The sequence below is a fragment of the Drosophila miranda genome, chromosome XR (genome assembly GCF_003369915.1).
Source record: "Drosophila miranda strain MSH22 chromosome XR, D.miranda_PacBio2.1, whole genome shotgun sequence".
NCBI classification, from domain to species: Eukaryota; Metazoa; Arthropoda; class Insecta; order Diptera; family Drosophilidae; genus Drosophila; species Drosophila miranda.
In genome coordinates this window covers 35,708,410-35,852,588 of record NC_046674.1, presented here as the reverse complement: position 1 = coordinate 35,852,588, position 144,179 = coordinate 35,708,410, and the positions used below count along the sequence as shown (strand labels likewise).

At 45.2% G+C, this 144,179-nt stretch overlaps 1 protein-coding gene and 1 long non-coding RNA gene across 3 annotated transcripts; both read right to left on the bottom strand.

The window, feature by feature from the left end:
* Positions 1 to 42,383: 42,383 nt before the first annotated feature.
* Positions 42,384 to 114,218, bottom strand: LOC117186271 (nucleic acid dioxygenase ALKBH1). Of its 2 annotated transcripts, XM_033386801.1 has the most exons (4): positions 114,007 to 114,217; positions 112,330 to 112,446; positions 42,845 to 43,383; positions 42,384 to 42,780 (listed from the first exon to the last, which is right to left on the bottom strand). In XM_033386801.1, the coding sequence occupies exons 3-4, from the start codon at positions 43,339 to 43,341 to the stop codon at positions 42,420 to 42,422; spliced, it is 858 nt and encodes a 285-aa protein (XP_033242692.1). In that variant the 5' UTR covers positions 43,342 to 43,383; positions 112,330 to 112,446; positions 114,007 to 114,217; the 3' UTR covers positions 42,384 to 42,419. The 2 variants fall into 2 exon arrangements, with proteins under 2 accessions (XP_033242692.1, XP_033242691.1); XM_033386800.1 differs by lacking the exon at positions 112,330 to 112,446 and having other exon boundaries at positions 114,007 to 114,218.
* A 1,518-nt stretch (positions 114,219 to 115,736) lies between these two features.
* Positions 115,737 to 129,295, bottom strand: LOC117186272. Its single transcript, XR_004471383.1, has 3 exons — positions 129,209 to 129,295; positions 117,043 to 117,196; positions 115,737 to 116,984 (listed from the first exon to the last, which is right to left on the bottom strand). It is a non-coding gene; the product is annotated as an uncharacterized LOC117186272 (long non-coding RNA).
* Between the last annotated feature and the right edge of the window lie 14,884 nt (positions 129,296 to 144,179).

Here is a 144,179-nt window from a genome sequence, read left to right as displayed (position 1 = left end):
AAAGCCTCACACGCAACCCCGAAAGACTTAAGACCAATCAGTTTATCGTCTTTCCTACTCAAAACCTTTGAGAGACTTATCGGCTTACAACTATAAGTCCTCAGCTGTACTCCAGTGCGCAGCATGCCTACCGGAAAGGAAAATCCACGGAAACGGCACCTCATCAAGTAATCTCGAGTGTAGAAAAATCTCTGCATCTCAAAGAATACTCACTAATAGCTTTTCTCGATATCGAGGGAGCCTTCAACAACGTCATACCGGGCGCCATTACAGAAGCCCTGACTGACCTGGGGGTGGACCGTCACTTGGTGATGCTCATTGATCAATTGCTGGATCGATGGGATCGTCCACCCAGTCACTTTATGTCAACAGAGGAACCCCGAAAGGTGGAGTTCTTTCTCCTCTTCTGTGGAACATGGCAGTCAATAAGATTCTATGCGACCTGGAAAAGGGGTGCTGTAAAGTAGTGGCATACGCGTTGCAATTATCTTTGCGGGGAAATACCCCCAAACACTATGCGACCTAATGACCGCAAAGCTTGCTCGATTGTCCGGATGGACAGAATCGCGCGGATTGGGACTAAATCCCTTGAAAACGGAACTCGTGTTATTCACAAATAAATACAAGGTCCCGCCCCTCAACACCCCAATACTAAATAGTTACAGGCTCTGCTTCAGCGACAGTGCCAGCTACTTAGGGTTGGTAATTGACAAAAAGCTTAACTGGAACCTGAATGAAGGACAGAGTGAAGAAGGCAACAACAGCACTCTACACTTGCAAAAAAACTATTAGCCTAAAGTGGGGCATGAACCCAAGCATAGTCCTATGGTTATATCTGGCAATAGTCAGACATATATTACTCTACGGAGTTACTTTGTGGTGGCCTGCCCTAACAAAAAGGACGATCACCAATCAGCTGGGCAAAGCTCAGCGAACGGCCGCCCTCTGCTTCAGTGGAGCTCTTCGAACCACACCAAATGATGCGCTAAACGCCATGTTATGCCTCCAGAGCCTTGACCTTGCAGGAAAGGAGCGGGCAGAAATGGCAGCAATACGACTTAAAGATTCTGAACAATGGGTACCTCAGCACATAGGTCACTCATCCATACTAAATAAAAACAACATTGTTCACGGATGGCTCAAAGCTGGACGGCAAGGTCGGAGGAGGAATCTACTCTGAACAGCTAGCGTCTGTAGCGTCTGTAGCGTCTTCCAAGCGGAAGTTACAGCAATCAGGGAGGCTCTGTACTGCCTTCACACGGTTACCACCACGGCAACCAATCTAAACATCTACAGCGATAGCCAAGCTGCGATCAGATCACTTAACGCGATCTCCTCGAACTCGGCTACTGTGGCGAAGTGCCGCAGATCTCTTCACGAGATGGATCAGCAATTTGCTATCAGCCTTATATGGGTCCCGGGCCACCGGGACATCGAGGGCAACTGCATAGCGGACGAGCTGGCCAGATATGGTACATCGACCCCCCTTCTCCAAGATAAGGAGGATATTTGTATGCCTATGGCCACCTGCAAGCTCATCACAAAAGAGCAGTACAAGCGACTGACAGACGAAAAGTGGCAAATAGGGCCACGTTGTCGCACAGCTCGGCAAACATGGCCGACCTTAGGTAAGAAGCGCACCTCAGAGCTCTGCAAACTAGGCAGGGAAAGGTGCAGCGCAGTCATACGTTCCCTCACAGGACATTGGCTAGTAGGCATCCGCGCAAACAGGCTGGGTGCCCCATACAATGATTTCTGCCGCAGCTGCAGAGACGAGGACGAGGAGGAGACAGTGGAACACCTGTTCTGCTCCTGTCCAGCTTTAAGCAGAAGGAGGCTACAACACTTAGGCTCTGCCTTTCTGAACGACATATCTTAGATGTCTACGTTATGTCCCAGAAAGATCGCAAACTTTATAAGAGCATCTGGATGGGACAACTGTTGACATGAAATCTCACTTGCAGGGAGGGAATGATCCCAAGAGGTATCACAATGGGCCGAAACCGGCCTATGTGTGTCAAGCGAGCTTGACAGCCGCCTCTACCTAACCTAACCTAGGTAAGGGTAAATAAAGATTGATGTGCTTATAATTATCAAAATATCTAACAATAATAATAGTACAGCTAATTTCCATATAAATTAAGATAGTAAACAAAGAAAAGAAGGAAGCAAAAATATTATGGGCTAGAGTTGGAAAGGGTATGAGATAATGTGGATACCAAAGGCGCAATTATGCCCATCTTCTCGACGGAATGTGAGAAATGTTCATCTGCTTTCACCATTCCCATACACCATACACAATGTTCCCTTTTAATTATGATTTTTCACTATCTTTGACTGCTTCATCCCTTTCTTAATGGGATCCAGCAGCATCCACACTAGCCGGGAGTTTTATCACCGCGGTGAGAGAGGTTGCGCCCGCGGGGCCGATCGGACGCAGATGAGCGATGTTCGCCGTCACTTTCGCTTGAATGCCGAAATTGCACTATGAGTGCCCACTAAGGCGGGAGTGCCGCTATTGCTGCAGCGCTCGCTGCCCGCCGATGCCTTCTCTTAGGAAGCTTTTTCTTTCGTTATAGCTGTCTTTGACGTTAGAATAGTAACTGGGGGCCACTCTAACGCAATACAAAAAAAATTCAAAACGATCGTCAGTGAGATCTCCGATGTCTCCAAGAACTGGGAGGCCCGAGAAAGTACTCACCCTGATTAGGGAACGGCACCCTGCACAAATGTTAAACTGAGGGCAATTTACTTTTGTAAATTTGCTCTCCTGCAATGCTTCATTGCCTGTAATGGCCAGTGCTGATCAGCAAAATAGGGGATACATCACCAAGTCAACAAATATTTCTCTGTAAATGCAGAGAGCGCCGTACAACCCAACATAATGCCTTGCTGGACAACAGAAGAAAATAACGACCCAGAAACGGAAACTCTCGGGAGCCGTGCTGTCAACTGTCTCTCCTCTTTGCTACTCGATACTATGTCATTCGCCCTTGACCGCTTTCCGCCCAGCTATTTAGTGCCGCTCGAGGGCGCCATACGTGTTTGCGGGTTTCCTATTTTTTTTCACGGATACCCCAAATACTATGTTTGCCACTTCTCTCGGCCCATCGTCGGTCTTTGCTCCCGCCACCCCAGCTGGACCGATCGGCGGCACATATATCCCCTCCAAACAGCTGTATATCTATCTAAGCTTAAAGACAGGCGTTCCCCTCCGACGTACAACCGTTCTCAGGAACACTATGCCTAACTCCCCTTCGCTAAGGAAATGCTCTGGAAAGAGGGCGCCTACTTTCAGGCGGCTTAGCAACGTACGCCAAACGACTCATTATAAACCATATAATTTCAACATTATCGTTACGCAGTATTATCCACTAGCCCTAAGCCCTAGCTAAAGGAGTCTTGCGGAGCGAAATGCTAAGTTGCCGATGAAGAATCGGCAGAATCGTAGAGAATGACCATATCTTTTAGACTGCAGAATCTGAATTGGATCGTATCATTATTATAGCCAGCATCAAGAAAACAATTTCATTTTTTCTCGCCCTGTCTCTCTCTAACACACACGTAGCATAGCCGGCGTTGCTTAGAGTAAAACATTAGCGCCTAGATCTCAAAGACTATAAAAGCTAGAGCAACCAAATTTGGTATCCATACTCCTAATATATCGGACTGAGATGAGTTTGTTTCAAAATTTTGCCACACCCCCTTCCGCCCCCGCAAAGGACGAAAATCTGGGGATATTCACCAATCTCAGAGACTATTAAGGTTAGAGTAACCAAATTTGGTGTCCGCACTTCTGTTAGATCTCACTATAAAACGTATATCTCAGAATTTTGCCCCACCCCCTTCCGCCCCCACAAAGGACGAAAATCTGTTGCATCCACAATATTGAGGATACGAGAAAACTAAAAACGCAGAATCATAGATAATGATCATATCTATCGGATTGCTGAATCTGAATCAGATCAGATAATTTAGATCATTATAGCCAAAAGGAACAAATCAATTTGCAGTGGCTACGCAGCGCCCGACGTCACGCTCAGACTGATTTTCTGTCTCTCTCGCACGCACTCTTTGTCGTGTCGTTCAATATTACCGGAGGAGAGCCATACTGACTAAGTATCGGGTATAAATGTAGAGTTGCGGTCTCCGCAACGTTAAGCAGTATTATCCACTAGCCCTAAGCCCTAGCTAAAGGAGTCTTGCGGAGCGAAATGCTAAGTTGCCGATGAGGGCGTTAGCAGAGCAATAGATCTGTACGGCGTTGCGGTGTATCGCTGCCCGAATGCCGAGCCTCGGTAACCGATTTAGAGTGTGAGTCAGTCAGAGTGAGGACAAACAAAAAAAAGGACGTATCACGCATAAGTGAACTAGAAGTGTGAGAGTAGAAAACGAGGCCAAGGAGAGAAACTAAGAATAAAAACGTATCTGTTCGCAAACATCGCTGCCGTTGTAAAGAGCCGTAAATTTGCCATGATCGGCCATTCCCGCATTCCACTCAGCGCTCGTCTATGTCCAGCTGGCAAAGGAAGCGAAAAAGGTAGTGAGCGAGGCCGAGAAAAGCCAAAGTTAGAAGCTAAGCTGCGTTGTGGTTCCCCCCCCCCCCCCCCATCAAAAAATGGCGTACATATCTGAATTACAGACAGCTCAACGCCCACTCCCACTCCGAGCCAGACGCGTATCCCGTGCCCAGGATCAACCATATCTTGGAGAAACTCTGACAGGCGAAGTTTCAACCCTGGATTTGAAGCACGGATACTGGCAGATTACGGTGGCCCCGGATATTAGAGAATGAACGGTATGCGCGGTACCTGAGAGGGGTACGTTTCCGTGGCGGGTGATGCCTTTTAAGCTGCACGTCGCCAGCGAGCCCTGTATACGGTGATTGGTCCGGAGATGGAACCGTACGTCTTTGCATCGTCGTCGTGAAGACCAAGGAGCAACACGTAGCCAATCTAAAGGTGCTGGTGGCGTTTTCGAGCCGACAACTTTTGGCGATCCGAAATATGAAGGCCCTAACGAACCTGAACCTGAAGGAACTGAAGCAGTGCATCGGTATGGCGTCCTGGTACCATAGCTTCATACTGAACTTTGCTGCTGTGTTGGTAAAGCAATTGATCGCATAGCTTAAGAAAGGCAACAAGTGGCATTGGGACCAGAAGCAATAGGATGCACTTGACTTACTTAAAGAGAGTTTAACCACGGAGCCGGTCTTGGCATGATCCGACCGTCAATAGTTCATTGTGTGGTCCATTCGGAGGCTGAGATGCTACCTGGAGGGGTATCAGTTTGAGGTCGTTACGGATCATCTGGCTCTAAAAAGGCTGAATTCCGTTGGGTGCGCAAAGCCGGAGAGCGAAAGACGTGGCGGAGAAGTAAGCCGGCAGAGTCAAGAGCAGGGCCCCGTACTCACTTTTAGTAACCAAAAAGCACTCTAGAAGATATAGTCATCTGTTACGATTATGCGTTTTTAGTTTTCTCGTATCGTCGAAATTGTGGATGCCACAGATTTTCGCCCTTTGTGGGGGCGGAAGTGGGCGGGGCAAAGTTTTGAAATATTCTTGTAGCAGTGACATATCACAGAAGTCTGGATCCAAAACATCGTTGCTCTCGCTCTTATAGTCTTTGAGCACTAGGCGCTGAAGGGGACGGACAGACGGACAGACGGACGGACGGACAGACGGACAGACGGACGGACGGACAGACGGACAGACGGACAGACAGACATGGCTCAATCGACTCGGCTATTGATGCTGATCAAGAATATATATACTTTATGGGGTCGGAAACGGTTCCTTCTGGACGTTACACACATCCACTTTTACCACAAATCTAATATACCCCAATACTCATTTTGAGTATCGGGTATAAAAATTACAAAAAATACAGGAATATGAATACGTGCAAGACATAACGAATTAAGCAAAACCAAGACCTTTTCAACATGTTTGCAGCCTCTTCAGATCTATGTATGTATTTCATCCATTAGATATGTGAGATCACAAATTAAATCGGAATGTAGTTATTCTTCAGAAATGATAAGGAAGTGGAGGATTATTTTACAGAAACATAAAGAAAATTGTTTTTATTTAAATTAGGTTTAGTTAAAAATTAAATAAAAAAATAATATTTTATTGTAAAAACCAGCATTAAAAGTACTTTATCGATAAAAAATAAATAAAAATAAAGCATTTTACATAGGAAAATATGCACCGGCAACAAAGTTCAACTTTAACCCATTATTGTGAAGCTTTTAGACACTGTAGAATTCTGACTGTAGTCAATTGTAGTCCTCGAACGCTTCCTGCAGCTTCCTCAGCTCGTTCCGGGCTCCGACGAAGTTGGTCGATTTTGACGGGCGGACACGTCCTCAAATCCGAGGCAAGACGTTAATAGGACCACAAAAATACACCCCACAAATCAGGAATGGACGACCTTCTCTAAACCTGTCTGACGGCAGATTTCCCATGATCTGACTATTCAATTTTGGTTGGTAGCGAAAACAATGGATGCATCTCCTAACTATCCGAGTACATTCCCGACGTGCATTTACAAGCCAAATCTTCTGTAAATTCCTCAAAAACAGTTCGACTAAGTGACTTTTGGCGAGCAGTAGAATTGGAAACTTGGCCTCAAGTGGCACGGGCGCATGCAACAACCTGCCTCCCACCCTGATAAGCGAACAGATGTTTCTTTTTCGGACATCTTTTGGACATCTTTGGCCATCATTTGCAGGCTTGGCGGCAGAGCCTGTCTCTTTTTCAACGGTTTAAACTCCTGCGGAAAGACACTTTGTTGAACCAGCTCCATCAATTTGAGTGACGATTGCTGCAACTACTTTACAGTCAACTCCGTCGATGTTTAAAAATCGGTACACATAGGCAAAGAAGCAATTTGTTCTGCTGAATATTTTGTTAATTCTTTATTCTCTGAAACAGCATCTAGCTCCCAAAGCCTTTCAACAAGGCCTCCCAGCTCCATGTCTTCCTTTGACGAAGCTGCGACACAACACGCAGCTTTTTATTGTTGTTGCTTACATCGCCCAGAAACTACCCATCGCCCGAAGCACAACAACTTGAAGAATGAGTCTGATCCAAGAAACATATCTATCTCTTGGGGTCGATGGAACGCTGGATCTGCTAACTCCACGCTCGCCGGAATTTTCCACTGCTTGATGGGAAGAGTATATTGTAGTCGACACTTCACTCCTTGAGACCGAGCTTGATTTTTCTACCGATGTTACTGTCAGCCAACGAAACCCTTGACAATCTTAGAGACTGCGCCAGGCTTTCTGTCATGAAATTGACCTGCGAGCCTGAGTTCCACCTGACCTTGCGAGTCTGAACTCTGATTTACACTCGAGGCGCCATATCTGTGCAATAGTGAGTGGTAGCCCTGTGAACAAACTCTGCACCTAGGGGATGTGCACGGGGAAACCCTATTCACAGATTTAAATCAATTAATACACCGCTGCTTGCCGTTTGCGAAGACGCAAATCCATGACAATTTACAATCGAATGGTTGCAGCCACAATATACACACTTGGGCTCGATCGATCTTTCAGCCCTTGCGAAAGAAAACGAGGGGGAACGTTGTGAGTTGCTGCGGACACCGCAACTCTACGGCTATACCCGATACTAAGTCAGTATGGCTCTCCTCCGGCAGACGCCGCTAATATTAAACGACACGACAAAGAGTGCGTGCGAGAGAGACAGAAAATCAGTCTGAGCGTGACGTCGGGCGCTGCGTAGCCACTGAAAATTGATTTCTTGCTTTTGGCTACAAAAATGATCCGATCTGGTCCAGATTCAGCAATCTGATAGATATGGTCGTTATCTATGATTCTGCGTTTTTAGTTTTCTCGTATCCTCAATATTGTGGATGCAACAGATTTTCGTCCTTTGTGGGGGCGGAAGTGGGTGAGGCGAAATTTTGAGATATAAGTTTTAAAGTGAGACCTAACAGGATTGCGGATACCAAATTTGGTTACTCTAGCCTTAATAGTCTCTGAGATTTGTGAATATCCCCAGATTTTCATCCCTTGCGGGGGCGGAAGGGGATGTGGCGAAATTTTGAAACAAACTCGTCTCGGTCCGATATATTAGGAGTGTGGATACCAAATTTGGTTGCTCTAGCTTTTATAGTCTCTGAGATCTAGGCGCTAATGTTTTACTCTAAGCAAAGCCGGCTATGCTACGTGTGTGTTAGAGAGAGACAGGGCGAGAAAAAATGAAATTGTTTTCTTGATGCTGGCTATAATAATGATACGATCCAATTCAGATTCTGCAGTCTAAAAGATATGGTCATTCTCTACGATTCTGCCGATTCTTCATCGGCAACTTAGCATTTCGCTCCGCAAGACTCCTTTAGTTAGGGCTTAGGGCTAGTGGATAATACTGCGTAACGATAATGTTGAAATTATATGGTTTATAATGAGTCGTTTGGCGTACGTTGCTAAGCCGCCTGAAAGTAGGCGCCCTCTTTCCAGAGCATTTCCTTAGCGAAGAGGAGTTAGGCATAGTGTTCCTGAGAACGGTTGTACGTCAGAGGGGGGAGCCTGTCTTTAAGCTTAGAAAGATATACAGCTGTTTAGAGGGGTTATATGTGCTGCCGATCGGACCAGCTGGGGTGGCTGGAGCAATGACCGACGATGGGCCGAGAGAAGTGGCAAACATAGTATTTGGGGTATCCGTGGAAAAAAATAGGAAACCCGCAAACACGCATGGCGCCCTCGAGCGGCACTAAATAGCGGGCGGAAAGCGGTCAAGGGCGAATGACAGAGTATCGAGTAGCAAAGAGGAGAGACAGTTGACACCACGGCTCCCGAGAGTTTCCGGTTCTGGGTCGTTATTTTCTTCTGTTGTCCAGCAAGGCATTATGTTGGGTTGTCCGGCGCTCTCTGCATTCACAACGAAATATTTGTCTACTTGGTGTATCCCCTTTTTGGCTGATCACCACTGGCCATTACAGGCGATGAAGCATTGCAGGAGTCCAAATTTACAAAAGTAAATTGCCCTCAGTTTAACATTTGTGCAGGGTGCCGTTCCCTAATCAGGGTGAGTACTTTTTCGGGGCTCCCAGCTCTTGGAGACATCGGAGAATATCAAGAATAATCAAGAATATATATACTTTATGGGGTCGGAAACGATTCCTTCTGGACGTAACACACATCCACTTTTACCACAAATCTAATATACCCCAATACTCATTTGGAGTATCGGGTATACAAATTGAGGCACAAAAAAACCACCAAGAAGAGTGGGGAAAATAGACATATGTTATTTTTTACGGCAAATTTCCAAAATGAATAAACTTTTATTCGCAATTTTTTGTTTTAAATTTTTTTTAATTTATCAATATTAATTTAAATGATAAAAATTAAAAAATAAGTTTCTATATATATTTTTATATAAAAACGAGGGGGAACGTTGTGAGTTGCTGCGGAGACCGCAACTCTACATTTATACCCGATACTTAGTCAGTATGGCTCTCCTCCAGTAAAATTGAACGACACGACAAAGAGTGCGTGCGAGCGAGACAGAAAATCAGTCTGACCGTGACGTCGGGCGCTGCGTAGCCACTGCAAATTGATTTGTTCCTTTTGGCTATAATGATCTAAATGATCTGATCTGATTCAGATTCAGCAATCCGATAGATATGATCATTATCTATGATTCTGCGTTTTTAGTTTTCTCGTATCCTCAATATTGTGGATGCAACAGATTTTCGTCCTTTGTGGGGCGGAAGGGGGTGGGGCAAAATTCTGAGATATACGTTTTATAGTGAGATCTAACAGAAGTGCGGACACCAAATTTGGTTACTCTAACCTTAATAGTCTCTGAGATTGGTGAATATCCCCAGATTTTCGTCCTTTGCGGGGGCGGAAGGGAGTGTGGCGAAATTTTGAAACAAACTCGTCTCGGTCCGATATATTAGGAATGGGGATACCAAATTTGGTTGCTCTAGCTTTTATAGTCTTTGAGATCTAGGCGCTAATGTTTTACTCTAAGCAAAGCCGGCTATGCTACGTGTGTGTTAGAGAGAGACAGGGCGAGAAAAAATTAAATTGTTTTCTTGATGCTGGCTATAATAATGATACGATCCAATTCAGATTCTGCAGTCTAAAATATATGGTCATTCTATACGATTCTGCCGATTCTTCATCGGCAACTTAGCATTTTGCTCCGCAAGACTCCTTTAGCTAGGGCTTAGGGCTAGTGGATAATACTGCGTAACGATAATGTTGAAATTATATGGTTTATAATGAGTCGTTTGGCGTACGTTGCTAAGCCGCCTGAAAGTAGGCGCCCTCTTTCCAGAGCATTTCCTTAGCGAAGGGGAGTTAGGCATACTGTTCCTGAGAACGGTTGTACGTCGGAGGGGAAAGCCTGTCTTTAAGCTTAGATGGATATACAGCTGTTTAGAGGGGTTATATGTGCTGCCGATCGGTCGAGCTGGGGTGGCGGGAGCAATGACCGACGATGGGCCGAGAGAAGTGGCAAACATAGTATTTGGGGTATCCGTGAAAAAAAATAGGAAACCCGCAAACACGCATGGCGCCCTCGAGCGGCACTAAATAGCGGGGCGGAAAGCGGTCAAGGGCGAATGACAGAGTATCGAGTAGCAAAGAGGAGAGACAGTTGACACCACGGCTCCCGAGAGTTTCCGGTTCTGGGTCGTTATTTTCTTCTGTTGTCCAGCAAGGCATTATGTTGGGTTGTCCGGCGATCTCTGCATTCACAGAGGAATATTTGTCTACTTGGTGGTGTATCCCCTTTTTGACTGATCACCACTGGCCATTACAGGCGATGAAGCATTGCAGGAGTGCAAATTTACAAAATTAAATTGCCCTCAGTTTAACATTTGTGCAGGGGGCCGTTCCCTAATCAGGGTGAGTACTTTTTCGGGGCTCCCAGCTCTTGGAGACATCGGAGATCTCATTCGCACGTTCTGACGCTCGTTTTGCATTTTTTTTAAATTGTTTTAGAGTGGCCGCTATTTTACCGCAAATTTTCCATGATCGCGCGCTTTGACCTGGCTGGTGAAGGAAGCGAAGAAGAGAAGTCGAGAAAAGCCCATGTTAGAGGCTGTGCAACGTTGTGAAAATCAGGAACCGCAAATAATGGTTATGAGTTTAAAAAAATTGAGGCACAAAAAAAACCACCAGGAAGAGTGGGGAAAATAGACATATGTTATTTTTTACGGCAAATTTCAAAAATGGATAAACTTTTATTCGCAATTTTTTGTTTTAAATTTTTATACCCGATACTCAAAATGAGTATTGGGGTATATTAGATTTGTGGTAAAAGTGGATGTGTGTAACGTCCAGAAGGAATCGTTTCCGACCCCATAAAGTATATATATTCTTGATCAGCATCAATAGCCGAGTCGATTGAGCCATGTCTGTCTGTCCGTCTGTGCGTCCGTCCGTCTGTCCGTCTGTCCGTCCGTTCGTCTGTCCGTCCCCTTCAGCGCCTAGTGCTCAAAGACTATAAGAGCTAGAGCAACGATGTTTTGGATCCAGACTTCTGTGATTGTCACTGCTACAAAAATATTTCAAAACTTCGCCCCGCCCACTTCCGCCCCCACAAAGGACGAAAATCTGTGGCATCCACAATTTTAAAGATATGAGAAAACCAAAAACGTAGAATTGTAGAAAATGACCGTATCTTTAAGACTGCAGAATCTGAATTGGATCGTATCATTATTATAGCCAGCATCAAGAAAACAATTTCATTTTTTCTCGCCCTGTCTCTCTCTAACACACACGTAGCATAGCCGGCTTTGCTTAGAGTAAAACATTAGCGCCTAGATCTCAGAGACTATAAAAGCTAGAGCAACCAAATTTGGTATCCACACTCCTAATATATCGGACCGAGACGAGTTTGTTTCAAAATTTCGCCACATCCCCTTCCGCCCCCGCAAGGGATGAAAATCTGGGGATATTCACAAATCTCAGAGACTATTAAGGCTAGAGTAACCAAATTTGGTATCCGCAATCCTGTTAGGTCTCACTTTAAAACTTATATCTCAAAATTTCGCCTCACCCACTTCCGCCCCCACAAAGGACGAAAATCTGTTGCATCCACAATATTGAGGATACGAGAAAACTAAAAACGCAGAATCATAGATAACGACCATATCTATCAGATTGCTGAATCTGGACCAGATCGGATCATTTTAGTAGCCAAAAGCAAGAAATCAATTTTCAGTGGCTACGCAGCGCCCGACGTCACGCTCAGACTGATTTTCTGTCTCTCTCGCACGCACTCTTTGTCGTGTCGTTTAATATTAGCGGCGTCTGCCGGAGGAGAGCCATACTGACTTAGTATCGGGTATAACCGTAGAGTTGCGGTGTCCGCAGCAACTCACAACGTTCCCCCTCGTTTTCTTTCGCAAGGGCTGAAAGATCGATCGAGCCCAAGTGTGTATATTGTGGCTGCAACCATTCGATTGTAAATTGTCATGGATTTGCGTCTTCGCAAACGGCAAGCAGCGGTGTATTAATTGATTTAAATCTGTGAATAGGGTTTCCCCGTGCACATCCCCTAGGTGCAGAGTTTGTTCACAGGGCTACCACTCACTATTGCACAGATATGGCGCCTCGAGTGTAAATCAGAGTTCAGACTCGCAAGGTCAGGTGGAACTCAGGCTCGCAGGTCAATTTCATGACAGAAAGCCTGGCGCAGTCTCTAAGATTGTCAAGGGTTTCGTTGGCTGACAGTAACATCGGTAGAAAAATCAAGCTCGGTCTCAAGGAGTGAAGTGTCGACTACAATATACTCTTCCCATCAAGCAGTGGAAAATTCCGGCGAGCGTGGAGTTAGCAGATCCAGCGTTCCATCGACCCCAAGAGATAGATATGTTTCTTGGATCAGACTCATTCTTCAAGTTGTTGTGCTTCGGGCGATGGGTAGTTTCTGGGCGATGTAAGCAACAACAATAAAAAGCTGCGTGTTGTGTCGCAGCTTCGTCAAAGGAAGACATGGAGCTGGGAGGCCTTGTTGAAAGGCTTTGGGAGCTAGATGCTGTTTCAGAGAATAAAGAATTAACAAAATATTCAGCAGAACAAATTGCTTCTTTGCCTATGTGTACCGATTTTTAAACATCGACGGAGTTGACTGTAAAGTAGTTGCAGCAATCGTCACTCAAATTGATGGAGCTGGTTCAACAAAGTGTCTTTCCGCAGGAGTTTAAACCGTTGAAAAAGAGACAGGCTCTGCCGCCAAGCCTGCAAATGATGGCCAAAGATGTCCAAAAGATGTCCGAAAAAGAAACATCTGTTCGCTTATCAGGGTGGGAGGCAGGTTGTTGCATGCGCCCGTGCCACTTGAGGACAAGTTTCCAATTCTACTGCTCGCCAAAAGTCACTTAGTCGAACTGTTTTTGAGGAATTTACAGAAGATTTGGCTTGTAAATGCACGTCGGGAATGTACTCGGATAGTTAGGAGATGCATCCATTGTTTTCGCTACCAACCAAAATTGATGAGTCAGATCATGGGAAATCTGCCGTCAGACAGGTTTAGAGAAGGTCGTCCATTCCTGATTTGTGGGGTGTATTTTTGTGGTCCTATTAACGTCTTGCCTCGGATTTGAGGACGTGTCCGCCCGTCAAAATCGACCAACTTCGTCGGAGCCCGGAACGAGCTGAGGAAGCTGCAGGAAGCGTTCGAGGACTACAATTGACTACAGTCAGAATTCTACAGTGTCTAAAAGCTTCACAATAATGGGTTAAAGTTGAACTTTGTTGCCGGTGCATATTTTCCTATGTAAAATGCTTTATTTTTATTTATTTTTTATCGATAAAGTACTTTTAATGCTGGTTTTTACAATAAAATATTATTTTTTTATTTAATTTTTAACTAAACCTAATTTAAATAAAAACAATTTTCTTTATGTTTCTGTAAAATAATCCTCCACTTCCTTATCATTTCTGAAGAATAACTACATTCCGATTTAATTTGTGATCTCACATATCTAATGGATGAAATACATACATAGATCTGAAGAGGCTGCAAACATGTTGAAAAGGTCTTGGTTTTGCTTAATTCGTTATGTCTTGCACGTATTCATATTCCTGTATTTTTTGTAATTTTTATACCCGATACTCAAAATGAGTATTGGGGTATATTAGATTTGTGGTAAAAGTGGATGTGTGTAACGTCCAGAAGGAACCGTTTCCGACCCCATAAAGTATATATATTCTTGATCAGCATCAATAGCCGAGTCGATTGAGCCATGTCTGTCTGTCCGTCTGTCCGTCTGTCCGTCCGTCCGTCTGTCCGTCTGTCCGTCCGTCCGTCTGTCCGTCTGTCCGTCCCCTTCAGCGCCTAGTGCTCAAAGACTATAAGAGCGAGAGCAACGATGTTTTGGATCCAGACTTCTGTGATATGTCACTGCTACAAGAATATTTCAAAACTTTGCCCCGCCCACTTCCGCCCCCACAAAGGGCGAAAATCTGTGGCATCCACAATTTCGACGATACGAGAAAACTAAAAACGCATAATCGTAACAGATGACTATATCTTCTAGAGTGCTTTTTGGTTACTAAAAGTGAGTACGGGGCCCTGCTCTTGACTCTGCCGGCTTACTTCTCCGCCACGTCTTTCGCTCTCCGGCTTTGCGCACCCAACGGAATTCAGCCTTTTTAGAGCCAGATGATCCGTAACGACCTCAAACTGATACCCCTCCAGGTAGCATCTCAGCCTCCGAATGGACCACACAATGAACTATTGACGGTCGGATCATGCCAAGACCGGCTCCGTGGTTAAACTCTCTTTAAGTAAGTCAAGTGCATCCTATTGCTTCTGGTCCCAATGCCACTTGTTGCCTTTCTTAAGCTATGCGATCAATTGCTTTACCAACACAGCAGCAAAGTTCAGTATGAAGCTATGGTACCAGGACGCCATACCGATGCACTGCTTCAGTTCCTTCAGGTTCAGGTTCGTTAAGGCCTTCATATTTCGGATCGCCAAAAGTTGTCGGCTCGAAGACGCCACCAGCACCTTTAGATTGGCTACGTGTTGCTCCTTGGTCTTCACGACGACGATGCAAAGACGTACGGTTCCATCTCCGGACCAATCACCGTATACAGGGCTCGCTGGCGACGTGCAGCTTAAAAGGCATCACCCGCCACGGAAACGTACCCCTCTCAGGTACCGCGCATACCGTTCATTCTCTAATATTCGGGGCCACCGTAATCTGCCAGTATCCGTGCTTCAAATCCAGGGTTGAAACTTCGCCTGTCAGAGTTTCTCCAAGATATGGTTGATCCTGGGCACGGGATACGCGTCTGGCTCGGAGTGGGAGTGGGCGTTGAGCTGTCTGTAATTCAGATATGTACGCCATTTTTTGATGGGGGGGGGGGGAACCACAACGCAGCTTAGCTTCTAACTTTGGCTTTTCTCGGCCTCGCTCACTACCTTTTTCGCTTCCTTTGCCAGCTGGACATAGACGAGCGCTGAGTGGAATGCGGGAATGGCCGATCATGGCAAATTTACGGCTCTTTACAACGGCAGCGATGTTTGCGAACAGATACGTTTTTATTCTTAGTTTCTCTCCTTGGCCTCGTTTTCTACTCTCACACTTCTAGTTCACTTATGCGTGATACGTCCTTTTTTTTGTTTGTCCTCACTCTGACTGACTCACACTCTAAATCGGTTACCGAGGCTCGGCATTCGGGCAGCGATACACCGCAACGCCGTACAGATCTATTGCTCTGCTAACGCCCTCATCGGCAACTTAGCATTTCGCTCCGCAAGACTCCTTTAGCTAGGGCTTAGGGCTAGTGGATAATACTGCTTAACGTTGCGGAGACCGCAACTCTACATTTATACCCGATACTTAGTCAGTATGGCTCTCCTCCGGTAATATTGAACGACACGACAAGGAGTGCGTGCGAGAGAGACAGAAAATCAGTCTGAGCGTGACGTCGGGCGCTGCGTAGCCACTGCAAATTGATTTGTTCCTTTTGGCTATAATGATCTAAATTATCTGATCTGATTCAGATTCAGCAATCCGATAGATATGATTATTATCTATGATTCTGCGTTTTTAGTTTTCTCGTATCCTCAATATTGTGGATGCAACAGATTTTCGTCCTTTGTGGGGGCGGAAGGGGGTGGGGCAAAATTCTGAGATATACGTTTTATAGTGAGATCTAACAGAAGTGCGGACACCAAATTTGGTTACTCTAACCTTAATAGTCTCTGAGATTGGTGAATATCCCCAGATTTTCGTCCTTTGCGGGGGCGGAAGGGGGTGTGGCAAAATTTTGAAACAAACTCATCTCAGTCCGATATATTAGGAGTATGGATACCAAATTTGGTTGCTCTAGCTTTTATAGTCTTTGAGATCTAGGCGCTAATGTTTTACTCTAAGCAACGCCGGCTATGCTACGTGTGTGTTAGAGAGAGACAGGGCGAGAAAAAATGAAATTGTTTTCTTGATGCTGGCTATAATAATGATACGATCCAATTCAGATTCTGCAGTCTAAAAGATATGGTCATTCTCTACGATTCTGCCGATTCTTCATCGGCAACTTAGCATTTCGCTCCGCAAGACTCCTTTAGCTAGGGCTTAGGGCTAGTGGATAATACTGCGTAACGGTAATGTTGAAATTATATGGTTTATAATGAGTCGTTTGGCGTACGTTGCTAAGCCGCCTGAAAGTAGGCGCCCTCTTTCCAGAGCATTTCCTTAGCGAAGGGGAGTTAGGCATAGTGTTCCTGAGAACGGTTGTACGTCGGAGGGGAAAGCCTGTCCTTAAGCTTAGATAGATATACAGCTGTTTAGAGGGGTTATATGTGCTGCCGATTGGTCCAGCTGGGGTGGCGGGAGCAATGACCGACGATGGGACGAGAGAAGTGGCAAACATAGTATTTGGGGTATCCGTGAAAAAAAATAGGAAACCCGCAAACACGCATGGCGCCCTCGAGCGGCACTAAATAGCGGGGTGGAAAGCGGTCAAGGGCGAATGACAGAGTATCGAGTAGCAAAGAGGAGAGACAGTTGACACAACGGCTCCCGAGAGTTTCCGCTTCTGGGTCGTTATTTTCTTCTGTTGTCCAGCAAGGCATTATGTTGGGTTGTCCGGCGCTCTCTGCATTCACAGAGGAATATTTGTCTACTTGGTGGTGTATCCCCTTTGTGGCTGATCACCACTGGCCATTACAGGCGATGAAGCATTGCAGGAGTGAAAATTTCCATGATCGCGCGCTTTGACCTGGCTGGTGAAGGAAACGAAGAAGAGAAGTCGAGAAAAGCCCATGTTAGAGGCTATGCAACGTTGTGGAAATCAGGGACCGCAAATAATGGTTATGAGTTTAAAAAAATTGAGGCACAAAAAAAAACACCAAGAAGAGTGGGGAAAATAGACATATGTTATTTTTTACGGCAAATTTCAAAAATAAATAAACTTTTATTCGCAATTTCTTGTTTTAAATTTTTTTTAAGTTATTAATATTAATTAAAATGATAAAAATTAAAAAATAAGTTTCTATATATATTTTTATATAAAAACGGAGAACGCAACTCCACATTTATACCCGATACTTAGTCAGTATGGCTCTCCTCCGGTAATATTGAACGACACGACAAAGAGTGCGTGCGAGCGAGACAGAAAATCAGTCTGACCGTGACGTCGGGCGTTGCGTAGCCACTGCAAATTGATTTGTTCCTTTTGGCTATAAAAGCAAAACAGGGTGTCTTTTTTGAAGCTTAAGTGAACGGAATTATGCGAGAAAATAAAAAGGTTAGCTACCGCTTGGCAGAATGAGTCGTCGGACTATGACTACTACATGCTCGTGGTAAAGCAAGAGCAAGAAGTTGATCGGCAAATTTGAGATGTTTCACGGCGAGCTTGAGGAATTGGATCGAAGCGAAATTCACAGTGGTTTGTGTGACATTTTTGAGGCACTTGCCAGCTCGCTGAAGGCGGCGATTATTAGGGAAATGGCTAAGAGTAGCGGCCGCATGCCGTTTCATTCTGCCTCGGCTGGAGGAAACACTACGGTTGAGTTTGCCGGCTCGCAATTTCTACCTCACCGTAGACAAGTACCATCCCTGCCTCTTATACAATTGCCGACGTTTAGCGGCGGGTATACGAACTGGAAGGACTTTTATTCAATGTTTGCCACCATCATCGACAGCCATCCGGACTTAACAAACATAGAAAAGCTCCAGCATTTGCGTTCCTGTCTGCGGGATTCGGCTTTGGAGACTGTTCGGTCGCTGGAAATCTCAGCTGGCAATTATGCTGTGGCATTAGATTTGTTGGAAAACAGATTCAATAATCGGCGATTGGTCTTTCAGGCACACATCAATGAGATCTTGGCGCTCCAGGCTGTGGAACCTGGGTCAGTGGTCATGCTTCGGGAGCTTTCAGACAAGTTCAATTCACATATGCGCGCGCTCCAGGGTTTGGGCACCACTGAGCAGATCGCAGGATGCATCGTCGTGCAGAAACTTCTCCGAAAACTGGATCCAGCGAGCCAAGAGAAGTGGGAGGAACGATTCAACGACCCCGCATACGCAAACTTAATTCCGTCGTGGGAATCTATGGCCTCGTTCTTGGAGCAGCGATGCAGATCATTGGAGACGATGGACTTTTCTATGGCAAGCTATGCGTTGAGCAATCAGGTGGGCAGAAGTAGAAAGCATAATAATTCTAGGTCCACATTGGTTACAGCGAACCAAACCGTAGCACGCTGCGCGCTATGCAACGATGGTGCTCACGAGGTCCAGCACTGTCAGAAGTTTAAAGCGCTGTCACCCACAAATCGCCATAAAGAAGCCAAGCGGCTTTCGTTGTGTATAAATTGCCTCAGAACAGGGCATCGATTACTTCAGTGCACCTCGAGCAACTGTCGTACCTGCGGGGGTAGACACCATACCCTCCTTCATTTTGGTAGCCCTGAAGATACCGCAGTCCAAGGGAAATCAGCGCCGTATACTCCATCTCAGTCTGCGCTGTCTGAGTCTACGCCGTCTGAGCATACCACTGAGCCCTTTACTTCAGCGTCTACCTCGTCTGCTCTTATTGCCCAAGATGATTTTGTTCTACTTGCCACGGCCACGGTCTTAGTCAAAAATCGTTCCGGAGTTTTAGTTCCCTGCCGAGCGTTGCTGGATTCCGGCTCCCAGTTGCATCTAATAACTTCTCGTTTCGTGAATCAGCTTCAGCTTCGAAAAATGAAATCATCGACTGCAGTCTCGGGAATAGGCGACTCTAGCTTCGTCACGGATGGATTTTCGGTCAACGTTAGCCTGCACTCTCGCTCATCGGATTACTCAACTCTCATCACTGCCATTATAGCCTCTAGCATAACCGATCGACAGCCAAGCTTTGGAATTGACACTCAAAACTGGAACATTCCATCTAACATACCACTAGCTGATCCGGAGTTTTATAAGCCGCAGCGCGTCGATCTGCTAATTGGCGCAAGTCTGTTTTTCGAACTCCTGTGTGTTGGTCAGGTCAAGCTACTGCCAGGATTGCCTTCAATTCAGAAAACGCGCTTGGGATGGGTCGTGTCTGGAGGTTGTTCGCGCTTAAAAGGTTCCTCGTTGATGGTCTCTCGCGCTCGGGCCGTAGCTGCTGAGGATAATAATCCAGAGGATCGGCTTGAGGTGCTTCTTCGAAGGTTTTGGGAGGTAGAAAATTGCATCGAACCAATAATAAAGTCTACCAAAGAAGAGCTAGATTGTGAAGCACACTTTGTGCAGCATTTCGACTACATAAAGGCGATTATTGTGTTCGGCTGCCAGCAAAATATAATTTGGATCTCCTTGGAGAATCTTACAATCAAGCGCTTCGTAGATTCCTGACCCTTGAGAGAAAGTTAGATCGTCGCCCTGATGTTAAATCTCAGTATGCAGCATTTATAAAGGAGTATTAGGCCTTGATTTAGGCCATATGTCTCAGGTTCCTACCCAGTCAATCAGCAACTGCCGATATTTTTTGCCTCACGATTGCGTCATGAAGGAAGATAGTTCTACGATCAAGCTTCGCGTCGTTTTTGATGGATCCGCTTCAACCTCATCTGGATATTCCCTGAACGACGTTTTAATGGCTGGTCCTGTAATCCAACCCAAACTGTTTCATATTCTTGCTCGATTTCGTTCATACGCCGTTGCGATTACGGGAGATATCTGTAAGGTGTATCGTTGTGTAAGAGTCTCGACCGAGGATAGCAACTTGCAGTGTATTCTGTGGAGAAACTCCAGGGAAGAAGACTTGCGTGTGTACCAATTGGACCCCGTTACTTATGGGACGAAGCCTGCCTTCTATTTATCTGTGCGAGCGATGCATCAGTTGGCAATGGACGAGCAGATGGCGTTTCCAGTTGGAGCTGAAATCCTTCGCCGTGACTTCTACGTGGATGACTTGATTTCTGGAGCCAGCTGTCAGGAAGAGGCTGTCTGAATTCGGGAGCAAACTGCTGGAATTTTGTCTAGAGTCAGTTCAGATTGAGGAAATGGTGTTCGAACTTGCCTGCTGTGCTGGATGGAGTTCCGGAAGAGGACAAGGAAATATTTTTGAAGTTCGACGATGGCAGCCATGTGACTACAACTTTAGGACTTGCTTGGGATCCGGTTTCTGATCAACTGTTATTTTCGTTCTCGTCCCCACAATCTTCTTTTCATTCCTGCAGGCACTCTGTTTTGTCATCCATAGCGCGATTCTACGATCCTATCGGACTAGCTGGTCTCGTAATTACTAAATCCAAAATCTTTCTCCAGCGTTTGTGCCAAGAGAAGTTGTCCTGGGATGAAAGCCTTCCAGTCGCACTGAACACCGAGTGGCAGGAAATATGCACCAGTTTTGGTCAGATTCGTCGACTTGAATTTCCTCGGCTTGTACTCCTTCCAGACTCTACGGTGGAAATTCATGGATTTTGCGATGCCAGCATCGAGGCTTATGGTGCATGCATTTATGTCGTGTCCAAGGGTCAGCATTCCAGCAGTCACTTACTTTGTGCCAAATCTCGTGTGGCTCCTTTGAAGACACTTACAGTACCAAAGTTGGAGCTTTGTGGAGCGGAGTTGCTGGCTAGGCTCATATCTGAGATAGCTGGAATGAATGTCTTCAAGGGAAGGTGTTACTGTTGGTGTGATTCTGCCGTTGCGCTCTCTTGGATTCTGGACGAGCCGTCAAGATTTAAAATATTTGTTGCAAATAGAGTGTCAACGATTCAGGAAATGATCGAAAAAATGGAATGGTGCTATGTTCCCACAGCTTTAAACCCAGCCGACATTCTGTCTCGAGGGGCTCATCCGACTGAGCTGAATGAGTCACCTCTTTGGGCTCATGGTCCTCCATTTCTTTGCGGCTCCTCAGATGACTGGACACCCACTGTGCTACCTGATAAGCCAGCCCTTGAACTTCGTCGGAAGGCTCTTCTGGTTAAATCGCCCTACATGGACATTATTGCTGATTCCAAGTGTGGAGATAATGTTTTTTATCCCCAATCGGCCGACTAATTATTTCGAATTAAATAAAACTCGGCGCAGAAATAAAATTACGATATGTTCTTTAATGCGTGACATCCAAATTGCAAGTGTGGTTTGCCTGCCCTTTACATTGCCGCTCCGATCGCTAAGCGCAGCTTCGCTCGGCTGACGTCGGTAGGCAGACGCAAAGCGGAGATAGCGAAGAGCGAGCTGGCAGAGAGCGTTTAGCAGGGCAGGCACGCGCAAAGCTTTAACAAACAAATGAGTGACATAGACATAAGTAACAAACAAAATAAGCGGCTGAGGGCCAAGAATTAGGTGCTATTTGGCAAGCAGCTAATCGGCTGGGTTCTGCTCCGAACACCAAGTATGCGAATTCATTTGCTTCTTTGCAACGCGTTTTCGGATACATTCACAAGTTTTGCAACCGAATTCGGCGCCCCGGACTCACTGTCTCAGACATTGAACATGGAACCCAGGTATTGCTACGACTAGTCCAGCGAACTCAGCTTTGGGAGGACATAAATTCACTGCGGGCAAGGGGAGCAGTCTTCTCATCGAGCTCAATCGCATCGTTATCGCCATTCATGGATCAGTTTGGACTTCTCAGGGTAGATGGTCGACTGAAAAACTCTTCGTTGGATTTTGATGGCCGTCATCCAATCATCTTGCCCAGCAGCCATCCACTGACTCTTGCAATAATCTCCCATTTTCATGAGCGGAATCTGCACGCTGGTCCTCGAGCTTTGCTTGGACTAATTCGATCCCAATATTGGCCTATTGGGGGGAGGAAGACGGTAAACAAGGCAGTAAACAAGTGCGTAAGATGCTTTCGACTGAAGCCCAGGGTATTGGAGCATATTATGGCGGATCTTCCAAAGGAGCGGCTCGATGGTTCTCATGCCTTTGAGATCACAGGCGTGGACTTCTGTGGGCCGTTTTTCTACAAACCGGAGGCACGCAACAAGGCTCCAATCAAGTGCTACGTCTGCGTCTTCATTTGTTTCGCTACCAAGGCTGTTCATCTGGAGCTTATAAAGGACTTATCCACAGTTGCTTCTCTACATGGACTAAAGCGCTTCATATGTACCAGACGAAAACCGCGGCAAATTTGGTCAGACAACGCAACCAATTTTGTCGGCGCTAAGAATGAGCTGATGGAATTAAAGCGCCTGGTCCTCAGCGATGACCATCAGAGGGCGCTGCTGGATTTTTGCTTGGTCGAGGCTATGGACTGGCATTTCATTCCTCCGCGCTCCCCTTATTTTGGTGGTCTATGGGAGGCTGCAGTGAAGACGGCCAAGTACCACTTCTACCGTGCGATAGGCAACTCGGTTCTTGGATTTGACGAGCTGCGGACGCTGTTGTGCCGCATCACGGCAGTGATTAATTCAAGACCTTTAGTTTCAATTTCAGAGAGCCCTGCCGATCTAGATGTTCTAACTCCAGCGCATTTCTTGAAGCAGCTTCTTCTGCAGCAGCTCTTTTGGTCCCGGTGGAAGGAGGAGTACATCACGTCACTGCAGCAGCGCTCAAAGTGGCGCACTGCGAAGCCCAGTTTAGCAGTCCCAGATTTGGTTCTTGTCAAGGATGAGAATCTTCCTCCCATACAGTGGACAAGGGCGAGAGTGGTCGAGCTTTTGCCTGGACGAGATGGCGTTTCCCGAGTTGCTGTGCTGAAGACGTCATCTGGAATCACCAAGCGCGCCGTCAACAAGCTGTGCCTGCTGCCCCTTAAAGATGCTGTTGAAAGTCAGGCTTCCAACGGGGGGAGTATGTCGGGTCAAGCAGCTTAAATATTTTAAATTATTGCCAGTGGTGCGGCCCAAAGGAAATGCATTTTGGTGTTGTCGTTTCCAATGCCCCCACTGCAAAGATCATTTGCTACCGCATATGCGCATGCAGCGGAATTCTTTCGTCTCTTTATATCGCAATCTCTCGTACTCGGCTTGTACAGCGTCCCCGAGCAGCTCTAACGCTCTCGGGCTATCCTACGCTCTCGTTTGCGTCTAAGCTTGCTGCATAGGGCCCGGCAATTTGGCCCGTCAGCCCTTGCATGGGCAGTCTTGAGCTAATCGTTGCAGCTATTGGAGTAACATCCTCGCATCAATCGTTCGACCCATATGTACATACGCGATAAGTTGGCTTACATGTGCAAATAAATCTTAAATTTTATAAACCCTCTCGACTTTCATTAAATTAAATATTGCAACAGTTATTAAAAACGTCATAGCCATCAATCGGACTGTTCTAAAAAATAAATACTTGCTCTTTCTTTTACCAATAAAGTTAACATATATACATACATCAAACTTTTTATTGTGATCTTCAACAGTTAATAAAAAATCTCATTGGCTTAACAAGCGCTATATTTACAATGCGAATTTTCGTTACAGCCCCAGCCCCCCCCCTAATGCTTGGTCGGTAATAAATGATAATGGTTTGCTGTCAGAGCATAACCTGACTGCATAGCGTTTGGCGGTCTGTCTGGCTTACACTTCCAGCAGTCAAAATTAGAGAGAAAACGAGAGTGGTACATTCCGTCGAACCATCCTTGCTCGTATAATCCACCTTCTTCGGATAACTCTATTTATGAATAGCACTTCTCCGCCATAACCACTAATTCTTCTACGCTATCAGATAAAGATCATATGATAGTTCTTGGTGACTTCAACTTGCCAGGAACTGTTTGGTCTTCGGTAAACGAGTCTAGTAACCTAGTGGCCATGTCACGACATGACTTTGTTGACGGCTTGCTTGACCTGTCCCTGTCTCAAGTCAACCATGTGAAAAATTCCTTGGGTCGATTGCTTGATCTGTGCTTTGTATCGGATCCGACCTTAGTGTTGTTAACCCGAGCCCTTCTGCTCACTATACCTGAGGACGCCTACCATACTACTTTCGAAGTGTCGCTAGATATAAGACCAACTGTATTGGATCGGTCGAGTAGGCCACCTGATGTCCGTTGCTTTCGTATCGCCGTAATTAGGGCTTTTGATTGGTCCGCTTTGTACTTGTGCACTGATGTCATAAAAGGCACAAACATTTTTTACAATGCTCTTGGCACATTTTTTGATTCTTGTGTCCCACATTCTTGTCCGATTAGATCTGGAAAATCCCCTTGGTTTACCAAAGAGTTATCCAGTCTAAAAAACTTAAAATCAAGACTTTATAAAAAATTTCAGGTAGCTCGGTCAAACTTTTCAGTTCCTAATGCACAATGCTATAAGAACTACCTATCTCGATGCAGGATACGTTTTTCTCAGGACCCTAAACAGTTTTACTGCTTCGTAAACAGTACGCGTAGAATGTCCGCACACCCATTCTCGCTATCATTTTGTAATACGTCAGCAAATAATGATCAGGCAATTGCCGATCTTTTTGCCGAATTTTTCCAAACCACCTATTCTGAGGAAAGCTACTCTGGACATCCGTACCCATACGGTTTACCGAGGTCGAACGGCATTTTCAGTCCCTTGTTAAATGAATGTTCTTTACTTCATGATCTTCGACTAGTTAAGCCGGTGTTTTCACCGCCGAGGCTCTGTGTGGACCCTTGCTTAAACTATTCACCCTGTCCATCGATTCTTCTTGCTTCCCCCCATCTGGAAGGAATCGTTTATAATTCCTCTCCATAAAAAAGGTAGCAAGTCTGGCGCAACAAATAATAGAGGTATAGCAAAGTAATACGCTATTCCTAAAATGTTTGACAAGGTTTTAACTCCGCACTTGCAACATCTCTGCAAGTCACTTATATCTCCAACTCAGCATGGATTTATAAGGCGGTAACTTACAGACTTATTTACACCGACTTTAGTAAAGCATTCGACTCTGTAAAGCATTCCCTTTTAGCGCAAAAACTTGACCTTTTAGAGTTTCCGCCCAACCTCCTGAGATGGATTTCTAGCTATCTTTGTTCCAGCTCTCAAAAAGTCCTTTTCAAAAACTCCCTCTCTTAACCAGTAAAGGTTTCTTGGCGAGTACCACAGGGCAGCCATTAGGCCCCTTACTCTTTACACTCTTTATTAATGACTTGCCTTCGGTATTAACATACTCTCGAGTACTTATGTATGCGGATGATGTTAAACTCTGTGTCCAGTATAAGGACATTTCATTTCATTCTCGCTTGCAATCCGATCTCAATAACTTTCAGTCATGGTGTTGTGCTAACTTGTTACACCTTAATGCCTCGAAATGCAAAGTTATGACATTTCATCGTTCTAGCCCTTTGTTGGCTCACTATACCCTATTTGGTGGTTCTCTTGAGAGAATTACCCTGGTGGATGATCTGGGTGTTATGTTAGACCCCAAGTTAAAGTTTTCCGAACACATTTCTACCATGGTAAATAAGGCCATGGGCGTGCTTGGGTTTATAAAGTAGTGGTCAAAGGAATTTGACGACCCCTATATAACAAAGACTCTCTATACCTCGCTTGTTCGTCCGCTCTTAGAATACGGCTCCTGTGTATGGTGCCCTCAGTACAAAGTACACCAGGACCGTATAAAATCAGTACAGAAAAACTTTTTAGTCTCTGCTCTGCGGAGCCTTAACTGGGATGAAGGTGTGAGACTTCCATCTTACTCTTGTAGACTGCTTTTAGTAAACGTCCCATCCTTAGTTAACCGTAGAAAAATGCTTGGTGTGATTTTTATGCACAACTTGATCAGGGGTGACATAGACAGCCCTAATCTGTTGAGCCGCATAAACTTCACGATTGCTATAAGACCTACTAGAAAATTTACACCGTTGTTCCTTTTACTTTGTAGATTATTTGTTTATTATTTTATTATTTATTATTTTATTATTTTTTATTTATTATTATTATTTGTAGATGTCTTATGCTCGGATTATTATTCCCTCTACCATATTATATCCACCACTTATTCTCTTCCTCTTATTAAATTACTAATCTCTACACACTTTTCTAGTAATTAGTAATTGTAGTGGTATTTGTAAATGTATTATGAATGCATGCTGTTCAGTTGCAGAAATATGCTTAATTAATAGTTTATAATACCCGTCGGCATAACACAGTTTTCTGCTTAACATGTAATATAACACCTCACGACAACACACTAGTCACTGCAGTGAGTTCTGCTGACAATGCACTCTCTCCGCAGAGGGCGAAGACAGCGGTGCAATTGCTGACCATCACAATGTCACAATTGCCCACCAGACACTGAAATTAACCATAATACACAAACATATATTTTTACAGACTCATCCCTTTTGTACCTTTTGTTACCTATAAATAAGAATCAATTTTATCAGTAAAGTCAGTATCAGAAACAGTACCATAACTGCCTGTCACTCATCTTCCATCGCAATCATCAGAGGCTGTCGCCGTGTCTTCAGACCCTCCCTTGCGCACCGTAGGATACCCACTCCGCAGTCCAACTGGTTCAAGTTCTAGTTGCGACGACCAAACTGTAGACGGTTTATGTACCGTATGCAACCCAGCTTCCTACACACACACATTAACATTTGGTGACCCCGACCTTGGTCATCCTTTCAAGCTCTCAGACAAGCTACAGTGAAAGGACTCGATCTGGACATCAGATTGAAGCAGTCAACAAGACATCTTCAATAAAAATTGGGCATCAGGCCATACATTTACGGTAGCATCTCCTACCAATGAGTATCACTTTGGCAAATCTGACATATTCAGGTTCAGCCAACAGAAAGACAGCTATAGAATTCGATTACCACCGAGGCAATCAATTTTTGTTGTTTCGTGCGTTCCATAGATTGGAAACAGCACAAATTCCTCCATCCAACATATCACCTGTACTATCACTTTTCTGACCGTCAACGGTTGTGATTCGGAGCGTATCCAGTTGCAAAGCAAATAAAACACTCCCAACGGGTCAAAAGTAATAAGTACAAACAGATAGAATGGATACACAAATGAAGGCAGAAGCTGCCGCTACAATGGCAATGGATGTGCAGCAAGAGATTGGTGAGGAAATATCGAGGTGCATTCGGAACTTTAAAAAAGATTCCCAAGAAGCCAAAGATTCAAGCCAAAATATCAGCACTCGAAAATGCGTGGAATCGCTTCAACAAAAACGACTCCAAACTTCGCGATACAGACAAAGCGGATGAATACGTAAAATTCTGTGAAGACTTACGTACAACATGTAAGCAATACATTACGATTTTTACCGAGTTCATTGATAAGCTATCGCAGACGTCTAGTGCTCGTGGGGAACGTCAAATCGTCCCTAAAGAAAAGCATGAGAAACCCCCAGTAGGTCCCAAAGAAAGCGATCTGATCCAGCAGTCCTCGAAGGATTACAGCAAATTGCTTTCACTATGTCGCCGACAAAAGGCCATAGTAGAGTCCGTTAAACGCAATCTGAAACAACTTTCAGAAGCGGAAGGACGCACATCAAGTGGTTTGATAAAATCACTATGGACTCAAGCACAGGAAGTCCACTTCAAAATTCATGAGGTTTACGAGGACCCAGTGGAAGGAGGATATGACATGGAATCCTACCTAACACTGAAAAGTAAGGTCCAAAGAGCATTGGAAAAATCAGCCACACCAAACACGGATAACGTGCAGCTTGCACAAATCAGCATCCCAAAGTTTGATGGGGATCTATTAAAATGGACCCAGTTCTTCGATCTGTTCTCATGCATGGTTCATGAAACCAACATGCCTACGGTGAAAAAGATGTGGTATCTTGAAACCACCGTTACCGGCGAGGCAGAAAGATTAATTCGACATATCGAACTAAAGGAAGAAAATTATGAAGCCGCTTGGGAAATACTAGTTAACGCATACAACAATCCCAGAGATGTTTCGAATACAGTACTGAACCGCTTCCTCAATCATCAAACAATTAATGACGATCCCAAGTCATTAAAAGAGTTGTACATAACAACCATAGAATCCCTTGCATCACTAAAGGGATTGGCAATCAATATATCTACATGGGATCCAATATTGATTGCCATTATCAGAAACAAACTGGATGTTACAAATAAGGCCTTGTATGAGCAAGCTCAAAGGACATTCAGGCGCTGGATACGATGTTTCAGTTCTTGGAGCAAAGAATTCGAGTTCTAGGAACTAGTAAGAAGCCACCAGCATCAAGGAGAGAGCCAAAAGGCACGACATGTGCAGGGAGAGCGCGAGCACCCTTATGCATTTTGCAAGAAAGCAAGCAATTGGCTCTACGGATGCGAAGAATTTCGGTCCAAATCTCCATCAGAACGACTAAATTGGGTACAAAAACAAAAAATGTGCGTTAATTGCTTTAGAACAAATCACAAAACAAATGCATGCCCAGGTCGAAACTGCTTCAATTGTGACAAGAAGCACAACACGATGCTACATTTGGAAACAGCATCGGGCGCAGCTACAGAATCAAGAGGCCCGACGGTTGGTGCAGCAAGTAACAATAGTTACAATCTACTGGCCACAGCACAGGTGGCAGTGGAAGCCAACAACGGGCAGGTTGCTAACTTCAAAGCACTGCTAGATTCAGGATCACAGATAAGCTTGATCTCTGAACGAATGACATTAATGTTGTCACTCAAACTAAAAGACACAACATTACGGATCGAAGGAATTGGGGGTCAATCAAAGACCAGCAGAGCACGAGTAAATGTGCTCATGACATCCCTTCACAATGGTTTTACGCAAAGAATTGAAGCTTTCGTATTACCATAGATAATAGCTGATCAACCAGCTCAGGCACTCGATACAGAGAGCTTAAACGTACCAAGCAAGATCTCACTGGCAGATCCAAACTTCCATAAGCCAGGCAAAATCGAATGCTAATCGGAGCCGAGCATTACTACTCGTTGCTGCTACCAGATCAACAGCAGCTAAGGACAGGAGGCCCGTCGCTACAAGACACGAAACTGGAATGGATTCTGGCAGGAAAAGTCAAATCTGCCCACAGTTCCTCACCCATTTGTGCAACGGGAGTAAACGAGCTCATGGAAAGATTCTGGACTGTGGACAATCTAGAGACGGAAGACAAGCCACGCACTCCAGTGGAAGCACGGTGCGAAACTCATTTTATAGAAAATCTTCAGACAGCTTCAGACGGCCGGTTTATTGTAAAGCTCCCATTTTCCGAACACCCTTCAGCCCTGGGGGAGTCGTTGGAAACCGCAACAAAAAGATTCCTAGCGTTGGAGCGGCGAAGCTCAACAGAAACTTGGAAGAGTTATGTGGACTTCATGGAAGAGTATGAAGGACTAGGACATATGAAGATTGTGCTAACATCAAAGGTTCCCAAAAAGCACTACCTCATTCCACATCATTGTGTACTCAAACCGATGCCTCATGAAAATCAACAAGCGGGAAATCTTTGAACGACATTCTGCAGTCTGGACCCATAGTTCAGAGCGAACTTATGTCCATTCTGCTACGATTTCGAATTCATAAGTACGTATTCACAGCGGACATAGAAAAGATGTACCGTCAAGTGTGGATGAATCCAGAGGATCAATTCCATCAGATGATAGTCTGGAGAAACGATCCGTCCGAAGAGATCAGGTACTATCGCCTGAAAACAGTCACATATGGGACAACAGCTGCTCCGTTCCTAGCAACGAAATGTCTGGATCATTTGGCAACCAAATACATAGACAGACTACCATTAGGATCATCAACATTAGAAATCGATTTATACGTCGACGACTGTCTAACTGGAGCAAACACTATTCCAAAGGCAGTTCATGTTCGACAAGAACTAAATAAGATATTGCTACCGTCCGGATTCAAATTGCGCAAGTGGTGCTCTAACAATGGTCAACTTCTCCAAGGAATCCCCAAAGAGGATATTGGAAGCGATGTCAAACTATGAGAGACACTAGAGCACTACAGCATGAAAACTCTGGGTCTCATCTGGATGCCAAAGAAGGATAAATTGTGTGGACGAACACAGAAAAGCCAGGCTACACGTATCACCAAACGGGTGGTGTGTTCCGAACTGGTAGTAAAGGCAAAAATATTCATGCAACAACTTTGGGAGCTCTAACTAGATTGGGATGACGAATTACCATTACAACACCAAACCGAATGGAAAGAATACCGGGAAGACTTCCCGACATTAAACAAAATGCAAATTCCCCGGCATATCTACGATGGTAAAATTCCAGTTACCCAAGAACTCCATACTTTTGTAGATGCATCAGAACGAGCATATGGCGCAGTAGTATATGTAAGCGCTACATACAAAAACAACCAAGTACCAGTAATACTGCTCTGTTCCAAATCACATGTGGCGCCGACAGCCAAACAATCATTACCACGTTTAGAACTGTGTGCTGCAGTCCTTAGTTCCGAACTCACAACCCGAGTCCGACAGGATCTGCACATGGACATTATTGGACGTTGACATGCAATGACTGCATCTTTCAAGAGGCGATGCAGTTACTGCACCGTCAAGTGGCCCGTTTGAAACCAGGCGTTAACAAACCAGTCACAGTGGCGTCATGTGTCATCGGCCAACCACGCAGCCGATGTTTTGTCGAGAGGGATCGCAGCAAGCAGACTGGCAGATCACAATCTGTGGCTATATGGACCATTATTCCTGCACGGATCTCGAGACAAATGGACGAAGGCACCCACCATAGAACCCAGCAATCTTGAGAGAAAGGCTAAACATGTAAGGTTGCCAATCACGCCTAGCGCACTTGGGGACGAATTAAATACATGCAGACATAGCAACTCGTTTCACAAACTGCAACGCATTGTGACATATATGTTACGCTTCTGCTACAAATCTAACAGAGCGCACACCACAACGCTTTACGCAGAAGAACTGACTCATGTCTGTGCGCTATAATCCTGCGAACCATACAACAAGTCGAGTTTACAGCAGAGTTAAAACAGTTTCAACGCTATAAGACTGTGGATAGAAAGAGCTCTGGTCTCAACAGCTCAGCTCGAAGTCTTCAGCATCATCCCAATTCCGTTTTGGGATTCTACAAGCTGGAGTCTATTTGACCTCAAAACCACCATAGTAACTGTGAACATCCACAGAGACCAGTTCATGGGCACTACCCAAGATGATTTCCGACGTTATCTTAAAGTACACAACGAGGAGTTCATCTGCTTTGACCATCAGACGATCTTCAATGTGGACAATCGCTGTGAGTTTCAACTGTTTAACAATAAAACAGAAACACTGTGTCAGGTAACACACACAAAGGCAGACATGTTGTGGCTAAAAACTCAGCATCCAAATAAATGGATCTTCGCAATGCATTCCACAACTAAACTTCAAGCAGTATGCAACGGAGTTCCCTCAACCAGAACACTGGAAGGAACTGGTCTACTCTCCATGTCCCCTGGATGCACTGCTTGCAATACTGAAGTAAGCATCAGCACCTTCAGCACCTCAATCAGCGAAGTAAAATCGACCTACACTCGGTTTGGTGACGTGAGCCCACCGGAGACATCACCCTCGCCACCAATGTGACAACTGAAGAATCAGACATCAGACTATCTTCAAGAACTTGATGATCTTCGCCAGCAACTATCAGCCATCAATCATCACGAGCTGCCACACCATCTCACCACCCTGCAGCACCATCAACTCCCTGCCTATGCAGGCCTAGCAATATCAATTCTATTGATCATTGCCTACATTTTCCGGAAGAAGTATCAACTATGGAAACCAAGGCCATCAAATCCCGATCCAGCCGTGTCATCACCCCCTATCCCCCTTGCACGCCGATTTGCCGTCGACTTGAGCAATGGTTGAACACGGTTTCAACGGCCGGGAGAATGTTCAGTTGCAGAAATATGCTTAATTAATAGTTAATAATACCCGTCGGCATAACACAGTGACACCGTGACACAGTGTTCTAATTAACATGTAATTTAATACCTCACGACAAAACACTAGCCACTGCAGTGAGTTCTGCTGACAATGCACTCTCTCCGCAGAGGGCGTAGACAGCGGTGCAATTGCTGACCATCACAATGTCGCAATTGCCCACCAGACACTAAAATTATCCATATTACACAAACATATATTTTTACAGATTCAGCACTTTTGTACCTTTTGTTACCTATAAATAAGAATCAATTTTATCAATAAAGTCAGTACCAGAAACAGTACCAGAACTGCCTGTCTCATCTTCCATCGCAATCATCAGAGGCTGTCGCCGTGTCTTCAGACCCTCCCTTGCGCACCGTAGGATACCCACTCCGCAGTCCAACTGGTTCAAGTTCTAGTTGCGACGACCAAACTGTAGACGGTTTATGTACCGTATGCACCCCAGCTTCCTACACACACACATTAACATTTGGTGACCCCGACCTTGGTCATCCTTTCAAGCTCTCAGACAAGCTACAGTGAAAGGACTCGATCTGGACATCAGATTGAAGCAGTCAACAAGACATCTTCAATAAAAATTGGGCATCAGGCCATACATTTACGGTAGCATCTCCTACCAATGAGTATCACTTTGGCAAATCTGACATATTCAGGTTCAGCCAACAGAAAGACAGCTATAGAATTCGATTACCACCGAGGCAATCAATTTTTGTTGTTTCGTGCGTTCCATAGATTGGAAACAGCACAAATTCCTCCATCCAACATATCACCTGTACTATCACTTTTCTGACCGTCAACGGTTGTGATTCGGAGCGTATCCAGTTGCAAAGCAAATAAAACACTCCCAACGGGTCAAAAGTAATAAGTACAAACAGATAGAATGGATACACAAATGAAGGCAGAAGCTGCCGCTACAATGGCAATGGATGTGCAGCAAGAGATTGGTGAGGAAATATCGAGGTGCATTCGGAACTTTAAAAAAGATTCCCAAGAACGAAAGCAAACGGCCTCTTATTGTCAAGCCAAAATATCAGCACTCGAAAATGCGTGGAATCGCTTCAACAAAAACGACTCCAAACTTCGCGATACAGACAAAGCGGATGAATACGTAAAATTCTGTGAAGACTTACGTACAACATGTAAGCAATACATTACGATTTTTACCGAGTTCATTGATAAGCTATCGCAGACGTCTAGTGCTCGTGGGGAACGTCAAATCGTCCCTAAAGAAAAGCATGAGAAACCCCCAGTAGGTCCCAAAGAAAGCGATCTGATCCAGCAGTCCTCGAAGGATTACAGCAAATTGCTTTCACTATGTCGCCGACAAAAGGCCATAGTAGAGTCCGTTAAACGCAATCTGAAACAACTTTCAGAAGCGGAAGGACGCACATCAAGTGGTTTGATAAAATCACTATGGACTCAAGCACAGGAAGTCCACTTCAAAATTCATGAGGTTTACGAGGACCCAGTGGAAGGAGGATATGACATGGAATCCTACCTAACACTGAAAAGTAAGGTCCAAAGAGCATTGGAAAAATCAGCTACACCAAACACGGATAACGTGCAGCTTGCACAAATCAGCATCCCAAAGTTTGATGGGGATCTATTAAAATGGACCCAGTTCTTCGATCTGTTCTCATGCATGGTTCATGAAACCAACATGCCTACGGTGAAAAAGATGTGGTATCTTGAAACCACCGTTACCGGCGAGGCAGAAAGATTAATTCGACATATCGAACTAAAGGAAGAAAATTATGAAGCCGCTTGGGAAATACTAGTTAACGCATACAACAATCCCAGAGATGTTTCGAATACAGTACTGAACCGCTTCCTCAATCATCAAACAATTAATGACGATCCCAAGTCATTAAAAGAGTTGTACATAACAACCATAGAATCCCTTGCATCACTAAAGGGATTGGCAATCAATATATCTACATGGGATCCAATATTGATTGCCATTATCAGAAACAAACTGGATGTTACAAATAAGGCCTTGTATGAGCAAGCTCAAAGGACATTCAGGCGCTGGATACGATGTTTCAGTTCTTGGAGCAAAGAATTCGAGTTCTAGGAACTAGTAAGAAGCCACCAGCATCAAGGAGAGAGCCAAAAGGCACGACATGTGCAGGGAGAGCGCGAGCACCCTTATGCATTTTGCAAGAAAGCAAGCAATTGGCTCTACGGATGCGAAGAATTTCGGTCCAAATCTCCATCAGAACGACTAAATTGGGTACAAAAACAAAAAATGTGCGTTAATTGCTTTAGAACAAATCACAAAACAAATGCATGCCCAGGTCGAAACTGCTTCAATTGTGACAAGAAGCACAACACGATGCTACATTTGGAAACAGCATCGGGCGCAGCTACAGAATCAAGAGGCCCGACGGTTGGTGCAGCAAGTAACAATAGTTACAATCTACTGGCCACAGCACAGGTGGCAGTGGAAGCCAACAACGGGCAGGTTGCTAACTTCAAAGCACTGCTAGATTCAGGATCACAGATAAGCTTGATCTCTGAACGAATGACATTAATGTTGTCACTCAAACTAAAAGACACAACATTACGGATCGAAGGAATTGGGGGTCAATCAAAGACCAGCAGAGCACGAGTAAATGTGCTCATGACATCCCTTCACAATGGTTTTACGCAAAGAATTGAAGCTTTCGTATTACCATAGATAATAGCTGATCAACCAGCTCAGGCACTCGATACAGAGAGCTTAAACGTACCAAGCAGATCTCACTGGCAGATCCAAACTTCCATAAGCCAGGCAAAATCGAATGCTAATCGGAGCCGAGCATTACTACTCGTTGCTGCTACCAGATCAACAGCAGCTAAGGACAGGAGGCCCGTCGCTACAAGACACGAAACTGGAATGGATTCTGGCAGGAAAAGTCAAATCTGCCCACAGTTCCTCACCCATTTGTGCAACGGGAGTAAACGAGCTCATGGAAAGATTCTGGACTGTGGACAATCTAGAGACGGAAGACAAGCCACGCACTCCAGTGGAAGCACGGTGCGAAACTCATTTTATAGAAAATCTTCAGACAGCTTCAGACGGCCGGTTTATTGTAAAGCTCCCATTTTCCGAACACCCTTCAGCCCTGGGGGAGTCGTTGGAAACCGCAACAAAAAGATTCCTAGCGTTGGAGCGGCGAAGCTCAACAGAAACTTGGAAGAGTTATGTGGACTTCATGGAAGAGTATGAAGGACTAGGACATATGAAGATTGTGCTAACATCAAAGGTTCCCAAAAAGCACTACTTCATTCCACATCATTGTGTACTCAAACCGATGCCTCATGAAAATCAACAAGCGGGAAATCTTTGAACGACATTCTGCAGTCTGGACCCATAGTTCAGAGCGAACTTATGTCCATTCTGCTACGATTTCGAATTCATAAGTACGTATTCACAGCGGACATGGAAAAGATGTACCGTCAAGTGTGGATGAATCCAGAGGATCAATTCCATCAGATGATAGTCTGGAGAAACGATCCGTCCGAAGAGATCAGGTACTATCGCCTGAAAACAGTCACATATGGGACAACAGCTGCTCCGTTCCTAGCAACGAAATGTCTGGATCATTTGGCAACCAAATACATAGACAGACTACCATTAGGATCATCAACATTAAAAATCGATTTATACGTCGACGACTGTCTAACTGGAGCAAACACTATTCCAAAGGCAGTTCATGTTCGACAAGAACTAAATAAGATATTGCTACCGTCCGGATTCAAATTGCGCAAGTGGTGCTCTAACAATGGTCAACTTCTCCAAGGAATCCCCAAAGAGGATATTGGAAGCGATGTCAAACTATGAGAGACACTAGAGCACTACAGCATGAAAACTCTGGGTCTCATCTGGATGCCAAAGAAGGATAAATTGTGTGGACGAACACAGAAAAGCCAGGCTACACGTATCACCAAACGGGTGGTGTGTTCCGAACTGGTAGTAAAGGCAAAAATATTCATGCAACAACTTTGGGAGCTCTAACTAGATTGGGATGACGAATTACCATTACAACACCAAACCGAATGGAAAGAATACCGGGAAGACTTCCCGACATTAAACAAAATGCAAATTCCCCGGCATATCTACGATGGTAAAATTCCAGTTACCCAAGAACTCCATACTTTTGTAGATGCATCAGAACGAGCATATGGCGCAGTAGTATATGTAAGCGCTACATACAAAAACAACCAAGTACCAGTAATACTGCTCTGTTCCAAATCACATGTGGTGCCGACAGCCAAACAATCATTACCACGTTTAGAACTGTGTGCTGCAGTTCTTAGTTCCGAACTCACAACCCGAGTCCGACAGGATCTGCACATGGACATTATTGGACGTTGACATGCAATGACTGCATCTTTCAAGAGGCGATGCAGTTACTGCACCGTCAAGTGGCCCGTTTGAAACCAGGCGTTAACAAACCAGTCACAGTGGCGTCATGTGTCATCGGCCAACCACGCAGCCGATGTTTTGTCGAGAGGGATCGCAGCAAGCAGACTGGCAGATCACAATCTGTGGCTATATGGACCATTATTCCTGCACGGATCTCGAGACAAATGGACGAAGGCACCCACCATAGAACCCAGCAATCTTGAGAGAAAGGCTAAACATGTAAGGTTGCCAATCACGCCTAGCGCACTTGGGGACGAATTAAATACATGCAGACATAGCAACTCGTTTCACAAACTGCAACGCATTGTGACATATATGTTACGCTTCTGCTACAAATCTAACAGAGCGCACACCACAACGCTTTACGCAGAAGAACTGACTCATGTCTGTGCGCTATAATCCTGCGAACCATACAACAAGTCGAGTTTACAGCAGAGTTAAAACAGTTTCAACGCTATAAGACTGTGGATAGAAAGAGCTCTGGTCTCAACAGCTCAGCTCGAAGTCTTCAGCATCATCCCAATTCCGTTTTGGGATTCTACAAGCTGGAGTCTATTTGACCTCAAAACCACCATAGTAACTGTGAACATCCACAGAGACCAGTTCATGGGCACTACCCAAGATGATTTCCGACGTTATCTTAAAGTACACAACGAGGAGTTCATCTGCTTTGACCATCAGACGATCTTCAATGTGGACAATCGCTGTGAGTTTCAACTGTTTAACAATAAAACAGAAACACTGTGTCAGGTAACACACACAAAGGCAGACATGTTGTGGCTAAAAACTCAGCATCCAAATAAATGGATCTTCGCAATGCATTCCACAACTAAACTTCAAGCAGTATGCAACGGAGTTCCCTCAACCAGAACACTGGAAGGAACTGGTCTACTCTCCATGTCCCCTGGATGCACTGCTTGCAATACTGAAGTAAGCATCAGCACCTTCAGCACCTCAATCAGCGAAGTAAAATCGACCTACACTCGGTTTGGTGACGTGAGCCCACCGGAGACATCACCCTCGCCACCAATGTGACAACTGAAGAATCAGACATCAGACTATCTTCAAGAACTTGATGATCTTCGCCAGCAACTATCAGCCATCAATCATCACGAGCTGCCACACCATCTCACCACCCTGCAGCACCATCAACTCCCTGCCTATGCAGGCCTAGCAATATCAATTCTATTGATCATTGCCTACATTTTCCGGAAGAAGTATCAACTATGGAAACCAAGGCCATCAAATCCCGATCCAGCCGTGTCATCACCCCCTATCCCCCTTGCACGCCGATTTGCCGTCGACTTGAGCAATGGTTGAACACGGTTTCAACGGCCGGGAGAATGTTCAGTTGCAGAAATATGCTTAATTAATAGTTAATAATACCCGTCGGCATAACACAGTGACACCGTGACACAGTGTTCTAATTAACATGTAATTTAATACCTCACGACAAAACACTAGCCACTGCAGTGAGTTCTGCTGACAATGCACTCTCTCCGCAGAGGGCGTAGACAGCGGTGCAATTGCTGACCATCACAATGTCGCAATTGCCCACCAGACACTAAAATTATCCATATTACACAAACATATATTTTTACAGATTCAGCACTTTTGTACCTTTTGTTACCTATAAATAAGAATCAATTTTATCAATAAAGTCAGTATCAGAAACAGTACCATAACTGCCTGTCACTTATCTTCCATCGCAATCATCAGAGGCTGTTGCAGTGTCTTCAGACCCTCCCTTGCGCACCGTAGGATACCCACTTAGCAGTCCAACTGGTTCAAGTTCTAGTTGCGACGACCAAACTGTAGACGGTTTATGTACCGTATGCAACCCAGCTTCCCATACACACACATATTAACACATGCTTAGTTTCTTAGTAAGTGTAGTGCTGATTTCCTCGAATATTAATCTAACAACCATCTTTCCTGCATGTTCGCATTTGGTTCGGCTACGCGCCGTGCGTCATGCGGCAGCGCCCCTCGGTCGGTTGGGCGGGAGGAGGGCTGCGTTTTGCCTGGGATCCGCGCGTAACAGCCTTCTGCTGGTGTCACACGGGCCACTTGACGGTGCAGTAATTGCATCGCCTCTTATAAGATGCAGTCATTGCATGTCAACGTCCATATACCCTTCAATTCTATATACATATTAGAGTGTCCCTTATATGGGGGAAATTTTTTTTTCCGAATTCAATCACGCATACCCTCTTATTTTTTTCTTTTTGCCTTAAAGTATATGTGTTTAAAATATTATTTGAAAATTTTGTCCTTAACCCATGCCGAATCACAGTCAAAGTTTTCCATATGTGAAAGGCTTTTGAGATATTTAATTAATCAATGTACGCAGTTCTAACATTTTATTGAGAATATTTTCTTTTTAAAGTCTCCTTTTTACAATACGGGTATGTCTTGCATCAATTTCACAGCTCTTTCTGCTGTATCATTTATTGCCTTAAGTAATGAAAGACTCTTCTTGTTTTTAAGTAAGATGGGTTACTGTTCCATGATAAAGATCACAGACTCAGAAAACTGTCATCAATTTTAAGGCGATCAAATGATTTCCTGCTTTTTATAGATATAAAATCGTCCATATGTTTTTCTAAAATGGAACGAAAACAAAAACAACATTTTTTCCTGATTGCGATTTCTTTTTTAATGAGCTTGAACTGAGAGCTTAAAATGCCATTTTTAAGGTGTAAATGGCTTGTGCCATCCAACGAGCTTGATACATCGCGCCAGGAGGTCTTACTTTCTGTTCCCGTCCAATGTCGCCACCTAGGAATATTATGGAGAGTTCAATTAACTCCCAAAAGTCTCCTCTAGCATTATTTTCTTTCAGTTTCGCTTGAAAATATTCCAACCACTCATTATATTTAGAACGGCTAAAGTGTCCTTCCACAGTTTATAGACCAGATTGTATTTTCGAAAGGTCAAGATTTTTCCAAGTATTCTTAAGCTTTTTAAAAATGGGAATATCTGGACTTCTTGCTATTTCATTTCTTTTATACTTCAAATACACTTTTCAGTAAAAGCTCGTGGATGTGACAGGCAAAATATAGAAAATCTCTATCAAATTTGTGCTCGAACAATAAGCACTTGCCGTTAAACCGACCTGTGTTTGAAGCTGTTTTATCAAAACAAAGAATTTGTACGCAATCTTCAAGATTCCATATGTGAACCGCATTCCAAACAGCTTATGCTTACTCTTTACCTGTCGAATTTTTCAGATGTGGCACTGCAATGAGTTGTTCGGTATTTTAATGTGCGATTACAATTGGAAGACGTTCCTCTTTACAGCTTCGAGCATCTAGAGGTGGTAAAAGCTTTCCATCCCAGTGTAACGAACCTAAAAGGTTTCGATACAATCCGTCCACCGACCTATAATGAGCGCATCGCACCGCACCCCACAATCAGCCCCCCCGCAAGCAACCAACGATCAACACGCGCCAACTCTAGAACGATGACCAAAGACATCAGGTTACACGAGCTTTCCCCCACTCCAAGCCAGGCCATCGGCCGAGTGCGGTTTTCCGGGTTCATCGACGGAGGAAAGTCGGTGCCGCCAAAATCTGCAACGATCAACAAGAACGGCAAAGTGCGCCCCGACGCGGAAGTGCATTTGTCAAACCCGCCGACCCAGCAATACGGGCCTATAAAAAGAACGCCGACGAGAACCAAAGAACAACTTACGCAGAGACCCGGCCCGGACGACAGACGCGGTACCCGGAACTCACCAGAAGACATCGGCGCCCAATTAAAAATAAGTTCATTTAAACCGCTAAGAAATACAATAAAGTGTCAAATTATCAAAGTAAAAACACCCGATTGCGTAAGTTCACCCCAATTAGCCGAGGCACCGACGTTGCCCCGCCCCGAGTCCACACAGTCGTTTCGCATACACGACGAGCGACGCCCATTCTAGCCCCGATCCAACTCTCTACGACAGGCCGCCCCCCTGACGCCGCCCTTAAGGTTCCATCACATTTCTACAAATTTCTTGTGGATTGACCCCTAGACGGGACTGAGCTTACCTCAGCCTGAAATAGGTGCATCACACCAGTGCAGACTGACAACTTCTGGGATATTATTGTTGAAATCCTCTTTTATCACTATCGCGCATTTCTTCCGACTTTCTGTACGAATTCGTTGAATGGTAGACTTGTTAATACTAAGCTCATCAAAATTGTAACCAAGTGCCTCTACAGTAGCTTTAAGAACGTAAACAGAGTCGCTTACACTAAGCTGGCACCTATCTTAGGCAGCCAAGAGCTTCGGAGTGATTAAATTTTTGCTACCACGTCTTTTTATGTTTTGAGGCTGAATACTTTTGGTTATCATGGAGCTATGAGAGCTTTCAGCTATATCTTCCAAGCTTGACAGTGAATCATCCTACAAAGTTAAATAGTAAAGTTATAAAAATCATTAAGAATAATTTCATATAAATTACCTGTGTGTGCAGATTGAAATTCGAAGAAGGCGCACCCAATGAAGAATCATGCTTTCTTTGCCGGGTTTCTTCTTTAAAACGCCTTGTTTGAGAGCTTTCTTCCTTATTGGCCAATTCTTTATCCACTCCACCCAAGCAGCCGGGTCTCCCTGCTTTTTTTTGGCACTGCAGAAACTTTTTATCCTCTTCAATTTTGATTATTGCCATTGCTTCGGAATGGGCAATATCAAACAAATTGTCCAAAGTTTTAACAAAATTCTCTCCACGGTATCTATACTTTTCTGATACTTTTTTAGCATCTTTTTGAAGGTCTCTCCAAGTTTGAAGTAAGCATAGTAGCTTCTTTACACAGTTAGGCAAAGATTTTGTGGGTATTCTTGCTTTTTCCCAAAAGATAATGCATTCGCGAAGCGCCAGATTAGCACTTTCATTTGTTGTCATTTTTACTTCACGCGTATTGTAAAACAGAACCGCAAGCACTTGGCGATTCGACGGAAGTTTTGCGCCAACTATTTGATGATTTATATTACCACCTAAAAAAATTTGCGGCTTGGAGCTGCGTAACACTTGAGCCATTGCTAAAAATATTATATTGTGTTTTATTACTTGTTACGCTTTGCCGCCAAAAACACAAAAGTAACGGGGTCTGCCATATGTTCATGGAACAGTGAACAGAGATGCCACATCGCTTTATAAAAACCCAATTATTCATTGTGATTTAAATTTAACCTTTTTGTTATATATGTATGTATGTTATAGATATTTAAAACATATACTTTTAAATGTTTATATATATTTTATATATTATATTTAGTCAAATAAGGAATACAAATTAAATTTGATGCAAGTAACAAGGAAGCTGTCAGAAACCTAAATGTAAAATGTATACGTGATTAAAATCACAACTTTTAACACGATTCGGCACGGTTTATTGAAATTTAAAAAAGCCAAAAATATTTTTTTTAGTTATTTGGATACAAAAGTAAAAAAAAAAAGAGGGTATGCGTCTTCAAATTTTACTTTTGAAAAATAAGGGACACTCTAACACATATACATATATGTTTTGACCTTTAACCATAAACACGGCTAGAATCGTGTCGAAATCGTCGAGAATAAAGTAAAATGTTTAATTTTAAACGAATTCTCGTGGGAAAGGCCCAGCTAACAACAATTATCATTGACAGATGTTGGTCAACTGCATTTTGTGGTCTGAGATGATTGCTTGTTTGCGTTGCTAAGATATAGTAAAAAGCATCTGCAAGCATTTAAATATATTATATTCAATTTATATTACAAGGTAGTATTATTTTGTGACAGGGTACTATCGCCTGGTTTGAGCACTTGTCGTACATTAATATTAATTCGTGAATCATCTAGATAACGAGAAAACGGTTTCCAGAAATTCCAGTCGCCCACTTTCTGATACAAGATATTATCCAATAAGTTTTTTCCGATTATTTCAGTTTCGATGTTTTCAATTGGCAGTTCCGAAGTCCAAGATACTTTTGTTTTGATAATACGTGGCACTGCGTGATGGCAGAGACGGGATTCGTCTGACATTATTAAAACGTCACCACTGTGGATGTACAATGCGGTTGGTATTTCATCGTTAGTTTTTCCACCGATGAGAAATATTGCAGTCTGTCCAAAGCTGTGTGGTAAATATACAAAATAATTATATGATCTTTAATATATTATCGAATATGACACTTCACCTAAAAGAAAACAGTGGAGCAGAATGATTAGGTTCAGAATGATCTGTGTGACCAGATAAACTCGTGCCAATTGGGTAGTAATTGACAATAGCAGCTTCGGGCTTAAAATTATTGAAGCCCAAAATAGATGAAAAAAAAGTACACATGCTTTTCAGATCAGTTGGAAATGGTGAACGCATAGACTCGTCGTAAATCTTGGTGTCCCAATTATGATGATAACCAAATGTTGTCCAACGCATCGCAAATTTTAGTCGCTGCATCTCAATGATATTGGCACATTGATGAAGCTCTTTCCACCAGTCAGATCTAGCTGAATCCGGGAACAGTCTTTCATTTAAATTAACCTTGTTTGGTGTTCTCGGATAGTCTCGCAGACAGCGAGCAATCCAATAACGCTGACCTCGTTCTGTAAACGGGTTTCGTATTACCAATAACCCCGGATGATTATCAAGAGTATAAGAACGCCAATCATTTAGCGGTTTTAGCCCAGCAACCATCAGAATATTGTTTTTGTTGGAGATATTTGAATGTTGTTCGAACTATTTACATGTATGGAAAGACATCGGAAAATCGTCACATGTAAATAGAAAGGGAAAAGGTATGTCATGTAGTAACTATTTACAGTTTTATTTTCTATTTTTAAGAAACATTTTTTACTGATAACACAAGAACAAACGAGGGGGAACGTTGTGAGTTGCTGAGGAGACCGCAAGTCTACATTTATACCCGATACATAGTCAGTATGGCTACATTGAGCGACAATGTGTGCGTGCGGGAGAGACAGTAAACGTGTCTGAACATGTCGTCGGGGGCTGCGTAGCCACTGCAAATTAATTTGTTCCTTTTGGCTATAAAAATGGCTGATCCAGATCAGCAATCCATAGATACGGTCATTCTCTATGATTGTGCGTTTTAAGTTTTCTCGTATCTTCAATATTGTGGATGCCACAGATTTTCGCCCTTTGTGGGGGCGGAAGTCGGCGGGGAAAAGTTTTGAAATATACTTGTAACTGTGACATATCACAGAAGTCCGGATATAAAATGTCGTTGCTCTAGCTCTTGTAGTCTTTGAGCACTAGGGGCTGATAGGGACGGACAGACGGACAGACAGACAGGGCTCAATCGACTCGGCTATTGATGCTGATCAAGAATATATATGCTTTATGGGGTTGGAAACGATTCCTTCTGGACGTTACACACATCCATTTTCACCACAAATCTAATATATCCCAATACTCATTTTGAGTATCGTGTAACTGAGTATGAGTAACTGACTTTTTATTATAGATTTGGGGCTTCCAAAGTTTTGCAATGATTGTTTTTTTTACCAATTTGTAGACGGTTTATGTACCGTATGCAACCCAGCTTCCTACACAAACAACCACACATTTACATCTGGTGACCCCGACCTTGGTCATCCTTTCAAGCTGTCAAAAAAGGTACAGCGAAAAGATTTGATCTGGATATTAGACTGAAAAAGTCAAAAGGACATTGTCCATAAAAATTGGCACCAGGCCACACACGTACGGTATCATCACAAATCACAAATTCCTCCATCCAGTACGTCATCTGCACTATTACTTTTTTGACTGCGATTCGGAACGTATCCAGTAATAAGAACCAGCAGATAGAATGAATACAAAAGAGGAGAAAGAAGCTGCCGTTACAATGGCAATGGATGTGCAGCAAGAAATTGGCGAGAAAATATTGAAGTCCATTTGAAACTTCAAAAAAGATCCTCAAGAAAGGAAACATTCTTCTTTTCAAGCATATCGAAAAAACGACTCAAAAACGGATGTGTTCAAAGAAGAACCAGTTATCGTAAAAACCATGCAACTTTCGGCCCCTTGCAGAATGTTCAAACAAAAACATATTATTGTAATTAGCTCGGTCAAACTTTTCAGTTCTTAATGCTCAATGCTATAAGAACTACCTATCTCGATGCAGGATACGTTTTTCTCAGGACCCTAAACAGTTTTACAGCTTCGTAAACAGTAAGCGTAGAACGTCCGCACACCCATCCTCGCTATCATTTTGTAATGCGTCGGCAAATAATGATCAGGCAATTGCCGATCTTTTTGCCCAATTCTTCCAAACCACCTATTCTGAGGAAAGCTACTCTGGTCACCCGTACCCATACGGTTTACCGAGGTCGAACGGCATTTTCAGTCCCTTGTTAAATGAATGTTCCCTACTTCATGATCTTCGACTAGTTAAGCCGGTGTTTTCACCGGGTCCAGACGGGGTTCCAGGTTGTGTACTCAGGTACTGCGCCGAGGCTCTGTGTGGACCTTTGGTTAAACTATTCACCCTATCCATTGATTCTTCTTGCTTCCCCCCGATCTGGAAGGAATCGTTTATAATTCCTCTCCATAAAAAAGGTAGCAAGTCTGATGCAAAAAATTATAGAGGTATAGCAAAGTTATCCGCTATTCCTAAAATGTTTGAGAAGGTTTTAACTCCGCACTTGCAACATCTCTGCAAGTCACTTATATCTCCAACTCAGCATGGATTTATAAGGCGGCGATCAACCACCACGAACTTGTTAGAGTTTACCTCTTTCATTATTAAAGGCTTTCAAGGTAACTTACAGACGGATGTTATTTACACCGACTTTAGTAAAGCATTCGACTCTGTAAACCATTCCCTTTTAGCGCATAAACTTGACCTTTTAGGGTTTCCGCCCAACCTCCTGAGATGGATTTCTAGCTATCTTTGTTCTAGGTCTCAAAGAGTCCTCTTCAAAAACTCCCTCTCTTTCCCAGTAAAGGTTTCTTCGGGAGTACCACAAGGCAGCCATCTAGGCCCCTTACTCTTCACACTCTTTATTAATGACTTACCTTCAGTATTAACATACTCTCGAGTACTTATGTATGCGGATGATGTTAAACTCTGTGTCCAGTACAAGGACATTTCATTTCATTCTCGCTTGCAATCCGATCTCAATAACTTTCAGTCATGGTGTTGTGCAAACTTGTTACACCTTAATGCCTCGAAATGCAAAGTTATGACATTTCATCGTTCTAGCCCTTTGTTGGCTCCTTACACCCTATTTGGTGGTTCTCTTGAGAGAATTACCCTGGTGGATGATCTGGGTGTTATGTTAGACCCCAAGTTAAAGTTTTCCGAACACATTTCTACCATGGTAAATAAGGCCATGAGCGTGCTTGGGTTTATAAAGAGGTGGTCAAAGGAATTTGACGACCCCTATATAACAAAGACTCTCTATACCTCGCTTGTTCGTCCGATCTTAGAATACGGCTCCTGTGTATGGTGCCCTCAGTACAAAGTACACCAGGACCGTATAGAATCAGTACAGAAAAACTTTTTACTCTTTGCTCTGCGGGGCCTTAACTGGGATGCGGGTGTAAGACTCCCATCTTACTCTAGTAGACTACTATTAGTAAACCTCCCATCCTTAGTTAACCGTAGAAAAATGCTTGGTGTGATATTTATGCACAACTTGATCAGGGGTGACATAGACAGCCCTGATCTGTTGAGCCGCATAAACTTCACGATTCCTATTAGACTGACTAGAAATTTTATACCGTTGTTCCTTCCACTTTGTAGATCGAATTATTCCTTGCATGAACCGTTTAGGGTCTTATGCTCGGATTATAATTCCCTCTACCATATTATATCCACCACTAATTCTCTTCCTCTTATTAAATTATTAATCCTTACACACCTTTCTATTAATTAGTAACTGTAGTGGTATTTGTACTTTGATTGCATGCTTAGTTTCTTAGTAAGTTTAGTACTAATTTTCCTCGAATGTTAGTCTAATAGCTATATTTCTTGCATGTTCGCGTTTGGTTCGGCTACGCACCGCGCGTCATGCGGCAGCGCCCCTCGGTCGGTTGGGCGGGAGGAGGGCTGCGTTTTGCCTGGGATCCGCGCGTAACAGCCTTCTGCTGGTGTCACACGGGCCACTTGACGGTGCAGTAACTGCATCGCCTCTTGAAAGATGCAGTCATTGCATGTCAACGTCCACATACACATTCACTCATGTAACCAAAAAACCGTTCTGTAAAGAAATCACATAAAGTAGACAAGTTATGACTGCTCGGGTGTAAACAAAGATCTGTAAACAGAGATAACCCATTAAAAGATACTACAACAAAACAAGAGTGGAGAACACATTTAACCAATGCAGTTCTAAAATAACACTAATGTAAGCATGCACTCAAATAGACACCCTCAGTAAAGTGTATCCTTTTCGTAGGTCAAACGATAATTATAGAAAACAAAACTGTACCTCCTACTTCATTGTCAAATCTCATATAAGGCTCTGATTTTAAGAATAAAATTTAGTTTAAATGTCTCTTCTGACTTTGCTTTTAAGGTCTTAACATTTCGGTCCTTCGAGACTCTCCGTTGTTTTCCCCCTGTGGTAAGAGCACTGAGTTAAACCAGCTCCTTTGAGACTGAACAAGTGTCTAGTTCAGTGACAGCTAAATGTAGCGAAATAAAAAGTTCTGATTTCCCTCCTGTAGGAAGGAACAGAGTATAAAATAAATAAATGAAACGTAAGTTTCAATTAATATTTTTTGGGAAAATACGAGCTAAACAGGCTGTATTTTCAATAGAAAACTTGGGATATCTATTGTGATCGGAGAATAAAAAAAAAAATTAATGAAAGGGAAGTTTCAATTAATAAATTTGAAATATACGAGCTGGACAGGCTGTATTTTTAATATATACCTACATATGCAAATCTATTTTAAGTAAAGAGAAAAATGTTCGCGACGGTGGCGTTTTTGAGGCCGAAACACCGAAAGAAAAAAATATATAATCCGAAACATACGAAAGTTCTTAGTGGCCAGCAATTAAAAATAAGAAAAATACAAGTGGCAAACTAACTGTGACTATGAAAAAATAAATAAATAAATTGCTTTTTGTGTGCCCACTGTGCCAGCGACAATAGCTGCACCGACAATAGCAGCAGCGACATAAGCAGAGGCAACACCAGCAGCAGCGACAGCGACTTCAGCGGCAGCATTAACAACAACAACAGCAGAAGCAGAATTCATCAGGTATGTCGCATATCTCAAATTGTTTTTAAGCCGAATTAAGTAACAAATTAAAGTAAGATGTTGTCGGATAAAATAATTAAGCTATTAAAGGCTCAAGCCGCGATAGCAAGGGAGATTAAGAAGATTGAAGCTGGTCATTTGACCAGCGATGTAATCCAAAGGTTAGGAGACCTTAAGAACAAAGTTACAGGCAATAATTCTGTACTGGTAGCATGTGGAGTAGCCCATCATGACTACTATAAGAAACAACAGTACGAAAAAATGATTAAAAATATAGAGGACATACATGAAAAGTATGTAGAGTCAAAAAATAATAAAACCCTAACGAAATGGAAGGTAGAAATTTCACAGTTACAATCAGTGGAGACTGTAACTTTGCAGGAAGACATAGAGCTCAAAATTAGTAGAAAACCTGAAGATGATTTTATAACAAACCATGCAGAGGTTTAATCAGGCTAAACTGGGAGAGTGTAGAATGAGAAAGGAAAAAATTGAGTTCCTCAGTAAAAAAGTGACCTCAAAAATTTATGAGTTTTATCATAGCTATGAGACAAACGACAGCTTTGACGACCAGATCGGCGATTTGGAATTGGATATTCAAAGCTTTTAAGCAACCTAGAAGTTAGGATGCAAACCGTAGCTCAGGAAAACAGCGTGGATAGTAAATTGGCATAAAAAGTGGCGATAAAAAAAGAAGATATCGATTTTATGTGGGATTTGTAAAAAACCTTATCATACGATGCTCCATATTCCCTACGATAGAAGGGAAAATTTTAGCACTTGCTTAACATAAGAACAAGCGTTCTTAGCCACAGCACTTATAAAAGTAAGGGCAAGGAATGGTGGCTGTAAAAACTTTAGAGCTCTAATTGATTGTGGGTCGCAATGTACCATAATTTCAGAGGAAGCTGCGCAAATATTAAACTTAGTACGAAAAAGTGCGAACACCGAGGTAAGTGGAGTGTGATCTTCAGAATCTTGCACTTCAAAGTACAAAGTTAATTTATCGTTAAGAATTCGTGATTATAATAAAGGTCCTCTGAATATTGAAGAAATTATTCTTCCAAAACTGATAAAAAAGTATGATGGGAAATATTATTTGTCCATCAAGGAGTCATAAGAGATTCCCGTCTAACGAAAAAGCTGAGGGTGGTTTTCGATGCTTCAGCAAAAACCACAAACAATAAAAGCTAAAATGATATCATGTGGGTTGGACCAAGAATCCAAAAAGATATTTTCGATATTATGGCGAAATGGCGTCAATGACCATTTGTAATATCTGCGGACATTGAAAAAATGTACCGGCAAATTAATGTTGATAAAGAAGATCAACAATACTTGCATATAATTTGGAGAGATAATCCAAACGAAAAGTTAAAAGAGTACTTATAAACTCACAACCGTTACGTACGGTACAGCTTCAGCACCCTACTTAGCAACCAGGGTGCTTGTTGCAATAGCAGATAATTGCAAAAATCAAGCAATTAGGGTAATCATAAAGAATGATTTTTATATGGACGACCTGATGACAGGTGCCGACTCGATACTAGATGCTAAAAAGCATGTAAAGTAATTTAACCGGGAGTTTAATAAGGTTGGGTTTAACTTAAGAAAGTGGATAACAAATATCCCAGAAATTATAGAAGGCGTTAGAGATGACCAAGAAAATAAAGTATTAACCATTGAGGAGAATGAATCCGTCATAACAGGACTCCAATGGGAACCGGTTAAAGACGATTTTATGTTTAATTTCCATTATGAACCAATTAGGAAAAAATAAGAAGAGAATAGTATCATCTACCTTAGCCAAGATGTATAAGTTAACAAATGTTAACCAAATTGGCCACTGGGCGGAGCGATTTCTGCAAGATCGCTGAGTAGGCAAATTCGCTGACCGTGGGAGCGCGGCCGCCGAGACCGCCGGATGCCAGCCTGCATCGGACACCAGACACGAGGCGCAATGTCAGCGTTTCTGATGAACTGCGACGGGCCCGGCGGACGATGAGCGAGGGCTCGAGACCGGGAGTTTGGGTACATTAAGTTTACTTTTAAATTGATCCGCCGAGTGGCAATTACATTTTTCGGTGTTAGCCTTGTGGTTTATAACAACTCATAATTACGAATAAACTGTTCATCATATTATTCCAAATAACCCGAAAACGTATTATTTACTCGCGCCCAACGCTAATGAACCGCCCTCGAGATACAATTATAGTGCGGAGACAACGCCCGCTATAGTGTAAATCGGCAAAGTACTGAGTGCGGAGACAACGCCCGCTCAAAAAGTTAAAGAAAATATTCGGCCAACAAATAAAACCGGAAAGAAAAGAAGTTAGAACGCAAAATCTGAAATCTGAAATAAAAGAGTGCGGAGACAACGCCTGGTCAACAAAGTTAAAGACAAAATTCGGTCAACGTGTAAAAACAAAGAAATGTAAGATATGAATATTAGTTTATAAGATTTGAATATTAGTTTAAGATTTACTCATCGATAGTATTATAAGAAACCATGGGGAAACACGAAATAGAAACCATACAGAAAACATGTAAGTGGAAATTTTATACAAATCGCCCACAAAGTAATCAGTAAGGGAAAAGTAAAATAAAAAAAGGAAACGAAAAAACTGAACTAGCTAATAAAAACTGTTTACATCCAAAATCATTCGGGCGTCATTTTTCTCGAAATTTTATTTTTACACTCGCCATATGATGGAGGGCGGGCAACATCTCAGATCTCTCATAAGGTAATCCGAATATGACGCCGACCTAAGGGGAAAACTGAACTACCACAAAGACAGAGCACATTAAGAAGCGGTCGGAAAAAAAGAATCCGCACATGAGTATTCATCATAACAATAACGATTTATTAGAACTGTTAGACGATCTTAGCCTAGATTTTCAACACGGCCCGGGCGAACGATCAGGGATAATGGACGCTGCACAACTCCAAGCCATTGTGTCCGCGGCGGTCGGCTCTGCACTGGAGGTGCAAAGGGCTGACTTTGAACAGCGTTTACAGATAGTAACCAGCCAGCTGCAGGCAGCGATAATTACGGCACCCGAGGCCAAGGCCTTCGAGCCGATTACTTTAGATAGAGCGGTGATCTGTGAGGAAGCTCTGGATGCGGTGAAAACACTTCCAGAGTTCCATGGTACCCAGGAGCAGTACGTTTCCTGGCGCCAAGCGGCAAAGGCTGCCTATATGCTGTACGAGGGGTACAAAGGTAGTTCAAAGCACTACCAAGCGGTTCTCATAATCAGAAATAAAATTAGAGGCCCCGCTGACTCGCTCTTAGCATCGTTCAACAAGGTGTTGAACTTCTATGCAATTATCAATCGCCTCGATTTCACGTACTCGGATAAACGTCCACTGCACCTGCTAGAACAGGAACTCGCCACGATCCGACAGGGCGGCTTGTCCAGCGTACAGTTTTATGAACAGGTTGAGAAAAAACTCACCCTTCTTACAAACAAAACAATTTTGTCACAAGAGGCCACACAGGCACACAAACCTAACGGACGTACCCGTTTCGGCTCAACGGCTCAAGAAATTGAACTCAAACTACGCAAGAGCTTTAGAGGACAGAGGCCAAAAACGAATGGCTTTCAGACAGGGTGGACAGAATGAGCCCGACCACTATAAAAGACAAGGAAAGAACCCGTTTTATGTGCGCAAGTCAGAGATTCTCTGACCAGTGCAGGCAGAGGGTTAATCACCCCGCTCAGGAAGACCCAGACCAATACGAGCAACAGTATGAGCAGCTAGCACAGGAGGCAGTGGCTGAAATTGACGAAGAAAATAACGCAGGGTACGATAGTGATACAGTCAGTTTTTTAGAGGAGACTCCCTGCTCCCGTTCATCAAACGAACAGTAGCGGGGAGAACATTAAATTTCCTGATAGACACCGGGGCTGCGAAGAACTACATCAAACCGCTAAGCGAACTTCACCGAATTGTTCCGGTAGATGCCCCATTCATCGTGAAATCACTGCACGGCTTTAATAAAGTCGAGCGAAAGTGCTTCCTTACATTTTTCGGCATAAAAATCCCGTTTTTCATCTTGCCAGAACTTTCAACCTTCGATGGCATCATAGGACTTGACACATTAACCGAAGCTGGCGCCAATTTTAACCTGGGGACAAGATTTCACTTCGGAAATGAATCTGAAAAGATCCTGTTCCACAAGTGCCCCAGCGTCAACTTCACATCGAGGTTCCGCCAGCTGTAAGAGATGAATTTCTCAAAATGATGGCCAGTCGCATAAAGGCTTTTGCAGATCCAAACGAAATGCTGCCCTTAAACACGGCTGTAGTAGCTACTATCAGATCCGAAGATGAAGAGCCAATTTACTCAAAAATTTACCCTTTCCCAGTATGATCCACTGATTTCGTAAATGACGAAGTGAAGGACTTATTGCGGAAAGAATTTATTTGGACATCCAGATCTCCGTACAACAACCCCATATGGGTTATTGGAAAGAAAGGAACCGACGACTCAGGTTCAAACAAAAAACTTCCGCAAGCTAAACACCAAAACCATACCAGACCAATACCCGATTCCTAGTATCTCCATGATACTTTCGAATTTGGTAAAAGCAAGATATTTTACAACCCTTGATTTAAAACGAGGGGGAACGTTGTGAGTTGCTGCGGACACCGAAACTCTACGGTTATACCCGATAATAAGTCAGTATGGTTCTCCTCCGGCAGACGCCGCTAATATTAAACGACACGACAAAGAGTGCGTGCGAGAGAGACAGAAAATCAGTCTGAGCGTGACGTCGGGCGCTGCGTAGCCACTGCAAATTGATTTGTTCCTATTGGCTATAAAAATGATCTGATCTGATCCAGATTCAGCTATCTGATAGATATGGTCATTATCTATGATATACGAGCTAAACAGGCTGTATTTTCAATAGAAAACTTGGGATATCTATTGTGATCGGAGAATAAAAAAAAAAATTAATGAAAGGGAAGTTTCAATTAATAAATTTGAAATATACGAGCTGGACAGGCTGTATTTTTAATATATACCTACATATGCAAATCTATTTTAAGTAAAGAGAAAAATGTTCGCGACGGTGGCGTTTTTGAGGCCGAAACACCGAAAGAAAAAAATATATAATCCGAAACATACGAAAGTTCTTAGTGGCCAGCAATTAAAAATAAGAAAAATACAAGTGGCAAACTAACTGTGACTATGAAAAAATAAATAAATAAATTGCTTTTTGTGTGCCCACTGTGCCAGCGACAATAGCTGCACCGACAATAGCAGCAGCGACATAAGCAGAGGCAACACCAGCAGCAGCGACAGCGACTTCAGCGGCAGCATTAACAACAACAACAGCAGAAGCAGAATTCATCAGGTATGTCGCATATCTCAAATTGTTTTTAAGCCGAATTAAGTAACAAATTAAAGTAAGATGTTGTCGGATAAAATAATTAAGCTATTAAAGGCTCAAGCCGCGATAGCAAGGGAGATTAAGAAGATTGAAGCTGGTCATTTGACCAGCGATGTAATCCAAAGGTTAGGAGACCTTAAGAACAAAGTTACAGGCAATAATTCTGTACTGGTAGCATGTGGAGTAGCCCATCATGACTACTATAAGAAACAACAGTACGAAAAAATGATTAAAAATATAGAGGACATACATGAAAAGTATGTAGAGTCAAAAAATAATAAAACCCTAACGAAATGGAAGGTAGAAATTTCACAGTTACAATCAGTGGAGACTGTAACTTTGCAGGAAGACATAGAGCTCAAAATTAGTAGAAAACCTGAAGATGATTTTATAACAAACCATGCAGAGGTTTAATCAGGCTAAACTGGGAGAGTGTAGAATGAGAAAGGAAAAAATTGAGTTCCTCAGTAAAAAAGTGACCTCAAAAATTTATGAGTTTTATCATAGCTATGAGACAAACGACAGCTTTGACGACCAGATCGGCGATTTGGAATTGGATATTCAAAGCTTTTAAGCAACCTAGAAGTTAGGATGCAAACCGTAGCTCAGGAAAACAGCGTGGATAGTAAATTGGCATAAAAAGTGGCGATAAAAAAAGAAGATATCGATTTTATGTGGGATTTGTAAAAAACCTTATCATACGATGCTCCATATTCCCTACGATAGAAGGGAAAATTTTAGCACTTGCTTAACATAAGAACAAGCGTTCTTAGCCACAGCACTTATAAAAGTAAGGGCAAGGAATGGTGGCTGTAAAAACTTTAGAGCTCTAATTGATTGTGGGTCGCAATGTACCATAATTTCAGAGGAAGCTGCGCAAATATTAAACTTAGTACGAAAAAGTGCGAACACCGAGGTAAGTGGAGTGTGATCTTCAGAATCTTGCACTTCAAAGTACAAAGTTAATTTATCGTTAAGAATTCGTGATTATAATAAAGGTCCTCTGAATATTGAAGAAATTATTCTTCCAAAACTGATAAAAAAGTATGATGGGAAATATTATTTGTCCCATCAAGGAGTCATAAGAGATTCCCGTCAAACGAAAAAGCTGAGGGTGGTTTTCGATGCTTCAGCAAAAACCACAAACAATAAAAGCTAAAATGATATCATGTGGGTTGGACCAAGAATCCAAAAAGATATTTTCGATATTATGGCGAAATGGCGTCAATGACCATTTGTAATATCTGCGGACATTGAAAAAATGTACCGGCAAATTAATGTTGATAAAGAAGATCAACAATACTTGCATATAATTTGGAGAGATAATCCAAACGAAAAGTTAAAAGAGTACTTATAAACTCACAACCGTTACGTACGGTACAGCTTCAGCACCCTACTTAGCAACCAGGGTGCTTGTTGCAATAGCAGATAATTGCAAAAATCAAGCAATTAGGGTAATCATAAAGAATGATTTTTATATGGACGACCTGATGACAGGTGCCGACTCGATACTAGATGCTAAAAAGCATGTAAAGTAATTTAACCGGGAGTTTAATAATGTTGGGTTTAACTTAAGAAAGTGGATAACAAATATCCCAGAAATTATAGAAGGCGTTAGAGATGACCAAGAAAATAAAGTATTAACCATTGAGGAGAATGAATCCGTCATAACAGGACTCCAATGGGAACCGGTTAAAGACGATTTTATGTTTAATTTCCATTATGAACCAATTAGGAAAAAATAAGAAGAGAATAGTATCATCTACCTTAGCCAAGATGTATAAGTTAACAAATGTTAACCAAATTGGCCACTGGGCGGAGCGATTTCTGCAAGATCGCTGAGTAGGCAAATTCGCTGACCGTGGGAGCGCGGCCGCCGAGACCGCCGGATGCCAGCCTGCATCGGACACCAGACACGAGGCGCAATGTCAGCGTTTCTGATGAACTGCGACGGGCCCGGCGGACGATGAGCGAGGGCTCGAGACCGGGAGTTTGGGTACATTAAGTTTACTTTTAAATTGATCCGCCGAGTGGCAATTACATTTTTCGGTGTTAGCCTTGTGGTTTATAACAACTCATAATTACGAATAAACTGTTCATCATATTATTCCAAATAACCCGAAAACGTATTATTTACTCGCGCCCAACGCTAATGAACCGCCCTCGAGATACAATTATAGTGCGGAGACAACGCCCGCTATAGTGTAAATCGGCAAAGTACTGAGTGCGGAGACAACGCCCGCTCAAAAAGTTAAAGAAAATATTCGGCCAACAAATAAAACCGGAAAGAAAAGAAGTTAGAACGCAAAATCTGAAATCTGAAATAAAAGAGTGCGGAGACAACGCCTGGTCAACAAAGTTAAAGACAAAATTCGGTCAACGTGTAAAAACAAAGAAATGTAAGATATGAATATTAGTTTATAAGATTTGAATATTAGTTTAAGATTTACTCATCGATAGTATTATAAGAAACCATGGGGAAACACGAAATAGAAACCATACAGAAAACATGTAAGTGGAAATTTTATACAAATCGCCCACAAAGTAATCAGTAAGGGAAAAGTAAAATAAAAAAAGGAAACGAAAAAACTGAACTAGCTAATAAAAACTGTTTACATCCAAAATCATTCGGGCGTCATTTTTCTCGAAATTTTATTTTTACACTCGCCATATGATGGAGGGCGGGCAACATCTCAGATCTCTCATAAGGTAATCCGAATATGACGCCGACCTAAGGGGAAAACTGAACTACCACAAAGACAGAGCACATTAAGAAGCGGTCGGAAAAAAAGAATCCGCACATGAGTATTCATCATAACAATAACGATTTATTAGAACTGTTAGACGATCTTAGCCTAGATTTTCAACACGGCCCGGGCGAACGATCAGGGATAATGGACGCTGCACAACTCCAAGTCATTGTGTCCGCGGCGGTCGGCTCTGCACTGGAGGTGCAAAGGGCTGACTTTGAACAGCGTTTACAGATAGTAACCAGCCAGCTGCAGGCAGCGATAATTACGGCACCCGAGGCCAAGGCCTTCGAGCCGATTACTTTAGATAGAGCGGTGATCTGTGAGGAAGCTCTGGATGCGGTGAAAACACTTCCAGAGTTCCATGGTACCCAGGAGCAGTACGTTTCCTGGCGCCAAGCGACAAAGGCTGCCTATATGCTGTACGAGGGGTACAAAGGTAGTTCAAAGCACTACCAAGCGGTTCTCATAATCAGAAATAAAATTAGAGGCCCCGCTGACTCGCTCTTAGCATCGTTCAACAAGGTGTTGAACTTCTATGCAATTATCAATCGCCTCGATTTCACGTACTCGGATAAACGTCCACTGCACCTGCTAGAACAGGAACTCGCCACGATCCGACAGGGCGGCTTGTCCAGCGTACAGTTTTATGAACAGGTTGAGAAAAAACTCACCCTTCTTACAAACAAAACAATTTTGTCACAAGAGGCCACACAGGCACACAAACCTAACGGACGTACCCGTTTCGGCTCAACGGCTCAAGAAATTGAACTCAAACTACGCAAGAGCTTTAGAGGACAGAGGCCAAAAACGAATGGCTTTCAGACAGGGTGGACAGAATGAGCCCGACCACTATAAAAGACAAGGAAAGAACCCGTTTTATGTGCGCAAGTCAGAGATTCTCTGACCAGTGCAGGCAGAGGGTTAATCACCCCGCTCAGGAAGACCCAGACCAATACGAGCAACAGTATGAGCAGCTAGCACAGGAGGCAGTGGCTGAAATTGACGAAGAAAATAACGCAGGGTACGATAGTGATACAGTCAGTTTTTTAGAGGAGACTCCCTGCTCCCGTTCATCAAACGAACAGTAGCGGGGAGAACATTAAATTTCCTGATAGACACCGGGGCTGCGAAGAACCGCTAAGCGAACTTCACCGAATTGTTCCGGTAGATGCCCCATTCATCGTGAAATCACTGCACGGCTTTAATAAAGTCGAGCGAAAGTGCTTCCTTACATTTTTCGGCATAAAAATCCCGTTTTTCATCTTGCCAGAACTTTCAACCTCCGATGGCATCATAGGACTTGACACATTAACCGAAGCTGGCGCCAATTTTAACCTGGGGACAAGATTTCACTTCGGAAATGAATCTGAAAAGATCCTGTTCCACAAGTGCCCCAGCGTCAACTTCACATCGAGGTTCCGCCAGCTGTAAGAGATGAATTTCTCAAAATGATGGCCAGTCGCATAAAGGCTTTTGCAGATCCAAACGAAATGCTGCCCTTAAACACGGCTGTAGTAGCTACTATCAGATCCGAAGATGAAGAGCCAATTTACTCAAAAATTTACCCTTTCCCAGTATGATCCACTGATTTCGTAAATGACGAAGTGAAGGACTTATTGCGGAAAGAATTTATTTGGACATCCAGATCTCCGTACAACAACCCCATATGGGTTATTGGAAAGAAAGGAACCGACGACTCAGGTTCAAACAAAAAACTTCCGCAAGCTAAACACCAAAACCATACCAGACAAATACCCGATTCCTAGTATCTCCATGATACTTTCGAATTTGGTAAAAGCAAGATATTTTACAACCCTTGATTTAAAACGAGGGGGAACGTTGTGAGTTGCTGCGGACACCGCAACTCTACGGTTATACCCGATAATAAGTCAGTATGGTTCTCCTCCGGCAGACGCCGCTAATATTAAACGACACGACAAAGAGTGCGTGCGAGAGAGACAGAAAATCAGTCTGAGCGTGACGTCGGGCGCTGCGTAGCCACTGCAAATTGATTTGTTCCTATTGGCTATAAAAATGATCTGATCTGATCCAGATTCAGCTATCTGATAGATATGGTCATTATCTATGATTCTGCGTTTTTAGTTTTCTCGAATGTGCAATATTGTGGATGCAACAGATTTTCGTCCTTTGTGTGGGCGGAAGGGGGTGGGGCAAAATTTTGAGATACACGTTTTATAGTAAGATCTAACAGGAGTGCGGATACCAAATTTGGTTACTCTAGCCTTAATAGTCTCTGAGATTTTTGAATATCCCCAGATTTTCGTCCTTTGCGGGGGCGGAAGGGGGTGTGGCGAAATTTTGAAACAAACTCGTCTCGGTCCGATATATTAGGAGTGTGGATACCAAATTTGGTTGCTCTAGCTTTTGTAGTCTCTGAGATCTAGGCGCTTATGTTTTACTCTAAGCAAAGCCGCCTATGCTACGTGTGTGTTAGAGAGAGACAGGGCGAGAAAAAATGAAATTGTTTTCTTGATGCTGGCTATAATAATAATACGATCCAATTCAGATTCCGCAGTTTTAAAGATATCGTCATTCTTTACAATTCTACGTTTTTAGTTTTCTCGTATCGTCGAAATTGTGGATGCCACAGATTTTCGCCCTTTGTGGGGGCGGAAGTGGGCGGGGCAAAGTTTTGAAATATTCTTGTAGAAGTGACATATCACAGAAGTCTGGATCCAAAACATCGTTGCTCTCGCTCTTACAGTCTTTGAGCACTAGGCGCTGAAGGGGACGGACAGACGGACGGACGGACAGACGGACAGACAGACATGGCTCAATCGACTCGGCTATTGATGCTGATCAAGAATATATATACTTTATGGGGTCGGAAACGATTCCTTTTGGACGTTACACACATCCACTTTTACCACAGATCTAATATACCCCAATACTCATTTTGAGTATCGGGTATAATCAGGGTACCACCAAATCACGCTAGCTGAACGCGATCGTGAGAAGACCTCATTTTCGGTAAACGGAGGTAAATATGAATTTTGCCGTCTGTCATTTGGCCTAAAGAATGATTCAAGCATTTTCCGCTGGAAGACGCAGCGAGCCATCGATGATGTGTTGCGGGAGCATATCGGTAAGATATGCTACGTGTACGTCGATGACGTCATCGTATTTTCGAGGAGCAAGACAGAGGCATGTCAAGGACATTGACACTGTACTCAGCAGCCTCCATGACGCAAACATGAGGGTGTCAAAAAAGAAATCCCAATTCATCAAAGAAAAAGTTGAATTTCTAGGATAGGTCGTGTCAACCGAAGGCACAAGAACGAGCCCTGATAAGGTCAAGGCCATTCAAGAATTTAGTGCGGTCATTCTTGGGTTTAGCCAGCTACTACAGGTGCTTTATAAAGGACTTTGCTCAAATAGCAAGACCTATCACCAGCATTTTAAAGGGAGAAAATGGTAAGGTCAGCAAACAGCGATCGAAATCCATTCCTGTTCACTTTGACGAGCTACAAAAACAGGCCTTTGACAAGCTTAGGAACATTTTGGCGTCGGAAGATGTTATTCTCCACTACCCAGACTTTAACCAGCCGTTTGACCTAACCACTGATGCCTCATCCAGTGGCATTGGGCGGTGCTGTCGCAAAAGAACAGACCAATAACGATGATATCTAGGACCCTGAAAGACAGAGAAGTGAACTACGCGACCATTGAACGAGAGTTGTTGGCCATAGTATGGGCACTAGATACACTTCGCCATTTCCTATACGGAAAGACATCTATATAGACCATCAGCCGATGATTTTTGCAGTTTCCGACAGGAATCCCAACTCAAAAATAAAGCGCTGGAAAGCGCGAATTGATGAGTGTGGCGCAAAAGTCTTTTACAAACCAGGCAGGGACAATCACGTAGCAGACGCGCTATCGCGGCAAAACATTAATGTATTAGAGAGCCCGAGCCGGTCAGATGTAGCTACAATCCACAGCGAGGCCTCGCGTACTTATGTCATCGAAACCGTTGACAAACCTTTGAATTGCTTCAGGAACCAAATAATCCTGGAAGAATCAAGTATGCCTTCCAAGCTTCCTTCTCCGAAAAAACACGTCACAAGATTGACTTTGTTAGTTATGATACGCTTCTAGATTCCATTAAGGAGGTAGTAAAGCCTGGGGTCGTTAATTCCATCCACTGCACCCTGCCAATACTGGCGTTTGTGCAAAATGACCAGGTTAAAGCCTTTCCGGACACGAAATTCCGGTACTGCAAGGCCTTGGTGACGGACATCACCAATGACGGGGAGCGAAGGGAAATAGTAGTCACCGAACACAATCGGGCACACAGAGCAGCCCAGGAAAACGTAAGGCAGGTTCTGCGCGATTACTACTTTCCAAAAATGGAAAGGATCGCGGCAGAAGTAGTAACAAACTGCAGGATATGTCAAAAGGCCAAATACAATAGGCACCCTAGGAAGCAGGAATTAGGAGTAACACCAATACCAGCAAGGGTAGGTGAATTGATTCACATTGACATATTCTCCACCGCAGGAAAATATTTTCTCACTGCGGTCGACAAGTTCTCAAAGTTTGTAATTACGCAGCAAATTGCTTCGCGCACGATCACTGACGTAAAAATACCAATTCTACAATTGGTAAACATCTTCTCAAATGCCAGAATCATTTATTGCGACAATGAGGCAGTCTTTAATTCAGAGACTATTCGGTCTTTGTTAAAGAACCAATTCGACATTGATTTGGCAAATGCACCCCCGCTACACAGCACATCAAACGGACAGGTGGAACGCTTCCACAGTACCCTACTAGAAATTGCCAGATGCTTAAAACTCCAACGCCAAGTGGATGATACAGTTGATGTAGTCGTTCTAGCGACTATTGAATACAACCGAACAGTCCACTCGGTCACGAATAGAACACCCGTTGATGTGGTTCATTCAAGCTGTGACCTTCGAGAGGAAATAATGTTGAGGTTAATGAAGGCACAGCAAGAACAGCTTGATAGGAACAACCCAGCCAGACAAAACAGGTCGTTCGACGTAGGAGAGAAAGTCTTAGTGATAAAAAATAGGAGGTTAGGAAACAAACTAACCCCTCTTTGCGCCGAGCAAAGAGTAGAAGCAGATTTGGGGACCACTGTTGTTATAAAAGGGAGTGTGGTCCACAAAGACAATTTGAGGTAGATAAGGAGTTAACTTTTAGTATGGTACAGTTAATAAGTTGTAGTTTTTTTGCCAACTTTACTAGGCCCCTCAACGAGTATTTCTGCCTCCTTATAATCCTACCATGGACAACTCTAACCGACTCCAAGCTGACGGACTATTCGCACGCGGACTTCATCGCCATAGTTGACGGACGGACGGTGATATGGGAGGAAACATTCCAAATACACCACTCAACGAACCTGACGGAGCACGAGCAGTACGTTCAAGAAACAATAGAGATGAATGATGTATTCCCTCAAACACATTTGAGAAAGATACTAGAGACCGATACACAGCATCTACTGACGCTGACGGCTGCGTTAGGAGTTCACCACAGACAGGCCAGAAGTTTAAATATTCATGGCACGGCTCTAAAGGTTATCGCAGGGACACCGGATTTTGACGACCTACAACAGACGCGACAGGTTGAGTACGAACTAGTTAGGGCTAGCAATAAACAAATTACCATAAATTCGAAAACCCAGGCACAGATTAATGCCCTTACTGCAACCGTTGTTGCAGCAACCTATCATAATCACCCTAGCTTTGCGTGTGCGATGTTGTGAGCAGAGCTTTTTCTCTCACACGCCGCGCTCTTGTACTGCTCTCTGAGCATGTTATTGGAGTTGGAGTTATCGCTATCTCTGGCTGCGACCAGTTGAATAAATACCTTGAAGTCGAGCACTTGTTCGTTTTATTTGGTCAGACATTACCTGACAATTTAACGTAAAAAATCGCTCTAGAGCCCGCTAGATCGGGGTCATCTTAAAGATTAAATTGGAAAAATTCTTCCAAATTTTCAACCGTCAACCAATTGTTGAGAGTTAGCAGGAAGGAAGAAATCAATACTTAACATTTATATGAAACCCTTTAACGCTAAAGAGGATTTTGACGCCCGAATTACAAAACATAATGATAGCCACCACTTTGGCGAAAATAAACATAATTAACCCGGCTAAGGGTCGTCAGCCATCGGGTGCTACAAGGGGATAAAGGGATGTCGGGTCGGCTCGCCACAACTGTAGACTCGGAATGGGGCACAGGCGTCTCGGGTTCATGGCTTGCCCTGGATCCAGGGCGACTGTGATTCACGCCATAGGATACAGGTGGGCACGAGCGAACCGGCACCCGCCGTAACTGTACACACCGGCGGAAGTGCGAATATACTCTCCCCGTGAGGGCGGCTGGAAACAGGTCCTGGTACGGTCATGGCTCTGCCAGGATGCTGGCTAATTGTAGTCGGGCGGAAAGAAGAAAACTCTCAGTGAAATAACCCCAATCCAAGGTGACACTGTCATATGCCGAGGGATGCATGGCCGAGGGGGTGCTCGGTCGTTTATATGCGGACTCTGGATACCTGCCGACCACCAGTTTTAATAAGGCTTCCCGGGGCACGCGGGCTATGCCCCGGGTGACTAAACCCTTTCCCGCCTACTCGTGGGACCAACTATGCCAAACTTACATATAAATACAAAAAACACCGCAAAGGAGCTCGGCACTCCTCCTAAAGTGCCGGAGGGAAAAGACCATCCCTCTACTAATACATCTCGGAAACCAGTGCCCAAAACGACGGGGAAGGAGACTAAGTCGGTCCACCGTCTCGAGGCAGCGGGCGCTGCGAGGAGAGGACCGAAAAGCCAATCGGACCAATCCACGTCGGGGGACCCCAAGGGCGACCCGGTTACCGGGGTGGCGGCCATGCAGAGCGATATCGCGGCTGGCAGACCCCTTGGGACCGGGGACCTCTTGACAACCCCGGCAGGCGGCGCCTCTGCCTCGAAGGATAGGCCCAACTTTCAGGACAAGAGACGTGCTGCCTTCATCCTGGGCAACGACGACCCGGTGTTCCTGGCGTCGGCCCAGGGAATCGAGTCGCGGCGATGGGCCAAGACGTTCCTGCCCGACTATCAGCCAGCCAAAGCTGGCAAGGCCGCAGCCAAGGCCCGAAGCAAGCGGCAACGCTCGGCGGTGCACACCACCACGCAAGTCCAACAGGCCAAGAGGACGAAAACACTGAGCAACCGCTCGTTTGCCGAGGTGGCGAGAGGAAAAACCCTAATTGGAGTCTTAGACAGCGGATCTAAAGACGGGCAGATTCCTCGGGATAAATGGCACCTCGTAGAAAACGAGCTCCAAGACCGCTTCCTCCAGGAGCGCCAGGAAAATGGAGGACCACCGCCCAAGAGTGAGGACGCCGGGTGGCACCAAGGCAGAGTAAAAGCCATCGCCTGCCAAGATGCTCGCTCGGCGGCCCTCTACACGAAGGCGGTAGCATCGCTCAAGGAGGTCTACCCAGGAGCCAAGCTGGAGGCCGTGAAGTGGGAGGACATCCCCAGCAAGCCGAGGGCCAGAGCGTGGGTCTCGGCGAAGCCTGCAGATCCGGATAAGATTCTCCGGATTCTGCAGGTCTGCAACCCCCACCTTCCCACAGCCGATTGGAAGGTGGCCAAGGTAGAGGAGAGCAACGGACAGAGGCGCCAAATCATCCTCGTCCTGAACGAGGAGTCGGTTAGACTTCTCCACGACACGGAGGGCACTGTGGACTACGGCTACAAGAAGGTAGTCATAGTACGGACGGGGCATCAGTGGTGTCGGATGACATCTTAGATGGGTACGTGTCAGACGTGAGCGATCTGGCTAGAGATCTAAAGCACGTCGGGGAGGAGCTGGACTCTTCGGAGAGCGACCACGACAAGACAATGGTGGAGGTGAACCTCAGGAATGTCACTGATACTCCTGCAGATAAACCTCCACCATTGTCATGCAGCATGCGCTGCTCTCTTGCTCCACCTAGCCAAGGGTGGAGCTAACATATTCCTCATTCAGGAGCCCTGGATCCTCGGAAACAGGGTCTCTGGTCTGAGGACTTCTGACTATAAGCTATACGTAGCTGACACCCCAGGTAAAACCCGCACCTGCATCCTTGCAAAAAGAGATTTGCATTTATTTTTGCTCCCAAATTTCAGCAATGAAGACCAAACAGCAGTGAGCCTCGAGGGCCAGGGGTGCTCACTGAGAATCTGCTCCACGTACATGGGTCACGACCAACCAGACCCCCCTCCACAGGCGCTCAGGGCGCTAATCTCAGGCTGCGTGGCCAAGGACACCGGCCTAATCGTAGGGTGCGACGCCAATGCATACCACTGCCAGTGGGGAAGCACTGACACTAACGAAAGGGGTGAGTACCTTTTCAACTATTTACTGACCACCCAGATGGTCCTATTAAATAGGGGGAGTGATCCCACCTTCATTATTAAAAACCGCAAGGAGGTCCTGGACCTTACACTTGCCTCTCATGAGATACATGGGAACATCGTATCCCACTCCTTCTCGGACCACAGGTAAGTGGAAACCGTATTCTCTTTTTCACTACCGAGACCAGCTCAATTCCGGAACCTCAGGCGGACAAACTGGACTCGGTACTCAGACCACCTCTGTCATGTTCTCCCTGAGACTCCACCTGAGGAGGAGATTTCCAGGGAGGCCACGACTCATCTTGTTAATATATTCACCGACGCCTGCAATGAGGCGCTCGATAAATCCTGCCTCTCTGGGAAGAGCAGAGGCCGGAACAAAACTTGAATGGTAGACTCCTAAACTGAGAGAACTCCGGAAAGCCTCCCGGAGACTTTTTAACACAGCTAAGGCTGAGATCGTTGAGCGGAACTGGGCCGAATACAAGGGCAGTCTGTCAACTTATAATAAAGAACTGAGGAAAGCCAAACGCGCCTCATGGCGTAAATTCTGTAGCGACATTGAGAATAACTCAGAAGCCTCCCGCTTGCACAAAGTTCTTTCAAAGACTCCACCCACTCTGGGTTACCTGAAGAATGCCGACCAATCGTGGACAACGTCCATCAATGAGTCGCTAAATCTTCTCCTAAACACCCACTTTCCCGGCTGCGATGAAAACAGACCACACTACATCGCGGCTCCTTCCGTTGCCTCAAGTGATATCATGAACCTGCTAAGCCAGGAGAACATTTCCTGGGCAATCAAAAGCTTCAAACCATACAAGTCTGCGGGGCCAGATGGCATCATCCCTGCCCAACTGATTCACGCTGGACAAAAAGCCAATAATTGGCTCAAAAGGATATACGAAAGAATCTTCTCCTATGGATATATCCCGGAAACCTGGCTTCATACCAAAGTCGTCTTCATTCCCAAGGCAGGCAAGCCCTCGCACACTGCCCCCAAAGATTTCAGACCCATAAGTCTATCGTCTTTCCTTTTGAAGACGATGGAACGGCTTTTGGGGATGCATCTCACGGTGAATATTCCGCCTAGTCTAGTCTCAGACTCCCAGCATGCCTATCGGAAGGGAAGATCCTACGAAACGGCCCTACACACGATCACATCGATCATAGAAGCGTCCCTCAACTGTAAGGAGTAAACATTGATAGCCTTCCTCGACATAGAATGCGCCTTTAATAGCATCCTTCCGACAGCCATAACGGGCGCACTGACGGACCTGGCGGTTGACTCCCGGACGGTGAGCCTAATCGATCAGATGCTACAATGCAGGACAGGCATCACTGGGGATGTCAACGTCCACCAGATTTATCAGCAGAGGAACACCGCAGGGCGAAGTCCTCTCTCCCCTCCTATGGAAGTGAACAAACTGCTGCGGGAGATAGAGACGGTTGGTTAACGCGTGCGGGCGTATGCGGACGATGTTGCAATAGCATTCTCCGGTAAATTTCCGCCGACGTTGTGTAAGTTCATGACAAGTACTTTCAGGAAGATGTCGAGATAGGCAGACAAATTAGGGCGAGGAGTCAACCCGTCTAAAACGGAACATGTGCTTTTCACTAAGAAGTACAAAGTTCCGGTACTGACTCCCCCACAACTCTGTTGGGAAGCGCTAGCCTTTAGCACCAATGCCAAGTATCTTGGACCTCGACAGAAAGCTCGATTGGAAACTGAGCATAGAGGATAGAGTAAAGAAGGCCACAGTGGCCCTTTATACATACAGGAAAGCAATCGGACTAAAATGGGGAATGACCCCGTATATAGTTCGGTGGCTATCACCGACCAGTCATGATCTATGGAGTGGTGGTATGGTGGCCAGCCTTGGACAGAAGGACATGCCTCAATAAACTCAGCAGAGCTCAACGCATGGCAGAGCTATGCATAACTGGCGGGCTACGCACTACTCCAGGGGAAGCCCTGGATACCGTGCTGAACCTCCTCCCTGTAGATCTCATGGGTTAGAAGGTGGCAACACTTTCCGCCCTTACAATGAGAGAAACCAGACTGTGGAAAGCGTCCGCGGTTGGGCACTCGGGAATCCTAACGAGACTCCTGAGAGGACAGATTATTGTATCCTTAGTGATCACCTCTCGACGCCTTTCCAGGTATCAATCCCACCTAGGGAGGACTGGGAGATGGCCGAACCAGAACCCGCAAATGCGGTTAACTTCTACACTGATGGCTCAAAGTTAGACGGCCGCGTGGCCGCGGAGTCTACTGCAGCGAGCTGAACATCAGTCATTGATTCAGGCTCCCGGACCACTGCAGTGTGTTCCAAGCGGAGGTTGTAGCCATCAAGGAGGCCATTTCTATCGTCTCCAAACTACTTCTAGACACGCAGTCAGTGTGCGTTTTCTCGGACAGCCAAGCAGCTATTAAAGCTTTGGGCTCAATATCGTCGAACTCAGCGACTGTAAATGACTGCCGCAGGTCTCCGCACGAGATCGCAGAGCAGTTAGATCTCTTCCTTATAGGGATCCCAGGCCACAGGGACATCGAGGGGAACGACGCCGCCGACGAACTGGCCAGGCAGGGTACTACGACTCCGCTCCTATCGGAGAGGAAGCAGGTAGCGATGCATCTGGCAACGTGCAGGCTCCTCACGCACGAATTGTTCGAGCAAAATGCCAATGGGAGATGGCAGCAAACCGTTTCCTGTAAAGTCTCAAGATTGATATGGCCATATCGATCGAAGAAGCGCTCAGCCGTGCTGTATAGACTCAGCAGAGCACAGTGCTCTGCAGTTACTCGAGCCATTACGGGACACTGGCAGATCGGCACTCATGCCTCTAGACTGTCAATCCCTCACAACGACTTCTGCAGGAGTTGTCGCGACGAGGAAGAGGAGGAATCGGTCCCCCACTTCTTCTGCCACTGCCCGGCCCTTGCAAATCGTATTCTCGGGGCCGCTTTCCTCACGGACATTTCGGACCTGTTCGAAATCAAACCAGGGACCTTGTCCAAATTCATCCAAGCCTCCGGATGGGCTGCCCATAATTTTTGCAAAAGCTTGTTCTCCACGGTTTTAAGGCATTGGGAAGGGGCACACGCCCATGCGGCATCACAGCGGACCTTTCTACAGGTCCAAGTGAGCTTGGGGGTGTTTTATCACTCCTCCAGGCTACCTCCTGAACCTAACCTAACCTAACCCGGCTATCATTGATAGCGATGATTTGGAGGCGATTTTGAATAAAAGTTCTACCGGTATCAGCGTAACCCAATTAATGGGCGCTGCCAATGTGAGGGCCTTAGTTAACAAAGAAATAATAATATTCGTAATCGAAGTGCCTAGACCTAAGTACATTTGTAAGAAAATAACTATGTTTCCTGTCGCCCATAGCGGGGTAATAATCCGAATGCCAGAGAACATCGTAGCTGAGTGCGACAGCAAGCTCATTGCAGTCACGTCATGCAAAGGGCTCCCAAACCTTGCCTTTTGCAAGGCGGCACCGACAAACAACTGTGCCCAAGAGCTGCACTCCGGAGCAGTAGCCCACTGCGACACACAACCCAACGATCTGCTCTCGATCGTCGAAGTAGATGAGGGCGTGCTAATAATCAACGCCGCACATGCCATCGAGACCATTGACAATGGCCCAGAACACCGAATTACGGGAACGTACCTGGTGACTTTTGACCAGGTCGCCTGAATCAATGGTTCTACGCACACCAACTTCAATAGCGTGCCGAAAAGGCTCCCAGGTGTGACACCGGCCACGAGAATCAACGTCGCCCGGCACCAAACTCTACTGAGCCTGCCATACCTCCACAAACTCAGCGAGGAAAATTTAGAACGCATCGCTGAAGTTCAGACGGGCCTTGTCACCGGACCCGTGATAGCCGCAGCCGTAGGCGTACTCATATGCGCCAGCATAGCTGGAATCTTCTGAAGTGGAATCTTCCAAGTGCTGAAGAACTTGGGCTTGACCGAGGACGGCCAAGTCTTGAAGGAGGGAGAAGTTAACAAACCTTAACCAACTTTGGCCACTGGGCGGAGCGATTTCTGCAAGATCACTGAGTAGGCAGATTCGCTGACCGTGGGAGCGCGGCCGCCGACACCGCCGGATGCCAGCCTGCATCGGCTGGATCGACCTACGACCTACGACCTACAACAGACGCGACAGGTTGAGTACGAACTAGTTAGGGCTAGCAATAAACAAATTACCATAAATTCGAAAACCCAGGCACAGATTAATGCCCTTACTGCAACCGTTGTTGCAGCAACCTATCATAATCACCCTAGCTTTGCGTGTGCGATGTTGTGAGCAGAGCTTTTTCTCTCACACGCCGCGCTCTTGTACTGCTCTCTGAGCATGTTATTGGAGTTGGAGTTATCGCTATCTCTGGCTGCGACCAGTTGAATAAATACCTTGAAGTCGAGCACTTGTTCGTTTTATTTGGTCAGACATTACCTGACAATTTAACGTAAAAAATCGCTCTAGAGCCCGCTAGATCGGGGTCATCTTAAAGATTAAATTGGAAAAATTCTTCCAAATTTTCAACCGTCAACCAATTGTTGAGAGTTAGCAGGAAGGAAGAAATCAATACTTAACATTTATATGAAACCCTTTAACGCTAAAGAGGATTTTGACGCCCGAATTACAAAACATAATGATAGCCACCACTTTGGCGAAAATAAACATAATTAACCCGGCTAAGGGTCGTCAGCCATCGGGTGCTACAAGGGGATAAAGGGATGTCGGGTCGGCTCGCCACAACTGTAGACTCGGAATGGGGCACAGGCGTCTCGGGTTCATGGCTTGCCCTGGATCCAGGGCGACTGTGATTCACGCCATAGGATACAGGTGGGCACGAGCGAACCGGCACCCGCCGTAACTGTACACACCGGCGGAAGTGCGAATATACTCTCCCCGTGAGGGCGGCTGGAAACAGGTCCTGGTACGGTCATGGCTCTGCCAGGATGCTGGCTAATTGTAGTCGGGCGGAAAGAAGAAAACTCTCAGTGAAATAACCCCAATCCAAGGTGACACTGTCATATGCCGAGGGATGCATGGCCGAGGGGGTGCTCGGTCGTTTATATGCGGACTCTGGATACCTGCCGACCACCAGTTTTAATAAGGCTTCCCGGGGCACGCGGGCTATGCCCCGGGTGACTAAACCCTTTCCCGCCTACTCGTGGGACCAACTATGCCAAACTTACATATAAATACAAAAAACACCGCAAAGGAGCTCGGCACTCCTCCTAAAGTGCCGGAGGGAAAAGACCATCCCTCTACTAATACATCTCGGAAACCAGTGCCCAAAACGACGGGGAAGGAGACTAAGTCGGTCCACCGTCTCGAGGCAGCGGGCGCTGCGAGGAGAGGACCGAAAAGCCAATCGGACCAATCCACGTCGGGGGACCCCAAGGGCGACCCGGTTACCGGGGTGGCGGTCCCTTGGGACCGGGGACCTCTTGACAACCCCGGCAGGCGGCGCCTCTGCCTCGAAGGATAGGCCCAACTTTCAGGACAAGAGACGTGCTGCCTTCATCCTGGGCAACGACGACCCGGTGTTCCTGGCGTCGGCCCAGGGAATCGAGTCGCGGCGATGGGCCAAGACGTTCCTGCCCGACTACCAGCCAGCCAAAGCTGGCAAGGCCGCAGCCAAGGCCCCAAGCAAGCGGCAACGCTCGGCGGTGGACACCACCACGCAAGTCCAACAGGCCAAGAGGACGAAAACACTGAGCAACCGCTCGTTTGCCGAGGTGGCGAGAGGAAAAACCCTAATTGGAGTCTTAGACAGCGGATCTAAAGACGGGCAGATTCCTCGGGATAAATGGCACCTCGTAGAAAACGAGCTCCAAGACCGCTTCCTCCAGGAGCGCCAGGAAAATGGAGGACCACCGCCCAAGTGTGAGGACGCCAGGTGGCACCAAGGCAGAGTAAAAGCCATCGCCTGCCAAGATGCTCGCTCGGCGGCCCTCTACACGAAGGCGGTAGCATCGCTCAAGCAGGTCTACCCAGGAGCCAAGCTGGAGGCCGGGAAGTGGGAGGACATCCCCAGCAAGCCGAGGGCCAGAGCGTGGGTCTCGGCGAAGCCTGCAGATCCGGATAAGATTCTCCGGATTCTGCAGGTCTGCAACCCCCACCTTCCCACAGCCGATTGGAAGGTGGCCAAGGTAGAGGAGAGCAACGGACAGAGGCGCCAAATCATCCTCGTCCTGAACGAGGAGTCGGTTAGACTTCTCCACGACACGGAGGGCACTGTGGACTACGGCTACAAGAAGGTAGTCATAGTACGGACGTGGCATCAGTGGTGTCGGATGACATCTTAGATGGGTACGTGTCAGACGTGAGCGATCTGGCTAGAGATCTAAAGCACGTCGGGGAGGAGCTGGACTCTTCGGAGAGCGACCACGACAAGACAATGGTGGAGGTGAACCTCAGGAATGTCACTGATACTCCTGCAGATAAACCTCCACCATTGTCATGCAGCATGCGCTGCTCTCTTGCTCCACCTAGCCAAGGGTGGAGCTAACATATTCCTCATTCAGGAGCCCTGGATCCTCGGAAACAGGGTCTCTGGTCTGAGGACTTCTGACTATACGTAGCTGACACCGCAGGTAAAACCCGCACCTGCATCCTTGCAAAAAGAGATTTGCATTTATTTTTGCTCCCAAATTTCAGCAATGAAGACCAAACAGCAGTGAGCCTCAAGGGCCAGGGGTGCTCACTGAGAATCTGCTCCACGTACATGGGTCACGACCAACCAGACCCCCCTCCACAGGCGCTCAGGGCGCTAATCTCAGACTGCGTGGCCAAGGACACCGGCCTAATCGTAGGGTGCGACGCCAATGCATACCACTGCCAGTGGGGAAGCACTGACACTAACGAAAGGGGTGAGTACCTTTCCACCTCTGTCATGTTCTCCCTGAGACTCCACCTGAGGAGGAGATTTCCAGGGAGGCCACGACTCATCTTGTTAATATATTCACCGACGCCTGCAATGAGGCGCTCGATAAATCCTGCCTCTCTGGGAAGAGCAGAGGCCGGAACAAAACTTGAATGGTAGACTCCTAAACTGGGAGAACTCCGGAAAGCCTCCCGGAGACTTTTTAACACAGCTAAGGCTGAGATCGTTGAGCGGAACTGGGCCGAATACAAGGGCAGTCTGTCAACTTATAATAAAGAACTGAGGAAAGCCAAACGCGCCTCATGGCGTAAATTCTGTAGCGACATTGAGAATAACTCAGAAGCCTCCCGCTTGCACAAAGTTCTTTCAAAGACTCCACTCACTCTGGGTTACCTGAAGAATGCCGACCAATCGTGGACAACGTCCATCAATGACTCGCTAAATCTTCTCCTAAACACCCACTTTCCCGGCTGCGATGAAAACAGACCACACTACATCGCGGCTCCTTCCGTTGCCTCAAGTGATATCATGAACCTGCTAAGCCAGGAGAACATTTCCTGAGCAATCAAAAGCTTCAAACCATACAAGTCTGCGGGGCCAGATGGCATCATCCCTGCCCAACTGATTCACGCTGGACAAAAAGCCAATAATTGGCTCAAAAGGATATACGAAAGAATCTTCTCCTATGGATATATCCCGGAAGCCTGGCTTCATACCAAAGTCGTCTTCATTCCCAAGGCAGGCAAGCCCTCGCACACTGCCCCCAAAGATTTCAGACCCATAAGTCTATCGTCTTTCCTTTTGAAGACGATGGAACGGCTTTTGGGGATGCATCTCACGGTGAATATTCCGCCTAGTCTAGTCTCAGACTCCCAGCATGCCTATCGGAAGGGAAGATCCTACGAAACGGCCCTACACACGATCACATCGATCATAGAAGCGTCCCTCAACTGTAAGGAGTAAACATTGATAGCCTTCCTCGACATAGAATGCGCCTTTAATAGCATCCTTCCGACAGCCATAACGGGCGCACTGACGGACCTGGCGGTTGACTCCCGGACGGTGAGCCTAATCGATCAGATGCTACAATGCAGGACAGGCATCACTGGGGATGTCAACGTCCACCAGATTTATCAGCAGAGGAACACCGCAGGGCGAAGTCCTCTCTCCCCTCCTATGGAAGTGAACAAACTGCTGCGGGAGATAGAGACGGTTGGTTAACGCGTGCTGGCGTATGCGGACGATGTTGCAATAGCATTCTCCGGTAAATTTCCGCCGACGTTGTGTAAGTTCATGACAAGTACTTTCAGGAAGATGTCGAGATAGGCAGACAAATTAGGGCGAGGAGTCAACCCGTCTAAAACGGAACATGTGCTTTTCACTAAAAAGTACAAAGTTCCGGTACTGACTCCCCCACAACTCTGTTGGGAAGCGCTAGCCTTTAGCACCAATGCCAAGTATCTTGGACCTCGACAGAAAGCTCGATTGGAAACTGAGCATAGAGGATAGAGTAAAGAAGGCCACAGTGGCCCTTTATACATACAGGAAAGCAATCGGACTAAAATGGGGAATGACCCCGTATATAGTTCGGTGGCTATCACCGACCAGTCATGATCTATGGAGTGGTGGTATGGTGGCCAGCCTTGGACAGAAGGACATGCCTCAATAAACTCAGCAGAGTTCAACGCATGGCAGAGCTATGCATAACTGGCGGGCTACGCACTACTCCAGGCGAAGCCCTGGATACCGTGCTGAACCTCCTCCCTGTAGATCTCATGGGTTAGAAGGTGGCAACACTTTCCGCCCTTACAATGAGAGAAACCAGACTGTGGAAAGCGTCCGCGGTTGGGCACTCGGGAATCCTAACGAGACTCCTGAGAGGACAGATTATTGTATCCTTAGTGATCACCTCTCGACGCCTTTCCAGGTATCAATCCCACCTAGGGAGGACTGGGAGATGGCCGAACCAGAACCCGCAAATGCGGTTCACTTCTACACTGATGGCTCAAAGTTAGACGGCCGCGTGGCCGCGGAGTCTACTGCAGCGAGCTGAACATCAGTCATTGATTCAGGCTCCCGGACCACTGCAGTGTGTTCCAAGCGGAGGTTGTAGCCATCAAGGAGGCCATTTCTATCGTCTCCAAACTACTTCTAGACACGCAGTCAGTGTGCGTTTTCTCGGACAGCCAAGCAGCTATTAAAGCTTTGGGCTCAATATCGTCGAACTCAGCGACTGTAAATGACTGTCGCAGTTCTCTGCACGAGATCGCAGAGCAGTTAGATCTCTTCCTTATAGGGATCCCAGGCCACAGGGACATCGAGGGGAACGACGCCGCCGACGAATTGGCCAGACAGGGTACTACGACTCCGCTCCTATCGGAGAGGAAGCAGGTAGCGATGCATCTGGCAACGTGCAGGCTCCTCACGCACGAATTGTTCGAGCAAAATGCCAATGGGAGATGGCAGCAAACCGTTTCCTGTAAAGTCTCAAGATTGATATGGCCATATCGATCGAAGAAGCGCTCAGCCGTGCTGTATAGACTCAGCAGAGCACAGTGCTCTGCAGTTACTCGAGCCATTACGGGACACTGGCAGATCGGCACTCATGCCTCTAGACTGTCAAGACGGCCAAGTCTTGAAGGAGGGAGAAGTTAACAAACCTTAACCAACTTTGGCCACTGGGCGGAGCGATTTCTGCAAGATCACTGAGTAGGCAGATTCGCTGACCGTGGGAGCGCGGCCGCCGACACCGCCGGATGCCAGCCTGCATCGGACAAAAGACACGAGGCGCAATGTCAGCGTTTCTGATGAACTGCGACGGGCCCGGCGGACGATGAGCGAGGGCTCGAGACCGGGAGTTTGGGTACATTAAGTTTACTTTTATATTGATCCGCCGAGTGGCAATTACATTTTTCGGTGTTAGCCTTGTGGTTTATAACAACTCATAATTACGAATAAAGTGTTCATCATATTATTCCAAATAACCCGAAAACATATTATTTAGCTGTATGTATCTTCCAAATCTGCACGTCCTTCATCATTCGGATTAAGATCTTCAATATTAGTTTGGACATTTAAAACATTCTTAAAATACGTTCTAAGATCTTCAACCGATAGCGAAGCTCATCATTGCATATCGGGGTTTCCGATTTAGCATCTATCACAGATTTGATCCGAGTTATATTGCGTTTTATACTGCTCCGTTGCCGTTTTAAATCTTCGAGCGTCGTCATTTTGTTGTGTAGTGTAATTACGCTGACAAAGAACTAAAGATTCCAAAAATAACACAGGAAACAACAACAAAAAAAACGCAGCAAAGCAGCAGCAACTAGAGCACAAATCCAACGGTGAGAGCGAGGGCGGCAAAAATGAGCGCAGTTCCAAAGCGGAGAGTCAGCGAAAGTTCCAGCAGCGGCAACGAAAGCAAAACGAAAATGAAGCGGTGGAATTCCAATAGAAAAAATGCGTTGATCGATGGACCCAAGCAGGTAGATGCAAAGCGAACGAACCGAGAATGCAAGCGCCGTTGAATCCGTTGTGGGTGACAAGCAAATGATAAAATTAAGCGAGAACGGCAAAAGCAAAGCGAGGAAAATGACCCCGCGATCGAGATGAACAATTCTGATACGGTTTTCGGAACTTTCGATTGCAGCTGCGAGAAGAGCGAATGTTGTAATTGTTGCCTTTGTAGATTGCGATTAGTTTAATTGTTCACAGAAGAATTAACACACATGCCCCACGTTGGGCGCCAAAATGTTAAAGCACGGAGCGTTTTCCGCATTAACGTTTATTCACGGATAGGGATGTTAGTTTTTAGTAAACGAATTAAATTTGGTATATACGTTAGCCGTGCAAGAAAAGTCGATGGATGCGTTTGAACGTTAGGCAATAACTATTTATTACAAATCTTAGCGCTTGAGCATTGAGCATAAGAGAGACTCTATGGTGAATTTTTTACAATGATTGTGAGAGTAATTTCACAAAGTGAGCGTAGGCTATCTATTTTACAAGGGTCATTCGAGTAGTTTATTTCGTTAAAACAGATTGACCGAACACTACCAATTGGAGAGATGTCAGAGGAAGCCCAGGAGACAAGAAACAAAGATTACAAAAAATACAGAAGTATGATTACGTGCAAGACATCACGAATTAAGCAAAACCAAGACCTTTTCAACATGTTGGCAGCCTCTTCAGATCCATAAATTTCATCCATTAGATATGTTAGATCACAAAATAAATCGGCAAGCAGTTATTCTTCAGAAATGATACGTTTATTAGATATTCCTCCTACAAAACAGGAATTAAAGGATTATTTTACAGAAACAAAAAAATTCACCAACTTTCAGATTAAAAAAAATTTGTTTCTTTTAATTTAGGTAAAGTTAAAAATTAAATTAAGAAAATATTTTAAAGGGAAAATTTTGGGCATTTTACATAGGAAAATATGCACCAGCAACAAAGTTCAACTTTAACCCATTATTGTGAAGCATTAAGACATTTTAGCACTTAAGCACATTTTTTGTACTTAAGTCGATTTAATTTTGATTGATTTTTCTTTCAAATGCAGTTTGTTTCATGAAGATATCTTTATTTGTTCATAAGTTATCAATTTAGCAAGCTAAAAAGGCGGAATGTCACACTGTGCGACGCCTTTTGCTTTTAATAAAAGATGGTTATCCACAGGCTAATTTCTTGGACTGAATAAAAATGTTTCTCCCTAATTGGTTTCGAACATCGAAGAAACATGGCTATCCACAGTCGAAAACAGAAAGAAAAAAAATTTAAAATAATTTTTTCTAACATCTCTTATTCAAATTCCTTTAAATTATCTATTGTCTATTACGCTCTCAATGCATAGACGCAAGCCTTTTCTTACTTCTTGCTGCTTATATTGCAGTACTTCGCTCGTTTCTTGGTAAGTAAAAATATCATCAAAGGCAGAGTAGAACGGAATTACCCACAAACTTGTACAGTTTCACAGTTTGGCAAAATCGAAGTTCACAGCCACGGCCTCTAGACTTTGTAAAAAGAACTAGCAAACAATAAACCATTATATAAACATCTAGCAACGTAAATGTAGTGAATGTTGCCAAAAAAGCTCGGTAGCTTCCAACCTTAAGGCTGAAGAGGGCTTACATAACTCCTTTTAGCCATATTTTTCAATTAGGCTATGAAACGTAAGACTGTACAAACTATTTATGTGCAAAGAAAGCTTTCTTTGTTAGTTCATTTTTAATTGTATACAAGAGTTGAAATATTGAGAATTTTTTTTTTTAACAAATCTAAATATGGATCTTTAATATGAAATCAAATTGTCTCTTTTAACTAATAGGCTCTGCACACTGAGCTCATCCCGGGGGTATGGTGGGATTTTTAGACAGATGTGAAACTTCGATTCACATTGGTACCAGCCGTCAAAAACATCTGATGCCACTAACAAGTACATTCAATTCGCGCGGAAGATTTATTAATTTTTATACCCGATACTCAAAATGAGTATTGGGGTATATTAGATTTGTGGTGAAAATGGATGTGTGTAACGTCCAGAAGGAATCGTTTCCAACCCCATAAAGCATATATATACTTGAACAGCATCAATAGCCGAGTCGATTGAGCCCTCTCTGTCTGTTCGTCTGTCCATCCCTATTAGCGCCTAGTGCTCAAAGACTATAAGAGCTAGAGCAACGACATTTTGTATCCAGACTTCTGTGATATGTCACTGTTAGAAGTATATTTCAAAACATCGAGCCGCTCACTTCCGCCACCACAAAGGACGAAAATCTGCGGCATCCACAATTTCAAAGATACGAGAAAACCAAAAACGCAGAATCGTAGAAAATGACTATATCTTTTATACTGCAGAATCTGAACCAGATCGTATTATTATTATAGCCAGAATTAAGAAAACAATTTCATTTTTCTCGCCCTGTCTCTCTCTAACACACACCTATCATAGCCGGCTTTGCTTAGCGCAAAACATTAGCGCCTAGATCTCAGAGAATATAAGAGCTAGAGCAACCAAAATTTTGATATACACTCCTGTAATATCGGACCTTGACGAGTTTGCTTCAAAATTTCGCCACACTCCCTTCCGCCCCGCAAAGGACGAAAATTGTAGCTCACTGCTACAAGTGTGTTTCAAAACTTCGTCCCACCCCCTTCCGCCCCTATAAAGGACGAAAATCTGTGGCATCCACAATATTGAAGATACGAGAAAATTAAATCGCACAATCATAGGGAATGGCCTTATCTACCAGATTGCCGAATCCGAATCAGATCGTATTATTATTATAGGCAAAAGTAACAAAATCAATTTGCAGTGGCTACGCAGCGATCGTCGACACGTTCTGACTGATTTTCTGTCTCTCTCGCATGCACTCTTTGTCGTTTAATGTAGCCTTAAGGACTGTGTATCGGGTATAAATGTAGAGTTGCGGTCTCCGCAGCAACGCACAACGTTCCTCCTCGTTTTGTCTTATAATGGACGATGAAGATATAGCAATTATTTCGGCATATAACATTAACCGGAAAAGGTCTTGACAGCCACCACAAAAATAATAGCGCCATAATATTATTTTTTTTGTATTTTACACAATATATTAAATATGCACAACAGGGCGATTAATGAAAATTGGGAGCTTGCAACAAATGAGCAGCGCAAACAGCCCGATAGCAGCAAGAGTTCTAACTTTAAACAGTCTGCAGAACAGATACGATCTGCAATCGCAAAATATTGTGTAGACAGCAATACAAATTAATAAACTATAATTTCTTTTTTTTTTGGGTGCTGATTAAGTACTACACCATCTTCTCCTGCGTCATGTCGTGCTCTTCCTTCTTTCTATGGTGGCCCTTCCGTTCTTCGAACAGTCTCTGGTGATCTCTGCCAGACAAGAAATGTAATCCTTTTTGGTTTTCTTTGGCCCCCCCCCCCCCCCTTTTTTTTGTTAATTTTGTCGCAATAATTTCTTACGTTTTTGCAGTGAATGCCATTTTTTCGTTGTGAATGACAATTATTCAGAGTTGCATTTGAAAACCATCGACTGACTATCGCGTAGAAACGTGCGGTTTAGGAACATCCAAAATAGATGGGAAACTAACTGGGAAATTTTAAGAACGGCAAACCATGCGGACCATCCCCGAAATGAATGGTGGATGATTAATGGTCGTCAGTGTGAATAGCCTATAACTGTAAAAGTTAAAGGGGGTTATCCTTTACAGTGGAAAATCTTGCGGCAATCGAAAAATTTGAATTTGTGATCGAATTTTTTCCTTAACACCGCTTATCAAGCTCGGCACACACTCTTTGGTAACCATACGCGTTGCACGCATCCAGCTTTTTTCATTTCTGCCATGCTTTCGGAGAGACAACCATCCTTCTTTTACCTTCGTTTAACTAAGGACCAATATCGCTTAATTGGCCGGAGCTCTGGACAATTTGGTGGGTTCCCCTCGTATTGTATTTATTTTGTATGTATTTTGAGTCAAGTAACGCTAAAGTTGAGCGGGCATAGTGCGCGGACGCTAGATCTGATCACCATAGGTGCAAATGGCCTGCCGTATCAGCACTTTCTATCCAAATCTATCGACTTGAATTGTAGACACCGACTCGTCCCACTTTTAACTTTGGAATAAAACTGAGGGCCGGGTAAAGTTTTCGAGTCCAGTTTAACGTAACTGTCATCGTCCATAACAATGCATTATACTGCGTCGTTGAGCAAGCGATTATAAAGCCAGTCGAGCAGGACGTTGCCTCGGAGATCGAAGCGCCCAACGATGAGCTGGAGCCACACAGAAGGCCATGTGTCGCGAGAAAATTTCTGAAGATTCGGACGCCGACATTACAGTGGTAAGAAACTCGGCAGATATTCCTGAGACTCCTCACTATAAAGCAGCATCTGCTGCTCGAATACTCCGCTTGGACGAGAGCGGAGCAGACGTTGTCCTAGTCCAGGAACCTTGAATAGTGGGAGACAAGATTTGTGGACTATCGAAGAAGGAGTACAAGATTATTGTAGCTCAAAATTAAGGTAAAACCCGCTCCTGCATTCTTGCAAGAAAGCACTTAAATCTCTTTCTGATCCATAACCTTAGCAAATGGCGACAACACGGCGACAAGCCTAAAGCTAAAAGGGACACATCTAAGACTGATGTCGTCCTACATGGTTCACTAGGAAAGTGATCCTTCAAGTGATCTCGTTCGCCATCTTGCCAGAGATAGCGAGAGGTCGGACATAGGCCTATTAATAGGCTACGACGCCAACGGTCACCGCATCAAATGGGGCATCTCACACACAAAGATAAGGGACAAGTCCCTCTTCTGTTTCATTTGGGGGAACAACCCTACATGCCCGGAAACTCAGGACGACATAATCGTCTAGTGAACAGGTTCACGGAAGCATGCAACAAGTCCTTCACGGCAGTGTGCCTCTCACACAAACCGTCCACTGAAATTGAGGAAACGTCAGAGGCCGCAAGGCCTCCTCTCAAAAACTACCCCCTCGGTGGGGTACCTTAAAAGAAACGACAGTACACAGACTAACTTCAGTGAGGAGTCACTGCACAGTCACTGCACCACCGAACCGGCACACCTCCTTAGTGAAGGCTTGGTAACTTCGATTGCGCACATCCTTACTGTTGAGGAACAGCAAAAACGATATCGTTGGAAGCTGCCGAGCTTTTTCGGCAACTCTGACTCCACATTTACAAATTTAAAATTGCTCCGTTGTTAAGGTGACAATTTGGCAGTTGCCGTGAACTTAGATTTAGGTGTTAGGCGCTTCAACGATGAAAAGGTCTGACCGGTTGTCTTGAAGAGGACTGACCGAAAGCTTAAGAGCTATTAACGGCTGCTGCTCCGAACAGACATTAAAGAAGACTCGACGAATATACGAAGAAGCAGTACACAAAAGAGAAGAGAAGCCCAATTTTGCAATGGCGTCATATACTAATTTTTGCGCTGTTTGCTTCTCTCCCGTCAGTCGCGTTCACTTTTTCTAAGCGACGAGTGCGTGCAGTGAAAAAATTAAAATAAAAAAGTATAATAATATATAAATTAACAAAGCCTTATTATTTGGAACATTAGTTTGCCTACTGCGATAATATAATAGGTTACGGGCCCAGGCATATAAATAATACATACAAATAATAAAGTGCTTGGTTTAAGAGAATAATTATTAAGTCAAAAATTTTAGAAGAGGCAAAGTAAAATATAAATGTGGAAGAGTTAAGTAACTAAGTGTTAAGTATTAAGTGTTAACTTTCGATTTATTGCACACGTTGATTGTATATCCAATACATACATGCTGCGAGTATCCATACTAGGAGCCTCACATTATAATTAGAATAAAGTATATGAGAACACATCGTAATTGGGCGAATCTGTAAGACCCGAAAAGTCAAGATCATAGCACTTATGTTAGTAAATAAGCTAGTTTTATTTTTGCATATCCGAAACCCGCCAGACAGCCAGCTCACACCGAAAAGAAGAAAAGCAGCAGAAGGAACAGCGAGGAGAGAGAACTGCGATCAGCCGGCAACAGAGAGGCTCTCTTTCGGGAAAGTCACGTTGGCCCGAAAACGATCGCCAGGCGTGGACAGAGTGTCGAGCGACCGTGGCGAGAGCAAGAGTAGAATTCGAGAAGCGAAGGAAGACGGTCAGTGCCGTGGACGGTAAAAAGTGTCGCCGCGCATCCAAGAAAACGAGGAATCGGAGCGCACGGATCTTCGCTGTAGTGGACGAGAATCGGAAGACGGAGGAATGGAGGATCTCATGGAACATCGCGCCAAATCCGCGGGTGAGCTGGCCGATGGCCAAGATAGGAGAGGGAGTAGGTGGGACCGCGGGAGAAGCCGGGATAATAAATTTGGACTGTCCAACTGAACATTCAACCCCTAGACCACCCGCGAATAACCTCACCCGCGTCCACGCCTTTTAAAGTTTCAGAGCCCAATCGTTCGCCGTATCATTAGCTCTGGTACGCGGGTCCACGTTTTTCGATTCCTCGGGTGCCACCCTTGACATTTGATCATAGACCACGTGCAGCAGCAGTGACCCGGGCCAACTCAACATGGGAGTCAAGTGCATTTCGGTCAGGCGCAAGAACGAGTTGGAGATGATTACCGCGGAGCTTGGGTAAGACAGTGCTGGAACGGTCGAAGAGTTGAGACGTCGACTCGCGACCTTCGCAAACTCGGCCGATTTACCAGGTACGGTATGCTCTCGGTTGGAGGAATTGGAGGCCCAGTACAGAGTCGCCGTGACTCCAGAGGTTAAACCACTAACTCCTCCTAGAGAGCCTGCTCCACGGTATCAATGTCGGTGCCGCGCAGAGAAACCTGCACAGTAGCAAGGACCCATCAATGAATGGACCCACCTGGAACGAGGAGCATTTTATCGCTACGATCACCGAGAAAATGGTCCGCTGGGGAATCGTGTTTGACGTGTCCGGCGATCCGATAAGATTCCTTAAGCATGTGCAAGAGAGGGCAGCCACTTATAGGATAGATCCGCGGCAGTTATCGCAAGGAATCCTGGTGTTGTTGACCGGTCGAGCCGACAGTTGGTTTCGAACGACACGCCTCTGTGGACAACCATGGGATCCTTTCCGCAAAGAGTTTTCAGAGTTTTTTTTGGCCGCCCCGGTATTTTCAACGGCTATACGACGAGATCTGAACCCATGTTCAACGACCAAAAGAGGTATTTAAGACGTATCTCGTGGACATTCGCCTTATGATGCAGGGCCGAGCCTTAGGAATTGGAAAGAATATACGATAACATGCTCCCGGAATACCAGCTGTTTACGAGGCGAAAAGATGTTGATTTCCTCACCGAACTGACGCAACTAGTCGTGAACTTCGAGGTGACGCGTGATACAGTACCATCGGAACATACAGGATACGCAAACTAAGCGCACGACACCCGTCGCCGGGAAACTCCAGGACCAACGGCTGGAGAGAAGACGAATTCGTGCGCGAGTAAACATGGAAGGAGAGGATCTACTCGCTGCTCTGGACACAGGCGCTGCACGAAGCGCTGGGATTTGACTCAGGCGCTGATGGCAGACATACGACTAGAGGATCAACAAGTAAAGATGCCGGTGCTGAAAATGAAAGACGTGCTGGACGACGTCCTCCTCGGATTTTTTTTTTTCCTAGATTTTCTATGCGGGATAGACGCGACCCTGCAGTGTGGGGGTGTCCCCTCGCGCCTGAAATTTAAGCACGGCCATGACAACAGGACCCAAGACAAAGGAGCCACACCCAGCCGGGATCAACCTACGAATTTCAGCCGAGACCGGATCACCCAGCATCATGACCCATCGAGGAACGACGTACCAAACGAGGAGTACGTGGCCGACCCCCGGGATCCATGATAGTGAGGTGGGAAAAACTTACGAGGGACGACGCACGGAACGAGATGCGCGTGGCTGTTCCTTCAAGGGATTCTAAGAATTCGGACAAGGCCTCGATCCCGGCAGGACACCAACCCGGGTGGACATCAGCACTCCCCAGCCTCGACTCCAGAGCCATGCAGAAAAACCCCTTCCAGGTACACGGGGTACAGCAGCGATCCAAGAAACGAGTGCGATTCGAACCCGACACTGACGACAACGGACCTCAGCGGAGGAGCACCGGTAAAGGGCAACGAACGCAAGGATCAACAGTGGCCACCGTGAGTATACCCCAATTATTCGATACTTCGACCCCTGGATCTGAGCCCGAAGACGACAAACCCCTGTAACCCTGGATCACTGAATGGTTGCAACAAGAACTGAAGCAATTCGACGGCCTCAGCGGGATATCCTACATTGCAGAGCACACCATCGTGATGCGTGACAACAAGCCTATACAACAACGTTAGCAAATTGAACCTTCGAAGAGCCCACATAGCGCCCCAATCGACCTCGTGTGCCAGAAGACAGGCGACATCACGATGTGCATAGACTTCCGACAATTGAACGCGCGATCAATCCCGCGTATCCCCTCCCTAGGATTCAACACATATTGGAGCACCTGAGAGATGCCGAGTACATATCGACCCTGGATCTGAAGAGCGGCTACTGGCAAATCCCGCTTGCCCCAGCTAGCCGCGACTGCACAGCGTTCACCCTGCCGGGCCGTGGATTGTTTCACTGGAAGGTGATGCCTTTTGGCCTTCTGGCACTGGATAGTTTGATTGGCCCCCGACATGAAACCACATGACTATCTTGATGATATTATCGTTATCGGGCTCACGGTGGAGGACCATCTGAGGATGCTGAGGACAGTTTTACAGCGGCTGCGCAAAGCCAATCTTCGACTCAACAAGGACAAATGCAGCTTCTTCAGACGCAGCCAGCTGGGATGGCATACACACGGATCCTTGCCGCAAGATCGCCGCAGTGCGAAACCTGAAACCCTCTCTACAGGTGTCAAAGAACTTTGCCGATGCATCGGTATGGCCTCCTGGTACCGTCGATTTGTAACCAACTTTTCCGAAATAGTGGAACCCATGACTGCGCTATTAAGGAAGGATCATCAATGGAAATGGTCGAAAGAACAGGAACAAGCCTTCGAGGAGTTGAAGATCAGGTTAACCGAAACGCCGGTTCTCGCCTGCCCTGATTTTCACGAAAAATTCTCGTTGCAAACCGACGCTAGCGAACAAGGATTGGGAGCCGTTCTTACACAAAAGATATGCGACGAGGAACGAGTAATAGTCTACGCGAGTCGACGCTTGTCCAAAGCTGAAGAGAACTACCCTGTTACCGAGAAGGAATGCCGAACAATCGTGTGGGCCATCCGCAACCCGCGCTGTTACTTGGAAGGATATCGATTTGACGTGATCACGGACCACCTCACCTTCAAATGGATAAACTCGATCGACAACCCCACTGGACGGATAGCACTTTGGGCTTTGGAGCTTCAACAGTACCAATTCGATATCCACTATCGTCGAGGGAAGCAAAACGTGGTAGCAGACGCACTTTCCTGCCAACCATTGGAGTTACTACATCAAGCTCTGGAGGAAGAGTCACAGTGTAAGAGGATCAGGAAAATGTTGGCGAGAATCAGGCAGCAGCCGGGCAAATATGAAGACTACCGAAGCAAGAGTGGACAACTGTATCGACGACTGCGCACCATGCTTGAAGATGAAGACTTCACCCCATGAAAACTCTGCGTCGGTACAGAACACAGACGACGCGTGCTGAAAGAATGCCATGATTCATCTAGGCATCTGAAAAACAAGCACGCAAGTCGCCCAAAAGTATTACTGGCCAGGCCTGTTCCGAGAAGTTGCCAGATGCGTTCGCCAATGCGTTGTGTGACAGAAATACAAGGTGAGACAGTTCAAGCCGGCGGGGAAAATATTCACCAGACAAGTTGACGAACACTTTGTTGGGCCATTACCGCGCTCCAAGCACGGAAACAACGTCCTCCTCGTTTTCTTCGACGCATTTAGTAAGTGGGTTGAGCTGGTGTCTTTTCGTGTGACAACTACGCCACACCTGGAAAGATCATTCCGAGAAAGAATCCTCAGCCGCTTTGGTACCCCTAGTACCGTCGTTTGCGACAATGGTTCGTTCTCTTTCGTAGATCAGACGCGTTTTTGTTTTGCGCTCCGCATATTTTTCCTTTGTTTTACATAAACAACCGGTGTTTTCTTAAATAAACATTAAATATCTTCCTAATCCACCTACTATCTGGAAACCTATTCTATTCCGCGAGTGCATGCCTTTTGATTTGTGTTTAATTATTATTGTTTGAACTTAAAATTGTTCGGCGTCGGGTTGTTGTGTTTGTGTTGATGACGTGAGTAAATTACATTGCATTACAGCTCTCGTCTTGTAGCTTTTGTTGTTTTATCACTCTCTCGCTATCACCCAACTTCAATAACTGTTCTTTCTCTCTCTCTTTAAACTTTCTGAGCAATAGCGCTCTATACTCAGTACCGCTCGCTATAACCGCTCTCCACTCTGCTCTCATTTTTTACCAATTCCACTTTGAGCGTTGTCTGATACCAATTTGTTTTGGAAATTTTCTTTTTTTTCGTAAATTTTCTTGAGCAAATAAATAAATAATAACGAGAGGGAACGTTGTGAGATGCTGCGGAGACCGCAACTCTACATTTATACCCGATACTTAGTAAATATGGCTCTCCTCCGGCAGACGCCGCTAATATTAAACGACACGACAAAGAGCTAATGCGAGAGAGACAAAAATTTTCGTCCTTTGCGGGGGCGAAAGGGGGTGTGGCAAAATTTTGACACAAAACGGTCAAGGTCCGATATCACAGGAGTGTGGAAACCAAATTTGGTTGCTCTGGCTCTTATAGGTTCTGAGATCCTTGAACTCATATTTTGCAATTGGAAAAACCGACCATGAAACCTGTGTGTTAGAGAGAGACAGAGCGAGAAAAAATGAAATTGTTTTCTTGATTCTGGCTACAATAATTATACGATTTGGTTCAGATTTTGCACTCTAGAAGATATAGTCATCTTCTACGATTCTGCGTTTTTAGTTTTCTCGTATCTTTAAAATTGTGAATGCCACAGACTTTCGTCCTTTGTGGGGGCGGAAGTAGGCGGGACGAAGTTTTGAAATATTTTTGTAGCAGTGACATATCACAGAAGTCTAGATTTAAAACATTGTTGCTCTAGCTCTTATAGTCTTTGAGCACTAGGCGCTAATAGGGACGGACAGACGGACGGACAGACAGACATGGCTCAATCGACTCGGCTATTGATGCTGATCAAGAATATATATACTTTATGGGGTCGGCAACGATTCCTTTTGGACCTTACACACATCCACTTTTACCACAAATCTAATATACCCCAATACTCATTTTGAGTATCGGGTATAAAAATGGAATACGCTGTGGTCTGCGCCAAAAAAACCTGTAAGCAGATCACTCACGATCAGCCGAATGTCCCCTGCTGGCTCTGCGACAGCGTAGTGCACGCAAAATGCGCTGGATTTTCTGGCCTCTTGAGTGATGCTATAGCTAAACGTAATGGGTTGCATTACAGTTGCGAGGCATGCCGTGCGGTGGAGCGTGACATGGTGGCCTTTATGAGGCAGACGCGGAAGGGCTTTAAGGAGGTGACCGTTGGCTTTAAAAAGCAATACGATCGGCTCCTAGCCATGGAGTCTCAATTTGGCAGTCTGCAACTGCTGAATGAGTCTCCGAGGCGTAAAAAGGTCACTCCGCGGGATCTGCAAGTGCCAACCGACACTCAGCCGTGCGCCGCCGAAAAACTGACTCCGACCACTCCAAGTGTGCAGCCGTTGATCTCGTTTGCCACTCCAAGGGCAACGACAGCTGCTGGCGATGCAGATTCGGTAGCCGAATTCATCGCCTCGGAGAATGTGCAGCCAAGTACGTCTGCAGCGTCCGTGTCCGTGGTGACCGCAAGTTCGCTAGTTGTCCCGTCTATCCCGATCCCACCAGTAAATAGACGTTCCGGACCTCCGGATATTGCCACCACAGGTACTAGGCCTGTGGTGACTAAACCACTGGTGGGAGTCCCACCAAAACGACAAGTTTTTGTTTCACGGCTGGCCCCTGACCTCACATCTAATGATGTAATTGCTTTTATTCAAAGCAAAATAAAAGCCGTGGGTTTAAAGGTGGAGAAATTCAACTTCTCTTATGCCAGGGAGATAGCCTCGTTTAGGATAAGCATCTCCCCAACTCAATTTGACACCATTTGCTCTGCCAAATTTTGGCCGGAGCATTTGGTGGTGAAGGAGTTTAAGGCTTAGAAGAAGAATAGGCCCCCCCATATCCCTTACAAATCTTTGCAGTGTGCCACGCTCAACCTCAACCTCAACTTCCTCCTCCTCAACTTACCGTCTTGCTTCCATCGTTCCAAAAAACTAACTTCTCTTTTAGTAACGTATCAGAATGTTAGAGGCTTCGTAGTAAGCTCAGCATTCTTTTCCGGGATAGTGTTGCATTTCCTTCCCACGTTATTGTGCTTACCGAAACCTGGTTAAAGTCGGACATTCTTAGTTCCGAGGTTTTAACAGGCCGGTACACAACTTTTAGGAAAGACCGTTCGTCTCGACGTGCAGGAGGGGTTCTGATTGCAGTGAACTCTAACTTCGCGTCGGAACACTTCACAGTCCAAGTCCAACAGGAACTGGAATTCCTGTGTATAAAACTGATTCTTCCCGCTTTCGCTATATTCATTACTTGCTGATATATTCCACCTTCTTCGGAAATCTCAATTTATGAGCAGCACATGTCCGCTTTAACCGCTGTTTCTTCCTCGCTATCTGATAAAGATCGTATGATAGTTCTTGGTGACTTCAACTTGCCAGGAACTGTTTGGTCTTCGGTAAACGAGTCTAGTATCCTAGTGCCCATGTCACGACATGACTTTGTTGACCTGTCCCTGTCTCAAGTCAATCATGTGAAAAATTCCTTGGGTCGATTGCTTGATCTGTGCTTTGTATCGGATCCGACCATAGTGTTGTTAACCCGAGCCCTTCCGCTCACTATACCTGAAGACGCCTACCATCCTACTTTCGAGGTGTCGCTAGATATAGGACCAACTGTATTGGATCGGTCGAGTAGACTACCTGAACGTGTCCGCTGCTTTCGTAAAGCCTAATTTTGCGAAGCTAAATAGCTTCATTAGGGATTTTTATTGGTCCGCTTTGTACTTGTGCACTGATGTCATAAAAGGCACAAACATTTTTTACAATGCTCTTGGCACATTTTTTGATTCTTGTGTCCCACATTCTTGTCCGATTAGATCTGGAAAATCCCCTTGGTTTACCAAAGAGTCATCCAGTCTTAAAAACTTAAAATCAGGACTTTATACAAAATTTCAAGAAGTTGGTTCTCCTACTTCTCACTCTCGCTATGTAATAGCTCGGTCAAACTTTACAGTTCTTAATGCTCAATGCTATAAGAACTACCTATCTCGATGCAGGATACGTTTTTCTCAGGACCCTAAACCTCGCTATCATTTCGTAATACGTCGGCAAATAATGATCAGGCAATGGCCGATCTTTTTGCCCAATTTTTCCAAGCGACCTATTCTGAGGAAAGCTACTCTGGTCACCCGTACCCATACGGTTTACCGAGGTCGAACGGATTTTCAGTCCCTTGTTAAATGAATGTTCCCTACTTCATGATCTTCGACTAGTTAAGCCGGTGTTTTCACCGGGTCCAGACGGGGTTCCCGGTTGTGTACTCAGGTACTGCGCCGAGGCTCTGTGTGGACCTTTGATTAATTTATTCACCCTGTCCATTGATTCTCCATAAAAAAGGTAGCAAGTCTGATGCAAAAAATTATAGAGGTATAGCAAAGTTATCCGCTATTCCTAAAATGTTCGAGAAGGTTTTAACTCCGCACTTGCAACATCTCTGCAAGTCACTTATATCTCTAACTCAGCATGGATTTATAAGGCGGCGATCAACTACCACGAACTTGTTAGAGTTTACCTCTTTCATTATTAAAGGCTTTCAAGGTAACTTACAGACGGATGTAATTTACACCGACTTCAGTAAACCATTCGAACCATTCCCTTCAGCACATAAACTTGACCTTTTAGGGTTTCCGCCCAACCTCCTGAGATGGATATTTAGCTATCTTTGTTCCAGGTCTCAAAGAGTCCTATTCAAAAACTCCCTCTCTTTACCAGTAAAGTTTTCTTCGAGAGTATCCATCTAGGCCCCCTACTCTTTACACTCTTAATTAATGACTTGCCTTCGGTATTAACATATTCTCGAGTACTTCTGTATGTGGATGATGTTAAACTCTGTGTCCAGTATAAAGACATTTCATTTCATTCTCGCTTGCAATCCGATCTCAATAACTTTCAGTCATGGTGTTGTGCGAACATGTTACACCTTAATGCCTCGAAATGCAAAGTTATGACATTTCATCGTTCTAGCCCTTTGTTGGCTCCCTATACCCTATTTGGTGGTTCTCTTGAGAGAATTACCCTGGTGGATGATCTGGGTGTTATGTTAGACCCCAAGGTAAAGTTTTCCGAACACATTTCTACCATGGTAAATAAGGCCATGGGCGTGCTTGGGTTTATAAAGAGGTGGTCAAAGGAATTTGACGACCCCTATATAACAAAGACTCTCTATACCTCGCTTGTTCGTCCGATCTTAGAATTCGGCTCCTGTGTATGGTGCCCTCAGTAGAAAGAACACCAGGACTGTATATAATCAGTACAGAAAAAATTTTTACTCTTTGCTCTGCGGGGCCTTAACTGGGATGCGGATGTAAGACTCCCATCTTACTCTAGTAGACTACTATTAGTGAACCTCCCATCCTTAGTTAACCGTAGAAAAATGCTTGGTGTGATATTTATGCACAACTTGATCAGGGGTGACATAGACAGCCATGATCTGTTGAGCCGCATAAACTTCACGATTCCTTTTAGACTGACTTGAAATTTTATACCGTTTTTCCTTCCACTTTGTAGATCGAATTATTCCTTGCATGAACCGTTTAGGGGCTTATGCTCGGATTATAATTCCTTTTACCATATTATATCCACCACTAATTCTCTTCCTCTTATTAAATTAATAATCCTTACACACCTTTCTAGTAATTAGAAATTGTAGTGGTATTTGTATTTTGATTGCATGCTTAGTTTCTTAGTAAGTTTATAGCTAATTTTCCTCGAATGTTAGTCTAACAGCTATCTTTCCTGCATGCTCGCGTTCGGCTCGGCTACGCGCCGCGCGTTATTCGGCAGCGCCCCTCGGTCGGTTGGGCGGGAGGAGCGCTGCGTTTTGCCTGGGATCCGCGCGTAACAGCCTTCCGCTGGTTTCACACGGGCCACTTGCCGGTGCAGTAACTGCATCGCCTCTTGAAAAATGCAGCCATTGCATGTCAACGTCCAAAGAAAAAAATTGGACGCAGTTCACCAGCCGATTGTTTAAAGGATTCCCACAAAAGACTAGGAATGAAGCTTCAGAACACTGCCCCGTACACTCCCCTACGAAACCCAACGGAACGCGCGAACCGAGCAATACATCGACGGAAAGAGGTGAGAGATGAGAGAGGTGTTCCAGATAGTAAAAACCACCTGGGACAAAGCATCAGAAGAGCAAAAGCGACATTAAAAACTCTGCCGTAGGGAGTACAAGCCGGCTATCGGATCACAAGTACTCTTACGACGCCACAATCTGTCGAAACTATCCGCCTCCAAATTGGCCTCGAAATTCGAGGGACCCTACCGGGCAAACAAGTTTCTGTCTCTGAATCTCGTTCAATTGCAGGTTTTAAACAGACGTAAACAGCGTTCAGCCAGTTTGAAAGACCTGAGGGCATTCTACCCGACCACCGACGAAGACGTAAAGGACGAAGAAGCTAACCAGATCAGGACAGACAGTGTCGACGACCCTGACCGATCCACTGGATAACAATCCTGACTACAATGCGTATTTACTCTACTGACCATAACGATGATTACACCCCGGAACACTAACATCCCCGTATGTGACACAGAGACGACGACCACGACACTTGCACCCAGGGCGACGAGTGACCCCGTGCGCAACCCCATCGTGACCATAGTGCAACAGGGGGACGACAACAAACCCGGGCACCAAACCTGCAGAAGTAACCAGCGAGGAACGACGCATCGAACGAGGCATGCGTGGCCGCTTCTCCTGGACGCATCCGCTTCAGGGACCAGGATATCTTGCGAGGAACGACGCACCGAACGAGGCGTCCGTGGCTGCTCCTCCAAGGTCGACCCGCGATCACACTGATTGTACCAAGAGGACCACGCCAGAAGACGAGATGACCACGACGAGTGTCGACACCACGCCTATAAGTGCGCGGGGGCCACTTGCTAGTAGGCTCGCCCACTCAACGGCGGACCCGTACGCACTCGGTGGAGATGGAGCCGAAAGACCATCGCACCACGAGACCCTGATGATACCGACAAACTATGGCCGACCCTTTGTATATTCACACTAAGTTTATAACCACTCCACCGCACTCGTAGGATTTCAGGATAATTCTTACCCATAGTCAATGAGCTTATTAGTATTCGCAGCTCGTTGAACGCTCAAGACCCTCGCCGACGGAGAATCGCAACAAAGGTCAAGTCCGCGCCCTCAGTCAATTGGGACGGCATCCCAGAACAGGCTCAGGGACCCGGCCATGCTAACGTAGGAAAAGCCACGGACTTCCCTGCTCCTGGTCCAAGCCCCGGCGAGGAGGTAGAGGCCGGCACTATCCCCGACGGGGATAATTTAACTTTTGCTTTCTTTATAAATAATTTTTATTTTAACCCAACCTCATATATGGCTCGAAAAAAATTGGCCAGGGCAACATCAATTTTCGTTTTGGTGCAAACAGCAAAAATATGTGAAAGCTGGAGAACCTTAAAACGAAAACGAAACGTTTTGGCTGAAAACGTAATCCGCAAAAGTAAATGAAAAACGGAGCCTGCCTGAATAAGTGAATTTTATAATTTTGATTGGTCGAAACCCAGAAAAAGTTTCCTAATTCCTTGCACAAAATGGTGGACCATGATCTTTGTATTCCCCAGTATACGACATAATATTTTGTATTTAAATTTTAATTCATTAATGTACAACTGCATCCTTGGGACCTGAAGACTGGAAAATCGGAGGAGACCAAACGGAGCACCTCAATATATATACGGACGGCTCCAAGATGGACGGAGGAGTAGGAGCGGGCCTATACTGTACAGACCCTGAGATAAGGCTGTCATATAAGCTACCGGACCATTGTAGCATATTCCAGGCAGAGGTTTTTGCCATCAGGAAAGCAGCAGAGGTCGCTCTTCTCACTGAAAGAGCACACGATGCGGTCAACCTATTCGTCGACAGCCAAGCGGCGATAAGATCCATGCAGTCGTCCGCAGTCAGTTCCAGAAATGTCTTGGCGAGCAGGGAGGCACTAGATACCCTAAGCACGACAAAGTCAGTGCGGATCTACTGGATTCCCAGCCACCAGGGCATCGAAGGGAACGAGACGGCGGACGTACTAGCGTTAAAAGGTCACTCCGCGGGATCTGCAAGTGCCAACCGACACTCAGCCGTGCGCCGCCGAAAAACTGACTCCGACCACTCCAAGTGTGCAGCCGTTGATCTCGTTTGCCACTCCAAGGGCAACGACAGCTGCTGGCGATGCAGATTCGGTAGCCGAATTCATCGCCTCGGAGAATGTGCAGCCAAGTACGTCTGCAGCGTCCGTGTCCGTGGTGACCGCAAGTTCGCTAGTTGTCCCGTCTATCCCGATCCCACCAGTAAATAGACGTTCCGGACCTCCGGATATTGCCACCACAGGTACTAGGCCTGTGGTGACTAAACCACTGGTGGGAGTCCCACCAAAACGACAAGTTTTTGTTTCACGGCTGGCCCCTGACCTCACATCTAATGATGTAATTGCTTTTATTCAAAGCAAAATAAAAGCCGTGGGTTTAAAGGTGGAGAAATTCAACTTCTCTTATGCCAGGGAGATAGCCTCGTTTAGGATAAGCATCTCCCCAACTCAATTTGACACCATTTGCTCTGCCAAATTTTGGCCGGAGCATTTGGTGGTGAAGGAGTTTAAGGCTTAGAAGAAGAATAGGCCCCCCCATATCCCTTACAAATCTTTGCAGTGTGCCACGCTCAACCTCAACCTCAACTTCCTCCTCCTCAACTTACCGTCTTGCTTCCATCGTTCCAAAAAACTAACTTCTCTTTTAGTAACGTATCAGAATGTTAGAGGCTTCGTAGTAAGCTCAGCATTCTTTTCCGGGATAGTGTTGCATTTCCTTCCCACGTTATTGTGCTTACCGAAACCTGGTTAAAGTCGGACATTCTTAGTTCCGAGGTTTTAACAGGCCGGTACACAACTTTTAGGAAAGACCGTTCGTCTCGACGTGCAGGAGGGTTCTGATTGCAGTGAACTCTAACTTCGCGTCGGAACACTTCACAGTCCAAGTCCAACAGGAACTGGAATTCCTGTGTATAAAACTGATTCTTCCCGCTTTCGCTATATTCATTACTTGCTGATATATTCCACCTTCTTCGGAAATCTCAATTTATGAGCAGCACATGTCCGCTTTAACCGCTGTTTCTTCCTCGCTATCTGATAAAGATCGTATGATAGTTCTTGGTGACTTCAACTTGCCAGGAACTGTTTGGTCTTCGGTAAACGAGTCTAGTATCCTAGTGCCCATGTCACGACATGACTTTGTTGACCTGTCCCTGTCTCAAGTCAATCATGTGAAAAATTCCTTGGGTCGATTGCTTGATCTGTGCTTTGTATCGGATCCGACCATAGTGTTGTTAACCCGAGCCCTTCCGCTCACTATACCTGAAGACGCCTACCATCCTACTTTCGAGGTGTCGCTAGATATAGGACCAACTGTATTGGATCGGTCGAGTAGACTACCTGAACGTGTCCGCTGCTTTCGTAAAGCCTAATTTTGCGAAGCTAAATAGCTTCATTAGGGATTTTTATTGGTCCGCTTTGTACTTGTGCACTGATGTCATAAAAGGCACAAACATTTTTTACAATGCTCTTGGCACATTTTTTGATTCTTGTGTCCCACATTCTTGTCCGATTAGATCTGGAAAATCCCCTTGGTTTACCAAAGAGTCATCCAGTCTTAAAAACTTAAAATCAGGACTTTATACAAAATTTCAAGAAGTTGGTTCTCCTACTTCTCACTCTCGCTATGTAATAGCTCGGTCAAACTTTACAGTTCTTAATGCTCAATGCTATAAGAACTACCTATCTCGATGCAGGATACGTTTTTCTCAGGACCCTAAACCTCGCTATCATTTCGTAATACGTCGGCAAATAATGATCAGGCAATGGCCGATCTTTTTGCCCAATTTTTCCAAGCGACCTATTCTGAGGAAAGCTACTCTGGTCACCCGTACCCATACGGTTTACCGAGGTCGAACGGCATTTTCAGTCCCTTGTTAAATGAATGTTCCCTACTTCATGATCTTCGACTAGTTAAGCCGGTGTTTTCACCGGGTCCAGACGGGGTTCCCGGTTGTGTACTCAGGTACTGCGCCGAGGCTCTGTGTGGACCTTTGATTAAACTATTCACCCTGTCCATTGATTCTCCATAAAAAAGGTAGCAAGTCTGATGCAAAAAATTATAGAGGTATAGCAAAGTTATCCGCTATTCCTAAAATGTTCGAGAAGGTTTTAACTCCGCACTTGCAACATCTCTGCAAGTCACTTATATCTCTAACTCAGCATGGATTTATAAGGCGGCGATCAACTACCACGAACTTGTTAGAGTTTACCTCTTTCATTATTAAAGGCTTTCAAGGTAACTTACAGACGGATGTAATTTACACCGACTTCAGTAAACCATTCGAACCATTCCCTTCAGCACATAAACTTGACCTTTTAGGGTTTCCGCCCAACCTCCTGAGATGGATATTTAGCTATCTTTGTTCCAGGTCTCAAAGAGTCCTATTCAAAAACTCCCTCTCTTTACCAGTAAAGTTTTCTTCGAGAGTATCCATCTAGGCCCCCTACTCTTTACACTCTTAATTAATGACTTGCCTTCGGTATTAACATATTCTCGAGTACTTCTGTATGTGGATGATGTTAAACTCTGTGTCCAGTACAAGGACATTTCATTTCATTCTCGCTTGCAATCCGATCTCAATAACTTTCAGTCATGGTATTGTGCGAACATGTTACACCTTAATGCCTCGAAATGCAAAGTTATGACATTTCATCGTTCTAGCCCTTTTTTGGCTCCCTGTACCCTATTTGGTGGTTCTCTTGAGAGAATTACCCTGGTGGATGATCTGGGTGTTATGTTAGACCCCAAGGTAAAGTTTTCCGAACACATTTCTACCATGGTAAATAAGGCCATGGGCGTGCTTGGGTTTATAAAGAGGTGGTCAAAGGAATTTGACGACCCCTATATAACAAAGACTCTCTATACCTCGCTTGTTCGTCCGATCTTAGAATTCGGCTCCTGTGTATGGTGCCCTCAGTAGAAAGAACACCAGGACCGTATATAATCAGTACAGAAAACATTTTTACTCTTTGCTCTGCGGGGCCTTAACTGGGATGCGGATGTAAGACTCCCATCTTACTCTAGTAGACTACTATTAGTGAACCTCCCATCCTTAGTTAACCGTAGAAAAATGCTTGGTGTGATATTTATGCACAACTTGATCAGGGGTGACATAGACAGCCATGATCTGTTGAGCCGCATAAACTTCACGATTCCTATTAGACTGACTTGAAATTTTATACCGTTTTTCCTTCCACTTTGTAGATCGAATTATTCCTTGCATGAACCGTTTAGGGTCTTATGCTCGGATTATAATTCCTTTTACCATATTATATCCACCACTAATTCTCTTCCTCTTATTAAATTACTAATCCTTACACACCTTTCTAGTAATTAGAAATTGTAGTGGTATTTGTATTTTGATTGCATGCTTAGTTTCTTAGTAAGTTTAGAGCTAATTTTCCTCGAATGTTAGTCTAACAGCTATCTTTCCTGCATGCTCGCGTTCGGCTCGGCTACGCGCCGCGCGTTATTCGGCAGCGCCCCTCGGTCGGTTGGGCGGGAGGAGCGCTGCGTTTTGCCTGGGATCCGCGCGTAACAGCCTTCCGCTGTTTTCACACGGGCCACTTGCCGGTGCAGTAACTGCATCGCCTCTTGAAAAATGCAGCCATTGCATGTCAACGTCCAAAGAAAAAAATTGGACGCAGTTCACCAGCCGTTTGTTTAAAGGATTCCCACAAAAGACTAGGAATGAAGCTTCAGAACACTGCCCCGTACACTCCCCTACGAAACCCAACGGAACGCGCGAACCGAGCAATACATCGACGGAAAGAGGTGAGAGATAAGAGAGGTGTTCCAGATAGTAAAAACCACCTGGGACAAAGCATCAGAAGAGCAAAAGCGACATTAAAAACTCTGCCGTAGGGAGTACAAGCCGGCTATCGGATCACAAGTACTCTTACGACGCCACAATCTGTCGAAACTATCCGCCTCCAAATTGGCCTCGAAATTCGAGGGACCCTACCGGGCAAACAAGTTTCTGTCTCTGAATCTCGTTCAATTGCAGGTTTTAAACAGACGTAAACAGCGTTCAGCCAGTTTGAAAGACCTGAGGGCATTCTACCCGACCACCGACGAAGACGTAAAGGACGAAGAAGCTAACCAGATCAGGACAGACAGTGTCGACGACCCTGACCGATCCACTGGATAACAATCCTGACTACAATGCGTATTTACTCTACTGACCATAACGATGATTACACCCCGGAACACTAACATCCCCGTATGTGACACAGAGACGACGACCACGACACTTGCACCCAGGGCGACGAGTGACCCCGTGCGCAACCCCATCGTGACCATAGTGCAACAGGGGGACGACAACAAACCCGGGCACCAAACCAGCAGAAGTAACCAGCGAGGAACGACGCATCGAACGAGGCATGCGTGGCCGCTTCTCCTGGACGCATCCGCTTCAGGGACCAGGATATCTTGCGAGGAACGACGCACCGAACGAGGCGTCCGTGGCTGCTCCTCCAAGGTCGACCCGCGATCACACTGATTGTACCAAGAGGACCACGCCAGAAGACGAGATGACCACGACGAGTGTCGACACCACGCCTATAAGTGCGCGGGGGCCACTTGCTAGTAGGCTCGCCCACTCAACGGCGGACCCGTACGCACTCGGTGGAGATGGAGCCGAAAGACCATCGCACCACGAGACCCTGATGATACCGACAAACTATGGCCGACCCTTTGTATATTCACACTAAGTTTATAACCACTCCACCGCACTCGTAGGATTTCAGGATAATTCTTACCCATAGTCAATGAGCTTATTAGTATTCGCAGCTCGTTGAACGCTCAAGACCCTCGCCGACGGAGAATCGCAACAAAGGTCAAGTCCGCGCCCTCAGTCAATTGGGACGGCATCCCAGAACAGGCTCAGGGACCCGGCCATGCTAACGTAGGAAAAGCCACGGACTTCCCTGCTCCTGGTCCAAGCCCCGGCGAGGAGGTAGAGGCCGGCACTATCCCCGACGGGGATAATTTAACTTTTGCTTTCTTTATAAATAATTTTTATTTTAACCCAACCTCAAATATGGCTCGAAAAAAATTGGCCAGGGCAACATCAATTTTCGTTTTGGTGCAAACAGCAAAAATATGTGAAAGCTGGAGAACCTTAAAACGAAAACGAAACGTTTTGGCTGAAAACGTAATCCGCAAAAGTAAATGAAAAACGGAGCCTGCCTGAATAAGTGAATTTTATAATTTTGATTGGTCGAAACCCAGAAAAAGTTTCCTAATTCCTTGCACAAAATGGTGGACCATGATCTTTGTATTCCCCAGTATACGACATAATATTTTGTATTTAAATTTTAATTCATTAATGTACAACTGCATCCTTGGGACCTGAAGACTGGAAAATCGGAGGAGACCAAACGGAGCACCTCAATATATATACGGACGGCTCCAAGATGGACGGAGGAGTAGGAGCGGGCCTATACTGTACAGACCCTGAGATAAGGCTGTCATATAAGCTACCGGACCATTGTAGCATATTCCAGGCAGAGGTTTTTGCCATCAGGAAAGCAGCAGAGGTCGCTCTTCTCACTGAAAGAGCACACGATGCGGTCAACCTATTCGTCGACAGCCAAGCGGCGATAAGATCCATGCAGTCGTCCGCAGTCAGTTCCAGAAATGTCTTGGCGAGCAGGGAGGCACTAGATACCCTAAGCACGACAAAGTCAGTGCGGATCTACTGGATTCCCAGCCACCAGGGCATCGAAGGGAACGAGACGGCGGACGTACTAGCGTTAAAAGGTCACTCCGCGGGATCTGCAAGTGCCAACCGACACTCAGCCGTGCGCCGCCGAAAAACTGACTCCGACCACTCCAAGTGTGCAGCCGTTGATCTCGTTTGCCACTCCAAGGGCAACGACAGCTGCTGGCGATGCAGATTCGGTAGCCGAATTCATCGCCTCGGAGAATGTGCAGCCAAGTACGTCTGCAGCGTCCGTGTCCGTGGTGACCGCAAGTTCGCTAGTTGTCCCGTCTATCCCGATCCCACCAGTAAATAGACGTTCCGGACCTCCGGATATTGCCACCACAGGTACTAGGCCTGTGGTGACTAAACCACTGGTGGGAGTCCCACCAAAACGACAAGTTTTTGTTTCACGGCTGGCCCCTGACCTCACATCTAATGATGTAATTGCTTTTATTCAAAGCAAAATAAAAGCCGTGGGTTTAAAGGTGGAGAAATTCAACTTCTCTTATGCCAGGGAGATAGCCTCGTTTAGGATAAGCATCTCCCCAACTCAATTTGACACCATTTGCTCTGCCAAATTTTGGCCGGAGCATTTGGTGGTGAAGGAGTTTAAGGCTTAGAAGAAGAATAGGCCCCCCCATATCCCTTACAAATCTTTGCAGTGTGCCACGCTCAACCTCAACCTCAACTTCCTCCTCCTCAACTTACCGTCTTGCTTCCATCGTTCCAAAAAACTAACTTCTCTTTTAGTAACGTATCAGAATGTTAGAGGCTTCGTAGTAAGCTCAGCATTCTTTTCCGGGATAGTGTTGCATTTCCTTCCCACGTTATTGTGCTTACCGAAACCTGGTTAAAGTCGGACATTCTTAGTTCCGAGGTTTTAACAGGCCGGTACACAACTTTTAGGAAAGACCGTTCGTCTCGACGTGCAGGAGGGGTTCTGATTGCAGTGAACTCTAACTTCGCGTCGGAACACTTCACAGTCCAAGTCCAACAGGAACTGGAATTCCTGTGTATAAAACTGATTCTTCCCGCTTTCGCTATATTCATTACTTGCTGATATATTCCACCTTCTTCGGAAATCTCAATTTATGAGCAGCACATGTCCGCTTTAACCGCTGTTTCTTCCTCGCTATCTGATAAAGATCGTATGATAGTTCTTGGTGACTTCAACTTGCCAGGAACTGTTTGGTCTTCGGTAAACGAGTCTAGTATCCTAGTGCCCATGTCACGACATGACTTTGTTGACCTGTCCCTGTCTCAAGTCAATCATGTGAAAAATTCCTTGGGTCGATTGCTTGATCTGTGCTTTGTATCGGATCCGACCATAGTGTTGTTAACCCGAGCCCTTCCGCTCACTATACCTGAAGACGCCTACCATCCTACTTTCGAGGTGTCGCTAGATATAGGACCAACTGTATTGGATCGGTCGAGTAGACTACCTGAACGTGTCCGCTGCTTTCGTAAAGCCTAATTTTGCGAAGCTAAATAGCTTCATTAGGGATTTTTATTGGTCCGCTTTGTACTTGTGCACTGATGTCATAAAAGGCACAAACATTTTTTACAATGCTCTTGGCACATTTTTTGATTCTTGTGTCCCACATTCTTGTCCGATTAGATCTGGAAAATCCCCTTGGTTTACCAAAGAGTCATCCAGTCTTAAAAACTTAAAATCAGGACTTTATACAAAATTTCAAGAAGTTGGTTCTCCTACTTCTCACTCTCGCTATGTAATAGCTCGGTCAAACTTTACAGTTCTTAATGCTCAATGCTATAAGAACTACCTATCTCGATGCAGGATACGTTTTTCTCAGGACCCTAAACCTCGCTATCATTTCGTAATACGTCGGCAAATAATGATCAGGCAATGGCCGATCTTTTTGCCCAATTTTTCCAAGCGACCTATTCTGAGGAAAGCTACTCTGGTCACCCGTACCCATACGGTTTACCGAGGTCGAACGGCATTTTCAGTCCCTTGTTAAATGAATGTTCCCTACTTCATGATCTTCGACTAGTTAAGCCGGTGTTTTCACCGGGTCCAGACGGGGTTCCCGGTTGTGTACTCAGGTACTGCGCCGAGGCTCTGTGTGGACCTTTGATTAAACTATTCACCCTGTCCATTGATTCTCCATAAAAAAGGTAGCAAGTCTGATGCAAAAAATTATAGAGGTATAGCAAAGTTATCCGCTATTCCTAAAATGTTCGAGAAGGTTTTAACTCCGCACTTGCAACATCTCTGCAAGTCACTTATATCTCTAACTCAGCATGGATTTATAAGGCGGCGATCAACTACCACGAACTTGTTAGAGTTTACCTCTTTCATTATTAAAGGCTTTCAAGGTAACTTACAGACGGATGTAATTTACACCGACTTCAGTAAACCATTCGAACCATTCCCTTCAGCACATAAACTTGACCTTTTAGGGTTTCCGCCCAACCTCCTGAGATGGATATTTAGCTATCTTTGTTCCAGGTCTCAAAGAGTCCTATTCAAAAACTCCCTCTCTTTACCAGTAAAGTTTTCTTCGAGAGTATCCATCTAGGCCCCCTACTCTTTACACTCTTAATTAATGACTTGCCTTCGGTATTAACATATTCTCGAGTACTTCTGTATGTGGATGATGTTAAACTCTGTGTCCAGTATAAAGACATTTCATTTCATTCTCGCTTGCAATCCGATCTCAATAACTTTCAGTCATGGTATTGTGCGAACATGTTACACCTTAATGCCTCGAAATGCAAAGTTATGACATTTCATCGTTCTAGCCCTTTTTTGGCTCCCTGTACCCTATTTGGTGGTTCTCTTGAGAGAATTACCCTGGTGGATGATCTGGGTGTTATGTTAGACCCCAAGGTAAAGTTTTCCGAACACATTTCTACCATGGTAAATAAGGCCATGGGCGTGCTTGGGTTTATAAAGAGGTGGTCAAAGGAATTTGACGACCCCTATATAACAAAGACTCTCTATACCTCGCTTGTTCGTCCGATCTTAGAATTCGGCTCCTGTGTATGGTGCCCTCAGTAGAAAGAACACCAGGACCGTATATAATCAGTACAGAAAACATTTTTACTCTTTGCTCTGCGGGGCCTTAACTGGGATGCGGATGTAAGACTCCCATCTTACTCTAGTAGACTACTATTAGTGAACCTCCCATCCTTAGTTAACCGTAGAAAAATGCTTGGTGTGATATTTATGCACAACTTGATCAGGGGTGACATAGACAGCCATGATCTGTTGAGCCGCATAAACTTCACGATTCCTATTAGACTGACTTGAAATTTTATACCGTTTTTCCTTCCACTTTGTAGATCGAATTATTCCTTGCATGAACCGTTTAGGGTCTTATGCTCGGATTATAATTCCTTTTACCATATTATATCCACCACTAATTCTCTTCCTCTTATTAAATTACTAATCCTTACACACCTTTCTAGTAATTAGAAATTGTAGTGGTATTTGTATTTTGATTGCATGCTTAGTTTCTTAGTAAGTTTAGAGCTAATTTTCCTCGAATGTTAGTCTAACAGCTATCTTTCCTGCATGCTCGCGTTCGGCTCGGCTACGCGCCGCGCGTTATTCGGCAGCGCCCCTCGGTCGGTTGGGCGGGAGGAGCGCTGCGTTTTGCCTGGGATCCGCGCGTAACAGCCTTCCGCTGTTTTCACACGGGCCACTTGCCGGTGCAGTAACTGCATCGCCTCTTGAAAAATGCAGCCATTGCATGTCAACGTCCAAAGAAAAAAATTGGACGCAGTTCACCAGCCGTTTGTTTAAAGGATTCCCACAAAAGACTAGGAATGAAGCTTCAGAACACTGCCCCGTACACTCCCCTACGAAACCCAACGGAACGCGCGAACCGAGCAATACATCGACGGAAAGAGGTGAGAGATAAGAGAGGTGTTCCAGATAGTAAAAACCACCTGGGACAAAGCATCAGAAGAGCAAAAGCGACATTAAAAACTCTGCCGTAGGGAGTACAAGCCGGCTATCGGATCACAAGTACTCTTACGACGCCACAATCTGTCGAAACTATCCGCCTCCAAATTGGCCTCGAAATTCGAGGGACCCTACCGGGCAAACAAGTTTCTGTCTCTGAATCTCGTTCAATTGCAGGTTTTAAACAGACGTAAACAGCGTTCAGCCAGTTTGAAAGACCTGAGGGCATTCTACCCGACCACCGACGAAGACGTAAAGGACGAAGAAGCTAACCAGATCAGGACAGACAGTGTCGACGACCCTGACCGATCCACTGGATAACAATCCTGACTACAATGCGTATTTACTCTACTGACCATAACGATGATTACACCCCGGAACACTAACATCCCCGTATGTGACACAGAGACGACGACCACGACACTTGCACCCAGGGCGACGAGTGACCCCGTGCGCAACCCCATCGTGACCATAGTGCAACAGGGGGACGACAACAAACCCGGGCACCAAACCAGCAGAAGTAACCAGCGAGGAACGACGCATCGAACGAGGCATGCGTGGCCGCTTCTCCTGGACGCATCCGCTTCAGGGACCAGGATATCTTGCGAGGAACGACGCACCGAACGAGGCGTCCGTGGCTGCTCCTCCAAGGTCGACCCGCGATCACACTGATTGTACCAAGAGGACCACGCCAGAAGACGAGATGACCACGACGAGTGTCGACACCACGCCTATAAGTGCGCGGGGGCCACTTGCTAGTAGGCTCGCCCACTCAACGGCGGACCCGTACGCACTCGGTGGAGATGGAGCCGAAAGACCATCGCACCACGAGACCCTGATGATACCGACAAACTATGGCCGACCCTTTGTATATTCACACTAAGTTTATAACCACTCCACCGCACTCGTAGGATTTCAGGATAATTCTTACCCATAGTCAATGAGCTTATTAGTATTCGCAGCTCGTTGAACGCTCAAGACCCTCGCCGACGGAGAATCGCAACAAAGGTCAAGTCCGCGCCCTCAGTCAATTGGGACGGCATCCCAGAACAGGCTCAGGGACCCGGCCATGCTAACGTAGGAAAAGCCACGGACTTCCCTGCTCCTGGTCCAAGCCCCGGCGAGGAGGTAGAGGCCGGCACTATCCCCGACGGGGATAATTTAACTTTTGCTTTCTTTATAAATAATTTTTATTTTAACCCAACCTCAAATATGGCTCGAAAAAAATTGGCCAGGGCAACATCAATTTTCGTTTTGGTGCAAACAGCAAAAATATGTGAAAGCTGGAGAACCTTAAAACGAAAACGAAACGTTTTGGCTGAAAACGTAATCCGCAAAAGTAAATGAAAAACGGAGCCTGCCTGAATAAGTGAATTTTATAATTTTGATTGGTCGAAACCCAGAAAAAGTTTCCTAATTCCTTGCACAAAATGGTGGACCATGATCTTTGTATTCCCCAGTATACGACATAATATTTTGTATTTAAATTTTAATTCATTAATGTACAACTGCATCCTTGGGACCTGAAGACTGGAAAATCGGAGGAGACCAAACGGAGCACCTCAATATATATACGGACGGCTCCAAGATGGACGGAGGAGTAGGAGCGGGCCTATACTGTACAGACCCTGAGATAAGGCTGTCATATAAGCTACCGGACCATTGTAGCATATTCCAGGCAGAGGTTTTTGCCATCAGGAAAGCAGCAGAGGTCGCTCTTCTCACTGAAAGAGCACACGATGCGGTCAACCTATTCGTCGACAGCCAAGCGGCGATAAGATCCATGCAGTCGTCCGCAGTCAGTTCCAGAAATGTCTTGGCGAGCAGGGAGGCACTAGATACCCTAAGCACGACAAAGTCAGTGCGGATCTACTGGATTCCCAGCCACCAGGGCATCGAAGGGAACGAGACGGCGGACGTACTAGCTAAGGAAGGCGTCGGGCTGGCGAATACGAGAACCGAGAACGTGCCTGTCTCCCTCAAAGCGATCTAGAAAAGCAGGCCGGATCACAAACCGAATGTAGGTGGAGGAGTACCACCGCCTGCAGAACCTCGAAAATCATGTGCAAGGAACGCAATGACAAACTCAGCCACTACCTGCTGCACCTACCACGGAAGGACTGCAGATTATTAGTGGGAATATTAACGGGACACTGCCTGGCTGCGGCGCATGCGACAAAGCTAGGAATCACAAACAAACACAGTTGTAGGAAATGTGACGAACCTGCGGCAACCGAAACCCTAGAACATCTCATCTGCAACTGGCCTGCTCTCTTAAGGGCAAGGAGGAGATACCTGGGCGCCCCAGTGCTGGCATCACTGGAAGATGCCTCCAAGAGGACGCCACAGCAACTACTGGCCTATGCGAAAAATACCTCGATCCTCGAGGACTTCAAAACCCCTTTTGAGGAGGTGTTTTGAGAATCAGCAAAAGCGATATTGAAGAAGACTCGACCAAAAAAGAGTCATGTACTCATTTTTGCGCTCTTTGCTTCTCTCCCCTCAGTCGAGTTCACTTTTTCTAAGCGACGAGTGCGTGCAGTTGAAAAGATAAAACGAGGGGGAACGTTGTGAGTTGCTGCGGACACCGCAACTCTACAGTTATACCCGATACTAAGTCAGTATGGCTCCCCTCCGGCAGACGCCGCTAATATTAAACGACACGACAAAGAGTCCCCTGCTGGCTCTGCGACAGCGTAGTGCACGCAAAATGCGCTGGATTTTCTGGCCTCTTGAGTGATGCTATAGCTAAACGTAATGGGTTGCATTACAGTTGCGAGGCATGCCGTGCGGTGGAGCGTGACATGGTGGCCTTTATGAGGCAGACGCGGAAGGGCTTTAAGGAGGTGACCGTTGGCTTTAAAAAGCAATACGATCGGCTCCTAGCCATGGAGTCTCAATTTGGCAGTCTGCAACTGCTGAATGAGTCTCCGAGGCGTAAAAAGGTCACTCCGCGGGATCTGCAAGTGCCAACCGACACTCAGCCGTGCGCCGCCGAAAAACTGACTCCGACCACTCCAAGTGTGCAGCCGTTGATCTCGTTTGCCACTCCAAGGGCAACGACAGCTGCTGGCGATGCAGATTCGGTAGCCGAATTCATCGCCTCGGAGAATGTGCAGCCAAGTACGTCTGCAGCGTCCGTGTCCGTGGTGACCGCAAGTTCGCTAGTTGTCCCGTCTATCCCGATCCCACCAGTAAATAGACGTTCCGGACCTCCGGATATTGCCACCACAGGTACTAGGCCTGTGGTGACTAAACCACTGGTGGGAGTCCCACCAAAACGACAAGTTTTTGTTTCACGGCTGGCCCCTGACCTCACATCTAATGATGTAATTGCTTTTATTCAAAGCAAAATAAAAGCCGTGGGTTTAAAGGTGGAGAAATTCAACTTCTCTTATGCCAGGGAGATAGCCTCGTTTAGGATAAGCATCTCCCCAACTCAATTTGACACCATTTGCTCTGCCAAATTTTGGCCGGAGCATTTGGTGGTGAAGGAGTTTAAGGCTTAGAAGAAGAATAGGCCCCCCATATCCCTTACAAATCTTTGCAGTGTGCCACGCTCAACCTCAACCTCAACTTCCTCCTCCTCAACTTACCGTCTTGCTTCCATCGTTCCAAAAAACTAACTTCTCTTTTAGTAACGTATCAGAATGTTAGAGGCTTCGTAGTAAGCTCAGCATTCTTTTCCGGGATAGTGTTGCATTTCCTTCCCACGTTATTGTGCTTACCGAAACCTGGTTAAAGTCGGACATTCTTAGTTCCGAGGTTTTAACAGGCCGGTACACAACTTTTAGGAAAGACCGTTCGTCTCGACGTGCAGGAGGGGTTCTGATTGCAGTGAACTCTAACTTCGCGTCGGAACACTTCACAGTCCAAGTCCAACAGGAACTGGAATTCCTGTGTATAAAACTGATTCTTCCCGCTTTCGCTATATTCATTACTTGCTGATATATTCCACCTTCTTCGGAAATCTCAATTTATGAGCAGCACATGTCCGCTTTAACCGCTGTTTCTTCCTCGCTATCTGATAAAGATCGTATGATAGTTCTTGGTGACTTCAACTTGCCAGGAACTGTTTGGTCTTCGGTAAACGAGTCTAGTATCCTAGTGCCCATGTCACGACATGACTTTGTTGACCTGTCCCTGTCTCAAGTCAATCATGTGAAAAATTCCTTGGGTCGATTGCTTGATCTGTGCTTTGTATCGGATCCGACCATAGTGTTGTTAACCCGAGCCCTTCCGCTCACTATACCTGAAGACGCCTACCATCCTACTTTCGAGGTGTCGCTAGATATAGGACCAACTGTATTGGATCGGTCGAGTAGACTACCTGAACGTGTCCGCTGCTTTCGTAAAGCCTAATTTTGCGAAGCTAAATAGCTTCATTAGGGATTTTTATTGGTCCGCTTTGTACTTGTGCACTGATGTCATAAAAGGCACAAACATTTTTTACAATGCTCTTGGCACATTTTTTGATTCTTGTGTCCCACATTCTTGTCCGATTAGATCTGGAAAATCCCCTTGGTTTACCAAAGAGTCATCCAGTCTTAAAAACTTAAAATCAGGACTTTATACAAAATTTCAAGAAGTTGGTTCTCCTACTTCTCACTCTCGCTATGTAATAGCTCGGTCAAACTTTACAGTTCTTAATGCTCAATGCTATAAGAACTACCTATCTCGATGCAGGATACGTTTTTCTCAGGACCCTAAACCTCGCTATCATTTCGTAATACGTCGGCAAATAATGATCAGGCAATGGCCGATCTTTTTGCCCAATTTTTCCAAGCGACCTATTCTGAGGAAAGCTACTCTGGTCACCCGTACCCATACGGTTTACCGAGGTCGAACGTCATTTTCAGTCCCTTGTTAAATGAATGTTCCCTACTTCATGATCTTCGACTAGTTAAGCCGGTGTTTTCACCGGGTCCAGACGGGGTTCCCGGTTGTGTACTCAGGTACTGCGCCGAGGCTCTGTGTGGACCTTTGATTAAACTATTCACCCTGTCCATTGATTCTCCATAAAAAAGGTAGCAAGTCTGATGCAAAAAATTATAGAGGTATAGCAAAGTTATCCGCTATTCCTAAAATGTTCGAGAAGGTTTTAACTCCGCACTTGCAACATCTCTGCAAGTCACTTATATCTCTAACTCAGCATGGATTTATAAGGCGGCGATCAACTACCACGAACTTGTTAGAGTTTACCTCTTTCATTATTAAAGGCTTTCAAGGTAACTTACAGACGGATGTAATTTACACCGACTTCAGTAAACCATTCGAACCATTCCCTTCAGCACATAAACTTGACCTTTTAGGGTTTCCGCCCAACCTCCTGAGATGGATATTTAGCTATCTTTGTTCCAGGTCTCAAAGAGTCCTATTCAAAAACTCCCTCTCTTTACCAGTAAAGTTTTCTTCGAGAGTATCCATCTAGGCCCCCTACTCTTTACACTCTTAATTAATGACTTGCCTTCGGTATTAACATATTCTCGAGTACTTCTGTATGCGGATGATGTTAAACTCTGTGTCCAGTATAAAGACATTTCATTTCATTCTCGCTTTCAATCCGATCTCAATAACTTTCAGTCATGGTATTGTGCGAACATGTTACACCTTAATGCCTCGAAATGCAAAGTTATGACATTTCATCGTTCTAGCCCTTTGTTGGCTCCCTATACCCTATTTGGTGGTTCTCTTGAGAGAATTACCCTGGTGGATGATCTGGGTGTTATGTTAGACCCCAAGGTAAAGTTTTCCGAACACATTTCTACCATGGTAAATAAGGCCATGGGCGTGCTTGGGTTTATAAAGAGGTGGTCAAAGGAATTTGACGACCCCTATATAACAAAGACTCTCTATACCTCGCTTGTTCGTCCGATCTTAGAATTCGGCTCCTGTGTATGGTGCCCTCAGTAGAAAGAACACCAGGACCGTATATAATCAGTACAGAAAACATTTTTACTCTTTGCTCTGCGGGGCCTTAACTGGGATGCGGATGTAAGACTCCCATCTTACTCTAGTAGACTACTATTAGTGAACCTCCCATCCTTAGTTAACCGTAGAAAAATGCTTGGTGTGATATTTATGCACAACTTGATCAGGGGTGACATAGACAGCCATGATCTGTTGAGCCGCATAAACTTCACGATTCCTATTAGACTGACTTGAAATTTTCCTGCATGCTCGCGTTCGGCTCGGCTACGCGCCGCGCGTTATTCGGCAGCGCCCCTCGGTCGGTTGGGCGGGAGGAGCGCTGCGTTTTGCCTGGGATCCGCGCGTAACAGCCTTCCGCTGGTTTCACACGGGCCACTTGCCGGTGCAGTAACTGCATCGCCTCTTGAAAAATGCAGCCATTGCATGTCAACGTCCAAAGAAAAAAATTGGACGCAGTTCACCAGCCGATTGTTTAAAGGATTCCCACAAAAGACTAGGAATGAAGCTTCAGAACACTGCCCCGTACACTCCCCTACGAAACCCAACGGAACGCGCGAACCGAGCAATACATCGACGGAAAGAGGTGAGAGATGAGAGAGGTGTTCCAGATAGTAAAAACCACCTGGGACAAAGCATCAGAAGAGCAAAAGCGACATTAAAAACTCTGCCGTAGGGAGTACAAGCCGGCTATCGGATCACAAGTACTCTTACGACGCCACAATCTGTCGAAACTATCCGCCTCCAAATTGGCCTCGAAATTCGAGGGACCCTACCGGGCAAACAAGTTTCTGTCTCTGAATCTCGTTCAATTGCAGGTTTTAAACAGACGTAAACAGCGTTCAGCCAGTTTGAAAGACCTGAGGGCATTCTACCCGACCACCGACGAAGACGTAAAGGACGAAGAAGCTAACCAGATCAGGACAGACAGTGTCGACGACCCTGACCGATCCACTGGATAACAATCCTGACTACAATGCGTATTTACTCTACTGACCATAACGATGATTACACCCCGGAACACTAACATCCCCGTATGTGACACAGAGACGACGACCACGACACTTGCACCCAGGGCGACGAGTGACCCCGTGCGCAACCCCATCGTGACCATAGTGCAACAGGGGGACGACAACAAACCCGGGCACCAAACCAGCAGAAGTAACCAGCGAGGAACGACGCATCGAACGAGGCATGCGTGGCCGCTTCTCCTGGACGCATCCGCTTCAGGGACCAGGATATCTTGCGAGGAACGACGCACCGAACGAGGCGTCCGTGGCTGCTCCTCCAAGGTCGACCCGCGATCACACTGATTGTACCAAGAGGACCACGCCAGAAGACGAGATGACCACGACGAGTGTCGACACCACGCCTATAAGTGCGCGGGGGCCACTTGCTAGTAGGCTCGCCCACTCAACGGCGGACCCGTACGCACTCGGTGGAGATGGAGCCGAAAGACCATCGCACCACGAGACCCTGATGATACCGACAAACTATGGCCGACCCTTTGTATATTCACACTAAGTTTATAACCACTCCACCGCACTCGTAGGATTTCAGGATAATTCTTACCCATAGTCAATGAGCTTATTAGTATTCGCAGCTCGTTGAACGCTCAAGACCCTCGCCGACGGAGAATCGCAACAAAGGTCAAGTCCGCGCCCTCAGTCAATTGGGACGGCATCCCAGAACAGGCTCAGGGACCCGGCCATGCTAACGTAGGAAAAGCCACGGACTTCCCTGCTCCTGGTCCAAGCCCCGGCGAGGAGGTAGAGGCCGGCACTATCCCCGACGGGGATAATTTAACTTTTGCTTTCTTTATAAATAATTTTTATTTTAACCCAACCTCAAATATGGCTCGAAAAAAATTGGCCAGGGCAACATCAATTTTCGTTTTGGTGCAAACAGCAAAAATATGTGAAAGCTGGAGAACCTTAAAACGAAAACGAAACGTTTTGGCTGAAAACGTAATCCGCAAAAGTAAATGAAAAACGGAGCCTGCCTGAATAAGTGAATTTTATAATTTTGATTGGTCGAAACCCAGAAAAAGTTTCCTAATTCCTTGCACAAAATGGTGGACCATGATCTTTGTATTCCCCAGTATACGACATAATATTTTGTATTTAAATTTTAATTCATTAATGTACAACTGCATCCTTGGGACCTGAAGACTGGAAAATCGGAGGAGACCAAACGGAGCACCTCAATATATATACGGACGGCTCCAAGATGGACGGAGGAGTAGGAGCGGGCCTATACTGTACAGACCCTGAGATAAGGCTGTCATATAAGCTACCGGACCATTGTAGCATATTCCAGGCAGAGGTTTTTGCCATCAGGAAAGCAGCAGAGGTCGCTCTTCTCACTGAAAGAGCACACGATGCGGTCAACCTATTCGTCGACAGCCAAGCGGCGATAAGATCCATGCAGTCGTCCGCAGTCAGTTCCAGAAATGTCTTGGCGAGCAGGGAGGCACTAGATACCCTAAGCACGACAAAGTCAGTGCGGATCTACTGGATTCCCAGCCACCAGGGCATCGAAGGGAACGAGACGGCGGACGTACTAGCTAAGGAAGGCGTCGGGCTGGCGAATACGAGAACCGAGAACGTGCCTGTCTCCCTCAAAGCGATCTAGAAAAGCAGGCCGGATCACAAACCGAATGTAGGTGGAGGAGTACCACCGCCTGCAGAACCTCGAAAATCATGTGCAAGGAACGCAATGACAAACTCAGCCACTACCTGCTGCACCTACCACGGAAGGACTGCAGATTATTAGTGGGAATATTAACGGGACACTGCCTGGCTGCGGCGCATGCGACAAAGCTAGGAATCACAAACAAACACAGTTGTAGGAAATGTGACGAACCTGGGGCAACCGAAACCCTAGAACATCTCATCTGCAACTGGCCTGCTCTCTTAAGGGCAAGGAGGAGATACCTGGGCGCCCCAGTGCTGGCATCACTGGAAGATGCCTCCAAGAGGACGCCACAGCAACTACTGGCCTATGCGAAAAATACCTCGATCCTCGAGGACTTCAAAACCCCTTTTGAGGAGGTGTTTTGAGAATCAGCAAAAGCGATATTGAAGAAGACTCGACCAAAAAAGAGTCATGTACTCATTTTTGCGCTCTTTGCTTCTCTCCCCTCAGTCGAGTTCACTTTTTCTAAGCGACGAGTGCGTGCAGTTGAAAAGATAAAACGAGGGGGAACGTTGTGAGTTGCTGCGGACACCGCAACTCTACAGTTATACCCGATACTAAGTCAGTATGGCTCCCCTCCGGCAGACGCCGCTAATATTAAACGACACGACAAAGAGTGCGTGCGAGAGAGACAGAAAATCAGTCTGAGCGTGACGTCACGCGCTGCGTAGCCACTGCAAATTGATTTGTTTCCTTTGGCTATAAAAATGATCTGATCTGATCCAGATTCAGCAATCGGATAGATATGGTCGTTATCTATGATTCTGCGTTTTTAGTTTTCTCGAATCTGCAATATTGTGCATGCAACAGATTTTCGTCCTTTGTGTAGGCGGAAGGGGGTGGGGCGAAATTTGGAGATATACGTTTTATAGTGAGATCTAACAGAAGTGCGGATACTAAATTTGGTTACTCTAGCGTTAATAGTCTTTGAGATTTGTGAATTTTCGTCCTTTGCGGGGGCGGAAGGGGGTGTGGCGAAATTTTGAAACAAACTCGTCTCGGTACGATATATTAGGAGTCTGGATACCAAATTTGGTTGCTCTAGCTTGTGTAGTCTCTGAGATCTAGGCGCTAATGTTTTACTCTAAGCAAAGCCGCCTATGCTACGTGTGTGTTAGAGAGAGACAGGGCGAGAAAAAATGAAATTGTTTTCTTGATGCTGGCTATAATAATAATACGATCCAATTCAGATTCTGCAGTCTAAAAGATATGGTCATTCTCTACGATTCTGCGTTTTTGGTTTTATCGTACCTTTAAAAATGTGGATGCCACAGATTTTCGTCCTTTGTGGGGGCGGAAGTGGGCGGGGCGAAGTTTTGAAATAGTTTTGTAGCAGTGACATATCACAGAAGTCTGGATCCAAAACATCGTTGCTCTAGCTCTTATAGTCTTTGAGCATTAGGCGATGAAGGGGACGGACAGACGGACAGACGGACGGACGGACGGACAGACAGACATGGCTCAATCGACTCGGCTATTGATGCGGATCAAGAATATATATACTTTATGGGGTCGGAAACGATTCCTTCTGGACGTTACACACATCCATTTTCACCACAAATCTAATATACCCCAATACTCATTTTGAGTATCGGGTATAATAAACAAGTATAATAATATATAAATTAACAAAGCCTTATTATTTGGAACATTGGTTTTCTTACTGCGATAATCTAATACTTACAGAATGGAATATTAGCTGGGCACTAAACGCTTCAACCTGTTTAAATCGCCAGGTCCGGACCAGGTCATTCTATCACAACTTCAAAAGGCCGGAGACACCAAGCATAGTCCAATAGATCTAGCAATAGTTAGACCAATACTACTTTACGGAGTTACAGTATGGTGGCCAGCGCTATCAAAAGGACGATCCCCAAACAATTGGGAAAAGTTCAGTGAATTGTCGCCCTATGCATCAGTGGAGGTCTTCGCCCCACTCCAAATGATGCGCTAAATGCCATCTTATGTCTGTAGAATCTTGAAGGAAAGCAGCGAGCAAAAATGGCAGAAATTCGTCTGAGAGCACACAGGTCACTCATCCATACTAAACAATAGCAATATAGTCCCAAAAATGGAATACCGAGCTATACTCCGATACTCCTTTCAACTTAATAATCCCTCACAGAGACGAATGGCTCGAGGGACTTCTAGGTCCAGATGGGGCCATAAACATCTTCACAGATGAATCGCAGCAGACAAGGTGTCCAGATCACTGACTAAAATCCCAATTCCCCAAGACTAGGAGGATGATCCAATGCAAATGGCCACCTGTTAGCTCATTGTAAAAAAACAATTCAAGCGACTAATTGACAAATGGGTGGCAAATAGTGACACTTTTTCGCATAACTCGGCAAACATGGCCGAAACATCACAACGCACCACTTCACAGTGGGCGAAACGGCCGCTCTGGCGGAATTAAAGCCGCAAAACTACATTTATACCCGATACATAGTCAGTATGGCTATGTCCATGTCGTCGTGCGCTGCGTAACCACTGCAAATTGATTTGTTCCTTTTGGTCCAATCTGATCCAGATTCGGCAATCTGGTAGATATGGTCATTCCCTATGATTGCGCGTTTTTAATTTTCTCGTATCTTCAATATTGTGGATGCCACAGATTTTCGTCCTTTATAGGGGCGGAAGGGGGTGGGGCGAAATTTGGAAATACACTTGTAACAGTGAGATCTAAAAAGAGTATGGATACAAAATTTGGTTTCTCCACTCTAGCTCTTAGTCTCTGAAATCAAGGCGCTTACTTTTTGCGATAGTCAACGCCGACTATGAAACGTGTGTGTTAGAGAGTGACAGAGCGAGAGAAAAAGAAATTGTTTTCTTCATTCTAGCTGTAGTGTGCAGATTCTGCAGTCTCAACGATTCTGCGTTTTTGGTTTTCTCGTACATATCTTTAAAATTGTGGATGCCACAGATTTTCGTCCTTTGTGGGGCGGAAGTGGGCAGGGCAAAGTTTTGAAATATTTTTGTAGCAGTGACATATCACAGAAGTGTGTATACAAAATGTCGTTTATCTAGCTCTTATAGTCTTTGAGCACTTGGCGCTCGGCTCGGACAACCGTATTCCTACACTATGCTCAATACTAGAAAAGATATCTTGAAAACTGAGCGACTAAGTTTTTTCATTAAAAAACAGGATGGTTTATCGACTAGGCTAGTCAACCTAATCTATAATTACTGCACATCAATCATAAAATATAGAGTCCGAGATGCTTTCTTAAGGTCATTGCAACCATCTGAGAATATAGGGAGAATTAACTGTTAATACATTGCTAAACATATGCGGCAAAACCATATTGACCGACATATGTATGTACCTATGTACATACATATATGCATATGTACGTACACGCATTTTTTTTTGTAATATCCGTTGTTCTGTAACCGTAACCTCATTGCTACAGCAATCAAAATCAATAACATTGTTTAGATCTGGTGTAGTACATTTCGCTTTATAATATTTAAAAGACCGTTGGAACATTATAAAATATGAGTAACAAATTAATGTGCCGACCGAATAAGGATTGATAATGTGATAAGGTGTACAATTTCTTAGCATGCGTATGCATATGTAAGTATTTTTTAATAAGTGCAGAGTCCAAATAATAGTGGTATTCTAACAACTAGTATTCATTTGTTTTTTTTTTTAAATTATTTATTACAACATTAAACTTTTTAACACATATACATATATAGCGCTATATAGTGTTCTCTTTTATTTGCCGTTGTAACTTTAAGTTACACCAGATCGATTTGATTTTCTTTAATTATAGTGTAAGATAGTCTAGGGCGAAGCGGCAGCATATTAAAGCTATCTCTCGTTCTTGGCGAATTCGCCCCACTTCGCCACCGTGGAAAAGTAAGACTAAAGAGCTATTTATACGAAAAGAAAAAATAATCGTTAAAAGTGACGTACTTTTCGTACTTTCACGTGTACAACAGCCAGAAGGAAGCGTTTCCGACCACATAAGGTATATATATATTCTTGATCAGCATCAATAGCCGAGTTGATTGATCCATTTCAGTCTGTCTGTCTAGTGTCAATGTCTCTATGATCGTCTAGTGCTCAGAGACTAGAGCAACGACATTTTGTATCCAGACTTTTGTGATATGTTACAGTTACAAGTGTATTTCAAAATTTCTCCCGCCTCCTTCCCCCCCCACAAAGTTCGAAAATCTGTGTCATCTACAATTTTGAAAATAGCTTCCAAGATAGGAAGATCTTCCAAATTGGATCAATATTATAGCCAGAAGGAACAAATGAAATTGCAGTGGCTACGCAACACTTCCACGCGCTTACTCATTCTATCTCCCTCTCTCACACACTATTCCACGAGCAGTGTACACCCTCTGGCGATTTAAACGGTTAACATAAAGAAAATTGGAAACAAATAAAATCTAATATATAAAAATCTACCATACGGCTCGACCGATTTTTATGAATTTTTATTTTTTTTTTAATATCAAAAGGTTTGTTATACGAACACCAAACAACACATAAGATCCATATATTATATTTATTCATGTAGAATATCACATATGTATATATTGACTGAGTACCGGGTATAAGAGTAGAGGTCTGGCTAGTAGTAGGCTTTCGCCGCGGCTCACAACGTTTGCCATCGTTCGTCGTTAAGATATACATATATTATTTTTCAGCCACCAAACACTCGGTATTTGGCGTCCCTGGTTGGACTTGCAAGTTAAATGTATATATAATTGAGCAAAATTGATAATTGATACTGACACAGGTGAGAAATTGCTCTTCTCACCAAAAAGGTATACGCATCCATATGTATACATACATACAGTGACGAACTAAATTTTTGGCACAGTAAGCTTTTTAAACTTTCTGGCCACCGTGTGACCCTTTCGATAACGATATATGGTAAAAATAAATTTAGCCAACCAGATCATAGTATTTAGTATATATATATATTAAATTTGTTTACAAAAATTCAAACTAAGCATTAGTATTAAATAAAAAACTTTAAAAAGTGTATATTTCGTTGAACAAAATTATTGGCACACTAGGCTTTATACATTAATTTTTCAGTATTATGTCCGATTGGGCAGCTCTTTTTTTTGGAAATATGGCAGCCTGGTTATCCCGTTATTTAAAATTTTGCAAATTAGCATTTGGAAATTTAAAGTTGCGCTTAAATTGGGCTTGTTTTGATTTTTGCTGTCAATATGCCACCGAAACAAAAGGAAACCACCGTAGCGCAGAGGAAAATAATCCTGCACTTGCATGTTCGGATGTTCACCCGATTACGGTACGCCGAGTACTACACGAGGCCAACTACCATGAGCGTGTGGCTCGACGAAAACCTTTGATCTCGGAGACTAATAAAAAAAAACGTCTGAACTACGCCAAGGAGTTTATAACTAAGCCCAAAGATTTCTGGCAACAGGTGCTATTTTCCGATGAAAGTAAATTCAATATTTTCCGATCGGATGGATTTCAAACAGTGTGTAGAAAGCCAAATACCGAGTTCGACAATCAAAACATAACTCCAACTGTTAAGCATGGTGGTGGAAGTGTCATGGTGTGGGGTTGCATGTCTGCTGCTGGTGTGGGTGAATTGGTATTTATAGACGGCATAATGGACAAAAATATCTATCTGAATATTTTGAAGGATAACCTAAAAAAAGTGTCGAAAATCTTAATTTACCAAATTCCTTCACATTTCAGCAAGACAACGACCCCAAGCATTCGGCCCATATAGTCAAAATGTGGCTTACTTACAATACCGCCCATGTTCTGCCACACCCACCACAGTCCCCGGACCTCAATCCAATTGAACATTTGTGGGAGGAATTGGATAGGCGCATTAGAAAGCGGGCTATAAGGACAAAAGCCGACCTAAAACAAGCCTTAATGGAAGAATGGCAAAATATAGGGGAGGAAACTACTAAAAAATTAGTAGACTCGATGCCAGCTCGCTTATCGGCCGTCATTAAGGCTAAGGGATTAAACACCAAATATTAAAAATTTTTAACATATGTATCTTATTTTTAAGTTTTTCTTGGGGTGTGCCAATAATTTTGTTCATCGAAATATACCTTATTTTTTAGTTCTTTAATTTTTACTATTACTATGTTTAAGTTTTTGAAATAAGTTTTTTGTTTATGTATAATAAATACTTTAATCTCTTTGTTCAATATACTTTTTACGATTTATTTTCATTCCAAGGGTCACACGGTGGCCAGAAAGTTTAAAAAGCTTACTGTGCCAAAAATTTAGTTCGTCACTGTACATATGTACAACAAATTGCCAAAGTGACCGCGTCTCGTGGGTGTGTGCAAAACGCAAGCTCTGCAGTTCTTTGGAAAAGCACATGGTCAGACGACAAAATCAAAGAGAAAGATAAATTTGGAATACCTGGAAATTCGTTCCAAAACAATGGTATTTGTATGCAAATTGAAAGCTCGAGTGAAGACGAGACGATTAAAAAGCTCACAATTATTCACTTATTCTCACTTCCACAAAATTTTCCGACTTTTGAAAACACAAAAATTGGTTCTCCCGTTTTTACCTGAAAAGATTGGAATAGAAGTAGATTCGCATTAGATTCGCGGCTACATAGATTCGCCTGCAATTATTAGTTTTTGCATATAAATATTCTCTTTCGCTCGTCAGCGTTGCTTGTCCCTGTTCTTGTTGCTTAATCTTTTCGTTTGGCTAGACATTTGCGAGTTGAGTTGTAATTTCGAACTGAATTTTATTCTTATTCTGGTCTGATGAGCTCGTGAGGTGGCTCAAAGGGGGCCTAGCTGAGGCCACCGGACGGGTCGCAGGTTGCGGATAGCGAACGACCTACCTATATACAGGTCATATAGGTAGGTCAGCTGCGAATAATCGGACATCCCTAGGGAGAGTACCGAAAATAAGCAGCCCCGGACAGCCAGCGGGTGTTCGCGAAGTAGCAACACTGACGATGCGCTTGTGGTGCCGCCTCGTATAAGTAGCTCACACACTCCCCTATCCCTACACACTACCTACCCACATCCCAACCCCCCACATTCAGCTCACACCGGGCCGGACTAAGAGTGTTATTCGACCCGTGCCGAGAGTCAGCCTGGCTGGGGGCCCGGTATATAAAACTAGCCCAGTCGTTAACGGAGAGCTCAGGGACTTGGCAGCCCCCTGTTCTAAGTATGCCTTATCCGGGCAACGTGGATCTCTGCCCGGACGAACCGTACCCCTTCTCTGCAGCTCGTGGGAAAAGAATGGAAGAATTTAAAAACAAACAAAATGAGTCTGGCACTTCCCAAATGCCAACAGGGAGCAATCCCAAACAGGGGAAGGCAGTGGCCCAAAGGCCTGGCCCGACCCGCAAATCAGCAGGGAAAACCTGCGCGGCGGAAGATGCTAGGGAGAGCCCAAAGGGGTCCCATCCCGGTGTCGGGGTGGGTGGTGAATTGGCTCCCAAAACCGATACCTTGGCAGAGTGGCTATGCAATCCTGCGGCTGCTCTGCCTGCTGGTAAAGTGGCGGGGGATGAGTCACCATCTACTAGTGTCCAAGCCAAATCTTTTACATATGCCGATAGAAGGAGTGCTGGCAATATACTCCGTCGGCAGAACGCAAGCCAGATGTCCAGCTCGACGGACAAATGGATAAAGAAGGTTGAGTGGGCCTCGAAGGTGCTGCCGAACTTTGGCAAGGAAGCACCGAAGAAGGAAGCCCCTCAGTCAAAAAGGCAGCGCTCACAAGAGACTCCGGGGCCGACACCGAAGCGCTCCAGAGTGCTGCCTAACACATCATTCGCGCAGATTGCCAGAGAAAGGACGCTGATTGGCGTCCTGGACAAAGGCAGCGCGGACTCCCGGATACCTAGAAACCAGTGGAAGTGGGTGGAAGCGGCACTGGCCGACCGCTGCTTCGAGCTGCTGGAAAAGCAGCCTGGACCCCCCCCCGTCTGCAAAGACATGGGCTGGTACCAGGGCTGCATAAAAATCGTAGCCTGTGAAGACGAGCGCTCCGTACAGCTGTACAAAGCAGCGGTAGCGCAAGTCGGCGAAGTCTACCCAGGGGCGAAGCTCGTCGCTGTAGACTGGAGCGAAGTGCCCAGTAGACCAAGGGCGAGAGTCTGGGTGCCCGCCTCCATGAAGGAGCCGGAGCGCATCCTAAAAATGTTGCAAAGATGCAACCCCAACCTCCCAACAGCGGATTGGAAGGTGGTCAAAGTTGAGACGACACAGGGCCCCACAAACCAGGCGGTGGTCGTCCTCAACATAGAGTCGCTGGCCCCGATTGAGGCTGCCAAAGGCGAGCTCGATTTTGGGTTCAGCTCTGTGACCGTAAAGGTCTACAAGTCGGATGCGGCGGCCGAGGCACGTCCTGTCGACAAGCCAGTCGAGCAGGACGCTGCCTCGGAGATCGAAGCACCCGACGATCACACAGAGATAGACTCCACCGATGGCACGCTGAGATGCGACTTCGAGGCGATGTGTTGCCACGAGGAAGTCGAGGACGATCCGGATGCCGACATTACAGTGGTAGAGAACACTAAGGATGTCCTTGAGGCTCCTTCAGATCAATCTCCACCACTGTAAAGCAGCATCCGCTGCTCTTATACTCCGCCTCGAAGAGAGCGGAGCAGACGTAGCCCTGATCCAGGAACCTTGGATAGTGGGAGACAAGGTTTGTGGACTAGGGTCGAAGGAGTACAAGATAATTGTAGCTCAACATGAAGGTAAAACCCGCACCTGCATTCTCGCCAGAAAGCACATTAATATCTTTCTGCTCCATAACTATAGCGATAGCGACAACACGGCGGCAAGCCTAGAGCTGAAAGGGACACATCTAAGGCTGATGTCGTCCTACATGGCCCATGAGGGAAACGATCCTCCCAACGACCTGGTTCGCAAACTAGCCAGCGACAGCGAGAGGTCGGACATAGACCTATTAATAGGTTGCGATGCCAACGCTCACCACACTCAATGGGGGAGCTCGAACACAAATGTAAGGGGTGAGTCACTTTTCAGCTTCATCCTTAACTCAAATCTATTTATTTGTAATCGGGGCAACGACCCCACTTTTATAATTAAAAATCGACAGGAGGTTATTGACATCACCCTAGTGTCTTCCAACCTGTTAGACATAGTCAAGAGTTGGCAAGTCCTTGATGACCACTCTTTCTCTGACCACAGATACATCGAGACCACACTATCCCTCGAGTGTCCGAAACCTAAGGACTATATTAATCCCAGGAAAGCCAACTGGGAAAAATATAGCTCAGCCCTGGAAGACTTACTCCCCTCCAAAGCACCATCATGCCCTGACACAAAAGACGACCTAGATCGCCTAGTGAACAGGTTCACAGAGGCATGCAACAAAGCCTTCGCGGCAGCGTGCCCCTCTAGCAAACCTAGGGGGAAAAAGAAACCACCCTGGTGGTCAAAACAAATAGACATCCTACGTAAAAGCTGCAGGACCCTCTTCAACAGGGCCAAAAGCGCGAACGAGGAGAGCCACTGGGCAGACTACAAAATCAGTCTGTCACTATATAAAAAGGAAACAAGGAAAGCAAAAAGGGCCTCTTGGCAAAAATTTTGCTCGGAAATCGAGGAAACTTCGGAGGCCGCAAGACTCCGGAAAGTTCTCTCAAAAACTACCCCCTCGGTAGGTTACCTCAAAAAGAATGATGGCACGTGGACCAACTCTAGTGAGGAGTCCCTACACATTCTGCTCGACACGCATTTCCCCGGATGCACATCCACCGAGCCGTCACACCTCCCAGGAGAGGGATCGGTAGAATCGATGGACCATATCCTTACAAAACGGAACATAAGTTGGGCAGTAAACAGCTTCAACCCGTTTAAATCGCCAGGCCCGGACCAGGTAATCCCGGCCCAACTTCAGAAGGCCGGGGAGACGGCCATCAACTGGCTACATAGTATCTTCAGGAAGATACTGGCGGTATGTACAATACCGCAAGCGTGGCTTAAGGCTAGGATATCCCTAAAGCAGTCAAAGCCTCACACTCAACCCCGAAAGACTTTAGACCAATCAGTTTATCGTCTTTCCTACTCAAAACCTTTGAGAGACTCGTCGGGCTGCAACTGAGGACAACTATACACCCTCAGTTGCTGTCAGGCGCACAGCATGCCTACCGGAAAGGAAAATCCACGGAAACGGCTCTTCATGAAGTGATCTCAGCGGTAGAGAAATCTCTGCATCACAAAGAGTACTCACTCATAGCCTTTCTCGATATTGAGGGAGCTTTCAACAACGTTGTACCGGGCGCCATTACAGAAGCCCTGACTGACCTGGGGGTGGACCGTCACTTGGTGATGCTCATTGATCAATTGCTCACATGCAGGACGGTGACATCATCGATGGGATCGTCCGCCCAGTCAAGGTATGTCAACAGAGGCACCCCGCAAGGTGGTGTCCTGTCTCCTCTTCTGTGGAACATAGCAGTCAACAAGATTCTATGTGACCTAGAAGGGGGGGGCTGCAAAGTCGTGGCCTATGCGGACGACGTTGCGATTATCTTCTCGGGGAAATACCCCCAAACACTGTGCGACTTAATGTCCACAAAGCTAGCGCAACTGTCGGATTGGACAGAATCGCGCGGTCTGGGAGTAAATCCCTCAAAAACGGAACTCGTACTATTCACAAATAAATACAAGGTCCCGCCCCTCAACCCTCCAATACTACAAGGATGCAGGCTCTCCTTTAGCGACAGTGCCAGTTACTTAGGGTTGGTAATTGACAAGAAGCTTAGCTGGAACCTGAATGTCAAAGACAGAGTGAAGAAGGCAATGACTGCACTCTACACATGCAAAAAAGCTATTGGGCTAAGATGGGGTATGATCCCAAGCATAGTGCAATGGATATATCAAGCTATAGTTAGACCAATACTACTCTACGGAGTTACGGTGTGGTGGCCGGCCCTATCAAAAAGGGCGATCACCAAGCAACTGGGCAAAGTCCAGCGGACTGCCGCCCTATGCATCAGCGGAGCTCTTCGCACCACCCCAAATGATGCGCTAAATGCTATCCTATGCCTACAGAGCCTTGACCTCGCAGGAAAGGAACGGGCAGAAGCAGCAGCAATACGTCTAAGAGACTCAGATCAATGGGTGACACAGTGCATAGGTCACTCAGCCATATTAAATAATAGCAGTACCGTCCCCTCAAAAACAGACTACCAAGTTCCAAGAGAGTACACAGACACTCCCTTCGACACAATCATCCCTCACAGAGACGAATGGCTCGAGGGACTCCCAGGCCCAGATGGGGCCATAAACATCTTCACAGATGGATCAAAGCTGGACGACAGAATCGGAGGGGGAATCTACTCTGAACAGCTAAGCATAAGGCATTCCTTCAGACTCCCAGATCATTGCAGTGTCTTTCAAGCGGAAGTCATAGCAATCAGGGAGGCTCTAGACTGCCTACAAGCGGCTGCCGTCACGGCAACCAAGCTAAACATTTATAGCGACAGCCAGGCTGCGATCAAATCGCTAAGCGCGATTTCCTCGATCTCGGCCACCGTGGCAGACTGCCGCAAATCTCTGCACGAGATGGCTCAGCAATTTGCTATTAGCCTGATTTGGGTCCCGGGCCACCGGGACATCGAGAGCAACTGTATAGCGGACGAGCTGGCCAGATCTGGCACTACAATCCCCCTTCTCCAAGACAAGGAGGATATCTGTATGCCAATGGCCACCTGTAAGCTCATTATAAGGGAGCAATACAAGCGACTAAACAACGATATGTGGCAAACAGTGCCACGATGTCGCACAACTCGGCAAACATGGCCGACCATGGACATGAAGCGCACCTCCGAGCTCCTCAAGTTAAGCAGGAAAAGGTGCAGCGTAGTCACACGTTCCCTCACGGGACACTGGCTAATAGGCACCCACGCTAACAGGCTGGGGGCCCCACATAACGATTTTTGTCGCAGCTGTAGATACGAGGAAGAGGAGGAGACAGTGGAACATCTGTTCTGCTCCTGCCCAGCTCTCAGCAGAAGAAGGCTACAGCACCTGGGCTCAGCCTTTCTACACGACGTCTCAGAGATGTCCAAACTATGTCCCAGGAGGATAGCGAACTTTGTGAGAGCATCTGGATGGGATAATTGCTGACAGGAAGTCTCACAACGCAGGAAGGAAATGATCCTATGCGGTATCACAACGGGCCGAAACCGGCCTAAGTGTGACGGGTTCCGAGCGAGCCCGGCAGCCGCCTCAACCTAACCTAACCTTTATTCTTAAAATCAGAGCCCTATATGTAATTTGACAATTAGGCAAGAGGTACAACTTCGTATTCTATAATTATCTTAGACCGACGCAAAGGATACATTTTACTTCGGGTGGTTATTTGAGTGCATGCTTATATTAGTGTTATTTTAGGACTGCATTAGTTCAGTGTTTTCTCAACTTGTGTTTTGTTGCAGTATCTTTAAATGGGTTACAGATCTTTGTTTACACCCGAACAGTCATTATTTATCTACATGAGTGAATGTGTACAATAATATGCTTATGTTTGAACATTGCAAGGGGCCGAAAGTGGCATGGCTTTGACGGTAATTTGTTCATGTTTGAACATTCTGCAAAGGGCCAAAGGCATGGTTTTGTATTTTGATTCTTGTGAACCTTTTTGTGTACCGTTTCTTTATGGCTATATAGCTATAATTAATAGTGTGGAGAATCATTTATTGTCAATTACAGTGGGTAGGGAAGTGCTATCGTTTGCAGTCTTCGTGCTACCTTAATTCTTCTTATGGCATAGATAATCAATATTATTATTATTATGCTTCCGATAATCAAGGTCCCCCGTCCAGATACATGATGGAACTTAAATCCTTTTAAATCATGTTGACCATCTTTTAACAATTTTAATTCGTTTTTTAACTTATCCATTTCTTCTGTGTGGTTAATTTACGGTACTGTTAATGGATTCCAAACAATTTTTGGTATTTTACTTATATTACTTATATAAAAGGATGAAATTGGCTCGTAGCTTTCTGTTTGAATACTGTGATGAGGTACTAGTATTTTATCATCGGTTCGCACAGTACAAACATGATTGTATAAATGGACGTTGACATGCAATGACTGTATCTTACAAGAGGCGATGCAATTACTGCACCAACTGCACCCAACCGACCGAGGGACGCTGCCGCATGACGCGAACATGCAGGAAAGATAGGAAAGATAGATAGATTCGAGGAAAATGTACACTTACTAAGAAACTAAGCATGCATTCAAAATACAAATACAAATACCACTACAATTACTGATTATTATAAAGGTGTGCGATGATTAGTAACTTAATAAGAGGAAGAGAATAAGTGGTGTATATAATATGGTAGAGGGAATTATAATCCGAGTATAAGACCCTAAACGGTTCATGCAAGGAATAATTCGATCTACAAAGTGGAAGGAACAACGGAATACTATGTACTGATTCTATACGGTCCTGGTGCACTTTTTACTGAGGGCACCATACACAGGAGCCGTATTCTAAGATCGGACGAACAAGCGAGGTATAGAGAGTCTTTGTTATATAGGGGTCGTCAAATTCCTTTGACCACCTTTTTATAAACCCAAGCACGCCCATGGCCTTATTAACCATGGTAGAAATGTGCTCAGAAAACTTTAGCTTGGAGTTTAATATAACACCAAGATCATCCACCAGGGTAATTCTCTCAAGAGAACCACCACATAGGGAATATGGAGCCAACAAAAGGCTAGAATGATGAAATTTCATAACTGTGCATTTCAAAGCATTAAGGTGTAACAAGTTTACACAACACTATGACTGAAAGTTATTGAGATCGGATTGCAAGCGAGAATGAAATGAAATGTCTTTATACTGGACACAGAGCTGAACGTCATCCGCAAATATAAGTACTCGAGAGTTTATTAATACCGAAGGCAAGTCATTAATGGCTGCCCTGTGGTACTCCCCAAGAAACCTTTACTGGTGGGAGAGGGAGTTTTTGAAGAGGACTCTTTGAGACCTAGAACAAAGATAGCTAGAAATCCATCTCAGAAGGTTGGGCGGAAACCCTAAAAGGTCAAGTTTATGTGCTAGGGTCTACACAGTGCCTCGGCGCAGTACATGAATACACAACCTGGAACCCCGTCTGGACCCGGTGAAAACACCGGCTTAACTAGTCGAAGATCATGAAGTAAAGAAAATTAATTTATCAAGGGACTGAAAATGCCGTTCGACTTCGGTAAACCGCATGGGTACGGATGACCAGAGTAGCTTTCCTCAAAATAGGTCGTCTGGAAAAATTGGGCAAAAAGATCGGCAATTGCCTGATCATTATTTGCCGACGTATTCCGAAATGATAGCGAAGATGGGTGTGCGGACGTTCTACGCTTACTGTTAACGAAGCAGTAAAACTGTTCAGGGTCCTGAGAAAAACGTATCCTGCATCGAGATAGGTAGTTCTTATAGCATTGAGCATTAAGAACTGAAAATTTTGACCTAGCTATTACATAGCGAGAGTGAGAAGTAGGTAACCAACTTCTTGAAACTTTTTATAAAATCATGATTTTAAGTTTTTTAGACTGGATAACTGTTTGGTAAACCAAGGGGGTTTTCCATATCAAATCGGACAAGAAATCGGGACACAAGAATCAAAAAATGTGCCAAGAGCATTGTGAATAATGTTTGTGCCTTTTATGAAATCAGTGCACAAGTAAAAATCGGACCAATCAAAATCCATAATTTGGTTACTAAGCTTCGCAACCTCGGCTTTACGAAAAAAGCGGACACGTTCAGATAGCCTACTCAACCGATCCAATACAGTTGGTCCTATATCAAGCGACACTTCCAAAGTAGGATGGTAGGCGTCTTCATCGCACCACGAGACCCTGATGATACCGACAAACTATGGCCGACCCTTTGTATATTCACACTAAGTTTATAACCACTCCACCGCACTCGTAGGATTTCAGGATAATTCTTACCCATAGTCAATGAGCTTATTAGTATTCGCAGCTCGTTGAACGCCTAAGACCCTCGCCGACGGAGAATCGCAACCAAGGTCAAGTCCGCGCCCTCAGTCAATTGGGACGGCATCCCAGAGTACGCTCAGGGACCCGGCCATGCTAACGTAGGAAAAGCCACGGACTTCCCTGCTCCTGGTCCAAGCCCCGGCGAGGAGGTAGAGGCCGGCACTATCCCCGACGGGGATAATTTAACTTTTGCTTTCTTTATAAATAATTTTATTTTAACCCAACCTCAAATATGGCTCGAAAAAAATTGGCCAGAGCAACATCAATTTTCGTTTTGGTGCAAACAGCAAAAATATGTGAAAGCTGGAGAACCTTAAAACGAAAACGAAACGTTTTGGCTGAAAACGTAATCCGCAAAAGTAAATGAAAAACGGAGCCTGCCTGAATAAGTGAATTTTATAATTTTGATTGGTCGAAACCCAGGAAAAGTTTCCTAATTCCTTGCACAAAATGGTGGACCATGATCTTTGTATTCCCCAGTATACGACATAATATTTTGTATTTAAATTTTAATTCATTAATGTACCTTTTGAGGAGGTGTTTTGAGAATCAGCAAAAGCGATATTGAAGAAGACTCGACCAAAAAAGAGTCATGTACTCATTTTTGCGCTCTTTGCTTCTCTCCCCTCAGTCGAGTTCACTTTTTCTAAGCGACGAGTGCGTGCAGTTGAAAAGATAAAACGAGGGGGAACGTTGTGAGTTGCTGCGGACACCGCAACTCTACAGTTATATCCGATACTAAGTCAGTATGGCTCCCCTACGGCAGACGCCGCTAATATTAAACGACACGACAAAGAGTGCGTGCGAGAGAGACAGAAAATCAGTCTGAGCGTGACGTCACGCGCTGCGTAGCCACTGCAAATTGATTTGTTTCCTTTGGCTATAAAAATGATCTGATCTGATCCAGATTCAGCAATCAGATAGATATGGTCGTTATCTATGATTCTGCGTTTTTAGTTTTCTCGAATCTGCAATATTGTGCATGCAACAGATTTTCGTCCTTTGTGTAGGCGGAAGGGGGTGGGGCGAAATTTCGAGATATACGTTTTATAGTGAGATCTAACAGGAGTGCGGATACTAAATTTGGTTACTCTAGCGTTAATAGTCTTTGAGATTTGTGAATATCCCCAGATTTTCGTCCTTTGCGGGGGCGGAAGGGGTGTGGCGAAATTTTGAAACAAACTCGTCTCGGTACGATATATTAGGAGTCTGGATACCAAATTTGGTTGCTCTAGCTTTTGTAGTCTCTGAGATCTAGGCGCTAATGTTTTACTCTAAGCAAAGCCGCCTATGCTACGTGTGTGTTAGAGAGAGACAGGGCGAGAAAAAATGAAATTGTTTTCTTGATGCTGGCTATAATAATAATACGATCCAATTCAGATTCTGCAGTCTAAAAGATATGGTCATTCTCTACGATTCTGCGTTTTTGGTTTTATCGTACCTTTAAAAATGTGGATGCCACAGATTTTCGTCCTTTGTGGGGGCGGAAGTGGGCGGGGCGAAGTTTTGAAATTGTTTTGTAGCAGTGACATATCACAGAAGTCTGGATCCAAAACATCGTTGCTCTAGCTCTTATAGTCTTTGAGCATTAGGCGATGAAGGGGACGGACAGACGGACAGACGGACGGACGGACGGACAGACAGACATGGCTCAATCGACTCGGCTATTGATGCTGATCAAGAATATATATACTTTATGGGGTCGGAAACGATTCCTTCTGGACGTTACACACATCCATTTTCACCACAAATCTAATATACCCCAATACTCATTTTGAGTATCGGGTATAATAAACAAGTATAATAATATATAAATTAACAAAGCCTTATTATTTGGAACATTGGTTTTCTTACTGCGATAATCTAATACTTACAGAATGGAATATTAGCTGGGCACTAAACGCTTCAACCTGTTTAAATCGCCAGGTCCGGACCAGGTCATTCTATCACAACTTCAAAAGGCCGGAGACACCAAGCATAGTCCAATAGATCTAGCAATAGTTAGACCAATACTACTTTACGGAGTTACAGTATGGTGGCCAGCGCTATCAAAAGGACGATCCCCAAACAATTGGGAAAAGTTCAGTGAATTGTCGCCCTATGCATCAGTGGAGGTCTTCGCCCCACTCCAAATGATGCGCTAAATGCCATCTTATGTCTGTAGAATCTTGAAGGAAAGCAGCGAGCAAAAATGGCAGAAATTCGTCTGAGAGCACACAGGTCACTCATCCATACTAAACAATAGCAATATAGTCCCAAAAATGGAATACCGAGCTATACTCCGATACTCCTTTCAACTTAATAATCCCTCACAGAGACGAATGGCTCGAGGGACTTCTAGGTCCAGATGGGGCCATAAACATCTTCACAGATGAATCGCAGCAGACAAGGTGTCCAGATCACTGACTAAAATCCCAATTCCCCAAGACTAGGAGGATGATCCAATGCAAATGGCCACCTGTTAGCTCATTGTAAAAAAACAATTCAAGCGACTAATTGACAAATGGGTGGCAAATAGTGACACTTTTTCGCATAACTCGGCAAACATGGCCGAAACATCACAAAGAGGCGCACCACTTCACAGTGGGCGAAACGGCCGCTCTGGCGGAATTAAAGCCGCAAAACTACATTTATACCCGATACATAGTCAGTATGGCTATGTCCATGTCGTCGTGCGCTGCGTAACCACTGCAAATTGATTTGTTCCTTTTGGTCCAATCTGATCCAGATTCGGCAATCTGGTAGATATGGTCATTCCCTATGATTGCGCGTTTTTAATTTTCTCGTATCTTCAATATTGTGGATGCCACAGATTTTCGTCCTTTATAGGGGCGGAAGGGGGTGGGGCGAAATTTGGAAATACACTTGTAACAGTGAGATCTAAAAAGAGTATGGATACAAAATTTGGTTTCTCCACTCTAGCTCTTAGTCTCTGAAATCAAGGCGCTTACTTTTTGCGATAGTCAACGCCGACTATGAAACGTGTGTGTTAGAGAGTGACAGAGCGAGAGAAAAAGAAATTGTTTTCTTCATTCTAGCTGTAGTGTGCAGATTCTGCAGTCTCAACGATTCTGCGTTTTTGGTTTTCTCGTACATATCTTTAAAATTGTGGATGCCACAGATTTTCGTCCTTTGTGGGGGCGGAAGTGGGCAGGGCAAAGTTTTGAAATATTTTTGTAGCAGTGACATATCACAGAAGTGTGTATACAAAATGTCGTTTATCTAGCTCTTATAGTCTTTGAGCACTTGGCGCTCGGCTCGGACAACCGTATTCCTACACTATGCTCAATACTAGAAAAGATATCTTGAAAACTGAGCGACTAAGTTTTTTCATTAAAAAACAGGATGGTTTATCGACTAGGCTAGTCAACCTAATCTATAATTACTGCACATCAATCATAAAATATAGAGTCCGAGATGCTTTCTTAAGGTCATTGCAACCATCTGAGAATATAGGGAGAATTAACTGTTAATACATTGCTAAACATATGCGGCAAAACCATATTGACCGACATATGTATGTACCTATGTACATACATATATGCATATGTACGTACACGCATTTTTTTTTGTAATATCCGTTGTTCTGTAACCGTAACCTCATTGCTACAGCAATCAAAATCAATAACATTGTTTAGATCTGGTGTAGTACATTTCGCTTTATAATATTTAAAAGACCGTTGGAACATTATAAAATATGAGTAACAAATTAATGTGCCGACCGAATAAGGATTGATAATGTGATAAGGTGTACAATTTCTTAGCATGCGTATGCATATGTAAGTATTTTTTAATAAGTGCAGAGTCCAAATAATAGTGATATTCTAACAACTAGTATTAATTTGTTTTTTTTTTTTTTAATTATTTATTACAACATTAAACTTTTTAACACATATACAAGTTAACCACCGACACTGGGCGTGTGCTGACCTAGCATATCAGCGAGGTCCACGACCAGAGTCATAGGTTTGGCGGATGCAGCTGCAGTAATTCAACACCACCCACAAGGCGAAAGTCAGCGGTTCCCACGGGTGCCGAACATCTGCCAGCGACGTTGAAGTTCTTGGAACGGCGGCGATCGCTCTGCAGCGAAGGCAGCGCCGCGGCAGCACTGTCCGCGAAGCCGGCTGCAATCATAGCTTTTAATTTCATTAATAATCAGTCTTAAGTTTGAATCCAAATAAAGCGCAGCGTATCGCTCGCCTCGATCAATTAATTCTCATTCATAATATTCGGTCAGCTACCGCTACCGAATTCAATAACTATCATAACTCCAATGTTTGATACCACTCAGCTAGCTAACGCTTCTGAGGAATTGTTCACTTAAAATAATCAATAAATACCTAATAACAGCATACTCGTCGTGTTCCGGTGTAATTTAATAATTGGCGCCCAACGTAAAAAGAACCAAAGAAAACTCAAACAGAAAGTGAAAAAAAAAAATAATAACAATAATAATATTTCTTTTTGTGTGTGTGGGTAAAACAACAAAGAACACAATAAAAAAAGAGACGAGAGAAAGAGAAAAAAAAAAAAAAAACAACAACAGCACAAAGACTGCGGCGAGAGACAAATATACTCTCCACTGTCCCCTGCACCTCCAACGCGACGACCGCGGCGAGGGATAACTACACGCCCGAATATAAACACGACTGCTGCGCTGGATATATCTAAGTTAGAAAACATGTAAGTGATTTGAAAAGAGAATTCCAGTAATAAAGTAAATTTCAAATAACGTAAAAATAAAACTAAAACGAGTGAGTTAGAGAATTTTCATTTCGGTGACCATTCATGCCGTAGTCTTACAATAATTCTGTTTAAAACCGAATGGACAGAAATAGACTAAACAAAAAACAGAAACGACACGAACTTGGTGCCAGAACGTTAGCAAGTTTGCTTGGGGGATTCCCACTTCATTGACCTACAAGTACCTGACCAAATTGACCAACCCGCTGCGTGCAGCCAAACCGAAAAACAGATATGGACGCTGAACATCTCAGAGCTATAATTGACACGGCCGTGCAAAGCGCACTCACAGTGCAGGCGCGAGAGAACACTAGGAGGGAGGACGCCCTTAAACAGGAGTTTCAGCAACAGATATAAACTCTAAAATACAAAGCTCACCTCCCGCGGTACCCGAGGTGAAAGTCTATAAGGATGTAGAAATAACCGACGGGGTCCTTTGCGATGAGCCTCTCGACGCAGTGAAGTGCGTCCCTGAGTTCCACGGAACTCAGGAAACATACGTAGCATGGAGACAGGCGGCCCATGCCGCATACAAAATTTTCAAAAGGTATGACGGAAGCTCCCGTCATTACCAGGCCATACTCATAATCCGGAGTAAGATTAGGGGCCCAGCAGATGCGGTCTTGGCATCATTCAACACACCGTTGAATTTCGAGGCCGTCATCGCAAGACTAGACTTCACATACAGCGATAAGAGACCCATACATGTCATTGAACAAGAAATATGCACGCTGAGGCAAGGCGGGATGTCGATTCTACAGTACTATGATGAGGTAGAAAAGAAACTTACCTTGTTGACAAACAAGGCCCACATGACCTACGACATTAGCTTGGCAAAGGGCATGTGCGAAAAGTTCAGAGGCGACGCACTCCGTGTATTCATCTCTGGGCTGAAGCGTAGCTTGACAGACGTACTGTTCTCCGCTCACCCCCCGATTTGCCAACAGCCCTCGCATTGGCACAGGAGGTGGAAGCAAACCACGAAAGATACGCTTTCGCAACAAGCTATGCTAGGGGTGTGGAAGAAAAGGGACGCTCTGACCAACGGCAACAAGGCCGTCAGAATCAGCAATCCCAAGGCACGAACCAGTCCAACCAGAACCACCAGGGTAAAAATCCCCATTATAAAAAGCAAAACGGCAACTATAACGCCGATAGAGCTCAGGCCGGTGGCGAAAAAGCCCCAGAACCTATGGACGTAGACCCCTCGTCCTCGAAATACAGACAACCAACGAACTGGCAGAAATTTCAAAATCAGGGTCAAGGCCAAGGCAGCAAACGCCCCGCCGGTTCCGATCGTGCAACTGGCCAAAGGCGGCAAAAGATAAATCTCCTAAAGGCAGTTGCTGAACAAGAGGCGAACTACGCACAAGTAGCACAGGAAGCGGTAGCCGAAATAGACGACGGCAACGACTCTGACATAGATAGCGACAACGCCAATTTTTTAGGGGAAGGTCCCTGCTGCCGTTCATTCGGCGCAGAATAGCAGGGATAGACATGTCTTTTCTAATCGACACGGGTTCGGCCAAAAATTATATCAGACCAAACGAACGGCTAAAGAACGTTACCCCTGTCGAATCCCCTTTCGCCGTGCACTCCATTCATGGCTCAAACAACATCACGCAGAAATGCAAGGTACCCATGTTTGGACACGACACCTTCTTCTTCCTATTAGATTCCATGACTACATTCGATGGGATCATAGGTCTTGACCTACTAAAACAAGTAGGGGCAGTATTATGTCTTGATGAAGGCACAATAAAAATAGGTGCAACTTCGGAGGCGCTGCAGTACCTCAAATGTACTAACGTCAACCACACTAAAAACGAAGATATTCAAGCACCACCTGCGGTGAAAGCGGATTTCCTAAAAATGCTTGACCGCTACCAAAAGGCTTTCGCGGACTCTAACGAGTCGCTGCCTTATAACACAGCCGTAGTGGCTACAATCCGTACGACCGACGAAAACGCGGTCTACTCAAAGCTGTACCCATATCCCAAAGGTGTCGAAGATTTCGTAACTTCAGAGGTCAACGATCTCTTACGAAATGGCATCATCAGGAAGTCCAGATCCCCATATAACAATCCAGTATGGGTAGTGGACAAAAAAGGGACGGACGAGAAGGGCAATAGGCAGAAACGCCTAGTAATCGATTTCAGGAAACTGAATCTAAAAACCATCTCCGACACATACCCTATGCCGAGCATCACCATGATACTGGCAAACTTAGGTAAAGCAAAGTACTTCACCACTCTCGATCTCAAATCAGGATACCACCAGATCACTCTGGCAGAATCTGATCGGGAGAAAACGGCATTCTCAGTTAACGGGGGGAAGTACGAATTTTGTCGACTCCCCTTCGGTTTAAAAAATGCCGGAGGTATTTTTCAGCGCACGATCGATGATGTTCTACGGGAACAAATCGGTAAGTCGTGCTACGTGTACGTTGACGATGTCATCGTCTTCTCTGAAAACGAGGCGGATCACGTCAAACACGTTGGCTGGGTATTAAAGAACCTTCATAGTGCAAACATGAGGGTGGCCCGCGAAAAGTCACAATTTTTTAAAGAGAGCGTCGAGTACCTCGGCTTTATCGTGACTAAACACGGCGCAAAAACGGACCCTGAAAAGGTGAGAGCCATTCAGCACTACGTTGAGCCCAAAACTGTATTTAGCGTCAGATCATTCATGGGTCTAGCCAGCTATTACCGCTGTTTCATTAAGGATTTCGCAGCAATCGCGAAACCAATCTCCGACATTCTGAAAGGAGAAAACGGATCCGTTAGCGGGGATCACCAAATCGTCGGGGTCACCAAATTTTATGTGGAGATAATGTTTTTTATCCCCAATCGGCCGACTAATTATTTCGAATTAAATAAAACTCGGCGCAGAAATAAAATTACGATATGTTCTTTAATGCGTGACATCCAAATTGCAAGTGTGGCTTGCCTGCCCTTTACATTGCCGCTCCGATCGCTAAGCGCAGCTTCGCTCGGCCGACGTCGGTAGGCAGACGCAAAGCGGAGATAGCGAAGAGCGAGCTGGCAGAGAGCGTTTAGCAGGGCAAGCAAGCGCAGAGCTTTAACAAACAAATGAGTGACATAGACATAAGTAACAAACAAAATAAGCGGCTGAGGGCCAAGAATTAGGTGCTATTTGGCAAGCAGCTAATCGGCTGGGTTCTGCTCCGAACATTCACCCCCCGTTGGAAGGCAAAGGCTTTCAACAGATCCATCCTGAAGGGGCAGAACCGCTATTTTTCCAACGGCCCTCTTGAAAAGGCCTTTTTGAGTGCGGATGACGGCTACTCTGATGGTTCCATCTTTTCCTGGGATGACGCTCTCAATGCGGCCAAGCGGCCACCTTAATGGTGGCAGCGTTTCCTCCTTGATCATGACGAGCGCTCCTAGCTTGATGTTTGGAGACGATGACCGCCACTTGCTCCGCTCCTGAAGAATCGAAAGATACGCCGTGCTCCATTTTCTCCAAAACGCCTGCTTCATTTGACACAGCCGCTGCCATCGACTAAGTAGGTTGACCCGGAGATGCGCCACATCTGGCTCGTCGAATGCAGCTTTCGGGGCTCCATTGAGAAAGTGGTTTGGCGTGAGCACATCTAGATCATCGGGACTTTCTGTAATTGCATAAAGCGGACGGGAATTTAACAAAGCAGAGATTTCACAAGCCAAGGTCTGAATTTCATCAAGAGTAAAAATGTAGGTCCCGACGATGCGATGAAAATGATATTTAGCTGCTTTAACAGCCGCCTCCCACAAACCCCCAAAATGAGGTGAGCGAGGGGGGATGAATTTCCAGTCGATTCCACTAGAAACGCAGAGATGTGACACAGCCGACGTATGAGGATCGCTGAGGAACATTTGCCGAAGCTCCAAAAGCTCATTTTTTGCTCCTACAAAATTTGTAGCGTTGTCTGACCAGATGATTCGAGGTTTGGGACGTAGACTTATAAAACGCCTTAATGCTGCCAGAAAGGATTCTGTAGATAGATCCCGAACGACTTCCAAATGAGTTGCTTTGGTGCTAAAGCATACGAAGACAGCGATGTAACATTTGATAGGAGGCCTGCTTCTGACTTCCGACTTGTGATAAAAGGGTCCGCAAAAATCAACGCCCGTTGTGTGGAATGCTGGATTAGTCCTTACGCGATCCGCAGGCAAGTTTCCCATGATATGTTCCCTCAGCACTGGCTTCAAACGAAAGCATCTAACACATTTGCGAATGATTCCCGCAACATATTTGCGTCCGCCAATAGGCCAGAATTTTTGCCGAAGCAGTCCGAGCAATCCTTGAGCTCCTGCGTGGAGAAACCTTTCGTGAAAGAAGATAATAATAGAGACAGTGACAGGATGTCCCTTAGGAAGTAGTCCAATTCGGCATTTTGGAGGCGGCCTCCAACACGCAGCAATCCAAAGCTATCCAGAAATGGATTCAGTGAGGCCATCGTGCTTTTTGGGGGTAGGGCCTGTTTGCTGGCGAGGGCCCTTATCTCTTCCGAAAATTGTTGCTGCTGTATTGCCCTTATGAGCAAATGCGTACCATTTTTGATGTCGATTACGGTAAGTTGACCCTTCGACCGCGCTATGCCTTTGTCCTTGAGAATGTAGAATCGATATATGTAAGCAAAGACGCGCTGCATGGATCCGAATGAGTTTTGAAATTTGCAATCGTACGATACATCCCTTTCGTTTGAAACAACCAATGCTGCATGACGACGTTCTGGTACATCGGTCGGCAATTGCAAGCCTGCAGGCCACTCTGAGCTCTCAAGACGCAAGAATGGTGGTCCAGAGATCCAAAGGCTGCTATCCATTAGTTCAGCGGGCGTGGCTCCACGTGATATGATGTCGGCAGGATTCAACTTTGTGGGCACGTGATGCCAAGTCATTCCAGCGGTGAGCTCCTGAATCCGCTGAACTCGATTAGAAACAAATATATTAAAATTCAATGGTGATTCTCGAATCCAGGCAAGGGCTATGGACGAATCCGACCAGCAATGTATTTGGCATGGAGCTGATAATCCCTTAACTATGGTGGACACTAGTTCGGCTAATACGAGGGCAGCGGACAGCTCAAGCTTGGGGATAGTCATACTTTTCAAGGGCGCGACTCTGGATTTAGAGCATAAGAGATGACTTTGCACAATGCCAAGAGCTTCCGAACGCATGTATACACAGGCGCCATATGCTGCTTGGCTCGCATCACAAAACGCGTGCATTTCTAATCTGGCTTGCTGCCGAAGCACGTAACGTGGAAACTTAAAGTTTTTAACCATCGACAACTGCGAAGTCAGCTCAATCCAAGTCGTATGTAGATCCTGGGGCAGGCTTTCGTCCCAATTCAATTTTAGGCTTTCGTTCCATAGCGACTGCATAAATATTTTAGCTTTTGTGATGATGGGAGAGATGAGCCCTAGAGGATCGTAGAACCTAGCTAGTGTAGACAGGACCGAACGCTTCGATATTGGGCCTGCAGCGGTTCCGACGTGAGCGAAGCTAAACAGAAGATTGTCCGTGGTGGGATCCCAAACTAGACCAAGCGCCTTGGTTACTTCAGTCCCGTCATGAAAGGTAAGGAACTTTTCGCGATCCGCCTCCGATACGCCTTCCAAAGCAGCGGGTTCATTGGAACACCATTTACGTATGGGAAAACATCCTTTCGAAAGTAGCTCCTTTACCTGCTGACGAATTTTGATGACAGAATCAATGCTGTCCCCTCCAGATATGAGATCATCGACATAGAAATCTCTTCGAACAACATCAGCGCCAAGCGGAAAACGCAACTCTTCATCATTTGCCAATTGATGCATAGCACGAATTGCTAAGAAAGCGGCAGGTTTGGTTCCGTAAGTAACAGTCTCCAACTTGAACACCTGAATCTCCTCCTTCGGGTCATTGCGCCATAGGATGCACTGCACGTGCGTATCGGGATGGGAAACGCGTACACAGCGGTACATTTTGCAGATATCGCCACACAAGGCGACTTTAAAAAAGCGGAAACGAAGCAGAGTTATCAGAATTTTAGGTTGGATGGTGGGTCCAGCCATAAGCGCATCATTCAGTGATACTCCAGACGCTGTTTTGGCAGATCCATCGAACACTACGCGTAATTTGGTGGTTGTACTATCCTGCTTGTGGACGCAATGGTGAGGCAAGAAGTACTGCGGGAGGTCTGACTGCCGCGAGCTGGCGACATGTGTCCTAAATCACGATACTCCTGAAGAAACTCCATATATTTTTCCTTAAGCTGTGCATTTTTTGCTAGCTTCCTCTCCAAATTGAGAAATCTACGTAGCGCCTGCTGATACGATTCTCCTAATTCCTCTAGACTGAATTTGGTTGGCAAACGCACGGAGTAAGCTCCGGACTCTAGGCGAATGCAGTTTGTGACGAAATGCTGTTCGCAATGAACATCTTCCTCCGAAATTGATGAGGGCGAATAATCTCCATCGACTTCCCAAAACCGCCTTACAATATCGCACAAATTAGTCTCGCAAGCGGAGATGACAGGGGGATCTTCAACGGCTGCTAGCGCCGCACGGGCTTTCTCAGAGTTTTTAATACTTCCTGACACTATCCAGCCAAGTTTCGTCTTCTGCAATGTTGGCAATTGGTCTGACAGTCGAATCTGTCCAACGCACATTAATTCGAAAAACAAACCAGCACCTATCAACAGATCGACACGCTGGGGCTTGGCGAAATTAGGATCAGCTAGTTTTAGGTTATTTGGCATTGGCCAATCCTTTGCGTCTAGGCCGAAGTTAGGCTGCATTCCTGTGATTGAGGCAGTGATAATTGCAGAGAGGAAACCGCGATAGCTTTCGTCTTGAGATTGCAGGACGATGTCCACAGCCTTGCTGGATGGTAGAATTGACTCTCCAATACCGGCGATTTTAACGTGAGACGGGTGAGGATCTAACTGCAGCTGATTGGCGAGTCTCGATGTTATAAAGTTAACCTGAGAAGCGGAATCTAAAATGGCACGACATGGAATAAGCGATCCAAAACGGCCCCTGACATATACGATTGCAGTAGCTAGCAGCACGTTTTGGCTAGGCAGAGATTTTTGACTCGAGGGGGAGGGCTAATATATTTGCTTGCTACTAGGGCACTTGCAGGATCATGCTGGGTCGATTCCGTGCTCGGCGACGGCAACTCAGCGTCAGAGCCCGACTGCATGTGGAGCAGTGTGTGATGCTTGGCTTGGCAATTTCTACATGCCCCTGACTTGCAGCGTTGCAATGAATGGCCTTTGTTGAGGCAGTTTAGACATAAATGGCGCTTCTTCACCTCCTTGTATCGAGAAAAAACAGGGAGATCTATAAATGCCTGGCATCGGGATATGTAGTGATCGGAGGATTTGCAATACTTGCATGTTGAGCTATTATGATCGTTAATGGAGGTGATTAGGGTGCTAGGTTTACTTTCTCCCACCTGCTGGCTAGGAATTGTTACCATAGCCGATCCCAAATTTTCCAGCATCCGACATCTTGCTTCCAAGAATGAGGCCATGCTTGACCACCGAGGCAATCCTGACGTCGGCAAGTTCTCTTCCCATTTCTCCTTGGTCTTGTGGTCCAATTTCGTGCCTATGATGAAGATCAGCAACCCATCGGAAATCTCCTGCGGGGTCGCCAAGGTCTGAAGTGCACGCAAGTGCGAATTGATTTTGTCGCTGAGCGCGCGCAAGCCGATAGCTGAGCCCTTCTCCACCCCTTGCAACCCGAAAATAGCCTTGACGTGTGCCTGAAAATGTAACAGTTTATTATCGAATCGCAACATTAGCAAATTCAACGCCTTGTCGTAATTCTCCTCAGAAAGTTCCAAGGAACGAATCGTATCCAGCGCAGCACCATCTAGACATCCACGAAGATATTGGAATTTTTCGATGATTGGTATACGATGGTCTTTGTGCACCATTGTCGAGAACATCGAGTGGAATTCTGGCCAATCCATGTAGTTCCCCCCGAATCGCGGAAGCTGCAACTCGGGCATTCGAGAACGGCCTATACTATTATAGGCGAACAACGACGAGTTCCCCTCGAGAGTATGCCGAGCCGTTGAATTGGCAACATTTACCGTGCGAGCCGCCATCAACTCCTGCGACAGCCTGGACCTAACCTTGACATAAACATTCGAAAAGTCCAGCCGGGCATCATGGGCTAACTGCAGGAAATCCAGCCTTTCAAGGCTCGTTTGAGCGGCATCGAAATCCGCATTCATTCGCTCGATCTGCTCTAAGCGAGCTTGAAGTTCTGCCTCATCTAACTCGGCAAGCTCTCCCTTGGTGAGAAAGCGATCCATGGCCTTTAGTTGGCGCGCGATGGACTCGGCCTTGTGCTTGTAGAAATCTACATCACTCGGCATTGCTGCGTTCGCGACATTGGTAGGCTCAGGTGCTGCCATGTTGAGGTTTTAAAAGAGTCACTCAGCACGACCGAAAAAGACACCCTGTATACGTATAAACGTGGGAACCGAAAGCAAAGGGATTACAGCTAATGCCTTTAGCTATGCGGCTGTGCGAGCTGTCCGATTCCGCTTTGTACTCCGCTTGTGTGTATTAGTGAGTTCGCTGCACTGCCTACCGCACTGCACTGACCGAATTGTCGCGACAGAGAAATTAATAGCCAGCAATGCGTGTATGTAGGTGTATGTAAGTGTGTTTTAGCACCGAATTGTGCTTAACCGCCGAAAATTTGCTAGGGCTAGCGAATGTCGATCGCGAATGATTATTAATTGACACTGCAACTCAGAGATCACGTCGGGGTCACCAAATTTTATGTGGAGATAATGTTTTTTATCCCCAATCGGCCGACTAATTATTTCGAATTAAATAAAACTCGGCGCAGAAATAAAATTACGATATGTTCTTTAATGCGTGACATCCAAATTGCAAGTGTGGCTTGCCTGCCCTTTACATTGCCGCTCCGATCGCTAAGCGCAGCTTCGCTCGGCCGACGTCGGTAGGCAGACGCAAAGCGGAGATAGCGAAGAGCGAGCTGGCAGAGAGCGTTTAGCAGGGCAAGCAAGCGCAGAGCTTTAACAAACAAATGAGTGACATAGACATAAGTAACAAACAAAATAAGCGGCTGAGGGCCAAGAATTAGGTGCTATTTGGCAAGCAGCTAATCGGCTGGGTTCTGCTCCGAACAGCAAGTACAGGTCAAAAAAGATCCAGGTACAGTTTAATGAGGCCCAACGCAACGCGTTTAAAAAGTTAAGAAACATTCTAGCCTCGGAGGACGTTACCCTCATGTACCCTGACTACCAAAAGCCATTCGATCTGACCACAGACGTCTCGGCTTACGGCATCGGAGCCGTTCTGTCTCAGAACGGCCGCCCAATAACAATGATATCTCGATCATTGAAGGATAGAGAAGCAAACTACGCTACTAACGAGCGAGAACTGCTAGCTATCGTCTGGGCCTTAGCCAAACTGCGGCACTTCCTCTATGGTGCGAAAAATATGAACATATTTACCGACCATCAGCCACTCACGTTCTCGGTATCCGAGAGCAACCCAAATGCCAAAATAAAGCGCTGGAAAGCGCATATAGAGGAAACAGGGGCCAAGCTCTTTTACAAACCAGGCAAAGAAAACCACGTGGCCGATGCTCTATCGCGCCAAAACGTTAACGCCCTACAAAACAACCACGAGGAGCCGGAGTCCGATGCGGCCACGATCCACAGTGAGTTGTCCCTGACCTACACAATCGACACGACTGACAAACCGTTGAATTGCTTCCGTAACCAAATAGTGTTGGAAGAGGCCCGGTATCCGCTAAAAAAGAACTTTATCTTATTCGGCGAAAAAACTCGCCACTTGATAAACTTCACCGACAGGGAGACCTTAGTGGAGACAGTCAAGTCTGTCATCAACCGAGGCGTGGTGAACGCGATTCACTGCAGCCTGCCAACACTGGCCAAAATCCAGCACGAAGTGATAAAGGCCTTCCCAGCCACAAAATTCTGGAACTGCAAGAATTTCGTAGCTGACGTGTTCAACGTTAGTGACAGGAGAGAAATAATCACCAAAGAGCATAACCGAGCCCACAGGGCAGCGCAGGAAAATGTCAAGCAAATAATAACAGAGTACTATTTCCCTAAAATGTCCAAACTAGCCAACGAGGTGGTCCTAAATTGTAAGGTTTGCGCAAGGGCAAAGTACGATAGGCACCCAAAAAACCAAGAGCTCGGCCAAACGCCGATTCCCTCACAGGCTGGAGAGATGGTACACGTTGACATCTTCTCCACAGACAAAAAATTCTTCCTAACCTGCGTAGACAAACTATCCAAGTTCGCAATGGTGCAACCCATTGCATCCAGGACAATAGAGGACTTACGACCCCCTCTACTGATACTAATGAACGTCTTCCCCAGGGCAAAGCAAGTCTATTGCGATAATGAGCCCGCTCTTAAGTCCGAGACCATAAGGTCTCTTCTTCTGAACAATTACGATGTAAACATCGTAAACGCACCGCCACTCCACAGCGTATCGAACGGCCAGGTGGAACGGTTCCACAGCACCTTATTAGAAATAGCCAGGTGCCTGAAAATCCAAAGAGGAATCGTAGACACGGTTGACCTCATCTTGCAGGCTACTGTCGAATACAACAGTTCCATTCATTCGGTAACCGAGCAAAGGCCCAAGGATGTCGTAACCACCGCTTCGCCGGAATGCAACCAGGGCATTGTAAAAAAGATAGAGGAAGCACAGGTTGAGCAGAATGCTAGGCTAAATAAAAACCGGCAAAACAGGGTCTTCGAAGTAGGCGAAGGAGTCCTAGTAAAAACCAACCGCAGGCTAGGAAACAAACTTTCGGCCCTCTGCGATGAAAGAACGGTTGAAGCGGACTTGGGGACAACGGTCCTCATCAAGGGGAGGGTGGTCCACAAGGACAACCTCCGTCGGTAATTTATAGTTTTAATCCCTTTTTCCATTTCCATTTTCCATTTTAGGCTTATAATACTGACACTTTCACTATTGACCACTACGACTGCACGGGTAACGGACTACACGCACGCAAACTTCATTCCCATCATGGACGGCGACATACTGCTTTGGGACCAGTACGGATACTTACGACACTCGACTAAACTCACCGACTACAGATCCATGACCAACGAGACAATGTAGTTGACAGACTCGTTTCCACAATCTCACATGAGGAAGTTGTTGGAGATAGACGGACTCACACGACCTTAGGAACATAGAACAAATACAGACGCAGCTAGTCACTGCAAATAATAGACAAATCGACATTAACACCAGGACGCAAGAAAAAATTAATCAACTCACGGACACAGTTAACAAAATTCTGAAGACCGCAAAAGACCAACAGGTGGACACGGGTCACCTGTTCGAAACCCTCACTACGCGCAATAGAATGCTAATAACCGAAATGGGGGCTCTCATGCTCACCTTAACTCTTGAAAAAGTTAACGTAATTAATCCAGAGATTATAGACCACTCGGATATCGAATCAATTCTCACCAATCAAGTTACAGGGACTTCAATTACAGACTTAATGAAGGTGTCTAATATTAAGATAGATCGTAAAGAAAATATCATAAATTTTGTAATCCAATTCCCTATTGTAAGCAAGCTGTGCAGGAAAATCACCATCTACCCAGTCGCGCACGACGGGCTGGTACTCCAGCTACAGGACAACCTGGTAGCCGAATGCAACGGGAAGGTCATGGCCGCGACAAATTGCACCCAAACAGCGACAGCCACATTCTGCAAGGGGTCAGAAAACGTTACCTGTACGCAAGGTCTCCATTCAGGGGACATCGCTCACTGTCAGACGCAACCAAGCCACCTCGACCCTGTCACTGTGGTTGACGACGGCATCATCATCATAAACGATCATAGCGCCACCATCAGCTACGACGACTGCGCTGCAATAAGGGTCCATGGAACAAACCTCCTCACGTTTCGTTCATATGCCACCGTCGACAACGCTCGATTCCTAAACCGAAACAGCATTCGGAATCGAGCCCCTGCCGTAGCGGCGGCCGCTCGCCTAAACATTAGCGGCCACGACACAACGCTTAGCCTGCCCTACATCCACCGGCTGAGCGCAGAGAATCTGAACTTTATCAATGAAGTCAGGGGCAGCGTTGCCATCAATACCACCTCAACGATATCACTCGGCCTAGTGATAGTGGTATTCGCCTTGAGCTCGGGAACATACTACTTCGCAGGAAGACGTCGCATCGCTCTACAAGTCTCCGAAATAGTTCAGAGCTATGACGCGACCGAGGGCGGTCGATCTTGAGAGGGGGAGTAGTTAACCACCGACACTGGGCGTGTGCTGACCTAGCATATCAGCGAGGTCCACGACCAGAGTCATAGGTTTGGCGGATGCAGCTGCAGTAATTCAACACCACCCACAAGGCGAAAGTCAGCGGTTCCCACGGGTGCCGAACATCTGCCAGCGACGTTGAAGTTCTTGGAACGGCGGCGATCGCTCTGCAGCGAAGGCAGCGCCGCGGCAGCACTGTCCGCGAAGCCGGCTGCAATCATAGCTTTTAATTTCATTAATAATCAGTCTTAAGTTTGAATCCAAATAAAGCGCAGCGTATCGCTCGCCTCGATCAATTAATTCTCATTCATAATATTCGGTCAGCTACCGCTACCGAATTCAATAACTATCATAACTCCAATGTTTGATACCACTCAGCTAGCTAACGCTCACAGTCCAAGTTCAACAGGAACTGGAATTCCTGTGTGTAAAACTGATTCTTCCCGCTTTCGCTATATTCATTACTTGCTCGTATATCCCACCTTCTTCGGATATTTCAATTTATGAGCAACACTTGTCCGCTTTAACCGCTGTTTCTTCCTCGCTATCTGATAAAGATCGTATGATAGTTCTTGGTGACTTCAACTTGCCAGGAACTGTTTGGTCTTCGGTAAACGAGTCTAGTATCCTAGTGCTGATAATTTAATTGATTTGATTTTCTTTAATAGTGTAAGATAAAGTGTAAGAATTTAATAATTTACATATATAGCGCTATATAGTGTTCTCTTTTATTTGCCGTTGTAACTTTAAGTTACACCAGATCGATTTGATTTTCTTTAATAGTGTAAGATAGTCTAGGGCAAAGCGGCAGCATATTAAAAGTGCTATCGTTTGCAGTCTTCGTGCTACCTTAATTCTTCTTATGGCATAGATAATCAATATTATTATTATTATGCTTCCGATAATCAAGGTCCCCCGTCCAGATACATGATGGAACTTAAGTCCTTTTAAATCATGTTGACCATCTTTTAACAATTTTAATTCGTTTTTTAACTTATCCATTTCTTCTGTGTGGTTAATTTACGGTACTGTTAATGGATTCCAAACAATTTTTGGTATTTTACTTATATTACTTATATAAAAGGATGAAATTGGCTCGAAGCTTTCTGTTTGAATACTGTGATGAGGTACTAGTATTTTATCATCGGTTCGCACAGTACAAACATGATTGTATATATGGACGTTGACATGCAATGACTGTAACTTACAAGAGGCGATGCAATTACTGCACCGTCAAGTGGCCCGTGTGACACCAGCAGAAGGCTGTTGCGCGCGGATCCAAGGCAAAACGCAGCCCTCCTACCACCCAACCGACCGAGGGGCGCTGCCGCATGACGCGAACATGCAGGAAAGATATGAAAGATAGATAGATTCGAGGAAAATGTACACTTACTAAAAAACTAAGCATGCATTCAAAATACAAAAACCAATACCACTACAATTACTGATTATTATAA

What these genes read in the sequence shown, in the direction of transcription:
- LOC117186271 (XM_033386800.1), bottom strand. Translation starts at nt 114,216, where the DNA reads ATGCTAAGAAATTGTACACCTTATCACATTATCAATCCTTATTCGGTC. An exon ending in TATTACAAAAAAAAATGCGT is followed by an intron (nt 43,384 to 114,006) that starts GTACGTACATAT and finishes ACATGTAAATAG; the next exon opens with TTCGAACAACATTCAAATAT. An exon ending in GCTCCACTGTTTTCTTTTAG is followed by an intron (nt 42,781 to 42,844) that starts GTGAAGTGTCAT and finishes TTTACCACACAG; the next exon opens with CTTTGGACAGACTGCAATAT.